This window comes from Diorhabda sublineata, chromosome 5 (genome assembly GCF_026230105.1).
Source record: "Diorhabda sublineata isolate icDioSubl1.1 chromosome 5, icDioSubl1.1, whole genome shotgun sequence".
In the NCBI taxonomy this organism is placed as follows: Eukaryota; Metazoa; Arthropoda; class Insecta; order Coleoptera; family Chrysomelidae; genus Diorhabda; species Diorhabda sublineata.
Genome location: NC_079478.1, coordinates 15,696,056 through 15,809,677, shown reverse-complemented (window position 1 = coordinate 15,809,677; position 113,622 = coordinate 15,696,056). Strand labels below are relative to the sequence as shown.

The 113,622-nt window shown below is 31.4% G+C and overlaps 1 protein-coding gene across 1 annotated transcript; it reads right to left on the bottom strand.

Moving 5' to 3' along the window:
- Positions 1–4,729: 4,729 nt before the first annotated feature.
- On the bottom strand, positions 4,730–94,835 carry LOC130444312 (uncharacterized). The gene is made up of 2 exons (XM_056779390.1): positions 94,404–94,835; positions 4,730–11,634 (listed from the first exon to the last, which is right to left on the bottom strand). The coding sequence occupies exon 2, from the start codon at positions 11,616–11,618 to the stop codon at positions 9,924–9,926; it is 1,695 nt and encodes a 564-aa protein (XP_056635368.1). The 5' UTR covers positions 11,619–11,634; positions 94,404–94,835; the 3' UTR covers positions 4,730–9,923.
- Positions 94,836–113,622: the final 18,787 nt, after the last annotated feature.

Below are 113,622 nucleotides of genomic sequence, written 5' to 3'. Positions count from 1 at the left end.
GTTTTTTTCTTAAGTTATATTACAAATTCTGGTAAATCGTGGCAAATTTTCCAATGTCTGCTTTCTTAGCTATTTAGAAATTTCTGTTGATAAATCCTTTGTGTAAGTTAACAGTTCTTATCACTGGCACCCATAAAAAAATCATGTTTGTCAATTCTTGTTTCAAAAAATTCATGATCTTAATTGCTTCCTCCTTCTTTATAATACGTCTAGATAATAACTAATCACTCTTGACTTGTCAAATGTTAAATTCACAGGTTACTTGACAAAACTATGAATATTTCATTTGTTACTAAGGTGTTATTTGCTCAATTTAGTTTTGTAGATACTCTATTTATTTTATTACATTTTTTATAGGTATAAAAGAACTGGTTTGATTTTGTCACAAAACTAGAAGTATTTTAAACGTAACATTCACTGTTTACTTGTTAAAAAGGTGAATATTTCTAAATCATAATCTAAAAATGCAATTTTCCTTAGAATAGTATACATTACTGGATGTAATTTGAAGCGATAAAGTAGTTTTTTAAGATAGTAAAATAATATACTGCATGTTCCATTTGAAAAATTGAAGTTTTTGCTAATTGAAATCTCCTGAATTGAGCTTATCTAAAAAACACCCCGGACTCCAAACGAAACTTCTACTCTGTTCAGACATTTCAGCCATCCGTTACCTTCGTACTTACCAAACAAATTCAGTTACTTCTCACTGATAACGTTTACTAGGCAGCATTTATTGTGTACCAATTTTTGTCAAAACTTCATAGTTTTCGCTACAACTTGGCAACGTCAGAATTTATAGGAGAAGAAAAGACAAATATACCTTTTTAAAAAAACTTTACTTCATGTTGTCACGCTTATGCTGAACACCCTGTATACTTCAAAATATTTTAGAAATTTGTAACTGTGCAAATATAACTTTTATTAAAAAAGTTATAGCACTTTCACGCACTAATGGGCCACCCTGTTTGTCTGTGGAAGAATGGAGGAATAATTTTTTGTTAAAACATGTGCAGGTATATATTCTACAAATGTATAATTACAGAAATTCAAGAATTGGAAGGATTCTACTGGATCTAAATATAAGAAAATTCAAATAAGCCGAAAAGCAACAGGTGAAGTGCGACCATCCAACTCGAAAATATTAAAATTAGAAGATAGAATGTACCTATTTTGTTAATGGTTATAGTCACCGGATTTGAAGATATTTTAAAAGCTAAGCTTCCCATCAATTCTGGTGGAATATCTGTAGAGAACCAAGCAGAGTCAGCAGATTATATTTTTGAATATGAAGCTCAACAGATAGGGATTGTTAGTCGATTCACATTGACATTATAGAAAATAGTAATGCTGAGAACAAAAATGTAAATTCAAAATAATATTAAAAATACCTAGATTTCTACATACTTCAAGTGACATAACAAATAATATATTGGAAGCAATTGAGAAAGGCATAGAGCCAAATAGATATATTGCTGCTTCAATTGAAAAATTAACCGAAACTTATAAAGACATAAAGTTAGAGATTAGATATTAGAAAAAAATTATGATATTCCATAACATAAGTTTGAGCATCCTAACTTTAATGCAGATAAATTCATTTAAAAATCACAACTGATTATTTATTTTAACTGCTCTGTCAACTTCCAATATTTCTGTATTGTTGTAATATAATCAGCCTCATTTAAACCCTATGCCAAACATTGGGTGATAGTATTTATATACACTCATTTTAACAAATTTTAAGACAAATATACTTTCAATTACCACTGAGAAAACACTGTTTTGGTGGTCATTATTCTAACAGCGTAAATGTTATTATAAATCGCTGTTAGTCACGTTGAAACCATGCAGAATAGCATTGTGTATCATCTATCTATCATGAAAATTAACAGCGCTGTTACCTCCAACATTTTAAGCCCAATAGATATCAAAATGGAGAAGGGGGAGAGGAAATATCGAGTCTCGCCCCCGTAAAGGGGCATTTTAAACGTATTTTGGTATACTGAAGAATTTTAAAAGATGTCCTGGAGAAGAAGACAATCACAAGTGTTTATTATACTAATTCAGCTCTAAAAATACGAGAGGTCATAGATCATGTTAACAAACTAAGTCATATGTTCGCCATTGGAAAAGCCAGACAGATTACGAGTTAGTCGAGAACTTAATTCTCCATATTTGGCCCCTAGCGATCTTCGTATGTTCCCAAAAGGTGAAGAACACTTGTGTGGTGAACGATTTTTCTATGGTAACAAAGTCATATAAGCGATGATTCAGTGGTTGTCAGTTAACCTTAATGGAGACTATATTAACTGAATTGATGTATTTGCCAATTTTTTAATGTGATGGAGTCGGAGGCTAAGCAGAAGGATCAGTATCGTATTTTATGCGCTCTATTTATTTCGTTCCTGTTTTATTTGTTTCCCTCTTCATCTATTCATCGAAAGGACAATAGTATGACAGATTTGAGCTCCTGTAAATGGATTCTAAAATGTATGACAGTTCTTAATGAAGAATTTTTGAGCAGTCTCATTTAACTTTTCACAAGACAACGTTTCATACCCACTAAAATAGTGAGTTATACAGAAAATTTGTCTGAAGAGGGTATTGGAGATGTTGATGTTAACCTCCAGCATTATTTGGCCTTTTTCGACAGTAATCTGTATTTAAACGGCTAAATTAGTGACGTTATTACATTGGACTTTATTCATATTTTGGTAAGCATATTTTCTACTTCTCTACTGCATGTTATTAAAGTGTTTCCTACAAACCCGACGGGAAATATTTAATATAATTCGAACACGACGTTATCTTTAAATTAATACGAAACTTTCCCGAAAGTTAATCACGTTAACACTCCTCTGATAGTAAAAGGATATTCGTGATGTTCTTAAACAAAAGTGGCAAGTACTATAAACCATACATAATTACACATTAAACCATATTTCTATATTTCATGTTACGTCGTTGTATTACGTTAGGATAAATCATGGTTTGTGATCATGACTATTATTTAATTAACTTGATTCGATCGTGGATATACCATAATTTGAAAGAAATAGTTAGATTTATTTATTGCTAACAATTCTTACTATTTTATGTTTAAAAAAAGCTGGCAGTCGCTGAAATGAATCAATAAAATTTGATTCTCTATTTCAAGAAGATAAAAGTTGACATAAAATTTTCTAGATTAGTACAGTGATGTTTACCTCAATCTTCTATCTAGATAATCTGATTTTAGTATCATCTCGTTCAATCAAACAACAACCAATCTTACTTTTTTTTTGGTTACGTGAAACTTCACGGTTGTTATGAATATTTTTAGTGAAATCTTATAATATAGTCGATTGTCTATATTATTATCACTAGATTTACTATGAGATATTACAATATAACTCGATTATACACATGAAGTAGTTCTAGTTTCAGGTAATTTTCTATTTTTCAGTCCAAGAAATATTTAAAATCATGTAGATTAAGGTTGATAGACTGATCTATAAAATGCCTGTTTGACAGATAGATATTACCACAAAGGTTGCCTAATTTTCAGCTTCATTTTAGTTTTTTTTTTAAATGAAAGAAGAATTGTTAATTTAGCATTATTTCTTCCTAAAAATAAATACTATTGAGAAAATAATTTGGCTTGAAAACTATATTGGTGACTGTTCTATAAGAGCAGGAAATTTTGTTAATTTGCTTACGACGTCCACTATAAATAATTCTAAAAATCGAGATGGAAAACCACATAGTGGAGCTAGGAAAAAAATTATACATTATAAATATTATTTCAAGAGAGTATTTGAGTATGAAGGCACGTTTCCTCTCAACGGAACTAAAAAAACAATTTAATCATTCACAGCACTGTTTGGAGCTGTTCAGGCAAAATAAAAATGATATCTTGTAGCATGAACTCAACAGCAGTTTGACAAAAGCCGTCCGAACAGATAAAAATGGGAATGCACCAGCTCGGGACGGAGATATTTCAGGTAAACGAAAAGGTAGTATAAGTCCATAATACAACTCGTGGTGGATTCATTAAGAGTATTACTTGGAATTTAATACTAAATCTACTTTCGAGACTCCAAAAATTAAAACCTAGAATCTTTAAATCCTTTAAATTACATTTCTACATTAGGTCGGTACTAAACAATATGCAATAGAGAAATGAATTTGCAAAATTTGCGGAAGCCGTATTTTATAAAATTCCAAATAACATAATAAAACACCCTTGCAATTGGTTAAAATTCTACGCCTAATATTGCCACTACCCTTTGTCAAATTAAAATAATAAATTCGTTGCTCCGACCTTCAAACTTCAAACAGATAACGTGGTGTTTGTGACAAGTTAAAAATGGCATTATTAGTAGATTTTAAGCTAAGTAGAGATTACAAAAAAGTGGTATAATTCTTTGGTGCTGCTCAGATATGAAGCAAAGTGCCAGACCGATGCGATGGTGGTAAATTAGATTAGGTTAGGTTAGGGTAGATTAGGTTAGGTTAGGATGGGTTAGGTTAAGTTAGGTTAAGTCAGCTTCATTTTTTAATTAAATATTCCGTCATGAGTTGGCAAATTATAGCAGAAGTTAAATTTTTATGGCGGGTATTAAAACTAGAGTTGGCGCACACTCAAAAATGGAACAGTCGTCTGGCAAGTTTTCTTTTTATCTGATAATACTTACACAAATTATTCTTAAGGGACTGCTATAGTGGAGGAGAATAAAACAAACCATTCGACACGAAATATAATATTGAATAAAGTTTTTACATATTTACAATTACGTAATATATAATATACAAGAATAACTATACATTTTCAAATCTCCATTCTTATATAATTATGTAATCTCTAACATGTTAACCTTGCACATTTGAACATTCATGTTAAATACCTATGAGTTTTATTGACATTTAAGAGCTTTTTAAAATCAAACATATATGTCATATAATTCTATTTTTATTATACAAACTAATTGAAAATTCATCCTACGTGAAGAAAATATTTGTGAAATTACGTAATGTAAAAATGTTTACTTACTGTAATTCTATGATACTAGTTTGTGTATTTTGTGTTTTATAAAAAAGCATCGAGTTATGTAATATGATGCAGAATAAACGTTTAGATTACATCAAATGAGTGGATTATTCCCTATAGTCGACCCATGACGGATCAAATTTTTTTACGTTTATTGGAAATATCATTGTAACAGTAGTGGAGCTATCTACTAGTGAAAATTCAACTCTACAGCTTCGGTAGATTGAAAGAATATTTTATGGTTTTTGTAGGTCAGAATCATTTTTTTAAAAAGGTGTAAAACTTTTTAGAGTCGTTGCTTTCAACTGTTTGTTTGTATTGGTTAAATTAGTTACCTCACTGACCATTACGGTAATAAGAGGACGTGGAAAATGTTACTACAGAACGTGATAAAAAATATTTGAATCCCACTGAAATTAATATACAAAGGCTAATAAGAAAGTAATTAGTAATTATTCAATGTCTCAACAAACTGAAACATGTATTTGCTACCAGTATTTTCGATATTAAAATTATTGTAGTTAAAAAAAATTATTAGCATGCGTGTGAAGTGAATAGAAATAATGTAATTCAAAAATATCCGAACCAGCTTGCACGAAATTGTAAAATTGTAAATAAAGCTAGGCCACCACAGAGTTGGAAAAGATTGTCCTAGAATGAAGAAAGCTGAGCGAACGGAGGCAACTTAGATATTTCTGTACACCTGCATTCTCTAATAAATTGAATCTTAACAGTTAATGAGACAAACGTGTCAGATGAATTGCGAGACATAACGACACTCCATAGAAAGGATGCTCAAGCTCCCTACTATTTTCTAAATAAAAATACAATAATTTGCCAGATATCAAATCTGTTGATCTTGTGGGTAATTCATACCTGAGTATGTTATTGATCATATTCATCAACATCGTCATCATAATATGACTTCCACGGAAAAATATTTCACAAAATTTGTGGGTTCACATTCTAAGACAAAATCCAAGCGTCGATAGTTATGAGATTTTGCAGATTGATTTAGATAGAATTCAATTAGGCAAAAGTAAATGAGTAACTTCAATCTCACTGGATTTAGTTGAATCTTATGAGGCAACTTAGTTTTTCTAATCACCTTCATTGGCTGATAGATCGAATCGGAACAGTTAACGAGACAAACGTGTACAACTGAATTGTGAGATAGATGCTAGATAGAAAGGATGCTTAAGATCACTACTTTTTTCTTGATAAAACTGCAGGTTAATCTAACAGTATATTCTACTTGCTATATATCAAATCTGGTGATCTTGTTGGTAATTCAGTCCTGAGTATTTTATTGATCATATTCATCAACATCATAATCGTCATAATATGGCATTCATGGAAGAATATTTTACAAAATTTGTAGGCTCACATTATAAAACAAAACCCAAGCATCGATATTTATGAGATATTGCAGATTTATTCAGATAGAATTCAGTACATATCAAAATAAGTAAAAGTAAATGAGTAACTGTCGCTTGATTTCGTTAAATCTCATGAGGCTCGTGCCGTTTGAACCTTATATCAGTATACGGTACTGGAAGAATGTGGCAATTGAAAGGAATCAATTATGGCGTTGTCTTTTAGAATGATCACTTGATGCTTCAAATTAATTTTCTCGAATGTGGTGTCAAAATAATTTCGGAATAGTACTGTCAAACTTAGCAGCTATAGGAGAGCAGTTCTAATTAACTGCCGAAGAAAGTTTTTGCATTGTAAATTCCGAAGTTACAAGGTAAACCATTCCCGAGAAATCCTTAATTGATCATTCGCCTAATGATTTGCACTTATTTGCGAGAATAAAGAGCTGATTAACATCACGTTGTTTTGAAGACGACAACGAGCTGCAGTTGCCCGTCACGAGATCTTAGGAGGTAGAATTCATTGATGAAGGATGGTACATCGTTATGTTGTTATTTATATACTTCTTTATTCAATTTCAAAATATTCGCTTTCTGTATATTCCTCTCATATTGATCGGAAGAAAATGCAATACTAATAGCATCTACTATTTTTATACAATAACAACAATTTTTGGTTTCAAAATGCTCTCAAACTTCTAAATATATTTAACATCGACTATGGTACATTGATGTTAGTTTACACTAGGTACAAGTTGTTGTTATTAGTTATCTCACAAATTTCATGTGTGTCCAGTATTATTAAATATCAAGCACTTAGTTCTCATTTATTATCTGACCAGAATAAAAATTTGTATATTATTTCGATTTATTAACAAATTAATTTGTCTCTTAAGACCAATATATACTATACTCAGTACTACATTAAATTGTACCTATATATCGGAAGTATTTTCAACCGTTTCTAACCACAAAAACTTTTTAATATTAGTAATATCCCGTTTTACACATAAAAATATAAGGGACCCTCATTTTCTTATTGGCTTTATGTTTTTTAAGTCGTCGAGCTGAGACTCCATATTCCTTTTCATGTGTTTATGTCCTTTTTATTTTAGTATTCTCCAGAGTTTTTTCTTTATTTAATCCTCTATGGGGTAAATCCATTGCTTCCCTTAGTTTACTTCCTCAATTATTATCTTTAACAATTATTGACGTTTGCCCTGATTTAATCGATTTAATTTAGCCCATTTCAATTTCTTCTATTTTAGCTTTGTGCTTTCCACGAATTACCAAATTCTTTGTTTCATATATTATTTTAGGAAGAAATATGTATTATTTTTTGTGCGAAAATGTATTTGTTTGTCGCTTATGCTCGTTTTATATATTGGTACGGTATAATCTTGTTGATTTATTAGCCCTCATTCATTCTAAACGGTTATACCACACGAAACATATCGGGTTTTGTTCGATAACAGCTTACATTGATATATATTCCAAAGTAAAGTATATGATGATTTATTAAAACTATATCAAATAAAGAGAAAGACTAGTATTTATCAATTCACTTTATGACGGTATTGATCTGATTCAACTATATGTTTAATCGTTCTCAATAAACTTGGTGGTTGAAACTACAGACTTTCAGTCCCGCGGCAAGGTTCAATTGTATTTTTGTACGTTTCAATTTTTATTTTTAAACAAATAAAAATTAAAGTAGTTAATACAAAATGATGATAAAAACAAATACAGCTTCTACATTCATGTAAATCTAATAAAACATGTTTTATGAGATTTACATTGGGCTAGTCACACAAATTTTATGAACTACCAGTATATTGAGACTGAAGAATTTTTATTGGAAATTATTTGGGTGACAAATTATTCATTATTCACGTGAGGATATCACGTGAGGAATTTAAATTTTAGATTCTCAATAATGTATTTTCTTGTATTCTACTAAGTTGATTATAACTACAGAATTTATAGAGAGATCTTGATTTGGAGCAAGTAAAAGCAAAAACAACAAGAAAAGACTGGTTTGACTAATATAATTTCCTCCATCAATCTGGTTTAATTCATATAAAATGAAACCTATTATTTTTGGGTTTTCCTCATTTGCACCGGATTCTTTGCTACGACCATCAATTTTTGTCAAATTTAAGAAGTGGGTTACTAATTTTAATCGGTTGTCCTCATTATTAGTTTTGAATTAACCTACAATCAAGCATGAAGACTGCAAAGTTGGCTATTAACAAGGATATTCTTGTTTTGTCCACTGCGTTTCCAAACAGATCAACAGATGACACTCCAAACCACTGACGTGGGTTGTGCAACCATGAATACAGTCTACTTTCTGGTCCTCTCTTACTATCCACTTTCCCTTCAACAACTGCAAAATATGGTATTTATTGTTTTTTAGTATGTCGCCGTTTTTTCACTGTATGTATGTCAAACTGGAATATGAACATTTTGCAACATAGTCTCGACTAACATCTGAACAGTTGTCAAGTTTTGGTACTAGATTTTTGTTACCATCCTCAAAAAATTTTGCTGCCTGATCGTTTAACAGTTTGTTCTAAATTGATATAATTGGAAGCTCATGTTATTAAGTCAAGGTTGTATGCGGTATGAACCAGTACTTTCGAAGTTGCGTCTTTTTGCCATTTTCGTGGTTGTGTGGGAGAGTTTGAATGATGCCAAAAACTGAATTTTGGTACGCAATTCATATTGCATCGCCAGATAAAATATTAGTATCCTTGTGCTAGCAATACAAAAAGGAAAAAAGGGCTATGTTCAAATGTGCTAAACATATCTGCCAAAAATTCACATCTAAAAACATTCTATAGAATGTCTCTATTTACTTCAAATGATGATAAAATTTGATTTTTATTGGCATCTAGAATAATATATTACTGATAAATCAAAACTTCGATAGTAATATCTATTAAAACAGTCATTACAATTGAAAATGACCTAAAATAAAGTCGATTCAACAGAAAAAACTTATAATTAAAGTTCTACGAATTAAGAAATGGAAGGAAAAATAATGTATATTATAAACGATAACTTTTCAGGTCTACATATAAGTTCATCAATATGGTGAACTTTGCTGGGAAACTGCTGCTGTTGGTTGTGTTTACGAGTATTACATAAAAAATTAAACATTGATAGCTAATTCTTTTTATATTTCAAATATGGCATCATCTGTAGGAGACAACAACTAGGAAATTTTATATTATTCTTCAACAGGAATTATTCATGTAACTTTGATCAGTTTCGTAGCAGTGCACTACTATTGAGCTAGTGCAAATACGTGACGTTATCATGTTACATACGCTAAATATGTGGCAGTTTTAATCTGCCTAATTTAAATCAGGTTCAAGTGGAAGCATATATTTATGGCTTTTAATGTTAATATTTGCGGTATGATGAAATAAAAATGTCTTTATATTCAATTCTAGCTGAATTCTTTTTATACCCTTAAGAATATTCATCAATAATTTGCAAAAAACTACTCATACAACTTGTACCGTAGTGTAGGCACTAAAAGTTACCTTTTTATCATTTTTCTTCTTATTATTTTCATCTTTATTGACTTTGATTACACTTTTCAAATTATTATCTTTATTTACTATGACATTTCTGTCACTAACGCTCCATTTTCCATCTACTTTATCAGTTCCCTCGTCCGCAAACTCTCTTAGTTTAGGACTTAGCCCAAAAAGTCGATTGTTAATATTTTGAGCATATTTTTCACCTCTCAAATAATTGGATAAAGATAGGTTTGGACTGTGCGCTGAAAAATGAGCATCCCCTCTTTCTATTAAATTGGTAGTGTAAGATGGAGGGTAATCTTGAGTTGTATCTATGTACCGGTAAGCCATAGGTATGAAGTTTCTGGTTTCTGATCTACTTCTTGGTTTTTTCAACAATCTCGGCATTGAATTGGTCCATCCATCAAAAACTTTTCCTCGATTTGATGTACTGTCTAATTTTTTCGATTCATACTTGAGTATCTCCTTCTCTTTAGGCCTTAGAATAGAAGTTATACTCGGTTTTCCCAATATGTTGAAATTCTGTAATTTCTTAGGATGCGGTTCGTTTAGGGAACTTTTTATAATCAGCCTATTTTTATCTAAATTTTTAACTGGATCGAAGCTCACGCTCACTCTCACAAATTGGCCGCTATAAATATCTTGTTTTTCTTGAATAATAGGTGGTTGAGGAGCTCTACCTTTCCTTCGACGCTGTGGTCGTTTAGGTGGTTCCAAAAGATCTTCCGCACTATTCCAAACCTTCTTCAATTTTGTTTCATCTTTGACTAGATTTGATTTACTGTTGTCTAAATGTAAGATGTTCTCTATAGAATTGGACTTGGTCACTATTTTAGCTTTTGGACCTAGCTTCGAATTAATAGTGTTGTATTTAATGTCGTTGATTAGTTGACTTTCTACTCTTTGTCTTGAATTCACATCTTTGAACTTATTTTTTGACACGTTCTCAATTATATTCACTGGAGTAGTAACATCATCTATGCCGGTATGTACTTCTTGCTTCAATGTTCTGTTTTCTGCTTCTCTTGTAATTTCTATATGAGTTACTCCATTCTGATCAGTTCTCTGAAGTAAATTAAACCGAGTGTTCAAATTAGTCCCATAAGCTTTTTGATTTGCCACCGCTTTCAAAGTCGTAAAATTTGTATAAAAATTTTTCAGATGTCCAACATTATCAAAAGCAAATACTAACGCTTCATTTTTAATAACAAAAATCAGTATATTGGTGCATTTGACATCAGTGTAACATATGCAATCGACTAGATTAAAACTTTCTTTTTCCAACAACTCTTGCTTCTTTGCTTGTGGTTCGAAAACCTTGGCATCTGGTGTTTCGATATCAGAATCACTACTTGAGGAGCCGTTGGCAGAATCAGTCTCAGTATTCGGTTTGCTTTCGCCCTCCGTTAATTTTTCTGTGGTAAAACTATCGTTGTCACTAGATACTATGGATAAACTATCTATATCGGATTCGAATCCTTCATCTGGTGACGTTGAATTTATTTTTCTATCCGGTTTGGATAGTAGAATTAAATTCAAATGGCAATTATTGAGCTGCAGGTCGTATTCTAGTAGAGGCGGGGACTTTCTTTGTGCCTTTTCTACTAGTGTTGACAGGGATGTAGTGAAGACTTCTCGTAGAAGTAGGACTGGCATTTTGCGATAGCATTATCTGAAACAAACAGAAATCTTATTAGCTTCATTATCAAAAGTTAGTTTTGTGAATTTTCAATAAATATATAAACAAATCCATCTGTTAATAACATAGCATTCTATTGATACGTAATATGATAAAGCTGTTGAAATAATTCACATTTTCAATTCAACCAATTTTTACAGACTATTTGAATATAAATCAACCAAATACTATAGTCGAAAATCTCTCCGCAATTAACAAAAATATTTACAAGATACCTTGGATGATGCGACAAAACAGGATAATATTTGAAATGATTACAAAGAAAGAGAATTTGTCCATAGAATGCTCACTGATCTAAGGAATATAAAAATAATCTGAAATTTTTTTATCCACCTGATATAAATCAGCGGTTCTCTTCATTCTCAGACTTTTCATTCTTAGACTGAGGTAAGAAGGTCAATACATGTTAATAAGAATTGACAACTTCATATTTCAACTATTTGAGGTGCTTCAGTGATTTAGTAGTATGCAATATTTTTTAGAATATACGGTGTCATTTGAATTCTGATCTAGGTTTAGTTTTGTCACAAAGCTCTAAATCTAATTTGCTAAGAATTTACTAGGTGTGATGTGCCAAGCTGGTCTATGGAAGAGAGTTGTTTTCAATAGGTCCCGTAGATCCTTAGGCACTACATTGCAGTTGTCCTTAAAAAGGTTGAGTTCGTAGATGCGAGGACTCGTCGTAGAGTCACCACAGAATGACAGGATCGTCGATTGAGACTATTGGCTCCTAGAGACACATTTAGTACCGACAGAGAAATCCTAATTCATTAGTTTGAAGAGCACGGATGTATGTTGATCAAGTATATTGTCGAATACGAATTTTAAACCTATTACTGTCAACATTGTATTGTTCCTTAAATCTGAATATTGTCGTCGCCGTTTGTTCTGGTGTTGCAAGAAAATACAGTGAGATCAGCAAAGTATTCTTCAGTGACGACTCTCATGCACTATTGTCAGGGAAAGGTCAGGAGGCGACGTGAAAGATGACGGTATCTAGAATTTGATAGGAAGCCTCAAGTCTACAGCACCATGGATGTTTTAGTATGGGGTGCTATTATGATAATAGATTTTCAATGAAGGCAACATAAAAGCCCGCTGCAGTTCAGAAAGTAGTATAAATGTATGTCAATTCATACCTTCAATAAACATACCTTCAATAAACCACACGTTGCCAAAGCTTTCATGGATCCATACCATATCAAATGTTTTCATGGTTACGAATATTGCTGAACTAGTCATCAATTCAAAGAATCTACATGATTATTGAACTTGCAGTATCTTTCCGAGACTTTATGAGCACTCTCTAAAGTTAAAGGGATAGCTTCGAATGAATATCATAAAAAGACATCAATAGATACCAATCAGAATGGTACCTAGCTGCATTAGTAAGGGAATCGCAAGTTTATAACACATTATTGATTCAGCTATTTCAGTAATATGAATAACGAAACTAGAAATCATTCAACATTCAGTATATTTTCCACAAATAAATTATATGTAGCTGTTTAAATATGTTTACAGTCAGTATAAGATCATATTTCCGAGTATCTTACTAAGACTGAATAGTGGAGTAATGTGATACAGACTTATATCTATCGCAAAACATAACTAACAATTGTTTTAATAATCCTGTTCAACTCGCATCCAAAATCTTTACTGGTTCAAGTAATGAAATCAAATTTTCCAATCTATATAAGAAAATGTAAAAGCTTCTTAAATATGTAGATGATGTGAGAAAATATAAACGTTTTGTTATAAAGTGCGTAGTGTGACTGTTTACTGTTATTTAAGTCTCGAGACCAGAGTTTTTTTAATGCACTAATTTGAGATTCAAACAATTGTTCGTACTTTTGTAAGGTGTTTAATTAATGAATAAAGTTGTTTCAAAAAGAATTTTATCAAAAATCTTCAGACTAAAATTGGTTTTGTTATAGAATAGCTTACTCTATATTCAATTGCTAAGCGAGCCTATCCGGGGTTTAAAAACCACGTTCTGTCAGACAGTTTTGTAAACAATTATCTTAGAGATTCTAAGCTCTCTATACCATTTTCAAAGAGCTGCTGCTTTTACAACTACGTTTAAAGTTCAGCTTAGTTATGGTTAATTTTCTTCATAAAGAAATACCATTATACTTGTCTACGCAAGTTTGTACTCCAACAGTATTAATACGGTTCAAAAAAAACTTAATTTACTCATTGCTCCAAAAACTTGAGCGCTGTTAAAAAAATTCTAGCAAACTATAGAATAAAATTAGCTCGATATTAAAGCTGTTGCTTGAAAAAATGGAGTTCAAATAAATATAGGAATGTTTTTGGATATATGTATCCTCAAAAATAGGAATATTATCCGTGTCCATTTCTTACATTTATTCAAATGCTCATAGTTTGAGCAGCTTAAGATGTAATTGTATGATTTATTTTTTCTCAAATTCCGAGAATTAGGTACAGATTTCATATATACCTCCATGATTTATTTTTTCTCAAATATTGCGTTGGATTGCTGATTAACTTGAAACATTTTTCGAGTTTCTTCTGAATTCAAGTTAAGTATTTTATCTCCCTATATTATTTCCAACAAACACCTAATAATTTATTATCATCTTACCCAGACCTTGTATATGAATTCTCATATTTAATTAATATATATTGAACGTGAAAACCCTCAACCGAATCTCCAAATGTTACTTCCTGTCCATTTCTCTTGTGACTATATGGTTTTCCAAATTTAATCTTCCTGCCGCAAACAATTAAACCCAAAAAGCCCCTATCCGGGAAACACACTTGAAGCAACTGGTTTTAATAGATGTTTTAGCCGTTTTTACGTATTTTTTGTAAAGTGAACAACAGGTATGTTTCTCGTTGCACCCTATTTCCTTGTTTGATGCATCAGACCAAAACGAGTGATTTAGCATTCAAGCTAAATAAAAGAAATAATTTCTGACCTAACGTATTATATATTATATTCATTTTGATATCAAATGACGTGTTATAGTAGTTGAGACATTAACAGATCAAAGGGGTTTCATATATAAAACTTAAATTATTAAAAAGTGGATAGGAAATGAAAAATTAATTCAACCCGTTTAGTCATATAATTAATGTTTAATGTAAAACTATGTAGTAATGCAATTCAATCAAATATCTCAAAACATCACATGATAAACATAGTTTAGACATACTTGGTCTTATCAGGACATCAACGTGCCTCCTAGTCTTAATTCTTAAATCTGAAGCGAAGTTGATTTGGTTTTTTTCCAGTTTCTATCATCATTTTCAAGATAATTTATAAAATTGTTAATAAAACGATATGAATTATGACTTTTGACAAATGAGGAAACTGTAATGGGAGTACCATTCTAGATTTCATCTCTATAGAAAATCCAGAGTAAGCACAACATTGTCACCCTTACCTTCAAGTAGGACAGTTTGTAAACTGGTTTCCATTTTCTAAAATATACGTACCAGACCTTATTAGTTTGAATACTATGTTTAACCTTCCACAAAACCTGGCGGATTTTCAATGTTTTAATGGCGAAAATTTGGCATGGCCATAAATAAGAAAGGTACAATTAAGGAAGCAAACATTGTGCACAATGTTATGGTTTACGATTATAAACCAGTTTAAAAAAATCCAATTTTATTAATTTGTAATTTTTTTCACTACATCGTGAGACATTTCTACTTGTCAAGCTACAGTAAGTGACGTGAAAAAGTTTGATTGAGCTTCTTTTCTATATTAACAAAACTATCCATAATTTTCATACTTGTCAATAAAAAAAAAGATTTAATATAATAGAAGTTATTTCCGAGAATTAGGTACAGATTTCATATGCACCTCCTTCCTTACACATTGCCATTTGATCCTAATTTTTTAGTGATTATCTGCAATTTGCTCAATTAACCAAAATATTGAATTTTCTAAGACTAAAGTCTTTTTCACCATCCTTTTTTAGTTGTCTGTAGTTAATAATCAAAACGTAATATTAAACGATACGGGATCCAACTCTGGAGATGCGCTAAACCTACTGCGATCAACATAATTCAAAGGTTTCAATCCAAAACACTAAGAAACCAGGCGGATGCTCTATGGTATGTCAGTAATCATACACTCCACACTGATTTCAACATTTCCTATTCCAAACGAGCTGATAGAAGAACTATCCACTAACGGTTCACGCACGAGAGGACTACGTACAACTTGCTTGGCCCCAAAACCTACTAGAACATTAAAAAAATAGTATATGAGAATTAGCATTAACGAATGCTTCCCTTTTGAGTCAAATACAGTCAACTAATTTACTTAATACTTACATGTGATGTAGATTGTAAATATGCAAAGATGATAATAATGAAAAAAAATATCATATGATTGTGATTATGGCTCACAAAGTTTTATGAGCTACATCTAAAAAAATATTTTATATATTTCCAAAATTCACCTATAACCATTCTTGTTTAAAGCCCGCCTATGGAAAATACCATATGACAAGACATCACCATATTATAACATAACAGAAGAAATGTACGTGACTTGTGGACATATTTTGTTGTTTTTCTTGCAGAAAATATGACATTTATACTAGGATGTCATATTATTGATAAAAATGATATAAATTGTTGTGACATTATGAGCTTTTTGCAAACATTATTTTTAAAAATAGTTTCTCTAGGTGGTGAAATACAAAAGTCATGGAAATATTCTTTACTTCGAAGCGTTTTCCCTCAAAATGCATATAAATTGAAGGATATGAAAATATTTCAATGTACAAGTTTTTGAATAATTAACTTATAAATATTGTTAGATTACTAGAGTAGATTGTGATCCCTCTGAGAGCTACCAAAAAATGTAGAAAATTATTGTTACGTACTAAATCCGTTATTACATATAGATTTAAATATGTGAATTCCAATAGTATTAATTTTACTGACTCTCTCAATAGTAGAAGCCGAATTTTCACTAGTGCTGACACTAACAACAAGATCATAATAACAATCAACCTTTTGGATTGCCAATAAGATGAAAAAATGTCAAGTTCTATTGACTTTTAACAAAATATTGCATTAACCTGAACGTATTATTTTATTCAGATATTTGTTCGGGGAATAGTTTTTCGTAATCTGAAATTACCTCCAGCAGATGGTCAAGAAATACCGGAAACAGTTCTTCAAGTTTTTATGATATCAATCGCAATTTGCGCACTATGTACAGTGTAGATATTGTTAATTGACGATAATATATGATATGTGATAGGTTTTATATCATTCCCTTGAATTATGACATTATAAGTGATTACCTTTATCGGTTATATTACAAGATCACAGATAATATTCGATTTATTTCCATGTCCCGAGAGTACCTTTTGAGAGTTATTTCGAAAAACACCTAGAATAAAGAGATTGATTTGGACTCGTAGGGCGTTTTGGTTTTCACCAAGTGACTGTACTAATATGTGCTGTACCACATCAATTCCACGGAACAAATTCGATAAAAATTTCTGTCCAATTCGACTTATGTATCAAGTTATCTATTGAACTCTCCATAGATATTTTCTGTAAGAGTTCAGCAATAATATTACAATTTTTCTTATTCTGTACCTTCCACACGTATCACGATAGTATATCATTTTTTTATTCGTAATATTAGCACAAAATTCCTTATTTCTATGTTCACGAAAGTACGAGAACTATTCCCAAATATACTAATATATTTTTTGTGATATTTTCTGGTGCTAAATTTCAGTTTCTTGATTCTATCACTGTAGCTATAACCGTAAGCAATGTTATGGAGAAATTATCAGTACTAATAATAATTATTCCTAATTACCTAATTTTTTTAGATGTATCCGTTTTATCGATGGGGTCTCATTCACAAATTTCAAATTCTCATAATACTTATTAATAATAATAATCCAGAACTTTATCAATACTTTATACTAGCATCGGTTATTACTTCATAATTTTCAAATCAAAATATCCCATAAACGGTACACACTATCTAGTCTTATCAAGTGTACCTTTTTGGTATAAAATTAAATGATGTTTAAATTCACAGGAAATTTTGCTTTATAAATCTAGTATTGAAAAAGTTATGTTCAATACTACTTGATACATACCGTGTACCTAGTACCCTCTATGAGAATCAAGACTTAAAAACAAATTCATTGGATGTATCAGCTTCCTAAACATATTCGTGTGAAATTTCAATAAAATGCTGCCAGTAGTTGCGGTCAAATCGTAAGAAATGTGTATAAGTTTTTTTTCTTCAGCTCCCTTTATCTTGCGTAACAAAAATTTTATACTGAGGAAACCTCAAATCATATATTTCCCAGTTTCTATCTAAGCTAGATACGGGATCAGAGTACAGATTCAATTTAAGTTTGTGAGTATGTGATAATCAGTGTCAGTTTTTGTTGCGAAGAGAATGCTAAACAATTTCTGGGAGACTTAAAAGATGTTGAACAACGGTATTAAACCATGAGAACACCAAACACCAAAAATACACAAATTGTGGTAAATGTCAAACAATCTGAAATGATGCTTCGCAATAGTTGCGATATAATACAATTAATAATGATGATGACTACGCAAATATTATAATTTTATTGGATTGAGTCTCACTTGATTATCTATTGGCATTGAAAAAAATTGCTTCATGAGGCAAACTTAGATAATTACAGTTGTTATTAATTGGGTCTAAGTAATTGCGTAAACTATATAAATTTATCAAAAATCACCTTGTTGTACAATTAGTTGCATATCGTAAGTAAAAAAATAGTGGAAACATGTTAAATAGTGCTAAAAACCAGTATATCCAACAATTATAACTTTAAAAATATGTTCAAAACTTCCTAGGCAACTCGCAATATTAAACAACAAAACTAATTGGGCGTTACGTAATTCCAAACAAACATTTAAGGAAGTATTTATCATTTGTTATGGTTGGCCTTTCCGAATAACATAAAATGATGCGGTATTAATGGAAAGCTTCGAAAAACTGTATTTGCAGTGACTGATTTTCTCTTCATACATAAATATTAACATCGATAGCCACTCTCTACTTAAATAGGTTGAATAAATATTTTATTAACAACACATCGCTTAGTAAAAATCAATAGAAACTCTCTTAACTACTAATACAATTATTTAGTATATAAGAGGTGTCACCTTTTCTTTACTTTAAAGGAATACGAGAATGGTCTAGAAGTACCTAGGCCAACGAAGAAAACACAAAAATTTCGGAAAAAAAATTATTTATTTTTCAATGTAATCACCTTTCAGCTCTACACCCTAAGAATTGTACAATTCCTCAAAATAGCCAATAACTGTCGATATCACCTCTCCATTGTTGGAAAATATTTGACCAAGAGATCTTAATCTGGCAAATAGAGTGCATGAGATAGCAAATTGAATTTTAATTCATCAATTTTGGCAATTTCAAGAGTGGAAGTGTGAGCTGGTACATTGTCTTGATAAAACAAAACTATCTTGTTAGCCAAATGCGGCCGCTTTTGTTTGATTTCTACGCTTAAACGTTACGATAAATTCGCATAATACTCGTTGTTGATAGTTTTCCTTTCTCAAGATAGTCAATGAAAATTATAACATGGCGCATCCCAAAAAACTGACGTCATGACCATACCTGCAGATGGAACGGTCTTTGCCTTTTCAGTTCGTTGTTTTGATTGTTCTTTTGTTTCGGGTATGAAGTGATGGACCCATGTTACATCTATGGTTATGATCCGGCGCGAAAATTTGACTTTATCTCTGTGAAATATTGCCAAACACTTAAAAGGAACAACGACGCTGTTTTTGTTCCATTGTGAGCAAATACGGCATATCTTATGTCCAAATTTTCAATGAATATGCGATATCCGCACTCTTCGAAATGCTTATTATGTCTGCTAGCTCGAGCACTTCCAGTCGACGAGCATCTAGTACCGCTTTTTGGATTTTCACCGAAATTTCCAAAAGTCGTTACCTCAATTAATCTACCACTGCGATACTGATCTTCGTAGGTCAAACGGCTTCGTTTGAACTATGCTACCCTATATTTTCCTGCTGATAACTAAGGAGCAGTCTCAACCAGCTCTTAAATTGGTTGGGCTAACGTTTTTCAAATAGAAGAATTGTATCCCTTAATGATAACCAATTTTACCATGTTTACAAATCCACTGAAAACCTTCACTATTGATGGCTGCCAAACAAATACTAATCAAAGTGGCGTCTTCAAACTTGAAACATATGCTGAATAGACTGAGTACTTTCCAATACATTGGTATTTTTGAAGCAACTACCGATACCCTTAGGTCAGGCTAGGTACTTCTGGGACCACCCTCGTATATTCACTGGATTGCATTTTTAGGTGTTGAATCGCACAATGTGAGCTGGTGAATAATTTTCGGTAGAGTTTTCAGATAATAATAACATGTACTGTTACACTTTCACTACGTAATATAATCCATATAATCGATTATGATTTTTATACAGTGCAATTTCATCATTTCTGTTATAAATGAGAATAAAAAAGATCAAAGAGAAAAACTGCATTATTAATAGTACAAGGATAATCACTTGTCATTACTTCTAACAATTTCAATCTTTTCTCGAAGATTCATTCATTGAATGAATAAAGAATATCACTATTTTAATAACTTTCTATGTATTGATTGTTGATTAAACACTTAAAAAGAGAAGTCAATGACTATGCTAATCATATTCATAAATTGTACTTTGATTTTGTAGACGAATTCTTATGCGAACTGACTGACCTGACACATACCTTGTCAGGCATATAACGACGACATAGTCATTAACGCAAAGGGATGTTTTGATAAAATATATGTAGGTGACATAGTTCATAGAGAACTCAACTCAGCAATTATCTGTCCACCTGAACAAAACCTACCTAATTACATTCACCATGAAGAAGAAACTCAATCTCAAACACCTTAAGCTAGACGAACTAGCATTTGTATGAAAAAAGAGGGGAATTATCTGGAACTTCCCCTAGATGGAGAACTCTTCTGGAACAATAACATGTAATAGATAACCACTAAATCCACAAAACCTTGACGGCATACAGAAACTTCACAGGAAAGAATTGGAATTGTAACCCGAAGGTTATTGATGAGCAAATAGTCTGGTCTTGGTCTTGGTCTTGCAACCTCATATGTGTCATGGATCTTGCTTAGTCCCGTCTTGGTTTTGCTGCAAGAGTCTTACAGGTCTTGCAGTTTATTATTGATCATAAAGAGTATAAGTATACAAAACCATCTTATGAAAGCATTTTGAAAAATATGAAAATCTATTAGCTGCACCAATGGTGCCCGTAAGAGATGCGAAATCTGTATTTTTTGACTAGTAGGTAACTGATTTCTCTAAAACTGGAAATTGTTTATGAAATGGAATTAAAACATTTTCATTCATGGTCGAATTTCACTGATATCTATCTATCTATACCATTTTTCAAAAATGAACGTTTGTTTTTTTCACCATATTGTCGTACCAATTCAAATTGTTTTATGACATGCAAGAAAAAATTGATATCAACATAAATAGGTAGATATTTAGAAAAAAAACGCCACGCAACAATTGTGAAATTTTCTTATTAATCAATAATCATGTCGTTATATCATACATAAACTTGGAAAATGGAAATATGAAAAACAAAAAGATATATTGAAACAGAAGACGTAAACAGATTATTTCATTTCTGATGCTCAAATATATGGTAGACAAATAATAAAATTTTCTCTTAACCACCCCCCTTAAATCAACCGGCAACCCTCCGTTTTGAATGGGTTTACAAGACCCTCGTTTCATAATGAGTATACTTTTTAATTTTATTAGTAAGTATTATCACAGTTAATATTGTTAGTGGAGCAATTTTTTCAAAAACATATTTTCATTTAAATTAGCTATACTTATTCAATTTTCTAAATATTTTCATGATATTTTGAGATAAGAAAACAAAAAAGCGGTCTTGGACTTGCACAAGTCTCGCACAACTCAGTCTTGGTCTTGGTCTTGCACACTAGGTCTCGGTCCAGCAAAAAAAGCAAGACCAAGACTTAGACAGCAAGACCAAGAGCAGTCTAGCTCATCACTACCAAAGATCCTGTGGATGTATATGGCTATAATAGGACTAACCTTCACGCATTGGGCAGGGGACTGAGATACTAGACCTGTTCTGAACTCCACGAGAATTTATCTTTCAAGTTATAAAGACTAGCTTGCATATATGCAGCCGGGGACATGAGAACATATCCAATGGCTGCACTAGAAGTGATTATAAATGATCAAATCTAGGACAGTATAAAATGCTGAAAACGTTTAGCTTCGAGAAACACTATATTAGAGATGAACATAAATGCAATGGAATGGTATACAGACAGCTCAGACAGATCTGGAACTCTTATTCATTCTTTGTTCCGTTTCACAAATCTTCAGCGGTACACCAACTATATATGAAGGTATATATGCAATTAAAAAATGTAAATTTTAATTTAGAAATAAGTTGTCGCAAACAGGAAATTATCTTGTCTATCTGTCTTGTTCGATATGATAGCCAAGCAGCCATTAGAGCTATGAGGTCCAATTTTATAAAATTCAAGCTTGTTTTGAATGCGTTATCAAGTTAAATGGGCTAGTTACAGTTACATTTCGGGGTTCTGGTACACACTGGATTGGAGGGAATTTTAATAGCAGACAGACTTGCTGAAAGTAAGAAAGTATAAACCGTTCATAGAACCTGAACCCTTTTTAGGAATCGATTTCAGGACAATAGATAAAACACTAGATAAAAAGGAGATAGAGAAAAAATCAGATACTGAAACAATCTACGGGAGTTCAGACTCCTAGGAAACCATTGCTGATTATCACATGATTTGGCCAAGTGTTATTTCTGGTTGGTATTGAACCTAAAGAAATATTTACGTATTCGCGACGGAGGGTAAGTTAGATGAATCAATTCATAATTTTTATGTGAGCGTTTCAGAAAATGACCGGCTTCAAGCTACCAAATTGTGCAAGCAGTAAGTTGAGTATGCCGTAAAAAGCATTTAAAAAAATACTCAACAAAATGTGATAAGCAGTAATTCTTGACAACTATTGTATTTAATTAAATATAGTTAAACGCTTCCGAAAAATTACGCCATCACCAATCATATAATGGTTCTTTTGTTTTTTCTCTAGCGAATCAAACAATAAGTATAGGTATATATATATATATATATATATATATATATATATATATATATATATATATATATATATATTATATAAAAACATAAATTTCTTCACGATTATGTTGCAAAAAAACATTCTGAAAAGTATGTGATGCACTCAATCTCTATTAACAGAAATAATCTCTCTAGTAATTCTGTTGAAAATAGACAAATGCAATTCACTTGTAATTATTTCACACTTTCGTTCGAAAATCGAGCGATTCCATATAAAAAGACAACATACATACATCATTGTCTTGTTTAGAAAGCGTGAAAAATGGAATATTAAAGAAGAACGCGTGCTTCAATATTATGAAAATCGTTCGAATTTTTGTTAAAAGGTTTGTACACAAAGAGTTTATAAAATTATATACTAAAACTGGAAACTTTAATAACAATATTCCATACACAATAAAATTAGAGTATAATTTATCGAGCTAGTACTGTTAATATTTTTATTTTTGTGATGAATACTATACGAGGTGTTTGAGAAAAGTGCGATCAATGAAGTTGTGGGTCTCAAATATAGTGCATGCTAGTTTTATTTAATATTTTATTTCGTGATTTCACGAGGTGTTTTCTGAAAACTTGAGAGAGGCTTATGAGAGTTTTTGTTTATTAGGAACGGAAATTTTTAAGTGACATATTTTTAGTAGTCTAAAAAAGACGTTGAATAGCAGAATACATAACTTTAGAACGAGTTAGTCGCAGTAATTTGTTACATGCAGGCATATGATTCTTCCCAAATCAAATTATAGAGAAAAATGTTGAAAGAATGAAAATGAACAGAAACAACATGGAAGTTGTGAAGATAAACGAAAAAAAAACAAAAGAGATTTTAGAGGGACTACCATCATATGAATATCTCTATACAATGACAAAAAACGATATAATGAACAAAGAATGGACCAAACAGAGTCAGTATATCAACAAAATTATACTTTTCGATATATGAAGTGATCTTAAGTCATAAGCAAATAGTTATTTAAACAAGAAAATGTAGTTGGCTAATTCAGGAAATTCTTGACACCCAATTCGCAGCAATAACGTTTGACAAAAATAAAGAGGAAAAGAAAATAGGGAAGAATAAGAAACGAATGAAATATTAAAGAAACAGTTGGATTGATATTTATATTTGATGAGAAGGTACTATTGGAAATATGCAGATTGGTAAAAACATATTCATCCAAGTTTTTTTGTTACGAATTTCAAAATACTGAATGGCAATCTTTTTTACAAGTTATAACTATTTTAATCTTTGCTCCAACCTTTGATGTCATTCAAATTTCTCCTCTTCATTTCATATTAATTGCATGAATAAAATAAATAAACTGACCCATTGGCATTTCCTGTATGTGTTATGTATACACAGATGAATAAAAAACTGTGACTTCGTTACGTAAGAGTACATCTTCTATTATATAAAACACGGAAGAGAAAACGGATGTTATTTGACAAAATTGACACCTTTATTATGACAATTTTTATGTAACTTAATTGTGATTAAATATATTAATTTGAAAACAATAATTCGAACAAAAAATCCTTGGAAAATATTCATATTGATTAATTTATATAATACTGGGATGAATCGGCAGCGAAATTTTTCTATTTTCGACTCTGGAGAATCAGAAGATGAATATCGTACAGATATTATCAACATATCTTTTTGAATATATGTGAATAAAACTCATTCTATCATCGGTTGAAAATTGAAAACCTAAACCTCGAAATTCAATATAATTAAGGTACTAACCTCATCGATACTCAATTATAATTATTTATTGTTATGACATATCCTTAGTAATTTCATCATCTTCTAGAGTTTGATCTTTGAAGTTCTCCATTTAATGACAACTTCTTTATTTTTGTGTAACTTCTATGCAGTCCTGAACATATAAGTTTCTCACCTTCACATTTCCCTATAAATACGTTGTCTATAAAGTTGTTATGTATTATGATATGACCTATCACTTTTTTTCTATAATTATTTTGATTGAATCCATTTTTCCCCATATTTCAATTAGAACAAGGACTACTTCACTTCATTTCACCCTATATTTTTTGTAGCTCTTTTTTTCCATATTTTGTGCAACCAAATGTTAGTATACTACATAAACGGTTCTTCTTTGAATTTTTAGAGTATTTCAGTTTATGAGGCAGGTTGGATATTATTCTTCTGTTGTCTTCGTAACATAAATTTATATGATACACCGCTTATAAATATACATTTTTAAGCATTGTTATCGGTTTACAAATAGGATGAATAGTGACTTTTCAATTCATCAATATCTTAATATTTTGAATTACATGTAATTAATTAATTATAATTCTACGTAACTTCTCAGAAAGATATTCCAATTATTCTAGGTTGAGCAGTTAACAAAATTGTTTGAAATCATTGAGGACGGGTTACTAACAAAATAATGCAATGTCTTGAAGATGAAAAGTACTGCTCTGCTGCCTTCTTGGATGTGAGCCAGGCTTTTGACAAAGTCTGACTCACTGGACTGTCGTATAAGATTAAAAAGCTCTTTCCCCTTAACCTCTTCTTCATCCTCAAATCCTATTTAATTGACTGCCAATTCCTTGTTAAATACCATGAACACTCGACGTTCCATCTGGAGCTCCACAGGGAAGTGTACTGGCTCCTTTTCTTTACCTACTTTACACGTCGGACTTACCTAACAACGCCTTAACAGCCACATTTGCCAACGATACTCCCGTTTTATCCTCGCAAGAAGACCCTAAAATAGCATCCCAACTTTTAAAAGCAAAACTGGATGGTCTACAAGTATAGTTAAAATTGTGGAGAACAAAAATCGATTAAACAAAATCGATACATATAACATGCACAAATAGAAGAGGAAATTGCCCACCCGCGAATCTAAACGGCAAGGAAATACCACAACGGGAAGACGTAAAATACCGCGGGATCGAAAACTAACGCGGAAAAAACACATCTTCACTAGAAAGAATCAACTTGGTCCTTAAGCTGCAGAAACTCTACTGGATTATCGGACGCAACTTCAAGCTATCTCTTAAGAACAAGGTCTTGATATACAAAATTATTCTCAAACCAATCTGGTCATACGGAGTGCAACTCTGGGGCTCGGCATCAAATTCGAATATAGGAATTATCAAAAGGTTTCAAGCAAAAACTCTTAAGCTAATCACCGATGCTCCTTGGTTTGTACCTAATACTGCTATCGCTCATAATCTGAATGTTAACTTGGTTAAAATAACAATCAAAAAAATTGAGTGAAAACTATACTTATAGACTTAAAAGGCATCCGTAGACTTAAACGATTTATTAATATATATATATATATATATATATATATATATATATATATATATATATATATATATATATATATATATATATTATTGAGTTATTGCTCTATTGTGAACAAATTTTAAACTAAACGGAAAATTTAAAAAAAGTAAAATCAGTGATAAAATATACAATTAACTGCATACTTTCCACGATTCACTAAATTTTAAGGAATTTTTTCTTTTTCTTGGTGTATTCCCTTACATTCAAGCACGTATTTCTAGTCGGAATTGTAGAACAGTGAAATCGCGAGAATATCTAACGATAGTAGCAATATACCTATAGAATTTTATTGCCAAATTATACTGAATTTATTAAAGTGAACACAATAAGAAATGTTTAGAAATAAAAAAGTATCGATCGCTTCTTGATACTTCGCCAATTGGCATTTCTATATTTATAGTCGAATAACGGAACCAAAAGAGATACATGTCTGTGTGGTTTAGATGATAAATAGATCTTCCCACATATTTTTGGAAATCAATTTATTTAATAAAACGGTAAAAAATAACATTCCAATTTGATCGAAGGGTAGGTAGAACTTATACAAACAATGATAAAATATACTTACCCTGTTCTAGAACTCACTATACTGGTAGCAATTGAGGATTATAAAAAGTAATGAATTACCTAAAAATTATGGAAGTTACTCACTGAAAGTTTGTGACTAGATATATTTTCAGTTTGAGATAAAATACTTATGAGAAAATGAAATATGCGAAATTCCAGCACATTAGATTATCCTTTATATGTATTTATCGCAGTTTTAGGGTATCAGATGAACTAACAGAATATCTATCGATAGTAGCTATATACCTATAGAATTTTATTGTCAAATTATACTGAATTTATTGAGGTGAACACAATGAGAAATCTTTATAAATAAAAAAGTATCGATCGCTTCTTGAGTACTTCGCGAATTGGCATTTCTATAGTTGAATAACGGAACCAAAAGAGATATAAAGTCTGTTTGGTTTAGAAACAGTTAGCCGGATAGGGTGAAAACAAAAAAGGATAAATAGATCTTCCCACATATTTTTGTGAATCAATTTATTTAATAAAACTGTAATAAATAACATTCCAATTTTATCAAAGCATAGTTTGAATATGAGAACGAAAAATAATAAAACATGCTTTCCCTGCTCTAGAACTAACTATACTAGTAACAATTAAGGATTATAATCTAAAGTGACAGTAAAAATGATTAATTACCCAAAAATCAAAAAAAAACCAAGTTACTATTTGAAAGTTTGTAACTACATGCAGTTTGAGAAAAAATAATTATGAAAGAATAGTTATCTTTGATTTGAATCTAGCTACCAAAAAGAAATTCCAGCACATTAGATTATTCTATTTATCGAAGGTTCAGGGTGTCAAATATACTGTGATGTAAAAGATATATTTTGTCCCCTCTTTTGCTGTGGCTCTGAGCATGCTCAGTGTTTACAGCTTATCTATTTAGCTTATAGTTCGGTCAATTTAGACATCGAAGTTACATAAATTCCCATGAAGCTGGAAATCAGTAAATTTGTTTAAAATACAACTGAACATAGAATTTGAATGTTCCTCATCATTTCTGTGTGGAAATGGAAAATGGAGAAAATATTATTCAAGGTCAGATGTCAAAAAAATCTTTTTTCGCAATTATCAGCAATTTTCAGAGTTTTGCGAAGACGAAAATTATTATATTTTTTCCCTACGAGTCACTGTTTCTGAGATATATTGACTCAAAAAGTTGTGAAAATTGTCGTATTTAATGATTTCATTAATATATTTTCAGCAGTAAATTTTTCTTAAAACATTGAAATGAACCGAGACTTGTTGTGAGTATTTGTAAGAAATTTCTGTTGACTGGTGGAAACTGTCATAAGTTCATCAAATAAATTATCAATTGACGAAGATGTTGCTAAAGTACGACGATGTTGTTCCGCAGCCATTAAATACGACAGTAACTCTCAGACATTATAACTTTTACTACTTTTTGAATCGGTACATCTCAGAAACGGTGGCTCGTAGGAAAAAAGTAGTACGTTTTTTGTAGATAATTTTATGGTATACAATTTTTGTCTGAGGTATTTTCATGATAAAACTTTCCGTTTTGCTGATAATCGCAAAAAATCCATTTGTTTGACCTATGACCTCTAATAAAGTTTTTTCCATAGATGGAAATGATGGAGAACATCCAAATTTTATTTTCAATTGTATTTTAAACAATTTTACTGATTTTCAGCTCGATGGGAATTTATCTAGTTTCACTCTTTAGTTTTAGGTGTAGGATAACACTGGCTGCCAAAACTTTCCATCTTCTCTTTCATAAGCTTGGTGTTATGCTCTGAAGCTTCATAGTATAATGATCATTGATGATATAGTACGTTTTATAATAAATAGTATATTAAGACATTATTGGAAAGAAAATTTAAAGCAGCCGTGGCAGAAAGGAAAATATGTGAAATTGTTATTAATTATCTTTTTCATATTGGAAATGAAGTTGACTCTTGAAGATCGTTCACGCTCTGGTCGCTCATCTGCGTATGATATTGAGATTGTAAAGGAAGCTCTAGATAACCAAGCTAGTACCAGCACTCATCGATTATAGGACTTCCTTAGACCGTCTAAAGATACCATACATCGCCATTTAAAATCATTAAGTGAGATCTATAAAATTAGTCGAATAATGGCATACGAATTAATTGAGATCAAAGTGAAACGTCGAGTAGAGATATGTAAACAACTCTCCTTGCCCTGTAAAAAGATCATCGTTTTATTTAAACGCATTTGTTACTACCGATGAAAAATGCATGAGGTTTTATGTAAGAAATATCCAGGTTTAATTAACCGAAAGCCAGTTCTCTTACAATCAGACAATGCTAAACCAAATACTGCGAATGTTACACGGAATGAGATCGAAGAACTATTTATTTAGATCCATGGCGAAATTATTGCGTGGGAAAAATTTTATCCTAAATTTTTGCATTCAAGCCCAAAGAATAGTTTTACCAAGATCTCCATAAACGTTGGTTTAAAACCATTGTACTGGAATTTGAAATATATTTTTTTTAGTAGTAGTTGTTAAAAACTGTAATTCTATTGTAAATCATAAAAATTTAATGATAATATCCTCCTTCAAACAAAATTTTGAATATTAATTGAAAATTTATTATAACTATCGTTCTACAGGAAGTTTGTTTCCGAGAAATATAATGAATAATTGTTCAAGAAATCCTTGACCATCCGTTAATTTTATGCTGACAATCCCGTAAATTATAAGAGATGCTCATCTGTAAAGATTATGACTCACTGATATGATTTCCTCAATTACAGAATTGAAATTTGTTATTTGTTGATTCTTGTATACGAACCGTAAAAAAATTATAAACTTAATTCAGAATACACACAAGGTTTTTGAGTGATATAATTTCTGCATATTAAGAAATAATTCCTTTTTGTTATTAAATTTATTGTCAATCACGAAATTACAAGTACAACCCCGTTGTAAAATAATCATACTTACATTCAAATGATGGATTACAGTAAAAACTTTTGATTGAATTGTAACTAAAGTATTTTTCTCTGCTTCCTGCATTCCAAGCAAATACTGGATTGAATCCTTTTAATTCCTTTATTATTTCTCAGAACATTCTAGAATAATAGGAACGGTACCCACAGCTCACTGCAATAAACAGTGCATAGAAAACTGGTTGAATTTGAAAGGAAATTCTTAATAACATTAATATGTTGCAAACAGAATCTCTGGTGTTGGATACATAATATACATTAGCTTTTGAAAAGTACGCCATGTGGAAAGGGGTTCAGTGAATAGGAATTGGAATCACATACAAATTAAAATGAACGTCAGCCCTTCTAAAAATTGAGTTTCCAAATTATTTCTAGATAATGCGAAAAAGAGATCAAGTTTTATAAAGTTTTTTAAAATTTCCTCCTCACAACTTCCAAGAATCTTTTTCCACAAGCGAATTACTAAATAGTCATTGAAATCGAATTAAACTTAAATTGAACTTGCAGTTCTAAGTAAATCAAGTTTTTATACGGCTTCCGATATTGAGAGCCAGAAATTCAATTTTTGAGAATCAATCAAGCATCAAAAATGTTTCTTCCAATGTTCTGGCCAAGAAACTAAGTAACTAGAAAATGAAATCATATGAGCACAATGTTGAACATCCAAGGCTATACAAATCAAGTTTTCAAATTATTTCTAGATAATACAAAATCAAGATGAAAATATTTATTTTTTAATAACCATTCAACACTTTCAAGAATGCTTTTCACAATATATTAATAGTCAAAAATTTCAATAAATGGGCACTGAAATCAAATTAGAATCAAATTGAACATCTAGTGCTTCAAAAATCAAGTTTCTATATGGTTGATTGATAATCCTAGTTGTGATCAAGAAGCTCACTTTTTGTTAATAAGGCTATACAAATAGAGTTTTTAAATGATCTCTAGAAAATCTAAAATCAATTTAAAAAAATTTACTTTTCTATAACCAATCAAAAGCATCAAAAATGTTTTTTAGAATGTATAGATAAAGAAATTCAGTAAATAGGCATTGGAATAAAATTAGATTCAAATTAAACATCCAGTGCTTCAAAAATCTAGTTTTTATATGGTTTGTAGATAATCCTAGTTAAGATCAGGAAATTAGTTTACTTTTTGATAATTAATCGACAGCTTCAAAAATTTTTTGACAATGTATTAGCCAAGAAAATATAACTATAATGAAATTATATAAGTATCCAGTTGAACGTCCAAATCAAGTTTTCAAATGGTTTCTGGAAAATTCAAAATTAAGACCAAAATATTGACTTTTCGACAATTAATCACAAACGTCAAGAATATTTTTCAATTTCCATATATCCAGTGCTATAAAAACCAGGTTTTTATATTGTTTATAGACTATCTGAAATTGAGAGCAAGATATTGTCTTTTGGATAATCAACCCCAAGCCATGTTCTTTATGATTAATACCCTCATATTATTAAAAACAGTACAAAGATTTAATACATGTAAGAAACTATCGTCATAGGGTTCATTTTGGATTCCAATACCATACATTTTTCAAAATAATAACGATACAATTGTATATATCGAAATTGTAGGGATGTTTAAAATTAATATGTCCTTAAGAGTACTCCTTATTAATAGACGATTTTTATTGAAATGAGAAAAAGTATCATAAATGAATAAATTTTTTGTTTCAAGATCTTGCCTCCTTTCCTTTATTTCAAATTGATCTTCTCTATTTTATATTAAAGAAAGCGTGTTTCTTATATATAATTCAAGCTTATTTTGCCTGCATAGTACATTATTCTACGCCACGCCTTGAACGTTTTGTGAGAAAACTTTTTCAAATCAAAATGTCACACTTGTATATTGCATATACGGTAGCTATATTTCTCAATTTCAGATTACAAATAAATGTTTTTTAATGTTAACATTTCTCGTATCTTCTGTTCAATTCAAAGATACAGTTTTATAATAAACTGCAATTAAGCGTTATCTTTGCGGAAAGTACAGTAACAGCTAAATACTAATAACTATTCGAGTTACGCATCCAATATTCTAATTATCGAAAGCAACAATTAAAATATACATACAGTTATGATTACACATTGCTGAATTTAATAATCCAAGAGGTATTGTTTAGAGAAAAATTATAAGAAATTATTCTCTTCAATGGTATTGACCACCAATGTAATTTTTCCGAATGGTCGATAGTACATATAAGCACAATAATTAATACTTTTTCGTTTCCAAATAGAGTTATATAAAAAAATTTGTGCTATACAAATAATTCTTTGTGAATCACAAAACAACATATACCATTTTTTGTAATGTTCCTCAAAATAGCCATTAACTGCCGATATCACTTCTTCGTTATTGGAAAATATTTCACCAGTGAATTATTTGTTGAAATTTTGAAACAAAATATTTGAACAGTACTGAATCGGTTGCGTATGGGGCCAGAAGTAGCAATTCAAACTTTAATTTTGATTAATGCAATACTCAGCTTCATCTCTTTCTTTTGCTTATTACATTGACACTTCGGTAAAATGTCTCCTGTAACATCTTCACGGCACTATTTTTGTACAAACGCTTTATCCATTTTACACACAGTTTCTTTGAGATAATATGCGATGTAGTACAGTTTTCGACTAGTTGTTCAATTTTCTTTATTCTTTGGTCGATCATTTCGAGATGTTCTTATGATGAATGAAGAATTTTGTCATTTTTCACAATGTACTGAAAATGTTCCTATTAATGACTTTAGAACAAATACTAACTAATTTAGCATTTTCAAATTTATGGCATAGATATTGATTGTGTATTTGTTAAAACAATGATCTCTCTACAACAACTACCACAATCCCTAGTTCGTACCAAGTACTTCTAGGACTCTTTTAGTATACAGAGATGTTCTACAAAATACGATAAAAGTGGAGTTCATAAAAGTTTTTACACTTTCTCAGTTTGTAAAATGCTTAAATGTGGAATATAATTTCAGGTAAATTAAAGCTACGAGAAGTATCACTCTAGTCATCATTCATCATTCATTAATGCATGTATACCCTACACGATTTGTGCAGTAAATAAACAGTTTAAACTTTCATTCCTATGATTTCTAAATGTGGCCTCATACATAAAACATTCGGCGAGTACCGATCAGATTCCAGGGGACCTGCTAATGGGTGAGTCTCTTATCAAGTGTGAGCGGAGACATTTGACACATAATCAGATATTTGCGATTCGTAAGGTACGGAATAGGTCTGTTAGAATATTAACCACTCAATATTAACTGCTTACAGGGGATAATGATAGAGATTTTGATATGAGTTTGACCTTCAAAAAGACTCTACAATATAACATTGATAACATTTAAGTTGATGACTGCGTTTCCAAGCAAATTCTAGGGGAGCTGCTAGTGATTGAGTCTCTAATCAAGATTGAGTAGTGTGATTGAAATACGACACTTCATCCTCATAGCTTTCCAAAATTTTGAAAACGGTTTCATTAGATCCATTTATTCATTAATTATTTCACAATAAATAATGAAATGTTTTTGACGATAAACAGTTATATAATAATTTAATAATAATCAGCTTGCGAGGTGATGTTACTACGAAGTCAGACAAATGACGAAAATTGCGGAAACACTAGACAAACACTAAATCGGATCCCATACACATCGCGAATATTTGCAAATGCCATCACGATGTGTTTAAAAGCAAGGATGATCGCACTTGTCTATATGTACTCCTCCCACATGCGTCCCAATTGTATGTGTTTATTTTGTTCTTAGATGACTTCCAGAAACGAATAATTGTCTTTCATGTTTGAAGATACCACGTAAAGTAGGAAATGACTAGGACAGTTATCTGAAAATAAAGTTTTAAGTTGTAATCAAAATAGAGATAACATCCATCACATTCTCTTGTGTATTTAAGCTTTTCGAAGTAGTAGATCTCCGTCAAATAACCATACATATGCCACACAGGTTGCGATAGTTGATTTTTGTTAATGGTAAATAACTGCCAAACCTACTCGATCAACATTTGATAAGCATTTGCGCGGTACTCATTGAATGTCATTTCTCTCGTACCATATTTCTGAGAAATATCAACAATACTTCAGAATTCATGATTTTCAACTTCAAGTTCAAATCTCTCATAGTGATAATCAAGTATTATGAACTGGTAAGTTTGTTAATTGTGAAATTAATTCGTCAAGTCGGGATCTGAGCTGAAAATGTGAAAAAGTCTCTCTTCATCTCGATGCTCTAGTTAAAAATATTGATCGAGGAAAATAAACAATGTTACTGAATTATAAAACGAATTGAATTAATACATTCGATTTGCGTACTATTTTCTCTGTATACTCATGTCTAGGTAATTTCCTGTCATAACATACATAATTTAAGCATTCGAAGATATTGTCGGTAGTTTTTTCAAGATTGTATTCTAAGATTAAGCCATCTTTGGTATTAAACGACGAAGACGAAGATTACACGTAAGAAACTAGACAAAAGTGCATTATCCGAGAAGAGTAAAATAACTTCCGTGGTAATCGGTTGTCACAAAGTGGCAGATCAGTTTTTTTATTAAAAAGTTTTTATTGGTACTCACTCTAACACTGATTATCTTCCGATTTTATTTGAGATAAGTCATAGGCGAACATTTCTTTGTTTTGACAGGATATCTAAATATGCTAAATTATTAGGAAAAATATCATTTCAATTAGGTATTCATTGAAGTAGTTGGACTTCCATTGGGCCTTGGATACTCGACTCAATACAGAAGAGAGCAATTTGACTTATATCTGCTGATCCCTCACTATTTTACTGGAAAAATAGTTAAGATCCCCAAACTGAAACTGAAAAAGGATCCGCTGTGTCACACAAACTTCGTCATTTGGCAGTCAATATGGGAATTTTTATGACAATATCATGTTTTCGGGTCTTAGATGATGAGCGAACTTCAGAAGAAGACCATCTAATATCGATTCTTGCCATAAAAATGAGCTGAGGGACTTTCTTGAAGCGTTCCATCATTTTCAACATCTTCATCAGCACTTTGCTCTGAACTTGTATCGTGTTCAGATTCTATACGATAGTCGTCGGAGACATCTTATATATCACTAGTACCACTAAAATCCTCCTTATACGATTTCTGTAAAGTCTCTTCGTAATTCGGATTATCTAAACGGACGCGCTTTGACGGTCGAGCCATATTATTGTTTAACTATTCTCACAAACACACGGAGACGCTTCGTCTGTCGGACTACGTTGCACGTACCAACCACTATAACTTCTGAAAACACATTGATCTACTTTTGCAAATTGGGCTACCTGCTAGGCTCTAATAAGGGAAGGAATAGATGAAGTAACACACTAGTAGCCGCTCTTACCAGTGAATACCGATCCATTATTTTTTTGGCGTCGACTCTCACACGACATGTCTCCGATTATGGGTTAAAGTATATTGTGAACATATAGGTACAGGAATGTGGATTTTCGTCCAATGCTAGGAGTACCATGGACTGAAAAAGTGACAAATGGAGAGATCGCAAGAAGAATTGGAAAAGACAGAGGAATTCTCCTTAATATGAAAAGAAAAAAAAACAGTCTATTTGGGTCACATACTCAGAAACTCAAAATACCGAGTTCTTCAACTCATACTTGAGAGTAGGATAGATGGTAAACAGGGAGTCGGGAAGAAGCAAATGTCTTAGCTGAGGAATATAAGAGAGTGAAAAGGTATAAAAATAAAATTGTCAATATCCAATAATAGTCGATAGTAGCAGAAGAATATATGTACAGAAATGTAAAGGAAACTTGATTATATGGGAACTATTACTTCCTAATAATTAGCTGAAAAGCTATTGAGCGAAGATAAAATCCATTCTCATGGATGCTAACTTATAATGTGATGATGTTAAATTTATTGAAAATACTACAAAGGGCTTTTGATGTATACAGTGGAATAAAGTTTGAAACACCCACATTTTTAATTGCTTTGTTCATTTACCATTAAACTATATTTTCGAATTGTATGCTAGTATCCAGGACAATGAATTTCAATTTTACTCAAAAGCAGATTTCTTAGCTAATTATCAGACAACTTTGTTGTCAATAGCATATCTTATTTAAATCTTTCTCAAAGACCATACCAAGATATAGTTTTTATTTGTTTGCATTTTAAATCAAGTAAAACTTGAAAAAAATTACCTCATTTTCTTTTAACAATTCCTATAGAATACTCGATAATGCACTACAAAATATATTATGTTCATAATATTTCATTATAATAATTAGAATTATTTTCCAAATGTGAAATAATTTTCTAATAATGTTGGATGCCATACATAAACAATCAAATTTATGTTGAAATATCTCATATCCTATTTAAGATAATTTTGGACAGTTCTATACATGAAATTAGTCCAAATAGATTTTAGACATATAAAAAACTACTGTGCAAACTTAATAAGAATTTGTTTACATATAAAATAAATAATGAATATAATAATTACTTTTCAACAAGAATCAGACAAAATTAAAAATAGAAATAATGCTTAACATTATTAAGTTCGACGTCTATGCAAACAATAGTATCCTCCAACAACGGCAGCGGTTCTAGCAGCAGAAACACAAAGAGGAGGCTTGCTGTAGCCCCATTGCGGCGTCAGAAGGCAGCGTTAGAAATAACTTCCTAAGCCGGTATTATTTATCAGATTTATAATAGAAGATAGTCGTCGTAATCTTCGAAAGATTTCGAGCCGTTAGTTCTAGTCGACGCGCGCGGTCTTCTTTCTCTAGTATGCCTCCAAGGATTTTTCTCATTATTGAATAGGAATAGAAAGAGACGGCATAAAAAGATCTATGTTCAAGATCATAAGCGTGCATTCGAAGATTACGGATAATTTGAAAAACATTATTTTGTGACGTTTATTCAAATTATCATTAATAATATATTTTTTATGAGAATTTTTATATTAAATGAAAAAAAATGTTAAATAATTGATAGAGAGCTACCTGAAGCGTAAACTCAATTAGATTAGATTATATTCCGTACGGAAGGAATGATTAATATAACTCGTATATCACTCTAACTTTAACAGATTTATTGTGAAGTACTATATCAGATCCTAAAGTGGTATCTTAATTAGTTTTCACACTTATCCCTTCAGTTTCCGATGTTGACTTCTACCCCTAGTTTAATAAACCTGATCTCACATAGTGTTTCACATGGTACAAATGCTTTTTCCGCCAGATTAATTCTATTCAGGTACTCATTGAGTTTGCAATGCCCCACGTTTTTCTACTACTCTCCCTGGTCGTGGTTTGTGAGTCGAAATTTTATATTCTTTTTCCATCCAGTTATTGATGTTATGAGAAGGCTTGTTGAAATACCAAAAAACAGTATGTCTATAATGTTTTTCGCTAATCCTTTTTCGGTTAAAATTTCGGCTCGTCTATTATCCATCCAAGTAACACGCTTAGTCTTTTATTACCAAATTGTTTCATAAATATCATGTTACATCTTTGTGAGAAACATTTTAGGTTTTAAAGGTAATTTGGAGTACGTATCAGCTTATAGTTTTCGTTTTCGATATATGTTTTATAAATGTATTCTACCTGATTCCCAAGCTTTCATAAAATAGCTTTATTGTTGTTTTCTAGAAAAATATTATATAATAGATCCACAAGTCCGTTGTTAGCATCGTTTATACACAGAAGCTGTTGTATAAGAAGTTTTTTTATCCCCTAAACAACTGTTCTTATAACCTTCAGAAGATTCGTGGGAATAAATGAATCAACGTAGTTATTTAAGTTTATTAATATATCTTTTCAGCTTTATTATATCTGTAGAGTGTCGCTAAATCAGTTGATCGATTCATAATATGACATACGTCAATAAAATGAGCAGAATGTGATGTCATTGTAATATGGGCACTCTTATGATGTGTGATGTGTCATTTGAGTCTCTTTACCAAACTGTTAACTGAGAAAAAAAATATCAATTAGCTCACATTAGGTCGTTTACGTTGCTTAATGGTTATTTAGAGGTAGAGAACAAAGCTTGCACGTAGAGCCATATTTTTTCACTGTAAAGTAATTCTAAATGATGGTACACGTGACAATTTTGGTTGGATTACCATATTATTTTCATGATAATATTTTTTATTTGTTTAGAACTAGTCCATTTTTAGGAAATTTGACTTTGATGCTGATAAAAGTCATATTTCAATTTTCTTTTTTGGAAGAATTCAATGGTATCGTCTTTTTTGGAATTATCTTAGAAATATTTCACAGTAAAGTGAATATTTAAACAATGTTTAAACATGTTTCTAACTAGTTTTAGTACCATTCAACTTCCGAAAATTGTTATGTAAATGGTTATTTTCATTATTAACAAAACTAGTTGTGCTTCTGGGGCAACCTTGGCTCTAATACTATGGTAATAGTGGCGTATCTTTTATAGGGCTCTTATAAAATCCCTATTTAATTTCAACTTGATTTGGGAAATGATTTCCTTGACATCTGCTTAATTTCCTAGTAAATTATTGTTTTGATTGTTTGTTTTTCTTTTGTTATTTAACCACAGTCTTATTTTGCTCGAAACGTCATATATTCAACCCTGCACTAAAAACCACTCCTCAATTTAGAACCTTCTCTCCAGTTTTACTTTCCTAGTATAGCTACACAAAAAGCTTTATAAAGACACTTCAGTTTCGATACGGATTAGATAGGAATTCAATGTACTCAAAATTAAACGAAAGGTATTTTATTAAGTGAAAAAGATGATAAGATAGATTACTAAGTATAATAGTGGAAAGTATACACAGGGTGTTTTAAAAAAGGTGATCCCGTCTCAAGAATAGAGAGAAAACTGAAAAATATTTGGGATTTGCTATGTAAAAAATTTTCGTAACGCCATCGGTATTCAAGATAAAGGAAGAAAATGGAGAAAAAAAATAGAAGCTGCTACATCCAATGAATTTGTTTTTACGTCTGACTCTCAAAGAGGGCGCTAGTTACACAATTTGTACCAAGTAGTTTTGAACATAATTTTTTCAATATTAGATTTATTAAGCAAAATTTCAAGTGAAATCAAACATCATTTATTTTACACCAAAAAGATACTCTTGAAAAAACTGGATAATAGGTACCGTAACCGATACTGGTATGAAGTATCAATTATTATAATTAATTAGTGAGAATTATGTGAATTCAAAAATGTTTAGGACTGAGGGCTTTGGTTTCTTGTAACGTTACAATAAAATCCAATCTAATCAGTATAGGATGTTGTTTTTTAAGGTAAAATATGGGTACTGAGCTATTAGAGACCTTAGTATGAAACAAACAACAATTTTATGATCATGTATTGCGGCTCTGGGACTCATGACAAAACTTTTGACAAAACAAAATTGGTCGAAAAAGAGAAAGTACAAATGAAGAGGAAATGCGTATTACATTACATTCACTTGATTAAGAAGAAGTTATTGCATAAATTTCAGCCGGAAAAAAAGTATTAAGCCAAAAATATCTATTAATTGAATTGACATGATTTTTCATGCTTTGGTAATGAATTAGTAAAACGAACCAAGTATCATAAAAAACTTAGTTCGTTGACGGTATCGAATAATGTGCTTAAAAATAATAATAAAGTGACATTTTAACAAAACAGCTATAATATTGCCAATGATGTATATCCTCTTCATTTCTTTGCTCTCTTCTCCAGATTATTAGATTAGGAATCAAATTGCTCACGTTTGTTTATATTTCATTTATTAAAATACTCAATTTCCTACCGGCGTTTTTAGAAACGTACTTATTCATCATATTCAAATTTTTACTGTTTCCTAGAGTAATTTTTTGAGTAATAGAAAGATGAGAGCACGCCTATGAAGAGCGTGCTTTTATTGAGAGTGAATGTAATATGTAGGTGTTGAACTCTAGCTGGTATTTAATTTTTTTTCTCGTCTGAAATGCGCAGTTATTATCATCATTATTATTTCCTTTATATTTTCGATTCATTATGCAGAGCAGAAGCCACAGATCGGAAAGTATAATTTACTTTGTCATTTCTCATTTAAGCAAAACTATGCAGATAAAAATCTTTAGACTAACTGGAATTCAGATTATCTACTTATTATCATTTATGATTGATGACTGTCTTATCGTTCATAGTTTTCTTATTTTTATCTTTATAAAAGAGAATCTTTTCATTATTTTAGATTGCATCAAGTCTTGTAAATCATAAATTCGAATATATGCTCTAAGGCCCATGCCCAATGAACTACCATATGAAACCGTTTCTGAAACTAGTTATAAATATGGTTTAGCCATGAAGTTTTTTTCAACTTCCACTTACATCTGTCATTCGCATATGCTTAAACATAAAATACGGTTCAGTGAATCCCAATTTTTTTTTCTATTCGAGGTTAATTCATAGGAAGAGATCCTTTTAATATCATTAAGAATAAATTTAAAAAAAAGACAATATATTTTTTCAAATCACCGAAGATAGACGAATGAACAGTAGTTTAGAAGTTAAAAAAAGAAGCGATCGATATGTAAACTCATATCAATCTGATGTCGGTAATAAACATTGTTATAAATCATATATACATAATTGTGTTTTTCTCGAAGTCGCCTCTGTCTTTTAGGACACAAAGTTTTCACGATAAAAGTCAGTAGTCAGATAATGGAAAAGTGACTATGAATTGTTGAATAGTGCCTTTAAAATATACGTTCATGGGTCAATCATATTAATAAATTAAGAGAGAGAGAATAAATAGGGATAGGATTGAAGAAATGATGTAGAGAAAGATGTCTTATCTGGGTTATCTGATGAGGAAAAGTAGTCATACAGCTAATTATTGATAGAAAAATACAATGTCGAAAGAGTTTAGAAAATAGGCAAGCCTAATGACTTGAAAGAATTGGAGAATTAACCAGAATATGCAATATAGGACATATACAGTAAAGAAACAAATTACAAAATACATAAAGATAAATAAGGTTTGTTTAACTTTATTTCCACTCATCAGGATAAATTGTAAACAAATGAGAGTATGTTATTTATTTATAAACAATTATGGAGCTCCAGTAATGTTGATGAAGTTATTAAAACATTGTATACCGGGTGTACTATCTGAAGGCCAGGTGCGTTTCGTGCCCAATGGTTAACAATCCGTAACTTTTACAGGAGCAACCAGTAAAATATAAACATTGCAAAAATGAGTCTTTCAATCGATTTTTTGACGAAAAGGTACCCCTTGTATAACTCGATGAAATTTATGGTTTTTGAGATATGTAGATGTTTAGATCGTTGTAGATGGAAAGTGAAAAAAAACATTCTGACTAAAATGATCATAAATTGTAATTATTCATTGAAAATACTTACAGGAAGTATTTCAATTGCAATCAAACTTTTTTAATTAAACTGCATCGTGTTACTCACATAAAAGAATTGAATATGGGGAAATTTATTTGGTAAGCCTCTAACTTACCAAATGAAAATAAAAAAACTTATTAATGCTGGAAGTGGGTACCTTGCACTACTACTTATTTTCGGAGTATACCGATATATTTCTTTGAACTTTGAAGAGCATTCAAAGATTCTTCGTTACAATGGAAGTTTATTCTATCAATAGCTTAGATCTTTGTGTTTACCAGTGCTGCATATACGAAACTTTTAAGATATCTTCAAAAAATTGAATCCATTGTATTTATATTAGGGGAACGTGGTGGCCAAGCAAATGGACCTCCCCGATCAATCTACCCATTGGGAAAAATGTTATCAAGATGATTTATCACATACATTTAAAAAAAAGGAAGGGGCTCCACCTCCATAACATGGGTGGGAGATATCCTCCGTGGGCTCCGGCACTGCGTTGAAGTGCAAGATGCCTATTTAGAACATTTATTATAGTTTGTAATTTTTTTTGTTTTTATTAAATTAGTTTTAGGCTAACCAACATTTTCCGTTTTTTATTTATGCATGTAACACGGTATTCGACAGTATGCAGCTCAATTAGAAATGTTTTATTGTGTTTTGATACCTCCTGTTTCTTTAGCATGTACAACGATCTAAAAATCTACATATCTTCTAAACCATAAAATGTATCGAGTTAAACAAAGAGTAAGTACCCTTTCGTTAGAAAATCTATTGAAAAATTTTTTGATTCTACAGGTTATTCCTCTAAAAGTTACGGATAGTTAACCATTCAGATATTCGCCGCCCCTGACCTTCAGATAGAAGTATAGAATTATTTATTCCGTGAAATATGGACATACGTAATCATCCATTAAAAATTCAAAATGTTCAAATGTATAATTAAGAAAATATACTTATTTATAAGTTCTCATTTCGCAGCTTTTAAAGTCCTATATTTCAGAAACGAGGGGTCGTATGAGAAACTTTTTTTGTAATGGCATTATTTTTACGTCATCTACTCATTCTCGAATTTTTTGCATCAAGTCCTGGAGCACCCCGTGTATTTTTACACAAACTTAGCTTTTCAGTTTTCTTTGAATTTGAAAAATAATTAATATTTTATATGTTGACCTGAATTTGTTTAGTACAACAAAAAAAAATCGTGACTGTGACTACGCGCGTCTATTAAAAATATTTAATAAGTCGTTGACTTCCTTCTTTTTTCGACTATCATTTCTATCACTTTCATTTTCTGCATGATTCATTCTCACGATTGTGGTTTTTAAATGGATATCAAACCAGGAGTAGATCAACTTGTCTGTTTCTTATTTCTCAATACTGTTCTGTTTAGGTTAGTTCTGATCAAAACATTTTTCTTAAACTACTAATCATTTTAAAACTGAAGATTTTAGTTTATATTGTACATATTTTTTAGTAGACTGTGCCATATTGTCTCTACATATCTTCTTCGACGACTGATGAATTTTTAATATCAGGTTATCAGTCGTAAAAATTATTGATTTTAATTAACTACAAAGAAGTGAAAAATGAAAACATTATAATCCTTCCAATTGCAGAAGACAATTATGCGAGGAACAATCAATATTTCATATAAACGTACGACACTCATACCAAATTAAGAAATAAAAAATAATGTTTACTCCCCTTATAAAATTCGGTGAACATCTAATAAACCATCAGTTCACGTCGACTTATTGAATATGTGTCAAAATTCAACATCTCCACTGTTTACCAACGAAAACATAGAATCGTAAACATAAATCCATTTCTATTGACCGAAGCTATCGGAAGGCGTATGTACACAACTTCCTCGAAATATTCCTGCCAGACAGTCTGTCATAAGCAGTGGGGTCGTTTGGTGAGATTCATTTAATTCATAAATTTCTTCAAATAAATAGAAATATGGCGTTCTTTAGATCATGGGCGAATGAAGATAATGAAATTGCACAGTGTAGTGAGAACAAAGACACGTATGAATTTAATAATACAGATTCAGTTATACAAACACAGCAAATTATTTTAAATATATTCAAATGTTTGGAAAAGGAAAATATTCAGCAATCTGATAATGCAATCATAATAAGAATTGCTAAATTAACTAGAGAAAATAAATTTTCCATTTATCGAGTAGTTAAGAAAGGGGTGGCTGTGGATCATTCACAGAACCGAAAAACATTAAAGAAAAACTGAAATCAGTTGACAAAGCTACTCAAGATTTTATGCGTAGGACAATTTATAGATTCTATAAGGAGAACAGGATTGCTAAATTAGAAGTAATACAGCAAAAGTTATCAGATCATCCAGAATATAATTATAAGTTTAGAAACATTGCATCAAGTTTTGTCAGCATATGGTTTTAAACACAAAAAACGGAATAAATGGATAGCAATAACCAAAACGTCAAGGATAGTTCTATAGCGACAAGATTATTGGCGTCAGATAAAAGACTACCGAAGTTCTAATAGACAAATGGGGTACAAAAGTACAAAAAGGGCTCAGTTCACGTCTGGTACCCTGTTTAAACCAAACTCCCTTACAGGCAGGTACATTTTACTCGTCTATTCACGTTTTATAATTTAATATTCAGTTGTAGCAAGTTAACGAGGTATAATAATGATTTTTTTCCAAATTCCAATAGAACTACAATTAAGTGCATCTGTCTAAATAACGGCGTATAATGCCGTCCAATTTATAATGATTAGATTGCTTTCCATTTCCACTGAACCAGATATAATTTTATTTTCAGTATAATAAGAGTATTCAAACTTTTTTGTATATTTTTTACAATATCTCAGCTTACTACTATGGGTACTTCCATCGAATCCAGACAGCAAACAATGCTACATCCGATAATAGGTCTCAGTATAGTGGTATTCTTTCAAGAATCTAGAATCTAGAAAAAGGAAATGAAAAGAAAATTGGGCAAGCTGCGATGGAAGGCGATGTCAAACAACCGGTAGTAAACTGCCTAGTACAGCTTCGAGGTACCTTATCTATGTGGAATAGACATAGAAAGGGTACTAAGTGGATGATTATGCCCCAAGGGCAATAATCATATAGCCGAATATTCGTAAGTCACCCTAAAGAATGCATCTATTAGTTCCCGTAGTACATACAAACTTTTAAAACATACTAGTTTGTTTGAAATAATATTTTTTTTATTTGTCAGTTTTTCATTTATACCTGCCACATTACCTTGAAAATTCTATACCAATATTAATAATTGACAAACATTTTGCATTTCTCGAAGAAGTTGCAAATAAAGCAACGCAAAACTAGTAGAAAACACTAACTAAATTGTGATGTGGAGATGCTTTACTTATCTATCCGAAAACTTTTCACTGACCTCTCTGTAGTGGATGATAAAGAAGACTTTGATGGCAAATAAGAATGTTAATATTTGTAATTTTCTTAAAAATATAAAGGTAAAAAGAGTGACATCCAAAAAGATCCAGAGTGTTATCTAGAGAAAATTTATTGATGTGGCATCTAATGACATGGTTTTCCTAAGAAAAGTTGCAATATTTGGTGTTTTTGGTAGATGTCGGCGACAAGAACTTGTATAAATGTTAGTCAATCTTTTAAAAGTGGAAAAATTCGTTTTTCTTATAATAATTCTACGTAAAGTTGCGCAAGATTCGGGTTTAAACAACATAAAAAGTATACTGATCACTCTTGGTAGAAGCTGGAGCAAATGTGACTATGCTAGATTTCGCATTTCTTTAGAGAAAGTAAAGACTCTGACAAAGAATCATAAGTCAACCTTTGCTGCAGGAAATTTAGCTAAAAGCGGAACCTTATAAACCTGTCAATTCTATGTGAATACAACAAATTAATATAAGAAGGTGAATATTTATATTTTTATTCTGTTGAAGAGGAATCGAAAACTGTTTTCAGCGCGCTTTATTGCCAGCACGGGCCATAATGTCTAGTTTATGCCCACAGAGGCATAAAGTAATAAATTATGTAGATAGTATCTATAAGGTATTAGAAGAAAATAATGTTCTGGTCAGACATAAAATCATATTAGAATATATTAGTATGCCTACAGTTTGAGATCTATGATATATTTTGTCTAATACTCTATAAGACGATTTATTTTATTCAAATTACACGAAATAGCAAACCTATCGGATTGATTCATTAAATACCACTTAATACAACCGTTTATTATCCAGTTATAAACTGCACATCACAGAAAATGTAATTTCACGATACTGTATTACATCATTCACGTAAACAGCATACTGTGGATAACGATGAGGGCTTTTGAAAATCGATATATGCAGGATATATATCTTGCAACTTATAATAATTGAGTTTGATGCGATAACGTGGAATATAGAAAATAAACGAATTAACGTTGATTTGAGTTATTGAGGAAATATGCGAACACTATAGGCGAGAAAGAATGACTCCGGTTAATAACTACAGAGATAGATCTTGCAGATTGTATATGACTAGATTGTGATAAATGTTGTAATATACCAATAATACTCGATCTGAGGTCACCACAAATAAAGTTATACTTTTTCCTTGAGTTATTATCTTTCAAACAACAGCTTTCAGATTTTGGGGTTCATATAATATGGAAAAAATACTGATGAGAATAATGCTTGGTTTTGTAAGTATCACATTTACTCTTGTCCGGAAAATCAACCATCATTCACTAGTTCAACCTTCCGTGAATCACGAGGGTTTCAATTAACCAGATCGAACCAGACATCTCAGGATCTTCTTGAAAGTAAGAAATCATTTCTAGCTGAAATTTATGATGTTACCAAATCCTTTAGCATCAGTGAGTAGTAAAATCGCAGCACCAAACTCTACCAACCACTTTCCTCAAGGCTCAACCATGCAGGAATCAAATGTGTGGTTTCATATGCGTTAACGCACGTTTTTAATTTGGAATGAATTTGTTTGAGGAGCACTCGAGAAACTGCAATGAAAAACCACGGATTCAAAGGGTTCCGCAAGTGATATTAAATACAATATGCTTAGAGCACGTTTATTTTAAATGTAGAGATTTAGACCATCTTAGATCTCAAAAAAATTATTTTCAGTGATTTTTAGTGTTTCAAACCTCATTAGGTTCTCGAGTGTATAGCAATAAGAGTTATTAGTCATGTTTTTTTTTCTTGGGTTAAGCAAAAGAAGACTGTGTGCTCTTAGATAAAACAAAACTTCAATCCATGCCATTTTTATTACAAAAAAGATCAGTAATAATACATTTGGCGAGTAGATCTACCAATTATCAGATCCTGAATTAAGATGCTTAACTACTTACAATGACTTCCCCAACAACTGTCGAATGATTTCAGTGACATAATACGTTATCCAAATATTTCAAATTTAAAATCTAAAACACCCAAAAACCAAAAAAGTAAAATTATATATTAAGTACCTTGTAATGTTTGTGACGCTGTTTATATAGGGCTACATCTCAACTTTAGAAAATAGACTAAAAGGTTATCAATATGATAAAAAAATAAAACTACATTAACTACAATAATAAGATTCAAAAATTCTTGAAACGGATTCAAATACAGGGAAAAGGAAATTCTTAGAAATGGTTCATTTGTACATAAAAACGACAAAGTTATCAATATAAAAAATAATTTACCAATAAAACAATTTTTGTTACAATATCTAAAAGCATTAAAAATGTCTATAACACTTGATAAACTTATTTCCTCTCGTTTCTCTGGTTCAGAGAAAATAAAATATACATACATTAATACTACCATTTAAAAAATAAGATAACAATGGGTACAGAAAACTCCACATGCCGCAAGACAAAATAACATTATCCATATAGTTCCCGAAAGGTTAAATTAGGCCGTATATATATCGATGATGCTCAACGATCGAAAAGAGGTAGTTACACAGACAAACATAACAAATATCCCGTAAACCATGACTTAAACACAAAAAGCAATTGAAAGAGACAATAAGTATCAATATGATATTCTACATGAGTTTGCCGACATTTTATATGAGTATTTTGATAATAATGGAACAAATCTGACAATGACTTAATGATTAAAAGCGAGTTCTATATATACTTTCTACATACTTGAGTCTGAATGAATTTGATCCAGTAGATTCAGCAATAAAAATTTTCTAGCAAAATTATCGCCTTTTGGGATACAAAAGTAATATTTTTATTAACTATTTGTCAAAGGGAAACCAATTGACCAATTGTACCTTATTGGACTGAAGTAACAGTCCCATTTAGAGAAGGACAAGCTCTTAAATGACTTGAACTTCGAATTGCTTCCACACTACTATATTGTCCATATCTGGTTTTTGGTTGATTTAAAATGGTAAAAAGCCTCGAATGAAGAAATACTAATCAGCTTAGTTAGTCATCACTTGTGCGGTCTAGACTATTTTGATCCTAAAGAAGGATCATTCTATAAATCTCGAAAAAATGAAAAGTGAAACATAATTTATGTTAAAGTCTCTTGCTTTGTTCTCTATATCCTTCAATTGTTGGTCGATGAGTTATTCCGATATTATAAAATTTATTCATAGCTCATGACATGATCTTGATAAAACCTATTTACTTTATTTAATCTTGAAGCCGTTCTACCTTTACAGGTGTAAGGCATGTTGAAGTTGAGTCATTACGAGGGCTCCCTTTTCTACAGAAACTCCCATTATCTCCTATCCGGTATATTTTGTTTCCTGTTTTCTACCATTTTATTCCCTGGTTTTCCCTAGGATCCTTATTTCTTCTGTTCAGCGCCTCTTCGGTCTTCCTATTTTTTGTAATTTCGTGCTTCATCATCTTCCTTATTAATAATTCTTCTGGTTTTCTCATAACATGGCCAAATTATATTAATCGTTATTCTTGAAATGTTGTAGTTACTATCTCTTATGTTATTTCCTTTTTGGCTAAAAACTGTGTCTTGATTGCATAGACTAATCTTCCAGCTGCTCTTGTTCCAATGTTCCATTCAAAGTATTTGAAGCTTATGTCCTGCTCTATATTTGATCTTGACAGAACCTATTTAATTAAAATGATATCATAAAATTACATGGATGACTCAAAGTTCATTAAACCGATCGGTGTATTGACATTACATAAGCCCAGGAAAATCTGAATTTAGGTAATTGATTTAAAATATAATTTCAAATATCTAGTTTGTTCAGAAATATATTTTTATTCATTGATATTATATCGAAGCATGTTATTCACTTTGATTAGGAGTACATTGAAATTTTTTAGAAAATCACTCAACTATCTCTTATACACTATCATACATAAAGATAATATTTGTATTACGTCAACATAATTGACAAACTCTATCAATGATTTTACATAAATTATTATTCATATTAACAAGTTTTCTATTATGTTGGTTAAGCCCATTACAATCATGGAGCTATAATTACCGTATACCGAAAAAACGTCTCTTGCTATAAACGATTATTTATGTAAAAACCTGTTTAGTTGATTATAAAGATTTCTCTTAATAGACAGGAAACCATTCGTCTATATAAAGAATGTGATATTTTTATTTATAGGACTAGTTACTAGTGGTACTCACTTTGTGCCTTCTGGAGACGCGCAGAAATGCGCTAAAGATGTATAAGCTCATACCACAGTTTGAAGAAATATATTTCCTACTTCGTGTACAATAATCAGTTCCAGAATCATTGTATTCTCCTTTTATACAATGTAATAGTATAACTACTTAACTTTTTCCTACTGTTTTTACCTGTTTTCTCAATAATGTGAATACATACAAAATAGAGATGTTAAAAAAATTGAAAACATCAAGGCAATAAAATCAACGGAAACGTAAACAACCTCGCCACTATCGTGAAACCTAGTATTAGATGTACTACTAAACCGATTAACCCAATCAAGCATACTCTATGAGTAAATTTGAAAGTACCTTATCCAGAAAGAACTGAACATAACCAAAAAATAGTGCATGTCTATAAAATTGTATAAAAATGTATACCAAAAAAATCTAGGGTACTAACGGCAGACAAGTAACCACGTTACCTATTGGCAAAATTGATTTTAGTGTTTGGGATCTTAGGCGCATGTTGTAGAGATGATTTAATTTAGACGATGTGGAAGGTAATTGACCTTTTATTGTGTGTTTGTTTGACTATTACCAATGTGAGATTTACATTCGAGCACTGATGAATTTACCGTGAATATGCGGGCTAAAAATATGAACGGCAAAAGATTTTTGCACACCTAAATCGTAGGTTTCACGCCCAACATGCTGGATGCCATACCATCAGCGCTGGGATATGAGGAAAAGCGTTCTTTGGCAACAATGTTGATGGAAAGCTGTGATGATTCGCTCATTCTGAGAAGACACGGAGGATGGCATTCTTTCAACGTAGTACCACAAAAATAGTTCAACACTTCTCACTTGCAAAATACAAGCTTTGCTGAATCCCTTCAGCAAAATCAAAACAGCTGCGAACCGTCTGCTGCAACATCTTTAGTTCTAAACAATAAAATACCGAAGGGACTAAATTTCTGCAATAATACAAATTGTATAATAAATATTATTAAAACCAACGATTCCTGAATATACTAATTATGTTGTTGTTGTTTTCAGAAAAGTGTTAGATGAATAATTGTTTTTTATTATAATTAACTTAAATTGTATATTTTCATACAGAAACAGGAAAAAATTTTCCGTGTAATGTTCTGAAAATTCCGCCTTTACGTCTCAGTGAAAAGATATGAAAACAGGGCATTTTCAGGTAAGTACTCGTATAATAGAAATTATGTTTTAGTCTTCCAGAAGCTTTTATCCTGTAAGAACTGATGTTAATATCATAATATCCTTCTGGGTAACATTATCTAGTTATTGAAACAAGATAATATTGGAATCAAGGGGTTAGCTAGAATACAGCTGAAATACTGAAAGTAAGTGATTTCTAACGTTATTTTGATATTTATGATGATTAAGTTATTTATTAAATAAAATAAATGTTGAATTTAATCTGACCTTGAATAATGATGAAATATATGTCTTATAGCTCTAATTTGCATCAACTTCATATTCCATGTAAGTTAATTGAATACTTATCTTATTAGTTATATTTAATTATTTCCTACCCGACCTTGATATTCAAATTGTATCTAATAAATTGAGACAGTGAAGCTCTTCCGGTCTCAAAATCGGTCAGATTATCAAACAGCCATAGAAAAAATTACTATATAGGTAAATATCACAATAATGTCGATTTGAATGAAATTAGACCGTTCAATTCGAGCGTATATTAACAATGGTTAGACCATTATTCGGTTGAGACTCTTCTTGTAATTTCGATGATTAGTGGCTAACAAATTTAAGTTTCAAGATCGTAGTAATATACCTTGACATTTGGAATTGTTATACTTCATTGGATGTAAAAACAACCTAAGATGATTGATTATACAATTTGAAAGTGGAGTGAAGTTAAGGAGCTATGAATAAAAGAATATGATATAAAATCTTTGTTTATAAAAGCACGTATCGGACTCAGTCATAACGAACATGTAGATAATCTAGCAAAAGAAGCCCTCAAAAACGGACTACCAATAAATAAAAAAATAACTGTGGAAGAAGGTATTAATCAAACAAAAATTAAGTTTAAAGAAGGTTGGAAGCACTTACAAGATACACACAATTACAACCAGAAATTCCCAGTCAATACTGGCTTAGGAAGTATGAGTTACCTCAAAGTAGCATTTTTCTCTATAAGTAGATTCAAGTTTGGACATGCATGCTATCCTGCACAACTTTATAAAATAAATATAGTAGATTCCAACTTGTGAGATAGTTACCGTATATTCTGAAAAATGAGACAATCCCGAACACTCGACCGGTACCGGATGGTGAAATGCTTATTATACGGAACGGAGGCTTGGACCTCTAAGATGAACTCACTTAGGCGCTTAGAGAGTTTCGAAATGTGGATCTATTGGAGGATGCTGAGGATCCCCTGGACCGCTCATATCAGTAAAGCAGAAGTAATACAAAAAATAGGTATCGATAGGGAACTTATAGAATTAACAAAAACTCGAAATGTCTCGTATCTGGGACACATACATAGAAATGACAAATACAAACTTTTGCAACTTCTGATCGACGGGAAAATTGAGGGAAAACTTGGTCCTGGCAGACGATAGGTTTCATGGCTGAAGAATATTCGCGAGTGAACCGGCTTAGACTCTTAGACGCTAATAAGAAAAAAAATGACTTTGCTGGGGTTATAGCCAACTTTCGTTAGAAGAGGACACTCAAAGAAAGAGTATACGTGACCTGAGGTGGAACACATGTAATAGGCATAGAGAAGAAATGTATGAGAACCTAATAGAAATCGATATTTTACCTCCAATCAACTTAATAAGCTCACTGACATTAAATAAGCTGACTGTCTTCAAAATTATATTACAATTCATTGGAGATTACAAGTTGAAACTATAATCTCGTTAGTTTCGTCACCTCTGTTCCTACCTGCACCGCGGTCTACCTTGCTTTTTAACAACCCCTGGATGTGAAACATATAGCTTTCACCCTTCCAATGTGATAGTGACAACAGGTGATATCTTCAGCACTGCAGCTAATGGCTAATTGGACGATGGCCCTCGGCCAAAAAGTATCGTGATGTATACAACATACTTGACAGAGGAGAAATCTGGTTGAACACACGGTTTTCATACCTCAGCTGGAAGTTGTTATTTTGTTATTCGTTCAGGTAAAATCATCCAGAACAAATAATAAAAAAACTTGTCACATCTGAAATATTTACTAACTTATCTGAAATACATGATGTTAATACTAAAAAAATTGAAAATTTCTTTGTAGTTTTCACTTTTTTTTATTATCACAACTATTTTGAATGACTTCCAACAGATAGAAGACTTTAAAATTTAAAATCTTTCATTATTTTACGGATTTGTAGGCCAACAATATACTTTCTTCCAGCTCTCCCTCTGTGATGTTCAAAAAGATTTGTTGTACATATCAAAAAACATCACTGTTTTTTTTTCAAACGCCTCACTAAATGTTCCATGAGCACCTATTTCATGTGTAAAGGGAATAGTGTGATGTTATTGGGATTTACCAATAGCTCGTGTTTAATGCTCATTTTTCCCGGGAATATACTCATTTCGAATAGGCCATTCTTTTCTTACATAACGATGTTGTTTCACCCTACTGTCCCACAAACAAAGGAAACTACAGTATTTTATGCAACCACCCTGTAATCCCAATGGCATACCGATGATCTTGAAGTCGCCGCACACTTTCTATATGGGGTTCTTTATATTTTATAAAATTAATTAAAATACTCATCGTTTCGTAGGTCCTTTCACAATTCACTGCGTATCCTATATTATGTATGTACAATTTTTCATTATCATTATGTAATAAAACAGCTTTTAGACTATATCTTAGACTATGTTTCATTATAGTTTTGATTCATTGCTTCAAAAAGTCCCGGAAAATCACAATAACAATACTCACCTTCTCTTTCGAAAAATTCTGAATTAATATTGCTTCAGTTTCTGAGAAACGTTACTTTTTTATCTGGTAGTAAAAAGTTCCATTGTTGTAATCGGGAACCCAGCAGCTTTAGATCTTGATAATTGTAAATCTCTTATAAGATCATTCAATTCGGATTAGTTAATTAAATTTGGAGTATTATCTTGAAGTGAGCACTTTTCAGAATCACTAGAAATCGATTTTAATTCAGCATCAGTTTCATTCCATCTAGTATGTTTGTACTCGAATTACCGGGACAAATTGGATGTGTGCCCAATTTTTTTTATAATATCGCTTTGTTTTCGTAGCACAACGGTAACAATAATTTTCATGATTACTAGGTTCTCTCCATACGTTTAACTTCCATAGCAATGGAAGTTGAACGTTTTCTGATGACCACTGCGGCACCCACTTTTTGTCTTGATTTGCAACAGGAAATCCATAATAATGAAGATACGAGTATGCACTTTTTAAAGAATCTACTACAATGTGTCTTTTCTCTTAAAAAAAACTGTTTACAAACATAACAGAACTTTGTTTACACTTTCCACTCGACATTTCAAATCAATTCGAAACAAGGTAGGTAGGTAATCTTCGAATAAACAATAAACTGTGGACACCACTTTAGGTTGCTATAAAATCAGTTTTAGGATTAAGGAAGGTAAGTTAACACATTTATATAATATATTTATTTTGGGTAGAAAAAAATTCAATTTTGTAAACTAGCGATATAAAAAATTTTATTGATACTGAGACAGAAAGTTTCACTGAAATTTTATACATAAACCCCATGTCCAATGTACATGATGTTCAAATTCTGGCAAGAAAATTGGTTACTTTGAAAAAAAATTTTTAGACAATGAATGTTTTATCATATTGTCTACTATTAATGTATATACATATGGAATAAAAGTATTTACAAACAAATATCATAATTTTGACATTTATAAATTAAGTTATTACCTAATTATTATGAATTTTGTGATAAAAAGATATAAGATAAGTAATTAATGTTACCATACAGAATATATTGCCCATAAAATACTAAAACAGATGAAATTTGAAAAGTTTTAGTATTTTATGTTTAGTAAGTTTAGTAAAATACTTTTCACTAAATATAGCTAGAAAATAAAAGCAAGAGCAGAAAAGCTTAGTAGTTCCATAAACGAAGTTCCTATTGAGAAATATTTATTTAATAATGGGCATTAACGGTGCTTGTCGGTCAGCACAATTTCATTATGCTAATTTCAGATTTTGAATATCAGAAAGCGTTTGACCGCATTCAACTTGAAGATGTTATACACCACCACCAAAGACATCCCGGCTCATTAAGCTTCCTTTAATTCATTATAATAATGGACGTAATAAAAAGAGTACGACAGGGTAAAGGGTACCAGATGGGTGACAAACAACTTAAAATACTTTGCTACGCGGATGACGCCGTATTGTTCGCTGAATCCGAGGACTATCTCAACACAGTAGGTAAACAGTACAATATCATAATTTCAGCTGAGAAAATAAAATGCATTACAACGTCTAGGAACCTATATGCTGCAAAATATAAATTGATGATCATGTTATACAACAGGTACTAAAATTTAGATATTTAGGAATAGACATAACTAGCTATGGAGATGTCGAGAATGAGGTGCAACAGCAGGTCGTCAAAATAAATAAAGTAGCAGGATGCCTCGACAACACTATTTGGAAAAATCTGAAAACATCTTACATAAGAAACAAAAAGCATAATGGCATACACAGCAGAGAAATTCTAAGGAATTCAGTTTAGTATCAAAATGAACTTAGTAGATTGAGTACTATAATGATTAAATTGGAGTACGTAGTTGTATTGAATAAATACAACCAAAATATATTAAAAACAACAAACTCAAATGAAAAAAATCAAATACTATATTATTGTAATTGTCGTATTACTCTGGTTGTTAATTTTGAAATGTTCGATATTTTGTCATATAATTTCACTTTTTTATTTTGAAATTATGAACTTTTTGGGTGTGTATTAGTTGAAGTTTTATTCTACATAAAGGTAAGGTCAGCCTCTAATTTTTTTGGGTCCAATACATCGACTATTAACAAACTTTTTCAACTTCAATATATTTCAATTCTCCTATGCACTTACAGACATAATTGGCTAACTTCTTTATAGATGTAAATAATACATTTTCCAATGCTTGACTAATCTTTCATTGAATATTACTTTTCAATGGTATGAAAACAATATTGTTGATATCTGAGGTTTGTAAGCACATTTTTAAAATTTAGCTACATATCCTTCATAACCTCAAAATGCAAGAGCAAATTTATTTCATGATTAAGGCGCTAGCACGATCTTATAAATTCCTAAATATTTATCAAAACATGTAAGAGAAACTATTTGGATTCCTGCATATTTTCAAATTGAAGTCCGGTTTTAAAAATATTTTCATGGCTGTCAACTCTTTCTTCAACCTATTTTTTTTTTCATTGAATTGGGAATGTTGTTATAAACACGTATGATTTACATTAACCTTGAACTAGATACCGAACGACCTTGTTTATTATAACAACATTGTCAAATAATAAATACTTATTGATATATTGGTGCACTTGATGATAAAAATCAAACATTTACATAACAGCATACCAGACAATATTTACAACCACTTTCTGATTTGTAATATAATGAAAAACCGAAGAGATAAGCAGACGTGAATTTTTGTTGCGCATAACATCACAAATAAATTTACGAATAAAGTTTACCTAAATTACCTATTCCAATAATTATAGTGGGCGATTTCAAAAACTTCTGCGCTCACTTGTTGAAAATAATTAGCAGTAGTCGGTGAATCATTAAGAGTAGATTGAGACTCGAAAAATGCTGGAAAGTTATGCATGTTTATTTTATAATTCATCAGTTTGCGCAACTTATAGACGACATTTTTTGTGGCGTACAATTTTAACAAGCTTTCCATCGAACTGTGGATAGATTTCAAAGCACTTAATCTCTAGATAATGCTATAACAAATCGGGTAAGTGAGAGTAAACGAAAGTCTGCAATAAGGCGAATATTTAGGCGAAGATCTTGATTCACAATATAACAAATTGATGCAAGAATTTTAGCCAAAAACGTTGATCTTTTTCTACATTTACAGAATATATATTTCAAACCGAAATACACTTTTGTCCACTCTTTCTACTAAAGATCTCCATCCAATTTTGTTTTCAGTTCTTTCTCTACACTCAGTTATTTCTACTTTTCTCAAATCTGATGTAACCTCTCCTATCCATTTCTTTGTAAGCTTCTTTCTTATTCACTTATTCCCTTTCTACATGTGCTCTTTGAACCGGTTTTAAAAAAATTTTGTCGTCTAAAATGCTCTTCATTAAGAACAGATGAAACCGTATGTTCAAAATAATTTTCCAATATTATGAATTCATCCTTTATATAATTCAATAATTATCTTTCAATTCGCTCTAATAATAAACATATTATTTTATTGTTAAGAAAGTTAAAAAAGACATTACCCAATGATCGATAATTTTTTTCCAAACTGTGTCGCGAAGTTTATTTGTACATATGACCTAAAAATTTGTCAGATTTATTAATTATTTCAAAATTTTCAAACATGGGCTTCAAGCTATCAAATTTCATTGCTTTGTATCTTTGCAATTCCAAATGCGATTGATAAAATTCATATGATAGATGAATTTCTAAACTGAATGTTGTTCAATCTTTTGAACATCTGTTAAACATTGACTTTAAGAATCTTTTCGATGATGAGTACGATTATTCAAAAGAAGAGACATTGTGTGCTATTAGCTGGGATACAGGAAGAATAAAGAAATTTGGTACCATTGCAGAAATTGAAGATGGGCACATAAAGAATGTTTTTGTTCTGATAGTGCAGTTGATTGTATTTCCGTTTTTTGCTTATACCTTTGAAGTTAATTGTGATACGGTTACGTTTATGTGAAAAGTTGTATGGAAAAATGATATTTCAAACTAACAGAGTAATTTTCTAAGTTGATCCAATAATTAAACAGATCCAATTACCCGTATTGTATTTTATTGGCTTTCATTTCCCACAAAGTCTGTTTTTTCTAGTTTATCTGTAACCAAATGCTTAATAATGTGATTAAATGATAGTGGAGTGGGTGAAGATTTAATTTCTGATGAAAAGTATCTTCAATGGAAAAAATTGATACAACGTGTTTCTTTTTCACATCAAGAAATAATTTTTTTTAAAAAGTACAAAAATTATTAACAATTGGAAAAAATATTGCTTAATTTACAATAAATAACTATGATACCTTTCTAATAGCACTAAAAGTTTAATTATTATTCCAATATTCATGTAAAAATCAATAAGAATAAACTACCAAATGTTAGATTGAGTAATTTTGTTAAAACTATGTCGTGAGTTTTATTTATATTGATGACCTGAAAATTAGTGAGATTGGTTAAATTTTTCATAATTTCCAAGCATGTGCATGCTTCAAAATATGTAATTTCATCGCTTTGAATCTGTTGAAATTCAAATTGCGATTTATAAAAATCATGAGGACTTTCTAAATTGAATAGCGTTCAATCTTTTGAACATCTGTTTCATATCTTAATAATCTAAACGGTGTTAAACAGCTCTTCAAAACTATCAGTATAAAACACTTCAGTATGTTCACTGTCTCTTCTATCGTATAAAAAGATATATTATGAATAATGTATCATATATTGACACATTTCACCAGTTAGTAAAAAAGATATAAAAAATACAAGTAGAAAGTATAATTTGTTTTACATGATATTTAGTCAAATGTGCTCAATTGAAATCGACATTTTTGTAGTTAAATACATATATAGAATATATGTTTTGTACCACATCTTTCCCAGATACTTCTCAAATTATAGTAAGTAAGAATACTTATGAATTTGTCTGAAATAGATGTTTGCATGTGAGTCCCTTATTTAATATTATCCACAATATTGTCTCCATTGTATGGACAGCAGTTCTTTGTGGACTATTAATGTAGGGTTTTAATTTAGTTCTAGTTGTCTAGGGTATTATTTAAAATGAAAGTAGATTAGATGAAAAGTTTATATTAACACAAAAAACAGTAACGATATAAAGTTTATCATCATAAGAATGGGAATATAGACATAACAAAATAAAATAATGGTTTATCCATACGTTCAAGTCTGAGTTTGATCTATCCCTCAACTTTACGCCTTTCAAATCTTCAAAACAAAATAATGTCTTTTTCGGAAACAGAATACCTTACAACAGTCAATGCTCACGTCTTCTAAGTAACTCCTTTACTAAGTCTCGCGCGCTTTTCGAGTAATTATTATATTATATGGCCCCTCTTATAATGGGTTCGTCACGATGATGTCGGCTGACACCAAAAACTACTTGGTAACTTAGTAAAAGTTGAAATATTAGTTCGTAGGCAACTACAGACGATAACTAAATGAGAAAGGAACGAAACTATAAATTTGTTAAGTTGTAATTGCCTACATTATATTCTATAGATTTTTTATTAAAAAGTTGTTCTAATGTTAGATTATAAAAAAATTATATCCTCCAATTTCGTCCATTTCGTCTATTGACCAAATATCAAATCCACAAGTTGACTGAAGAGCAACTTTATAATTCAATTGAGGCAAGTTGTATAAGGTTATTTTTGGTAAAAAATTGCATACTAACTGAAGACAACTGGAAGTTAACCAATGTTCGAAAGCACTTCAATTTAATATTGTTGAGAAATCGTTAGATATCTTATATCTACATGTTTTGTTCTTTTCTAATATAATCAATCAATTTTATATTTGCAGAGATAGACTTCAAAATCAAGACGATTTAGAGACCTAAACATATAAAAAAGGTCTAAGAAATAAGAAATTATAGCTTTCTGAATGGATACCTTGTGGCACTAAGACTAGATTAATAGAAAGCAGTTTTTATAAACGTGTCTCTCTTCAAAATATGAATGCTATAAGATATTTTATTTTCAACCTGTATGCATATTGCATACACACCAGGTGTAGTTATTAAATAACGAGACTGGTGATATAAAATATTAAAATATTTTATCAATCAATTTCTCTCTTCTAAGACTTTATAAGGTTTTGTTAATAAATTATCTTGACTTTAGGTCTACATCAATTAAAATTTCGTTTAGAAGCATAAAATATTGACGTTTCGACTACTTTCAGACTTTATTAAAATGTTTTGATAAATAATAAAATAAAGATAATTTATGAACAAATATTTTATTATGATTTTATGTAATTCACTTATTATCTCCTCCTTTATCCCTACGAATCTTCCATTGTCCAAAACAGTATAGGAAGTATTTTTCTGTCTATTCCTTCAGTAAACGCACCGTTTTTTCTTTTACAGCTTCAAGAGACTAAAATATTGTTCTTCTCTTGACTGACAGTGCAGAATGAGGCTAAGTTTTTCGATATTCTCATCCTTTTTTGATGTGGAAGGGCGATCTAACGTGAATCATCTTCAATAGCTTAAACGACTAATAAATACGTGGACACGAGATGCATTCATATGACATAAACATACACATTTTCAGATTCAGTTTGCAGGCTTAATGTAAAATTTCACAACAATACTTTGTTTTTTGATTACGTAGATCATTTTTACGCCAAACCCACAAAGTAGACTCTATACAAACGATGGCGACGATTTTACTGGTTTGTCCACAGATACGGTAGACATGGCTTCATCTTAACCAGTTGACAATCGCTAGCCTTTGGCGCGTGCGTACATTTTCTGTAGCAGCGGTAGTCTTGTTACTCAATAGATACACATCTTATATTCCATACACTTTTTAAAATCAATTTCCTAAAAAGCCTTAGTATTATGCTTCCCATAAGCTGTATTCTGTGGAATGAACTCAATTATACTATGTTCTGAGAACTCTGTAAGTTTCCCCAGGTACATTCCAAAGACTTATTGAACTTGGGGTGTTTGTAAAATCTGCTAATTTTCACTCACTCTTCTTTGAGAGTTGCATCTATCAAAATTAACACGAAAATAAGAGAAAACTGGCATAAATAAAAGAGAAAAATAATTTTTAGAAATGAATGAAATACATATGAACGATAAAGATGTCTATTATTTCTATTATTGGTAAAAAATAAGAGTGAAATTGATAGTTGTATTACATGACTTGAGACGAGAAAACTCAAAAAAAAATAATTAATTTGGGTTAAACAGATTTTTATTCTATATTCATGTTATAGTTTATCTATTGATTAATATAATTATGCAAATTGTCAGTGTTAACTCATATTTTGAGAAAAGACAAAAATAGATCGACACATTCACATTCGTACCTTGTTAAGAACTAATTTTTCAAAAAGAAGAGATCTGAAGACGATTTATTAACAGAGATATGAAAATTGATAGAAGTAGATTAATAAGTTCAAATTTATTGTATTATTTTCCAATTCTTTTTGAAATTTTACTAAAAGAAATTCATTTGACGATCAAAAAGGAAAATAGAATTAAAATGTGAAACAACTTATTTCCAATCAATGAAGAACCTCCCAGTTTCGAAGTTTTACATATTACTTTAAAGTTTTGGCGAATGCGTGCTTTCAACAGTACAGTCGCAATCTCTTTTCAACTTCTTAAGTAATTAATCATGAAATACACGTTAGAAGATGCTACGTCATGCTGTTTCCCATCAAATGCGAGCAAGAGAATGTTGTTTATCATACACCGGGCGGTAAAAGTGAAAAGATGTGGATCATCGAATCGGTGTTTGTTTTCGGAGAAGCTGAAGTAATTAAATGATTGTAGAAAGCGCAATCTAGAGTTAACTACTACACTACTGAAGTCAAGTTTTAATGGATTCTATTGTCAGATAAATATGTCTCTATGAAATTTTGATTGTGTTTTGATTTTAATCATTAGAACAAAATAACCATTTTATTGTTGAATAAGATAACAAATTAGATATTATAGTTGATTAATCGCCCCTTAATAACACGATAAGTGATAATATTAAAAATGAACAATGGATATAAGCAATGTTTTATAAAGCTCCAATATAAGTGGAAGTGACTTCAGTATTGAATTAAGCTCGTATCTCTAGCTTCACCACCTTGTTTTTAGTTTCAAAACCAAGATATGATATGATATTAAATTACAGTATTGAGCAAAGAATTTTTCTTAGATTCAGTTTTTGGTTGAAATTTGGTTGAACAAATCTTTATAATAGTTGAGTCACCTTCAGTGGTTGTCGTGTCAAAGTTACAGTTGCAAGATGAAATAGAATAAATACATGAGCATAGATAGTTTTCTTCAATAATATATGATTTCCTTTGGAATAAACGTATCTATTCGATACTATTTTTCGAGAAGGTTGAAAGGTTCAAATTAATATTTCATATTTCTACCTACTCGTATATTGATTGTTACTAAAAGCTATACATACAGTCATTTAACTACGAAATGAATATAGCTATACTAAGTAAAAAATTTTTAATAAGGTGGTCCAGTCGCTATTTATCCATAAACATTCATCTAACAGCTTCAAAAAGAAAAGAAGTGCCCACTATGATAAGATCTAATAATGAAAACCTCAAGTCCGTACATCAAAGTTTCATTTGGACTGTTAAGCTTAAGACCTCGAGGTCTTTGTCTATTAGTGGCAAATCCAAAGGAAAAAACAGCCCAACGATAGAGGTTCCAAAAACTTACTATTTCGTAGAAAATTTCAAATAGAATGGTCAAAACGCTACAGTACACTTTACGTATTGGTGAAGGTTACTGATAATTGTTTAACAAATTATTTAATTAGAAAAGTTTGAAGGACCTGCTTTACCAATTACCCCACATGAAATGGATATTGGGAATCAGATGAAAGCTTTAAGATAAAACGACACCGTCTTCGTTCATTTTTACCCAAGTTACTATGGTTAGTATCACGGACAGTAAAAGTCCGGGAATATTGCACATTGCAGGTGTTTGATTTCTTTTTGGTCTTGTTAATTCAGTTTGGAGTTTAAAATTGATTGATTGAAGGTCGATTGTTTCTAATTTACTTGGTTTTTCTGTAGTGGCGAATTCCCAATCATATTTTTGACCTATCAGAGGAATTACTGAGGTTATTTCTTTAGTTTCACTTAATGTAGAATTTTCAGTACTGACTTCACATCTTAGCGATTTTGATTAGAGTATTTCCTTTAATCAATAATATGAGTCTCTTGTCGCAGTTTGCTTCCATTTTGACTGGAATGGTGAATAAAATGATGTTGATTTTATCTATTCAAGTTTTTAAGATTATCGTTGCTAACTAGTATTCCAACTATGATTTGCGGAATTTACGACATTAACCATAGTGACAGATTGTTGTATTATTTGTTTCAGTTGGTACAGGTGATAACGATCATTTTTCTTTTCAGTTGGAGATCTTCATTGTGCATTACCAAACATCACCTCCAGAATTCCAAATCATCGAGTAACGACGAAGAGTTGCTGCACATGATTATTCAATTTAGTTTACTATATCAAATAGTTAACTATGGAAAAAGGCTCGCGATTTTTTTGCACTATGGGATGTGCGCTCTATGTAGCAGCAATTTAGCTTATAAATGAATTTATAGAACTTCTTATTTTCTCCAAGCTTCGTCAAGAATTACGTCTTAAGGTGCTGATACGTGACCTTATGGGACTTGTGAAACAAAATTTGCAGTCTGAAACTTTGAGATTTTCTCTCAAGTTTGACCTTTTTTGTACCTTGGTGCTACACTAAAAATGAATGAAGCAAAAACTCTATTTTCCTTTTTCTCACAAAAAAATATTAGCTAATATATTTTCTATGACACAAATATTACAAAACATTTATTGCGTTCCGTAGATTTACCACATATTATTAGAATGTTCAATATTTATATATGTCTAGTTTTATTATTGACTATACCCATAAAATTAGAAAAATAAAAGTATTATTTCCATTGCAACATTCGTGCCAATAGCCAATGTAAATAATGAAGTCTCATTTGGTTTATTTGTTCATCAATCTTTTTTTGAAAATTAATTTACTGCTACTCGCGGCGATTGCGTGATATTGAAACATCAAAAAAGATTCCTCCTAGATAGATTCCGTATTTTGAGAAGTTTTAATATCGAATGAAATAGTTTCCAGTGCCAGTTTGCCAAAAGTTTGGACTAATAATCCGCTAGAACTCTTTATGGATATAAAATCTAATATTGACGTCAAAGAAGCAGTGAAAAGGTGCTGTTTCTCCAAGTTCACTAGTTCAAGTAGTACTTTATAGAAAGGAAGACTGATTCTTCAAAAATATCTTGTGTTTTTTCATTACAAAGAAACTCACTAGTGTGTACACCAATAGAATGTATTAGGATTGTCAAACAGAATAAATTGGTGATATAAATTGAATATTATTTGCCAAAAGTTTCGTGTCTACCTTCATATTTCTGCTTAGAGGTTACAACAATAATAAATAAAATATCTGATTAATAAGGATTCAGATGAGACACTTCTTTCAGGTAAATAAATCTATTATACAGAGATATTATTAGTTATTCAGATGTGAGGGAAAGAGGCCAGAATTTTGGTGTAGACAATGTTACCAAAGGAGGACAAGATATCCGATGGATCAGTATAACAGACAAAGACACCTGAAGAAAAAATTAATTCCGAATATTAAAATTCCGCCCAATAGAAAACCACTAATGTTCAAATTAACAACCAATGGAACTACTCTTATGGCACGGATATTCTAAGGCTCATTTTTACACATTTGAATTAACTGAAAACTCAGCAAATTATCTCTACTATCCTAATATAAAAGATACTACCGAACACATTATATATTCCTATTAAAAATGGCAGGAGAATCGGACAGCAACATATTGAAAGCGTACTTTCACCAGTAAAAAAGCGAGAAAGCATGGTAACCCCTATCTGATGACCAATAGTTTTCCTTCACAAATTGAGAAATATGTCCAGCTCAGCTCAATATGAAGAGGAGCTACTGCAAACAATCCAAACAATTCCGGGACATATTGGATTTGAAAGAAATGAATTAGCCGATAGGCTTACGCGGGGGTAGACAAGCCTATCATGGGACCTGAACCCTTTAATGGTATCATCTACAAAACATTAGAAAAACTATTGGAAGAGAAGGTAGATAGGAACGAAACAAATTATGGGGACAACCTTTAAGGATTCAGGCAGGGAAATACTTTCTTCGGTAACTATAAACAGAGAAAATCTGCTCAATGCATCAATCTATGTAAAAACCATCTACGAATACTAACAGAAGCCCTATCGAAGCACTGTCCCCTCAACATCTGAAGACACTAGAATTAGCAAATAATGCGGCGTATAGATTTTGTTGCACAGAGGACGAAACCTCTATCCACATTATCTCACTACGTTACTCGAGAGCTCTATACAAGGGAGCGTATGGAATAGAAGACGATGATCCAGCCATCGCACATAAAGGATTTTCTAAGAGAAGTGGGGTTAACAAATCAGCAGTAAACACTGCAGCAGGAAAGGGGGACACAATACATTCTTTGAGTATATGATACCCCATACATACATATCTTAAAATTAACAAAGGTTTTTTCATCAACATAACGAGTTGGTTGTATTATTCACCGTTTTGGACCGCATACCGTCTGATAATCACAAAATTGTCATAGAAGCTGATAAGACGCCAGCAGGAGAACACCCAACAATTGAAGAAGTCGCTATTGTTGTCGTGGGTGAAAATTTATAAAACCGAGATATTGTTTTACATCGGTGTAGCAATCAACTATAGCGTGCGTACGAAACACATCGATCATATGACCCTACAATATCTTATCTTATTTTGGCAAGGTGAAGATGGATATCATTTTTCAATGATGAATGATATGATGGATGCAGTTACAGGTTCCGAAACTAACAAAAAATGAATGTTCAATGAATTACGAGGATATATTGATATCTACTTAGCCTAGACCAGTTCAATGCATTAACAAAATATTGCGTTACCATAGCAACGAACAATAACTTATTAGAAGTGTCAGTGTAAAGTTTTACTTCAAAAAAGTAAACCAGAGTTACGCAATAAATTAAAAGAAACAAGATGTTCACCGAAATTGTGAACATCGATTATCGAGCCATCATCAAGTACCTGTATTTAAAAGGGTTAAGAGGTAAGCAGATTTACGGAGATATGCTTAATACCCTTGGTGATCAATGTCCTTCGTATGCGACAGTGAAAAATTGGACTGCTTCAAAAAATGTAAATTTTCCATTGAAGATGATGACCGATCGGGAAGGCCAATTTTTGTGTCAGTCCCCGAAAATATCGATGCAATTCATGACATGCTTTTATCAGACCTTCGAATTGGGGTAAAACGGATATCTGAAGCAATGAATATTTCATACGAACGCGTTCATCATATAGTTCACGTCAATTTGGACATGAGAAAAATTGCTGCAAAATGGATTCCCAAATGTTTGATTGTTGACCAAAAGCGTGCAAGGGCAGAAGCATCCCGTTCGATCTGTGCTCCATTTGAAAACGATGTAGACTTACTGGAGATCAATATTCGACATTACTGATCAGTCTATGGGAAAAAGACGCGGAAAGCTATCCAAAGGTGTTTTGTTTTTGCAGGACAACGCCTCTGCACACAAATCTCATGTTGCCATGCAAAAAATTCGTGATTTGGGGTTTGAATTACTAGAGCACCCCCTTATTCACAAGATTTGACTTCGTCCGACTATCATCTCTTTCCTCAACTGAAAAAAGTTTAAAAGGTCGTAAATTTTCTTTCAACGAAGAGGTAATAAAAACTGTGGAGGTCTGGTTCGCAGAACAAGAAGAAACATTTTTTTTGAAAGGTTTAGAGATGTTGCAGGTTCGCTTTAATAAATGTATCCAATTAAGAAGAGAATATGTTGAGTAAAATAATATTTTGACATTGAAATTTTGTTTGGTTCTATAGTAGACTAAGAATTTTTCCATATATGGACTGATGGTTTAAGAAAATGGGGACAATCATATCTTCAAATGTCGGTGTCTCTTTCACCTATACTGTGGATATGTACGTGAAAGTTGGAAATGAGCGATTGACATTTATCTGGTTTAACCAGGTAAAACTGCAAACTGCGTAGTGAAGAATACATTCATTTACGGGATGCCAGCAATGCTGAAGGAAAATCACAGAATGTGATAGAACAACTATTCTCCCAGCAACATACGTCGGAAGCCCGCGACATATGCATCAATACGCACAGGATGCTATGTCGTATGTACGTCATTATGGCACAACAGATTTGTTTATAACGCAAGGGCTTGACCAAAATTAGATTTTGAATACAATTTGGATGGTTAGGTTTTTTTGGAATAACTCATACGGCTTTACAAATCGATTCCAAAACCAATTCGAATTCAATATTCATCGTTAAGACAGGACAACGTATGTCGGGTCAGCTAGTAACTAAATAAAATGGAATGTGGAATTTAACTTTGCTATGAAAATTAACTTCCAAATATGGAAATGGGCGAGAAAAGCTTCCAACATATCTTGATTACTTAACCGGCAAAATTAAAGCCGAAATGTTGAATGTATTATGTCAATCAACATCAGAAAAAAATTAAAAAGCTTAGTTCGGTAGTAGATATATAAGAAGTTCAATTAATTTATACTTTCACCCGAGACATATCAAAGAATTCTTTACGAAAGAAATCTCTCAAGTATTGATGGAATGAGAAATGATTGAACATGGGCGGAACCAAAGATAATATAGTATTTCATTAGTCATTGTTGATATCGTACTAATTCTCACTGGAATAGATTTTAATTGAGAACTTGAGTATTCACCAAGAAAAAACGTTCAATTCCATTAGCGCTGCTTTTATATTGAAAACATCATATTATAAACAAAACTGGATAAAGTTTTCGGTTATTTTGATACGGGTTCAGATATTTAGGATTCGAATTTTGATAATGGTTCAGATATTCAGGGTTAGAATTATTTCTAGATTGAGATTGTATGGATTTTGGAATGCCAGAATAGACAACATAAGCCTACCAAAAATACGTATCTAGCTGTACCTGCCAACTTTTGTCAAATCACCAAAACATATTCGTGAGATCATCATTAAGGTGTAAGTCAATGATGGAACTACTTTGTTACCTTTCTTACAAGAAAAATGATTGAATTACTTTATGAAGATAACAAAAAAGAATTGTAACTATATAAATTATTCCCTATATTTTGTTTTGAATTATGACCACAATTTTTACATATATATAAAATTTGGTGAGTGATGGATACACCTCGTGATTCTTTAAAAAAGGCAGCCACAACAGCCTCTGTTTTGAAAATATACCTGTCATGAACTATCAAGCTGCAGAAAACAAAAAAAGTGTTCCCGATCGTCAGGCAAGGCGCAAGTTGAGACGCAGTCAACACGTGCAGGGCAGCACAGTTTCTGTAACTCTTGTTGTCTAAAGGGACCGCGCGAATTGAGATGCAAGTGGTCAATGTGACACTCGTTAATGTCACACAGAAACTGCGTCAAACTCGCACAGGTGTGCCTACAGGTGTTTAGAAAAAATGGAATTGAACTAGTGCGAAACCACCCAATGTTATATAATACAAGTGACCCGAACTATATGAAAATGAAATTGAAACTAGATATTTGTACAAAGATTGTATCCGAAATTAATTTAAAGAACGGTAAGTACCTCCAAATTTCATTTAAATATAGTTTATAACTACTACAGTTGACTGACTCTTTCAGAATTTATTTTCACTTGTTAAGAACTCGTCATCAGAATTCGACTCAGGGCTCAATTTTGACTGATCCATGTAAGGAAAAATTTGAAGAGGAGAAAACACGTCCGTTTTCGTCGAAATGCAGCAGTGAACTGGCAACGAAAACTGTGTCTCAATATGCGGAGGCAACTGCGCCACACAGTTATTTCGAGAAGCCTTTTCTAGCGCTGTACTTCCCTGTACGTGTTCTCTGCGTCTCAACTTGCGCCCGGCCTTACTGTTACCGATAAGTTACCGCTGAATGCAACCAATACTTTGCGTTGCTTTATAGAGATAGCTGTAGGAAGTACTTGCTATTCACAAGGCTTTATCTGCTCCAAAGTATAGGTAGAAGTAAGTTTATATTGATAAACAAAAACATTAACAAGAGATAATGAGCCCACGTAACGATATAATAATAAATAAAATATAAATTGGTACTTTATGAAAAGATAATGGGACAATGTCTCATTTTCAAGAAGGAATGTTGAATAATAATAAAAATAACTGTGATAACTGAAGTTGAAGATTGAAGATAACTGAAGATTAGTAGAATACCAGCGATAAATACGATCAACAATCACTGTCTTCAACAAATAGAGGAAGTCTATCAATAACCATATACCAGATATTCATTTAAAAGATTCAAGGAAACATATTATACTAATAATGTCTATCATTTAGCTCTAAGAATGTTTTCATCAGGAATAATCAAGAAGATTATTGAAAAACACAATCTATGAATAACTAAAATAGCTGAAATTTCTCATTGTAAAAATGTGAATTACCTATATACAATATAAATTGTCTATCGAAATAATTAATTAGAGATTAATTGAGGCTATTTCCATAATTGAAATTACAAGAGTGGATGTAGATACTAGTGAATTTTTAATTGTACAGTTGTAAACTGTAAACTGTAAACTGTGAACTGTCGAATTAACAAGAAAAGGAGAGCTACATTGGTAGTAGTTAAAAACTTAGCAAATAAGTATAAAAATTCAGAAGTTACTTTGAATTTATGACGACATTTTATCTCTTTTACAATCGATCTGATGTCAGTTATAGATTCGAAATGAGGATGAAGTAAAATAAAATGAAAAGGTGAAGAGACGAATAGGAACTGAGGATGTTATGGAGAAGACAGATGGCATACATGAAAATTGGTTATATAACCACGACTAGAAGTGATGAATAATATAGATATTTCAATAAAAGCCACAAGAAACGCCAGGAAGTCAAGGTAGACAACGGAAATCAAGAGATAGATGACATAAGAAAAACCACATATAGAAAATAGAACAATTGAGAAAACTATTGAAGAGGTTTATATCCATGGGTAGATGATGGGAAGCTGATTATCAAGAATAATAAAAAGATACAGGATCTCATCCTCTTAAACAATGATATTATGATTTTGCAGAAATACTTTAAATATACTCAGAAACACCAACTACGAGCGTTATTTTATTCTAAAGTTGGTTTTTCCAATGTCTTGATGCAATTAATTGGATAAGTATTTCTTGAATGTATTGATGTGCATTTATATTACCTATGGTGAAGATCGAACGTGATCTTGGGCGATACTATAATTCCCAACAGTGCGATATACATATTTACTAAAAATTTATTTAGAGTCAAGTCGTTTCGTTTCCTTTTTACCCTCACTCCACCATCATTCATTTTTATTCTGACCGGAGTTGATAAACGAAGAAAATAGTATTTTATTCTTGTTTCTACGCTAGTCATTTTTACCATAACTGAATGTGATTTTTCAGCTTTCAGTTTAAACACTTCGGATTCCAAGGAGTCTTCCATTTACTGCAAATTACTGAGTTTTTATCCTCCTGTTCAACAAGAAGCGATCTCGTATTATACCTTTATATATTAGTATTCGACTTGCTTGGTGCCATACCTGATAACATCTGACAATATCCTCACTACTATTTATTCTTTTATAATTTGTCGTGGCGACACCCGATTATTTTGAGGCCCAAATTTGACCTCTCATATAGCTGCTAATAATGTGTATTTCTTCGCACTCTAAATATTATAAATTCTTGTAAACTATTGTGAAGAAACGTTTACACCAATGTATTTTGTATTTTAGTATCGGATTAGAAGGGTTCGTTCACTAATGAGGGACAAAGAAAATATTTGACTAAATATTCATCTAATAAACATCGTAAGTTCCATACTGAGCGATTATTTTCAATATTTTAACCGAAATTCTTGATTCTTCTGTCGTTGTGTGGGAATTCCGATTTCTACCTATCTAGTTTATGATGAAAATTGAAAATGTATGACTAAAAAGCGAGGTTTGATGGAAAATACTTAATTGTATGCCTTAACAATGGTATTATTTTTACATAACCAAAATAAAAAAATTGTGTCAGTCGGTTGTGCCGAGACCAATAAGTAGGTATTTAGTGAAAATAACTAGTTTTTTCTTATAGAGTTCAACACATTGTTTATTCAATCCACAAATTTAACCGAAATCCGACTTGAATGTAATTTCCATATATTCTTCTCGTAATTAGGTATTAGTTTTGTATGTGTTTGTGTACTTAAGTTATTTAATTCATGTTGGGAAGTGTAACAAGTATTTTATACGGACGTGGGAATCTTTTGTACAGAGGTGTGCTATAACGGTGTCTTTTTATTAACAAGATAATATTTCAATTCTAGAAAACGATTATTTTTATTGATATATCTGATAAAATTCCAATTTTTTCAGTTTGGATGGTATAAATAATTGAAATGTTAGCATTATTTTTTAATTAAACGTTATTTTAATAGACAATAGATTATAATTCTCATAAATAAAAAGCTCAAAGAGAGTAGCGAATTATTGACGACGAAACATGAAAGTCCATGGGAAATTTGTAGCTAAAATTTAACGCTTCTTCCCATGAACTTGGTAGACAATTAATTCTCATTAACTATTTCTTGGAAAGCAACTAATTTGAATAGAATTTCAGAAGTTTAGGTAAACTGTGGTATGATAGCAAAGTTAATGACCAATTTTCAAAGAAAATTGGAAGCATTTTCAAGAAAATTAATATCATAAAAAGAAAGGTAGATCATTAGATAAAGGCGAAAATTACCTGAAATTAACGTCCTTTAGAAAAAAGGATTTGTATTTTAGGTGCTGAAAACATGATATTAATCTATATATTTTACTGACTGCGATTTTTTATTGAGAAAAATAGGTTACACGTTTAGAAGTAAGTAGAAATAAGAAATATAATAAATGTGGCCTTGAAGAAACTTATTTTGAGATTACAGGTAGGAGGAGTTATTGAATGGAATAGAATAGAAAAAATTTAAGTAGGGAATTTTCATAAAATTAACTAGATTAAGAAACATATTGAAAGCATTCCGTTTGTTGATAACATATAAATATCTTTTCCGTTAAATTCTGTAAGTAGCTCAAAGTTATCATCAATCATTTTCATGAAATCACCTTTGGATCTGAAAGTCAAAATATATTAAGAAGTGCTGTTGTGCATATTTCATGTCACAGAAATTTTACCAGTTGGTTTAATGGACAATACCTAGCAATGTCTTTTGGTAAACCATTGATATGGCGCGAATGTACCCATCATATAAACGACTGTTATTTTTGCTTGACCAAATTAAAGGTTTTTCAAGGATATCGCAGCATACGGTAGAATAAGAAGTTTCTGTGCCTTCTTCAATTTATGGTTCGAAGAAAGTTGAAGCAGTTCTGAAAATTAAGAAATTGAAACATAATTTACAACTGCTATCAGTCCTCAAGCACCAACCAACTAATTAAAGCTTTGGATTTGAATTTGCACAAAGGAAAAGCTGAAGTGTTAAGTTCAAGACTGACACAGTGGAATCTGTTTAAGACGTAAATTAAAGTTACCTTGTACCGTAAACGTCACAGTTCATATGTTGATTTGTTTTCTAAAGACAACGACTGTAATGACATTGAAAGCTTGATGTTAAAACTTGGTTATAAACATAGGTCAGAGAAATGGAGACTTTTCAATGATTCCTCAAAGTCTATCATGAGATATAGAAGGTATGGTGAATAGCCGAGAGAAATTACCACTTTTGCACATTTAATTAGGGCACAAATTTTGTGAAAACCATGGACAAAGATGGAAGTGGTTTCAAATTTTTAAGACAAAAATTTTCTTTCTTCGAGTGACGCTAAAATAAAGGAAGGTGTATTTGTTGAACCCGACGTCAAAAAATTAATTAGAGATCCGGCATTCATTATCACCTTAAATGAAAAAGCGATAGAAGCTTGGATGGTGTTTGTCAAAGATATTAAGAACTCTTTGGGTAATCACAGAACTCCTCAATATTTTGACTTTATCACAAAATATATGAGCACTCCAAGGGATGAGCATGGAGAGTACTTCCATCAAGAAAGATATCACCACAATTGAAAAGCGCTACCAAGGAAAATGAAAAATAACAATGCTTGCAGCCCACTGTAGATCTTTGAGTAGAAAAACTTCGGAATCTGAATATAGAAGACATGTGAAACGGTCTAGGGAAACATGTTTTTTTATTGCTGATAATAAAACTGTAGTGTCATTAATACTTGAGATTTTTCAAAGCAACAAATTTATGTGACTATATTTTATTATTCATTTTTTCTATAAGAATTACGAATCACATAAACTTATTTACGAAGAAAAATTTGATAATTTTTTTGTTGCCTATTGTAATTTATATTTAATCTAGCAAAATGAATACTAGAGAGAGCTCTATAGTTTTTTTCAAATTTACTTATTCTTAGAAAAAGTAAATAATAGTAAGCAGCGAACACCACATATTAAAATTTTTTTTATTCCAAAATGTTTTTACATCGTTTCCCTGTAACATAAACCGTAATGTAGAAATAATAATTGATAATATTATTGATAAATAAGGAAAATAAATTTTTATTAGTTTGTTAAACTCTGTATTGTGATTTTATCTACAATCACAAAATCTTCTGATCTTACATATCTTTTAAGGTATCTTGCGACGTAAAAAATGTCTTCTTTTGTTAAGTATTGTTTTCATAATGTCGACAGAACCTCTATATATTTAATCAATAGGAAGAATCTAATAGAGCCATAATATTGGTTCATCCCAATATCACATAAACTATGATAATGGCTTTTGAACTGCTATATTTCTGACCAAGCTATATCTTCTCCATTTTTCGATTACATTCAGAAATTCTACAATATTTGACTTAAGTATCTTGAGTAATTTTTCATGTTTATCTTTTTACGGTTTTGGATCCATCTTTCCTTCAAATGAATATTCAGTAAATCTTTTGTTGTTTATTCAGATAAAAACAACTTGCAAATTGTATAAAATTTCACACAATCCATTATAGTATATTATTATTTAATTACTTAAAGTTATTCTAAAGAAAAAAACAGTTAAGAAAGTCCAGAAGAAAACTATTAATTCCATACGTAACCAATGTATTAGGCGTTACGCAGGATTGTATGGAGTGAATCAGTTAAATCATTCCACTGTTTAAGACAGTGATTTGCAGCCTAGGGGGACGCGAGACTGTTGCAAGGAGGAATGAAGCTGTTTCCTAAATTATTTTCGAATACAAACCAAAAAAGTCGTAATCCACAATACTCTCGCCTTGAATTTTTCGGGTACAAATTCTAAAACATCCGTCCATACTCTTGCTGGAACTAAAACATTTCGCTTTCTCACTGATGATAATAGAGATGAAGGAAACTTGTTTATGACAAGAAATTCCTTGTGAAACTTGCGTATTTTTCCGTACTTTTACGCAGACAAGATTACTGCATTTATGAAAAAAATTTAACTGTGGATAATAAGTTTAAAAAATAATAACTTTGAGATGTTTCCTACTTTTAATATTACCTGTCCTGCTGTTGAAATAGAAGATAGTAAAGTTCTTATTAATAATCATTTGACCAGTCTATAGAAGCAATTCTCGTTTTACTTCAAAGATCTTGACATGTTTAAATATGAATGGATTAAAAACCCGTTTGTGAATTAAAAATATGATCATTTTGGCCTTACGACAGCAGAGCAGGATATGATGATTGACTTATCTAGTGATACTACATTAAAGCAGATTTTCAAGACGAAAATAATATTTTTACGTTTTGGCTACGAGAGGAGGACCATTTTTCTACTTTGACAAAGAATGCTTTAGAAATTTTATTGCCATTTATTAAATCTTACCTATGTGAAACTTGTTTTTCTAGAGTAACTGTCTTTAAGAACAAAGTATCGATCTCTCTCAGTGATTGAAAAGGAACTGAGATCTGGGATTTCATCAATGATACCACGGTTTGAGAAAATTTGTGCTGAAAAACAAGCTCAACCGCCGCATTAAATTTTTATAATGTATTAATCATATATTCTCTTTTTTAGTATTTTTGTTTTTATTATATTTAAAATTATTATTTCTTATAATAAATAATAATTTTTTGTTTGTATATTTTTACATAATATTGTATATTATTTTGTAGCCCAATAAATAAATAATAATATCAGTTGTGTATTTATGAAATTAGATTGTTAGAAAAAATAGGAAGACGCAACAATTTTTTTAAAAGGGGATTTGCGTAGATTACGAAAAAAGCTCGCAAAGCACGTGTATCAGATAATTAGTAACAGTAACTGGATCAGCTTAAATCGGAGAATTATTCAACTTAACGACGCTACAATTATTAAGGCGAATGCGAAGCATTAAAAATTTTTAATCTCAATTTTTCGTAGAGCTCTACAGTACTGCAAAAGCTTATGCACTGCCAGGTCTGATCAACATTCTTGGGATATATTCTAGTTTGTTTCTACGAAGCAGTCCATGTCAATAGAGAAGCTCTAGTCGAGTTAATTTGTTTTATATAGTGATATAACAACAGGTACAAAGAAATAACCTCACGAAATCAAATATGTACTTTGCATAATTATTAACAATTAAATTATTCTTAAGGTGCTTTACCCATTTTCGTTACGACATAAGCGATATAAACGTATCGAAATACGTAGAAAGAGACTTAATTTTAATTCCTTATTACTCTACTGTTTAGCAGTAGGTATGCGGTAAAAACACATAGTTATGTCACAAATGGTATTTCGATAATATTGTAGCAAAGAAATATATTACGTAACAAAGAGATTGAAAAATATGTCGCAGGCCACCTGTTGGAAACTCAATATAAATACAGGTTTGAGTCGACGTCTTTAGTAATTCAATAATACTTATTTATGTAAGAATTGGAGCTGGAAGTTAGTTGTATTTGGTGTATTGCAACTGATATTATTATATTATAAGGGGTCGTAAGTTTTCAATAAAAGTAAATAAGAAGGAAAATCAAAAATTAACAAAACTATTTCGTACTTTTTTTATTGATTTCTAATACATTCCTGATACAAATATCTGAAGTAGAAGCTCTTTGTTCGCAGGCTGTGTTTCTTAGATAGTTGGTTTATGAACAAAGCGTGAATATGAATGAAAAAAATATGAAAACCAATATAAAAAATGAGATTCCATTTGACTATTGATTAATTGTCAGGCTTGAGTAGTGGCTTTGAGAAATTTTTACTTGCTTGACGAATTTAAACCCCTTTGGATAAAGACTGATATGCAGCAGTGGCATTAGCAATTCACTTCTTAAAAATATAATAATTTTAATGAAGAAATTACAAAGTACATTTGCCATTAGAAAACCTTCAGAATGTTTGTATTATTCCGTTTTAAAGCTTTTTCTTCATTGGGCTGTGGATTTAACGTTTTCTTCAAGTCCATTTAAGACAAATCTACATCTTGCGATTGAAGCAATTCCTGATTGTCACTTCATTTTATCTATTCGAACCTATTGGCATTTGTACTTTTTTGAGTAGCGCTTTTTAATTAGTACCCCAAAATACCGTCAGGTCGCACATATACTGATTTTATAAAGCACGAACTGCAAAAAATTGATATTTTAGAACACAAATAACCGATGTGTGACTTTACTCCTAACTACTTTAAACCACGCGACGGACTTTTAGCTTTTAAAAATGAATATTTTTGTAGGAAATCTCTTCTAAAACAATGAAATCTCGTCTGCATTAAAATCTTGCTTAGATTTGTAGCTTCCACCACTTAGGAAGTCTGAAAATTGTTTTTGATGTCTTGTTGCTGCTGAAGTGTCTGTAAATGCAGCTTTTCCAACGATTTTAATGGAATGATTATCAAACACAGAATCATGTATACTTTTTATAAATCCATATGCTGACGCGTTTAAAAAGGACACCGAATCTTTTTTATTAATATGTATTTGATTATGTTGACGACGAAATCATGAACACGGAGATACTCTACTTGTATAAGCCTCGAATCCTCCCTGGTCTAATAGAACAAGTTAAATTATGGCAAATGTACCATTTTTCTAGAAATAGAATCTTCCAGAAAATCTTAGTGTATAAATATCGTCGAAATAGTAGAAGTATAGTTATGAACAAGTTTGCGAAATGGTTTCTTAAGCCGGCATTATCCATTATGAAGTTCTAAAATTCGGCGAGGGCGGCAATCTTTGATGTACGATTGAAATACCAAAAATTCTAAAATTCGGCCTTTGTTTTTTGCTTTTTATATAATTGTTATTATAGCAGCCGGTTTATTTACGTTGTTTCTTTTGATTAATTTATAGGAATGTCTATTTATTTATTTGTTTTGTTAATCTATTTTATAGAAGTTTTAGAATTCTTTTTGGATATATGAGGAGTTTGTGTAGCGTTACGTTTATTTTATAATAAATAGTCGTAGTGAACAGACCGAAATAGAAAGTGATCGAGGAATTGATTGTGGTAGCGATAAGAGAATTATTATAAGTTAGTGTAGTGTATAAAGTTTAAATAAATTAAGAAAGTGAGACACAGTATCTATTTATTCACCCCACAAATAGAAAAAAAACATTAAACAAAAAGAATTGCTTGTAATTTTTAGTTGGGACAAATAAGTTTAATGAGAGAAAATATACCATGTCTATATCACCCAAAAAATAAATATAGAGAAAAAATAAATAGTGAGAAAGAAATTGGAAATATCACAAATATCAATATGATTTGGGACAAAATTGAAAATATTTCTGTGTAGTAAAAACAAAATATTATGAATCGACAGATATCTTGAGGGTTTTCCTTTATACGTGACTATGGTTGCTTTTTTAAAAAAACTATATAAATTCTTAGTAACTTATTGTTAAAATGAGTTGTGAATGTATATGTGAATGTTCCCAAATTATAGGTCTCCTTCTGAGACGTCTTAGTACTCACATTAAATGAATCACCTGTCACACTTTAACATTAAACCAAGTAATTGGTATAAAACTTAAATTAATTGTGAATTATGCATTTAACAAAATGTAGAACACATTTTACGGTACTTTGCTCGGTAACCTGAAGTTATAAATCGACTGCAAAATACGAGTATTAGGTAGGTACTGCTGCTGAGTTGATGATTTACATCTGCGATGTATTTGATTAGTTGGGTTGTAAAATCGTACATAAAACGAAGGTGTAAAATGTTGTTTAAAGTTGGCGCATAAAAACATCCTTAAATTTAATAAGAACCTATTTTATTACCTACCATCAAGAAATATATAATTTTAAGATCGCGTAAAAATGTTTATGTGAAATGTTTGAATTGTAATATGGCAGTGGTGATTCAATTTATTATCACGTATGTGACATGTACGTCCAACTGTAGTAACAGTATACTTACATTACGTTATGGTATAATGATATCTAATAAAATTGATTATAAAATCCGGTATAGATAAACTTTAAATTCAATTAATATCTAGTACTGTTCGGTACATACAAAGTTTGTACTAAAAGTATCGATTCTTTCTTTATATATTCGCATTCGTGTTATTAGTGACATCCTCGAGAGTAGTTTCCAATTGATTGAATAATACGATTTCGGCAGTATTTCTACTTCTTGAACTAGTGGAAGTCATCATCATAGTGGAATTTTATCTCTTTTTCATCGAAGCAATGTCCTTTGAACATCCTTGTTAATCTGGAAAAGATCCAAAAGTAGCTATGTTGGGACCATAAGAAGGTTAGCAAATCTGTACAGCTTGTTAATTTTATAAATATTCATGCCGAAGATTCGAGAAATGCGCTGGTACTTCTTTATAGCAAAGCAGCCAATAACCATTTATTCAATGCTGTGTCTATTTGCTTCTAACCTCAACATATCTTCATAATGAAAGCTTTGTCTGCAATTTGACATATTTTTTGGTCATGAAAACTTTTACTCTGAAGGCTGCAGTTGTTCCTAAATGATAGCTGTTAAAGAAACTAGTTTTTTTAAGGCTAGAACAAATCCTTTTAACTAATTATCCTCAATTTATGATAACAAAATGCAATGAATCAAAAAGAATAAATCGAGAAACTAACTAATACGTCCAGGTGGTAATTTCGCACATTCACGAGTTTGTCGAGACAGAATTTTTTCAGAAATTTTGAGACAAATCTCATATTACAAGCCACTACTGTGATCGTTTGAAGCTTTATGTCACATTTAAACATAAATAAACTTCTGAATAAGACTTTGTTTCAAGTTGAATAGAATGATGTGAATATTTGCAGAGTAGAGAATAGTGAATTAATAAACTGTAATGAACTGAACGACGATTAACCCGATGCTTGTTTAAATGTACTACATATTCTATCCTCTACTTATATACAGAGATCTAAAAATTGTATCAGATTCAAAATTCTGAACATTTTAACTTAGCTCCAGATTCCTCAAAATCCTCTTCCGTATATTCTCTCCTCTTCTTTTAGTTCAGTTATTATAGAGAGTCGATCAAGGAAATATATAAATACAATACAACTGTCGCATTTCGCTTTATTTTGCAGAATATTCATGAATTTCGTGTATTTAAACTCATTAATATCACTTACTGAAATATAAGAAGTTTTCTATTGAATACTTATTGTCCATCCACCGTTACCCTCATTATACAATTGTCTATTGTAATATTCCACCTCTTGAAAACATTCTGATTCAGAGCTAATAGTTTATATTATTGATCTTAGTTTCTTTGTTAATTCAAAGACTTCTATTTTAGACTATTTTATGTACGGGGGCCGTTTTTCTTTCAACCTTCGATCGCTACGTGCAGACGCTACACGGGCAGAAGAAAGCAAGCATGTGTTGTAGGCGATTATGAAGCTCTCGCACTACACACTCTGCTATTGTTGACATTCAGGCGTCAGTCGGCGTTGTGCTACAGCCACGTAAACATGTCTGCCATTATTGATGCTCCTGCCAAGTGTGAATTGCGGAGTGCGATTCGTTTTCTACAAGCTGAAGGCCATAATGATACAGAAATCCATCAGAGAAAGAGTCGTGTGTATGGGGAATAGTGTCGAAAGTTAAAAGATGGCCGTAATTATGTGCATGAGGGAGGAGGCCAAGGACGCAAATCTGTTGTTTCAGATGACTTGGTTCAACAAGTTGACAGAATGGTTGAAGAAAACCACAGATTTACCATTACTGCTTTGTCTACGGAATTTTCAGTTTCAAGGTCTGTTTTGTACGCTATTAGGCTAGGCTACATTGGCGGCAACTTTCTTCGAAGAGGGTATTGAAATGCTTGTTCTCAGATATGACAAATGTCTAAATCTCTTCGGTGATTATGTCGTAAAGTAACCGTAAGTGTCCGATGCCAATAAAATTATTGTTTTATATGAACTTGTCTTGTTTATAGCCTATCAGATGTTGAAGAAAAACGGCCCTCGTACATTACACAACCAATTCAGATTTTTTCTAATTATCACATTTTTCTTGTAACTTCTTCTAGTTTTTTAAAGGGTCTCATTTCAGCTGCAACGATTTTACTTTTATTTTGTTTTATTTTTTTTTACATTTGATTTTATGCTACCGTATATTATAGATGGTCTAACCACTTTTTTTCTTATCCTTGTTATAATATCATTTATATCTCTTTCTTTCCAAATAAATGTAGACCTCGAATTAATACAAGTTTCTTCCAGTTTTTGTGATTCTATGTTCAATTTTTACGTCGATGTTTCTAAATTTTTCCATGAGTGATCCTAAGAAACCGTGCCGGTTTTAACTCTTACTCTGGATTGTTTTATGGTCTGTTTTCGTATTCGGAAATCACGAATAGTGAATAATGTATTTCGATTTTTTATTAATTTGTTATAAATTCCTTTTTGTGACATCTGAAATCATAATTACCTTAGGAAGAAATCAGCATGTCGTTAGATACTTCTCTTTGTTTTAATATATCATTTAACATTCCGTGGAATTCTCATTTTGCTTTTTCTCCCATTGGCTATATCATTTTATGTGAGATATCTTGTCCTACAGTTTTATTCTCATTTCAGTATAAGCAGTTATTATAATATTTTCATGCTCTTTATTGTAAACCTGTCTAAATGTATAAACGGCAACACTATCTATGTCATCGAAAAAATTATCTCTGTAGATACTGATCCACCGCTAAGTTCGAATTTTGGGAACTGTTGGTTTTAATCATACTGAACATACTATTTACACTACGACCACGCCAACCCACACAACTGCACTGGCTGACGCACGTTTCGACAGCCAAGTTATCACCTGAAGTTAAATAGTTTACTTTTAGTATCGTAAGATGCGCGTGTAATTGTGAGATTCATGTAGTGGTAGTGTAAATAATGTGTTTAGTACTCATTCACATTTTTATTCTAGAGTAAAAACTGTCAGAATATTAGTATTATTGATTTAATTATAACTATTATACGCAGTCAGGCTATTAAATAACGAGACTATGCGCCTAGATGGCGCCCCAGACGGGTGGGGTGAAAAACGTTGGGTATCTAGATATCTAGATATCTAGATCTAGATCTATATATCTTGTCACTATTATAGAATTTGTGCAGTAGTGGTTTGAAACGAACGCCGAAAACCATGTGTGACGAAAAACATGAGCAACGTATCAAGCGCTTTAGTGAGAGCCGAGAGAGCAAATCAAAATTCAAGGCAATGTTGATTGTTTTTTTTTTCGACATTAACGGTCAGACTCCAAAGGGTCAGACTGTTAATAAACGGCCCGAGATGTGGAAGAACACCTCGTGGATTTTGCACAAGTATAACGTACCTGCCCATTACGCGCTATCTTTGAAGCAGTATTTGGCCAGTAAGCGCACGTAATCACTAGATTTGGCACCGTGTGACTTTTTTTTGCTTCCGAATAAAAAATCTGGTTTGAGTTGATGAAAGCGGTAAAGCCAAAAACGGCAGAGATCCTAAAGGCTCTCACCAAAGAAAACTAGGACTGCTTCGATTAACGGAGAAAACTTATAGAAAGGTGTGTGGCGAGAGAAGGGGAGTATATTGAAGGGGAGTATTCGAATGCAGAATAATTTTTATAATAAAACCCTATTTCGTAACCAGTCTCGTTATTTAGCCAGATATCGCATAGATGGTAAAATACATTTAGATATAATGATATGAAGTATGTTAATATTCAAAACGAAAACAATATGACTGGATCGTCTGGTGCTTTATTTCATTTTAAATTCAAAATTTATTTGTATACAACGTTAAATTAGTCGTTTGTGGTAAAACGTAAACATTAAATTTTCTTCTAAATACGGTTATTTTTTTATTGAAAATGTTTTTGAATATTACAAAGTTTATTGTAATTTGCTTTCTCTAAAGAAGTGTGCCAAGAACATTGACACCGAGAAGTTTTGTTAAAGCTGTAATTTCTCATCAAACAAAATACGAGTAATTATAAGTGTAAATTTGATGTAGCACATCACAAATTATGTAATAAGAGGTTTGACATGAACGTTGAACTTGTTCATCACAGAAAAAAATGGTAGTATATATATAAGAATAAATTTCAAATACCGTTTTTATCGGAAAATTGGATAAGTAAAATTAGCTATTACTCATGTGTTGTCATTTAAGATGTCAAATTATTATTAATGTTGTTTTCCACCTTCCTATTTTTTACACCTGTGATAGACGTAATGGATAATCCGTGTGAAGTTCAGGATATTTAAATAGAAACATATCAATTTGTTTACCCATAGCAGCCATAGCAGATTATTTGTGCCAACTTTTTGTATGTGGAATATTTACAATTCTGATTATTTGAAAAAAGTTTGATGTGGCATGAGGTGATTACAGTGAAAAATTTTCTCAATAAACCGTAAACGTTCTGGATGTCTTTATTTTTGTGACTGATATTGACTATAAGAGCTAATTAATGCAGCCTGTGCAGATCAGAAGAAATAGATGATTTGCAGCTTATTTTAGAAAATTTATATCTTTCCGGTATGATGATTCTGGATGGATGGATGTTATGGTGAATAGTCAAGGAACTTTTTAGCATCGAATGAATAGCTATAGTAAGGGCAACTTGTAAATCTTCAATTCCACAAATTACATGTTTTATCATCAGAAAATTAAGTGGTTCTTTGCGTTCTCTGCCAATCTATAAAATAGACATTATACTTCTCTTTTAACTTTATAGGTAGCAAAATTTTTGTAGAGATAACTCCAATATGTTAGATATATACCTATTTCGACTCCATCAAAACACTCGTACTGGTCATAGTATTCATTTTGTAAGCGAAACAAACAGTGTACGATATAGAAATTGACAGAATGCCCAAAATGGCATCATTAATGTTTGTTTAATTACATTTTGATGTTATCACTTATATTTTCTTAGTAATGTGATAGTTGTAGTTAATCTCAATTATTTGGTGGAAAGGAACGAGACTTGTTAATGTTAATCAAATACTCCTATATATAAAGTGAGAGTTAAAATGTGAAGAGGATAAATAAAAACTTTTTTCTCCTTCTAACGGTATATTGAACAAGGTCCGCCAATGGATAAAGCTCGAACGCGGAACTACGTACCGAGAATGTTCCATAATTCATAATAGTATTGTGGAATTATTATTTCATTATTACTAGTATATAGATCCCTTCGCTTTAAAATATTACGTTGCAGAGCACACTTGGTTGGGCTCATTTCTTGGATTTTTACGGTTAACAAGTTCGTTAGAACAAGTTTACAAGGAGGCTCTCGTAAGATCTATCCTTTTAAAGAAAACTTGGATATTTATTCAGTTTAGGAAATAATAGTATCTATATATCAAAGAAATAAATTACCTAATTTCGATGTACATTATATGAAATTGATAGGTCGATATGCACAAACAAATTTTGATACAGAAATTAGTTTCTGTCTTCTTCTGCATATCAATTATCATTCAAAATTTACATGATACCAATAAGACAAATGCATATATTCCTCTATAAAATGAAGGAAAGGAATATTGGAAAAACAAGGTATATCCACACAATGTAGCACCTGTCTCTATATAATTTATTTTTTTAATTTCTTAAACTTTTTGATATGTTTATGTTTATAAATCGTCTTGATTTCTGGTCTTTTCTTGTTTAAAATTAGTTTCTCTTTCAATTTTTTAAGTACAAATAAAAATTTAACGTTTGGACCTTTTGTGGTCTTTGTCAGATTATTTTATATTTTCTTTCTCAGTAGTATTTGTCGTATACATCGATTTCTTAAGAATATTGAAAGTTTGTTGGCAGAAATCGGAATTTGGACATAATATCTCAGGAGGAGTTTTAGTTTTTTACTTTGATTCATTCGTTTTGAAGATATTTACAGTCTTTTTTTATATATTGAGGAATTACAAAAAGGAAAATTTTGGAATGGATCGTATCTGAAAAAGAAATGAATGTGTTGTATATATATACAGGGATCTTACAACTTTTTCACCAATTTGAATATTTGGTATTGAATTGAATTCATTTGAGTTGAGAAGGAATAAGAGCCAACTTGAATTGTCGCTGTTTCTCTAGCTGTAAATTGATTTATGGTTAATTAGTTTGAAGATAAGGTAGAGATTTTGTACTTGGATAGGCATAGGGTGATAAAAGATGATTTTTGTTTGGGTTTGTCCCGAGATAATAAAAAATTCTTAGAAAGAAATAAGATCCATTTTAAAATATATTTGATGTGTTTTTGTGCTGTGATGTATTTCGAATTTTGTGTCATTAGACTAGGGTATCATATTTGGAATCGTCTTTGAAGATAGTGTGGTTTGCTTTGAGTTGATGGGCGGTGTGAAGGGGGTGCTGAGGAATAAGCTTCAGGGAAACGATTTGTGAAAATTGATGGAAAAAATATTATTGTAGACGTATCAAAGATATAGTCCATATAATATAAGAATTGATACACGTCATTTAGTGAATATGAATTTGATAGAACCTGTCAAAATTTCATAATTGTTGAACATAGAGAAAATTAAAAACAATGAGAGTATGTTGGTGATTTCATGTGAAAATTTGCTATGAGTTTTAGTTTAGAAATATAATAGATACATATGTAAATATTTAAGTTACCCTTTGCTAAAATGTGAATATTATGAACACATTTCCACTGTTTTAAGCTAAGCGTGAAGCTTTCACGACATTTATTTGATCATTGCAATGAAATATTACAAAATTTACGATATTATATAGAAAAAACAGGTTACGGTAAGTTGTACTGTTAATATCAAGTTTCAAGACAGTTACATCATTGATGACGTGCATCAATTTTTATATTATATGAGCTATATATTCTCTTTAATCCCTGTATTAATCTTTTTTTTTTGTTTGAATTTTCTAAGGGCGAGAGTAAAGATTCTAAGTATATATTGAGAATTTTTTAATCTATTTTCAATAGGAAAAAGTTGAATCTTCCCTATTTTTCAGAACATTTCTACTACTTCTACAAGTTCTTACGGTTGGTTGAGTTTTCTCAACACTTGTTCACTTATTCACTATTGAAATGTTGTTGGGAATGTCAAGGTTCGGTTACACCGGTTTCCTCTTTGTCTCTATGACAAACTTTTGACTATTTTAAATAAAACAATTATTATAATACTTAACGACACTAATTGTTTACCTAATTACTCTATGTCGACATACAATAGGTAGAAAGGAAATCGGTGAACCGAAATAAATTAATCATTTTCAATATTTATCAAGTTAAATCAAAGGAAATGCTAAATCAGTATTACAAAATATCAAAAGATCAAAAATGACTTGAAAGTTCATTGAAATTATTAGACGTTCACCTATAATTACCAGATTAAAGGTAAAGAAAAATTTTTCTAGGTACGTATTTTTGGCATAAAATCCTGATTGATATTAACGCTTTTATCTTCATAGTGAATCATTTATACTTATATACAAGGCTTTTGATGGAGTCTTCTTCGAAACGCATGTCTAACAGTCATTATATTTGGATTTTATGAATCAAAAATACAATCAAAATCTTCGAGATTTACAATCGAAATATGAATTTGTGTAGAGGACATGTTGGTGCTATAATCTTCTATGGTTTCAATATTGGTTCAAGTTCAAGTTGAGTAGTTGCAACGCGGATTTGGTGATGAAATTTCTTCACGAGCAACCGTATTTAGAAAAGAACGGGTATCGCTCGATGATGGGGGATGTGCTTTAGGGACTATTCTTCATTTACTACATCTAATATGCACTACATCCAATATGCACCTATCAAACGGTTGAGTTAACTCTTGATATTGGATCAGAAACGATAAACTAAATTTTACATGATCATCTTCATATAAAAAAAAACGTTTCTCGTTGGGTGCCACATACGCTTAACTATTTAGGTACAGAGAATAAGAAACACGCGAGAAACATTAAAAACGATATCTAATGATGTCCATCTTATTCTTTTTAAAATGGTAACAGGTGATGAAATATTTTTGAGGGCATTCCAAAAGAAGACTGGGTTCAAGCTTTTAAGTAGAGAAAGCTTTGGTTACAAAAGTACTTTGATTTAGGTAGTGAATTTTTGAACTTAAGTAAAATCATTTTCTTAAGAAGACTTATAGTTTTCTTTTATCTCAATATACACAGCGCCACCAATATCTTCCAAAACATAAAGTGGAAATTTATTTCTGTCCTCTGAATTGTAATATTGTCCCGCCTCTGAAATTCAGATTATTCAAAATAGAATTTTTTAATATTTGTAACGTTTTTCAATTTATTTCTCTGAAGCACGTGACTAGTATTCTAAAGTAAATTTTTTTGATATTGAATATTCAAAGTTATTAGCAATCTAAAATCAAGCTTTCTTAATTAAGTATTGTAGTACTAACATAAAAGTTTGAATAGGTACTATTTGAAAACATGGAGATTTAATTAGAGCAATCACTAAATTAGGAGAATTATTAATATTAAGGGACTTGGAGATAGAAGATTATAGAGATGTAATACCATCCTGTATACGACAAACTATATTCCGTTACTACAGAAATAAAGAATCGCATACACAAGATATGAATCCTATAGATAAATTCAATGTATGCAACGGTAGGTGTTAACTAAATGCATGTACCATTACTAGCAATATTGTACGAATGCGTTGATAAAGGTCTTGATTCAAAAGTTAACTGACATCTGGTTTATGCGAAGAAAATATCGAACAAATAAAGAACAGATGAAACGATTATTATAAACCGTATGTTGTTAATATGAGCTTTTCATAGTTGGACCAGTTGTCGACAGACAAAGATATATGACATCTCAAAGGTGGTCTTAACGACAAAAAAACCTGACGCATATCAGGAAAATATTAAAAATTCCCATTGGCATTTGTACTTACTACACAGAACACAGAATAGTGAACACCCGCGATGTTAATAAATTACTACAGAAATACGAGGTTTACTAAGTTTTGAGAGATAAAAGATACTTTTGCATGCGTTTGAACTATTTGTCGAAACATTTTTTTCCATTCCGATTGAGGTACCTCCAAAACATGTGATTTTAATAGATCAACCGCTTCTTCAGGTATAGAAAAACACGTTGATGTCGCAATTTATTTTTAATTTGCGTACAGCGGATGATCGATCCTTGGGAGCTTGCATAGTAGTGGTGGAGAATGATGCGTCTTCAATTTTTATTGGTTTTGGCTCGTCTTGATCCATTCAGCAGATTGATATTTATTTTCGGGTTAATTTGCATAGATCCATGATTCGTCGCCTGTCACGATCTTATAGACGTTGGTAGCCAAATGTTTACGCAAATGTATGCGAGTGGAGCTAATGTACAAGTATGCCCCAATCTCACGGTATGTCACATGACGATCTACGAATATCAGTTTACACATAACATCAATGTCTCCTGGCCCAACAGCCAATTTTTGATGACCTTCACGAAATTCATCCTGTAGCGAAGAACGACCATGATTGAATTCGAAAAAACAGCAAAAGACGGTGACTTTAGATGGTGCTTGATCATAAAAAGTCGAAGTGGGATGATTGACACCCTGCTGTTGGTTCACTCCACTTCGAAAGTAAAAAAAAACATCGCACGAAGATGTTTGTGATTAAATCCGATTATTTTACCAAGTATTACAAGCATTCGTATGGCAACATATTCTGAAAACTTTCACAACTAAAAATGTCAAATTTTATGATGGCAATATCCGATTTTACATATTCACATCATTGTTGCCATAGCTCAAAACATAAGTAGCAACACTGGTAGTAATATTTTAGAATAAAAGTATGAATAAATTAGGTGGGGGAGTTTTCCAAGATACAATTACTTATACTGCAGCTATTTTAACTAGCATGTGAAAAGTTTCAAAACATACCAGTTTCTTTCTGCTTCTATAGCCGTTTTATTGATGTCATGTTTACATTTACTGTCATGAAATGTGGATAATAAACAACGTATCAGCATTCACCTTCATTTTCCCCTGGATTTAGCCAATTTGTTACTTACTGAGAAGAATAAGCCTATGACTCTGACCCTGGGACATTTTTTATAGGGAACCAGTGATTTACCTTCTCCTTATAAGTAAAAGTCGAACATAAAGGTCCTAGTAATTATTTTATGAAATTGTGAGAGGTTTGTATTATCAGGGAACAACTCTAAACTTCAAACTCTTTAAGAAGGTAGTGTTACGTTAGTGAAAAGATATACGATGTAAAAGACCTGAACAATAGATGTATGGCTTTTTATTCATCATGTCAACGAAACGGATTCGTCTATTTTTGGAAGCTGTCCACCAAATCAAATTTAGCAATAAAGAACTTCTAGTTTTCTCAAAAAACAAATAATATGCTGAGAGTAAAAAGTTTTAACGGCTTTCCTGAATTTAGAAATGACATTACAAAATATGTCATAAAAAACTAGCGTATTAATTTTGGGGTGATTACAGCAAAATTTTATTTTAGTTATTTTTCATCATACCTCGTATCAGTTTGGTGTCATGTATCTTATATAATGATTGAAATCTAAGTACAGGGAAGTGTGAATATCATAAAAAATGGATTCGAAACGTTTTCATTCACTCTTCTTTTTACCGAATTTAACATTCCAGTAATGTAGTGATTCCGATAAATAGTTGGAATTTAAGAGAAGGTCTAAAATCATATGGATATATAGAAGAAAGAAGTATCAAAGGGAAAAAATTTGCGCATTCACAAAGCATCCAATGTTGAAATAAATAACCACACGCTATGATTCATCAAACTTCTCTTAGTATTTTCATTTAGTTACTGAATTGTGACTTCAAAATTTATTTACGTTCCGAACATTATAGTGCAATTTTAAAATATATATATCCCTGAATCGATTAAAATTTACTACATATAATTTTTGGAATAAAATATATGTTTAATAATATTTTTATTCAGATTGATAGAGAGAAAGAAAATAGAGTATGAAAGATGTAACGAGATTTAATCGAGAGAGAGTTGGAGCGAAACATCTGTCTTGTTGTTTTATTCCATTTCCAAACCTTCAAGTTAACCGCAAATTGTAATAGCCAGTACAGTAAAACATCATATCATTCATGTTTTTTAGTAAACTGAATCTCCCTATGATCTTATGATTTGTTCAGGACTTATTGCTATGGTCCATTCAAAGCTGAATTGTTGCCCAAGTATCAATTTTATCACTGAAGTGCTATGCTAACTGTGTCGGAGAAATTCATGTTCGGGGAATAATGGACAGTGATATAAACTCTTACCGAGCTGATGTCGCCTTTACCTTACCGACGAAATTTAAAGATAACCTATTATTCTCAACAGTTTCAACTTTGTTTCTAGAATTTGGTTTTCCTTGCGATTGTGATTTTTGATTTATTTTAGCCGCTTAAAACGTTTATGAGATTCAATGTAGGCTTTAATAACTATTTTAAGCTCTAAGAAATAAAGAAATTTCAAAGGATTTTATTGTGATAGTGTATGGTATTATTGTTTATCCTATCAGAAAGCAAAATCACGGATCTAGATAGGTATCTGGTGATTACATTATTGTGAGGGTGCAGGAACGTTTGATTATTGTGAAGAAATAATTTAGATTCGGTAATAGGCAAATAATTGTCTATTTTCTTGTGCAATTTTTAATAAATATGGTACACAATGGCAGAATTATTATTATTTTGTTACGTAACTCCACCCATGTGCTTGCAGTCAATTTAAGATTTATTCAATTAGATTTATTTTTAAGAATAAAAAATACCAATAATCATCAAAGAATTTTTGACCACCACTCGAAATAAACACATGTTACAATCCTTTCTCAACAAAGATTCTCTGTAGAAAATTGGAAATTTGCAAAGCCTCATTACACTATTTTTGAACGGGATGAATTAATAGGGTTGTTTTCCTTAAAGTATATAAAATTTTCTAGTGGGTGGGACCACAATTCACCTTGGGGTGACTAATACTAATCGTAAGATAACACAAAAAAATATTACAAACTCGACCTTTTTCAGCAGTGAGAGAAAACTGAATTTTTAATGTATGTTTACTTCTAATACCCAACAAAATAATGATGAAATATTGACTCTATATAAATCTGTATTCAAGCCTATTCAATGACCTCAATTTTCAATCCAAGTTTATAATACAAACACTAAGCCTACATCTGAATAAACTACATTTTAATCATAACATTTGGTAGATGTTATTATCAGCAGATCAGAACCCATCGTCGAGCACATCCTATCTAAGAGATTAGGCAACTTTGGGTTTTGCCTACAACAGCAAACATCAAGAGGCTTAGTAGCTTAATACCTCCACACGATTTGGAGACGGCAACTTTTAGTATCGATCATAACTGAAAAAACTTTATTACATATATACATTAACTGTATCCAATCGTTTAAATGTTGACAATTTTCTACTTTCTACTAATTACTGAGCTAGTGATACTTCTATAGATATAATCTGTCTATATTATTGGATCTTGCTGAAGCTATTGAGGATAATGGAGATGAGGCAAACACAACAAAATAGTGTTGAAGAAAGCGAGGAGGACTTCGAATACTTCCAAAAAAGTACAATCTAATATGATTTTTATATAGAAAAGGGAAGTTGTTTCAGATTGTTGGCACTATATTTTATCCGATAACACCTTAGAGTGGTTAGTCAACTCCACAAATATTTATATTAGGAATATTCAATCGCATTTTAAAATAAAAGGACGCTAAAATTACGAATCTGGCGGAATTCGAAGCTTTCATTAGACTGCTTTAACATATAGATGTTTTCAGAAGCGATGGGCAATCGTTAAAAGAACTGGTGTAGAAAGACGGTGATTGGACAGATTGACGTGAAGACGATTTTGATGAGAGAGAAGAAGGGAGATTCAGTCCGTTTGATTTGTTTAAAGTGTTCGTAGAAAATTGTCAAAAATCGTATCCTCTGGGACGAAATAGTTTAATCAGTAATTCAACGAGGTTTCGTAGAATATGCCATTTTGTTTCATTAAAATAAACAAGTATGGTTTCAAAATTTTTATATCGTTGGTCGCGAAATTACTTTATTCCTGCAAATTAGAGATTTATACTGAAAAACGGAAGACTATATAATAATGTTAGTAGTGAACCTTTTCGATCAGACAGAAATATTATACGAGTATACCATAGATACAGTTTCTGGGGTTAAATAAATTGTCACTTCTTGGAAATACTGAAAATTAAGCTCAGGATCTCGTAAATACAAGATCAAGAGCTCAAATTAGTAAGGAAGAGAGAGAAGAGTTCGTTGATATATAAATTCTACTCAGAATTGATATTTGGATAATACTTGTGATATTTTTAGCAGCACTCGTCCACCGTGGGAACGTTTACCTAATATCGAGCGTGGAGGTTGCAGAAAAAGTAGAATACGACAAAAAAATGTCCCGACGAACCAACATCTTCCAGATTAAGGTCATATATCATTTTCATCATCATTCACGACAACCGCAGAGACGCCGACGAAAATTAGTCACAGTTATTCTTTCTTAACAACTTATTTTCAAAATAATTGTTAATTTTATACTGAGTATATACTATGACGACAAAGTCGTGGAAGGAATGGGCGAAGATCTAAGAGATGCTTACAATTCAAGAAAATCTGGGGAAGACTCAGATTAAAATCAATATAAGAGTTATTTTAATAGCTTATAACACACAACAGACATGCCTTTTGGAAAGGTCGTTATGTTTCAAGTAAGTGCGATAAAAAATACGCGTGGATAGTTCATATCTACCTATGACCAAGATATTTCGACACCTTCATCCTACGATAGTAGCAAAGGATGCTCTAAATGCTTAAATTGAGAAAAGTAAACTATTCCAACTAATATACTCTAGATATTGTTTATTTTTGATTATAATCAAAATCCGTGATTTGTGTTATGATTTCTTTATTGATAATAATAACGGAGACTTCTATGATTAATTAATCGTATTTCGATATTCATACCCTCTCTAATTAACGGTTTTATTGTTAAAATTTTGTTTTCTCCTATTAATTCTAATCAAATGATTGGTTTAATAATTTCATCCTCATCGAAAATTGCGTGTAAATGGTGTGAAATGATTAATTGATCAGGCAAATTAAACTTTCTTTCTATTTAAATCTAATTACAATCAAAATGGTTGCAAATTGATCTCAGGTGATTTACAACCTAATTTAGGACTAACTTAGATGTTAGTCAAATATTTACAAAATGGGGTGGAAAATAACGAACCAGAAATTTCAAGTTTATTTCGACTTCCTCGACATCCTATCTTGAAGATTAAAATCCGATATGTAGCAACGTATATTATAGTTTGTTTCAAAAATCGGAAGTTTGATGTCAAAATGTGACCATGAACGTTGTGCATGTTTTATGAAGTTACAAAAATGACCGTATTTCCTTCTTTAATTTCGAAAATAAAATAAAGATATTGTCAATATCTTGATAACGTTAGTAGTTTTCACAAAAAAAAACAACAACAATCGAAAAAAAAATGATCATTCTAAAGGATTCGAAGTTGAAAATAGAAATTTCCAACAATGTACCATCACAAACAATGAGGATATCACAATGGAGTGACAATGTTAATCATTTAAATTCCTACTGACGAGGCTGAAGAAACAAAACAGATTCGACTTTCATCGTTTGGAAGATATAGCTTTGAAATCAAGACGTCTTATTATATTTTTTATCAAGAGAAGACAAATTTAATTCTGTTCTAACAATCTGATCATGAAGATCAATAAGCAACCTGTAAATAAATTCTTGAATGTCAAGAGTAGTATATCTCAGTATCCAATGATTTTAGCAACACTACCGTTAACGTGTTACGCAAGATTCGGACAATACTCTGCTTTTAACTAGCCTCGTCATTTAAACTATTTCACTAACTCAAATGGCTTGATTCTATAGAGCCTTCTAGCTGAATTGGCAGTCCTTAATACCCTATTTCGGAAACGTTGTATCATTTGAATATTACTTATATTAGAACAGCCTTAAAACTGTCCAGACATTTGTAGAGAAACAGTTGGTTGAGTATGGACAATTTGGACTCTTTATCTTAAATACATTACATTTCTTATCATTTTTTATTAGGCCTTTGTGTTGTTTTTTTTAAATTCTCCAGTGAAATCTTGCATCAATTGTTTATTCCCTAGCGTTTTACTATAAGAAATTTAAGTATTGTCTGTTGTTACTAGGATATTTTGATTTCGCTTTTTTAGGATTTATGTTTGTAATCTTTTGGAGAACTAGGTCTAACTACTTAAATCTCCTTTTACTGGTTCATAACAGTCTTGTACTTTTTGGTTTCATTTTTCTGATTATTCCCTAAATCTATTTGCTTTTTACACATTATCTTGTGCCTGACACTCATCTTTTTCCTTAATTGGTGAGTTATGAGTAATGGATCTTTCTAATCGCTTGCCTACTTTCCATAATGAATAATCCGTACTTATATCTCAGATATTCAGTAATTGAATCATTACTAATACGCCTTTTAGTCGCTAGTGCAGTGGTTGTCCATAACTATCCAATGTCAATTTTTAAAAGTCTATCGTATAGCTGAGATTCTGCAATGAGGAATCTCCCCGAATCTCCTCAGAAAACCCATGAAATGCAAACTTTCAATTATTTCCAAATTTTTGTTTAGTATTCCCGATCTACCTGAAAATTTTGAAAAAAAAACATAGGAGTAGATTTTGATTCGTGACCAGAGGACACTACTTTCATAATAATCTAAATCTTGAAGATTATCTATTTGGTATCGAATTTTCAGAATAGGTTCTTTGACTGGTTGAACATTGAAAACCAAAAATTTGGACTACACTTATTGTAGGATCTTGATTTGTCTCAGTTTGTATAAAATTTTTATACAAGGTGTATAAATCGTGAGGAATGCCACATTAATTCTTTTTGAGAGCTTGAAGAGACTACCGTGTATACCGGATCAAATAACAGAAATTAATATGGATTTTCTAATTTCTCCGCTGATTCTAACGATAAAACCCAACGGTTCAAGAGTTTATATAAGATAATTACTCAACAATTCCAATATTATTCATCAAGAATCAATTATACAAACATCTAGTTACGAGATTATACAATATGCTGGTATACAGGTTTTGTATGCAGTCGACCTTTTGTATTGAAAGTAAATTGATTATTCCTCTGAATAATAACGATATAAAATTTTCTATGATTAATAGTGTAACTGTAATCAAATCTTTAAGGTTATTATGATACTTTGTGCATATTTATAAAAGTAAACATTATTTTCATCCATTCAATGTAAAGGGGTATTACTACTATTAAAAATTGTTACTAATATTCAATGATTCGTAAAAGCTAATAGATAAAAAATTTGACACACGTATTATAAATAAATATATTTAATTTCAATTAACTATGAGTAGATTCAGGTTTCGCAGCTTTTATAACGATTATAGAAAATAAGTGGCACACTTTGTAGAATTTTAATTAATTAGTTTCATATACAAGGCGTGGATAGAACATTGAATATATTAGATTGAAATGATGGAAGTGGATATCTGTTTGTATTATACTTTGATGCACTAGATAGATGTTCTAACATTACAAGTCAAGAATTCCATCCAAGACATGAACATCTTCAAAATATATGTCACCGTTGATAGCTCCAACTTTCTTCTGTTATACTTTGGATTTTGGAGAAACTATTGACTATACTTTCCTATCTGTTTTTATGCTGAATAAAATTTCCTACCTATATTGCTTCAGATAAATAACCACTAGGTGAATATCCAACATCAAAATTATTTACTAAATGTAAAAATAAGTTGATTATTGAGAATGCCAAATAGTATATGGATTAGAAAATTCTCTTTGTTTGTAATTATCTTATAATTATGAGAGTCGTGAAGATATAACAACATGAGAGGATATGATGAGAAAATAATGAAAAATCGTTATGCGTTATTATTAGAACAGATCTCTCATTTACTAGCCAATAAATGTAAATTCTGGACTTACCTGATACAACTATCCGAAAGAAAAATAATCCATTAAGACAAAGTAAACAGTCAAAACATAATCACATGAAACAATCAAGTCACAAAATAGTAATATTCAGAATTATGCGAAATTTTTCATTTTTCAAAACCACGTCAAAAACAAATATTGATAAAGAGTTTGAGAAAGTCTGTCTATTGCACCGAAACTAAGGAAATCTAAAACTATATCCAAAATCTCAAGATACGTCCAAAGTATCAAAACTCTATCGACGAATGTTTCCAAATGCAGTTTGAAAAAATATCTTTCCCGCACCGCTCCGCAGCACGAGAAAAAATATAATCTGTGAGTGTAAAATTTGCCGGTGTGTGTGCAGCGTATAAAACACCTGTTAATACTAAAGCCAGCGAGTCGCACGAGCACCTTCTGGTCAGGTGAATGGATGTTGTATACGGGGAGTTGTACCCGCTAGAACTAGGCGAGCGGAGAAATTATCAGGGAGCGCAGTAACTGCACTGGAGATATAACATACGAAAAGAATTGTTGAATAACGTCTGATCAAAAGGAAATTTTCAGCATTCTTTTTATCTTTATAAGTCAGTTAAATAAATTGAATTTACCTCAAAGTAAAATTCAAAAATAAACTCTCGTTTCATGCACTTGCAAAGGATTAACCACCGTTTTTTTTCAATATTCCTCTTATATTATACGGGGGCGATATTAGCAGCCCTTACTTTATTTGCTATCAAATTTTTTTTTCAAAATGGAGTTTAATGAAGTATAATTATAACTTAAAGTCTTATTTTCGTTAAAAATATTAAAAACAAGATAGAGGTGGTAATTTCCAGTATTTATTATGAATCGTATTACATTTTACATCTTCACTGTTTTTCACTCAATTTATCACAAGATTTGATATGAAATAAAATGATGGTGCTTTACGTGGACGACGTCGCAATTACAACGAGGTACATAACAGTGGAAAATACTCTTAAACCCTTCAAACGACATAAAAGAGTGTTGTCTACCAGAAAAGAACCAGCCACCGACCAGACCAGAACATAAAAATCAATTATGAAGAAATCCAATCGACAAACAAGGCCAATCACCTGGGCCAATGTCTCCATTGCAACGAACATGTTGAGACTCAATCGAAGGCAATACTTTGCAGTTTAAGCATATTGTAGAAAAAGTGAACTTAAGACGAATACCAAATTCAAGTTATCAGGAGTATCATAATAATGATAATCACATATACCTTAGTATCATGGGGACACTTGCGAAACGTACAGGAGAAAAGGTGGGTGTTCAAATGGGTGTTCGATTATATTTGTGTACATTTCCAATTTTCATTATAAACTCACACAACTCTAATTCATTTTAAACTTAAAACTCTGTTTTAAAATTACTATAATTTCTACGTGAAAATTAATATTTTTGCACTAATATATACTTCTGAGGTTTGATACTTAATATACAGGGTGTTTCTAAATTCTTGTGACAAAATTCAGGAGGTGATTGCTCGTATGAAATTAAATTTTTAGTAACGTTTTTTTAATAATTTCATTTAATATTCCTCTTACATTATACGGGAGTGAAATTAGCAACCTTTAGTTTATTTTATATGACGATCTTTTTCACCAATTGACACGACCTTATTTTTGAGGTGTGGTCAAATTATGCGTTATCCAACACGAACCAATCTTTTTGCAAGTCAAATGCTCATGCGATATTGAATGTATACAAGTGGAACTAATGCCAAATATGCCTCAATCTCACGGTATGCCACATGACGATCTTGCAATACCAGTTTACGCACAGCATCGATGTTTTCTGGCACAACAACGAATTTTATAAGACCTTTACCAAATTCATCCTGTAGCTAAGCCCGACGATGATTGAATTCGGAAAACCAGCGGAACATGGTGGATAGAGATGGTGCTTCATTACCAAAAGTCGAAGCGAGTTGATCGGCACATTACTGCTGGTTGAATCCACGTCTAAAATCATAGTAAATCATCGCACGAAAATGTGCGCGATTTAATTCCATTTTTTGGCCAAGATAAATGTTTCAAATATCTGTGAATAACTCTTATAGCACTCGTTTGACCACACGTTCTAAGTAAGTTAACCATTAAATATGTTTAACTTTATGATGGTAATGTCATATTTCAACTCAATTTAAGGTAACAAAATTACTTATCAGTTCAAGTGATAACTACACACTCTTTATAGCATCAAATTAAAATTATAATATACGAACTTACGCATAATTGTAATTAAAGTCAAACAACACTACCATATCTTAAGACGACTAATTCGTCATCAAGGAAATGATTACGGTAAACACTACTCTATCACGGATAATTGTCTGTGAAATTAACCAATTATGAAAGTTGCATGTTGGAAAGAATTCTCTACATATTCATTCTGTTTTTCCTAGTGATATATATTCTTATTTTGTACGTGTTAGTATTCGAAAAAATACATAGACTAGGTGCAATTGATCATCCCAACAGCTGGTCTAACTTAACTTAATCCAAGTTGGATGCAACCGGGTATGACAACTGAATCGATGCGAGTGGGTAGGTGGAATGTGTGAATATAAGATATTTCAACTATTGTATCGGAATTAGAGAATAAAACATAATAACGTACTAAATCTCCACACCCCTACAATGTCTAGAAATGTTGAATATCTAATGCGCTAATGAATGATGAATACAAATCCTATATTTTCAAACTTGTTTAGAAATAATGAATAAAACCGAAATAAAACTGTTGTTAAAACAATGTCTAGTAGTATGATCAAATTTTCTTGTGGTACGAATACAATATCCACATTTGCCACCAAACTTCAAACTTTGACTATTCACTCCATAAAATTCTCTCATATTCTTAATACTAACAGTTTCTATGCTCTTTAGCCTACAGCCTTCCAAAAAGGCAAGTTTGTCTGAATCTCCTTTTCACTGTAGAAGTACTCAAAGGCAGATCCCCGGAATCATTGATGTGAGCTGTTATCACCAGGCCCGTGAATCGTCGATCACTTTTACTGATGAATACAATACGTTTATCTTCAGCAGTTGTGGTTTCTCGACGCAGCCTTGATTGTTTTCTATCGTCAAAAAGCTCCTGGTGGATTCATATTTTTTACGTTGTAGTCTAGGTACGTCTATGGATTGTTGCACGAGTTCCAGCCGATAGTTCGTGAATTTTACCCATTTTGAAACTTACAAGTCTGAATTTGCGTATTCGGAGACAATTCGTATACGAACTTCACAGAAAGATGTCTTGGTCCAAAAAGTAGAAATCACAGCACGATATTGCATCTCTAGTGCCAACAGGGACTAAACTAGAATCATTAACACCGAAGAAATAATTCACAGTTAAAGAGTAAGAAACAAATCAGCCGGTACTTGCAACTTTTAGCTTGTCGCGCTCACAGACAAAATATAAACATGAGCTCGTATAAATTTTCGCTTGATAATATCAGAGAGAAATTTTTTACAGTGTATTATTTTAAAATTCAATGAATGGATTTATAGGGATGGACAAAACTTATGACCGGCAGTGTATATTATATTTACAGAGTCACTTTAATTCTTGATGTGACATTGGTGAAAAAATAAAACGCTTTAGAACTTTATAAAGCTATAAAACACTCTGAGAAATATTAAAAGCTGCCGTAGTAAATTGATCTTTCATAGACAGCACTCAATGCCGCTTTTCGGGTTTTATATTTATTTAGTTTAAATTGTAGCGTATGCCTCAATCGGAGCTTTACTCATCCAAGACAAGCAAATGTAACTTACACCTTTTTTTCTAAAATACTTTTATTGTTATTCACAAATCGCCAAGAGCTGAAAAATTGATGCTGATTGTATTTTATTATTTACATATTTAACTTTTATGATTAAATGTCTCTTTCTATAGAAAATTAATTTTAAAAAACAGATTAAGAAAATTGACGTTACGACTTCTTTCTATAATCATATTAATCAATAGATCACCCTCAACATAAATAGAAAATGATATAAAAATGAATAACATAAAAATCAAAATGAAAATCTGTTTTAACCACAAAAAATGATTTTTCCTTAGCTGTTAGATTTCAAAAATGTCTTTGGTTATTCGAAAAAATGTAAAATTTTTATGAAAAATTACAAGAGTGTAGAGAGTTCTAGAAATCATCATTTTTTAAATCATCGAATGAATTTTTCAAATCAACTGACAGATAAAAAACATTTGTAAAATTTTAAGATCATGTCGCTCCTAATTAACCCTCTAAGTTGGTGCTATCACTTTTTACTTACCCTTAACAGTCTCATGCAATGCATTAATTCCGTTATTTTTAAGTTGAAGGGCTGCAAAGAAAATAACTTTTCCCAAATTTTGAGCCCTACTTCGCAACTTGTATAAAGGTAAAGTGATAATCGGCTGAGGTGAACAGTTAATATTAAATTGCACACCAGCAGTTATTGAACAAATATACGTAAAGAAAATATGACAAAATTAATACTTTAAAAAAGGATTGTTAATTATATTAAAAACCGCCTACCAGATCCTCCAAATTCATATTAACTGCTGGAAACAATCAAAAACCTTTTTTTCACAATCAGGAATCTGCAAGGAGGAGAAAAAATAAAATAAAAAGAAACAACTGAAGAGGAAATAGAATAGATCTGCATAAGAAGAGCTTACATACAGCAACCAATACATGAAAAAACTGACAAAAATCTATTCTATTCTGTTCGTCCTGTCCATCAAATGAAGAGAAAATACGGAGCTTATTGGAAACAATTCATTAGAGGAAATGAAAGCACCAAATAAAAAGTTTGAAAAAACATATTTGTAAGCACAACACGTAAAAAGTAAAGAAGACTCACCATCTAGTATTATGTAAATCCCAATTTATTTAGATTTACTTTTTAATTGTTCTATGTCATTAGACATGGAGGGAAGAACGTTTTAGAATTCAAAGTGAGTGGAGAGTCAACAAATTGATTTCCAAGTTGTTATACAACAGAAGTTATTACTGACACAGAATAATTAGTTGACGAAATTGAAAAAATATTACAAGAAATAGGTAACAGATCGATAGGTTGATCTGTTGAAATTCAGAGAAATTTATAATTTGTTATTGAACAAAGTTTCTACAAATAGGAATAATTATGGGATGGCACATTTCAATCAGTTGGCACCAGTGTAAATCACACTATTATTTAAATCATACTATAATTACACTTATTATGCCAACCTTCTGCTTACTCGAAGTTCATTAATTAATTGATAAACAGGGACGATGAAAAATTGATTCGATAAAATAGTAATGATCATAGAAAAGAAGAAATGAAAATAAGATAAAAATGTTTGATTATTCTAATGAATAATTTTAATTTCAAACACATTGTCCTTCTTGAAAACTAACTGATTGGTTATTGTGGTTAAACATCTACTGTTTGTGTAGGTATCTGAGATTTTACGGTTGTCGACGAATCGACCTGGGAAGCTATTTATCATAGCTAGCGAACAACTCCAACTGAGGCAATCTCAATGTGAAATTTTTCCATTTTCAACTTTGTAAAAGCTTTCGACAATTTTATGACTTGTTAGTATTTCCTCTTGAATTTATTGATTTCAAATCTCATTTCATAAGACCAATAACACATTGCAATAAATTCCTGACAATGGAAAACTGTTCATGTTAAATGCTGCGACTATGATCTTAACGATAATAAACGATATCAAAAATTAGTTCCGTCCGATCAAATAACAGCGAAGAAAAACAAGAAATAACAAATAAAAACAACACAGAATTTTCGTTCTATTAATCTTACCTACAACAACATTAATGATATATTATTGTATGAGAAAAAACAGAATAGTTCAAAAAAATTTATTGGATGTAGAATCTACATAATTAGATGTTCAATTGGTCAATTATTTACATGACAGATAATTCAGAATAGTTGGTATACAGGATTTTCTTCTGAAGCATTTCTTTCTAAATTTATTTCTTCTTTTTGCTTCGATGTTTGTAATACAACTCAAATCCTTTTTGAAACTAAATGAACTTTTTCTCTCATATTCAATTTTATTTAAAAAAGTTCTCTTCAGATACCATGGTTAATTTGAATAAGTACTAAAATGATGATGACGTGATATAAAAATATGTATAAAAGTATAACAATAAAAAAATTGCTTGCATTAATCAGTTTAGAATTTCGGCGTGTTAAATGTGTCATCAACTTCAAAATTCAGTATTCAGCTTGATGGTTAATAGAAATATTAAGGGTATTGATTCTGGTTGCTATAGAAATTGTTGTCTAACCTACAAAAATGTAACGTCTTCTATAATCTACCAATTACAAACAACAATTTCTATGTTGAATATTTATTGGTTAAATTATGAGTGAAACGAAATTTTTATAGGGTAGGTCGTTATAAGTGAAGTTGAATTTCGTAGGTTAGGTGAGGTTAGTTGGTTGCTGATGACGTTGATTTTTTTTATACAATTTGTTTGTTCGAAAACTAGAAGTTTTCGTATTAACACATTAATTATTTTGGGCAATATATATTGTTTCTAAGAATAGACGTTTTTTGTAGTTGTTGTCAAATCTTTGGGTTCATAATGTCCTTATAAAATGTATGTATGTGAGCCTAAAGAACATCTATCGAGATATAACTTTCCATCGCTTTTATGAGAGGTAATCTGTTTGGGGAGTAACACATTCGACTGATCAAATAAAAGCAACATGACTTCGGTAAAAGTTTTTTAGTTTTTTTAATTTATAATTCTTTTTTTTTTTCTGGGCTACCACTAATAGTTGGTTGAGACAACCCAGTAAAAAAAAACAACTCAATCTTACCTTTTGTTTCAAAGCGAAAACCTTAACTAAAGTTTGGTTAGCGACTGTGAAAAAAAAATGTACCAGACTGAGTCAGAAAATGTTCTTAAAAACTAGCCTACTTAGCTCTTTAAAAAATGGTATAATATTCATAGCTTTTTTTTACTAAAAATTAAATAATATCAAGTATAGTCATTGAAGTCGTACAACTTTCGCAATACTTCAAATAAAAAATAATACGTAATACAAAGTTAAGCCGACTTTTGTCTTCAACTTACAACTTTTTAGTTACTGTAATCGCTTTTTAGTTTAGCAATGTCTAATAGAGTTATCCATTATCCTTTTATAATTGTTGTTGTAGGCTGGCATCAAAATAATTTGGGTACAGAACATAGGGTTGTATTTTTTTTATTTTCATTAGATTTTACAATTACAACATTCAAATAAATATTTACCATTCAGAATTTACATTGAATAAACTATTATAGCAGATTTTCAAATTTTCTGCAACCTGCTCTTATGCATAACATTCATCTTCTTAAAAACTGTGTCTTTAAGCGTCCTAAACTTAAATTAGTAATTTCGCGAGCTGCTTCATTGATTCGTTGCCGCAATTCATCGACCGATCGAATTGGTTTACTGTACACTTTATCTTTTAAACATCCTTAGTAGAAAAAGTCCAGTGGGTTTAGGTCTGGGGAGCGTGGAGGCCACAAAATTGGTCCTAGCCGGCCAATCCATCTTCTTGGGTATGTGTCATCCAGATAAGCTCTAACTGCGCGGGCATAGTGAGCAGGGCACCCATCATTCTGCAGCCACATTCTTCTTCTTGTCTCAAGAGACACATCTTCCAAAAGAATGGGCAGATCATTTTGTAAAAATTCTAAATACATTGCTGCATTAAGGGTAGCAGGGAGTTCGAATGGGCCAATTATTTGCCCATTGAGGATCCCGGTCCATAAATTTATTTTAAATTGGTGCTGACTCAGTCTGGTACATTTTTTTTCACAGTCGCTAACCAAACTTTAGTTAAGGTTTTCGCTTTGAAACAAAAGGTAAGATTGAGTTGTTTTTTTTTTGTTAATGTCGTGCTACTTTTTATTAAAATGAATACTGGGTTGTCTCAACCAACTATTAGTGGTAGCCCAGAAAAAAAAGAATTATAAATTAGAGGTTTTTTATGCCCATAACAGACAAAAATAGGGCAAAAAGTAGAGATTTTCTGAAAAAACCTAAAAGTGTTAATATCTCGAAAACTAAAAAACTTTTACTGAGGTCATGTTGCTTTTATTTGATAGATCTAAAGCTGATCTACCTCCCGTGTCAGCCTGGCATGCAATTTCTGGGACACCCTGTATATAGTGAGGGTATAAATAGGTTAGATAGCAATGGCAGAAATAGATTTGAAGCCTCTTTAAAAAACATAATATGAATATAACGTACAGTGAAACCCTAAATATTTAATATATATTCACTAAAATAATCCGCTACGAGATTGGTCCGACAAAAACTTAGCCTAGAAGACGAAAGCGAAAATTTGAAATATATCATTCTATATAATACTATTTGAAGCGTCTGAAAAATAAGTTTTTACGAAGTCTGTAAAGTATACTTCGGTGGCATTCGACTCAATGTTCTGCCCGACGATTTTATCAAGCTTCCAAATAAAAAGAATTCACCCATATACAAATCTGGAAATACGATGGATAGAGCGAAGGAGATGTGAGCACTTATTTCTTCGCTTAATAGGGCCATTTGTTTACAAGTCAGCTCAATAGTTTATCGCCTTCTTTAGAACATTGTTGCCGGATAAAGTCCACTCTTTCCTCTGTTCCTTGGTTTCTGGAGCTTACTATCAATCCATGATTCATCTACGGTCACAAAACTAGATAGAAACTTTTTCAGATTGCTCTTAAACATTGCTCTGGAGTATTCTCATGGTCACGCTTGCGTCTCATGTCAAAAATTTCATGCAGGATGTGACCCACCCAATTATATGGAATGCTTACTGTCTCAGCTATATAGCGCATCTTTAATTGGCGATATTATAATACGAGATCGTGCATTTTTGTAAGGTTATTCTCCGTGGTAGTAGTTTCCTAGACGTGAATCCTAAAAATCTGACGTTCTTTTTCAGTTTGTTCAATTCATACAATCAAAAGAAGCTGCTAGAAATTTCTCTCGCCAAATTATTTCAATCGCCTGGTATCAAATATGACGTTTGCGAAGGTCTGGTTACCACTTTAGTGTGGATATAGTTGATTGAAATAAACTCTGACTTTCTAAGTGAAAAAATTCTTCATTTATGACTACAAACCGATACATACATTGACAGCAATTGAATTTTAACTCGATATAACGTAATATGGTATAAGTAAACTTATAAACATAACAATTATCTTTCAACATACTATATATAACTTTCAAGCTTAATTAGACGAGAATTGCTCTCTTATAGATTTTGCATTACAGAACACTAAGTAATAACCGATATATAATCTTAATGATGGGTGGCCGGAGTTAACTGTTCCCTTAACAGCAATTTTACTTTCATCTGCGATATTTCTGTGGGAATGTTTAACGTTCTACATACCTGATAATTTTTTTCAATACCGGTTTAATAACATTTTGAAGTCGTCCAAACAATACAGAATGATTCTCGAAGCGGTCAGGTGTAAAATACGAAATATTGCAATTACAGGCGTGCAAAAGGAAATGCAGAACCTAAAAAAGACAAAGACAAATTCGTGGAAGACAAAACCTCAAACAATTAAAAAAAACGATGCAAGATAAAATTAGAAACTTCGATTATTCATAAACGGGCTCTGTAGGAGATTATTTTGTTGATGGGTCTCATGAATCCGAAAAGCAAATTTCCGAAACTGGTTATTCACATAAAGTTTGAAAGAAATAAGTCATGGATAAAGAGCAAAATAGTTATTGTTGTTGTTTTACTAGAACAAAAGTATAAAAATGTGATAAGGTTCTGTTTTTTATCGTGCACATTCCTATAAAACAAATTTTTGACATGCTTTTATTACCTTCGCTTATAAATAAGTAACGAGATTCGATTTTCAAAACGTCGGAGTGATTTTAAATGTTGCATACTTATTTTTTGGAACCATTGTTGATATTCATAGTGAATATAGTATTTACTATACACTACTACTATTATACCAACAATCACATGATCTAACACCAAGTTACAGTCTTCGGAGACCGAGGGTAATTTAGTTGTCCTACTTTTAATCTTAATTTTTTGACCAGTGAATAATATATCACACTACTAGGGACGAAAGTCGAATTTTTGGCTATGGCGTCATGATTCCCAAGACGAAGCCGAGGGCATCATGACGCGCAGGGTAGAGGTCTCAATTTTCAAAGAAAATTCCTTTCAAGGGAAAAAACTTGTTAATTTATGAAGGAAGGAATACGTTCTTTCTACCTATTTAAGCTATTTTTATATATAATGTAAAATTCTTTGAGATACTTATTTTACATTATTTATACTACAGCGGCTCTTGAAACATGTGAACATCTAGGCAATCGAGCTCCTCGACAACACAAACCTAGAGAGACGACTGAATAAGACAAAGCCTTTTGAATTAGTTATCTAAGTGCTCAGTGTGAAATCAGAGCAAAATGCCGAATTTTGTGTAGACATTCAGTTTTAGTGTAGACAATAATCATTGTAGTTATAATAATTGAAGGAGCTTCAACTGAGTAAGACCCTTAGTTTACAGACACTTATAGTAATTGAGGATAGAAGAAAATAGTTCATTGATCGTGATAATGATCAGATCATAATGACAGGAAGATCGAGTTTTCATAAAAAAATTATACTTATTTCATCATTATGACTGATGACCTAGGAATACCAGACTTACCTGTCTGTTGATATTTTTAATCAATCATCATTGCTTACGAATAATAAAGTGTTTTTCAATTCAGACAACGACGTTCTCACATTTCGGTGATCGTCATAGCTAGAATTCAAGAATAGCACTTCGAATTGGTTAACTGTCTACCGTATTCATTGCCTATGTAGGAGCTCCCAGATGTGAACGACTGGGTTTTGCTTGGGCCAACGCTGGGAAAACCGACTTTGGCAAACCAAGCCCAAGCCTGGTTGAAGTCTTGGTAATTTAGCTCCTTTTATTCTATAATCAGTCAAGCCTGAACGAGCTCTATTGAATCTTACCTTGGCAATCCCATATTTACCCAAGCCTGGCTGAACTCTGGGTAACCCGACCTCGGCCATCCTATAGTCAGCCAGGAATGGCAGAGCTCAGTTTTGTTCAAATATCTTATTCATAATACATATCTTAACATTGAAAGTAATAATTTTCTGTGAATAAAGATTTTTTATGCATAAAACATAATAAAAAATACAATACTAAGAATAGTATCACTCCTTTGAATGTTCAATTATTCAACTAATATTTTTGTACATTAATTAGTAGAGTGCATTAATAGAAATTTGTCATATATAATTTTATTAACAATATATTAAAAATCTATTTTTACAAGCAACCAGTCCCACCAAGTTAGGGCCAATAACAGCTTCCGAGCTAGGGCCGGAGTTGTACAGACTTGGGCCAAGTCTGGGCCTATACTGGGCTCATCGTAAAATCCTATATGAGGTGCAGCTAATTAGTAGAGTGCATAAATAGAAATTTGTCATGAAACTATAATTTTATCAACAATATAAAAAAATCTGTTTTTACATAAAACTATAATTTTATCAACAATATAGAAAAAATCTATTTTTACAAGCAACCAGGCCTGGTCCAGGCTTGAAAACCAAGCGAGGAACATTCAATTCCAAGCTAGGGCCAGAGTCAAAATAGGGCCTATACTGGTCCCATCGTAAAATCCTATATGGATAGTTAACAGCAACTTTATCGTATTTCATAGTGTTGAAGTTTCACTTGCAGGAGAGAGATCTTTATCAGACGATGATTTTATCGCATACTTTAACGCGTATTTGAAAAGATAAGAGCATGTTTGGGAAAACTGTATAGGCTTAAAAGGACGCTAATTTGAAAAAAATGAAAATGATTAGGGAAAAAATGTTTTGTTTTTTGTTAGGAAACTTTTCGGACATTCCTCGTAGATAATAGCGGAGTTTTAATGATATAAGTTTTTCGTTCCACAATCCCCTGAAGGAAACTATTTGTTTCAGTAGCAAGAGTCACATAAAATGTGTACTTCAATTTAGGTAAGTTAATATAAATATTGGTACTACGAAACGTGTCGTTGTGCAATAATTCTAATTTAGTCACATAGAACTTATTAGATACTGGTTTAAAATAGCATTATCTGATTTTGCCAGTTACTCGACGATTTATTTTATTGAGATAACATAATCTCTAATCTCAACACTCCCTTTGAAATAAAATATAGTAATAATGATATTACAATATTAGTTGTTTAAAAAGGAAAAGTCGCAATCGAATATACAAACTATACAAAATATTTTTAAACTGTTGTATACAGCTTTGGATTCACAAAAATCATATATTGATCAATTTAGGGCCCCAATTATTAATAATTTCTATTGAAACTATGAACAAATGAAATGTAGCACCCAAAAATTTATAAAATAAATTCGGGGTAGTTGGCCATAGTTTTTCTTGAGCGCTATTGAAGAGAACATGCTATTACAGAAATTTTTATTTCCAATTAAACTTTAAACAAACAACTTGGGTATGATAGAAACAAAAAGAAAAATTTTTATGATCAAATGAATTTAAATTCACAATTAGCAATATCTCCCGAGGTTTCCTGGGAAAATGACCATAACATACGAGGTAAGATGGCCAGTCCTATATTCTAATTTTAGCATAGTTTTTAATTTCATAGTTTCAAAACATTTTTTCTCTGCATCATATTTAAGCAGATTTTTTCAAATTCATTGCAGTGTATACCTTTTTGTATACCTTGCAGTGTACAGTTTCTTAATAATTCTTCACTTCCACGACAGTTGTTCTCTTCATTTAACTTTTTTTTCTCATTCTCTCATTCTTAATGGGATGAGAAAGCTTTTTCTTTGTTAATGCGCGAAACAGTGGTCTCTTTTGCCCCTTTTTTTCCTTTTCTCACTTTTCTCAACAGCATATTATTTACGTTAAAGTATCCTTCGGAAGTAAGTCATTTTCCTGCTTGTTTTGCCTGTTAGAGGGGTTCAATTAGCATTTGGGGCATAGGGGTGATTTTCTGTAATATTCGAGAAGGGGTGTAATCCGGATCGCCATTGTATGAAATCTTTGGATTTGAAATATCCGATACATTAACAGTGTTGGTATTTAGGGACTACAGCCTGGATCTTTTCTTAGCTCATTAAGAAAGTTTGAAATAGATTCGTCTATATTATCCTCTACTCTAGATTTAGTTTCAGAAATCACTTGTGTGCTTGAAATCTTAGAAGCACCTACTGATTTTTTTATAAACACATAGTCTGACACTGCCTATGGATTGAAAGTTTGTTGCTCTGAGGCCAGAAATTAGACGACGCTACTTGTGTTGTAAAGGAAAACTCTAAAAGATTTACGACGTCCTGGAATTTGGTTCAGCCAAAGTCTACCCTGTTCGTAGTGGTGCATTTTTAATGATTTGAATACTAAACGATCTACACGAATTATAGTGAGTAGAGTGAACATCTAGCGGTAGAATAGCTTTCCCGGTTAGTTTTCTTGAAACAAAGAATGTTTTAAACCACTTCAAGAATATCTCTGAAGAGATATATGCTGATTTTTTAAACATTAACCCATCAGCAAATTCTGGTTTTTGCCCTTCACGATACAATCAGGTGGCAAAACGTGTTTGATTTATTCATGTTAAATTGGAAATTTGGTGGTAATATCTAATTATCTTGCAAACGTATGCTTTCCAGAAGTTGGAACTATGCATTTATTTCAGTTTTATTCTTGGCGTTGGGTCGAGCCAAGCAGACACTTTGTGATATGTTCGTGTCTACTTAAGAACATCGGTAACCAGTAATATCCTGTCAACTAAGTTACTTTGATGAACCGATTCTTTGATTTGAACTGTTAGGAAAGCCATCATCCTAACGTCCTTCATTCTCAATAGAGAGCCTTTGGCTTACATTGTTTCCATATGTAAAATACATTGATTCTCCAAATAAACTAGGTCTTGTAAGCCTCTGTTTATCGATATTTCCTTTTAATCTTCTTTCTTATGTTTTACTTGGAATTTTGTATGGGATAGCTGCAGCAAGCACGAAAAATTTATCATTTTTTACAGCCGCTTTTAATGATTTTCCAGAACAATTACCTTTCACAGCATAGCTACTGCTTATATTCATTAAGCATCTTAAAAAAATATAATTAATCCATTACCATATCATCAGTCATTACCATGGCTCATATAGCCATGATGTACCTACCACCACTGGCCATTTCTCCTTTTATTCTGGTAGAGGTTAGGTCAAAATGTTACAAGTATAAATTGCAATAAAACTAAAAATTACTATTATTTTTTAAAACTAATATTATAAAAATGAAAAATTTGTTAGAGTAGCGAGGGTATTTTTGGGCAACAATATGAATCCAAACTATCAACAGTTAGCTGATGAACTTCTAGACGCCTACATATCCCTTGGTGCTCGAATGTAATTGAAAATTCATTTCCTCTATACCTATCTGACATTTTTTCCCGAAAATTTGGAAGCTATCAATAATGAGGTGAAAGGTTCCACCAAGACATTAGAACAATGAAAATTCGGTATCAAGGACGATGGGATTCGGCCATAATCGGTGATTTCTGTTGGTTTTTAAAAGAGACAGTGCAACCCCTCATAAAAAGAAAAAGTAGAGCTAATTGATATTTCAAGTGATTTTTCATTAAGTTTTTGTTTTTAATAGATGTGAGGGCTTATTAGATGTAAACTATAAATATTGTCAATATAAACGATTTAAAAAACGTGAAATTATTTTTTTATCATTATATATTAATATATTTTACCAATAAATATGGTTCTATAAATGTAACATGAAAACCTTATGTGTTACAATTATTTTTTTCATATTTTCGTATTTGTATAGGTCCATTTTATCACCATATGCTATTCATTCTTTTGTTACCACAAAAAAATTGTCGACCTCGTTTTTGTCTTATATTTTATTTGGAATTCTCGAAAACAGTAGTGCGATTGGCTTAAGATCATTAAATTTTTAATAACAAATTATTTATTAGTTCAAAATTTTAAATGAATAATCTTCTAAAATTTTGGATTTAATAAAAAACTTAAATGGTTATCTACTTTTGAACCTAAGTAATATTTATCAAAATAACTCGTATAAGAAATTTTAACATATGATGACTGTATTCTAGGTTTTATATCATGCAGAGTTCTTTTCTGTATTTATAATAAAGTAGCTTCCCATATGGGCAAGATTAAATGTACATATTTCATATATTTCAAACTAAAATATGGATATAAGATACATTGAAAAAATTGTTGCAAGAGGCCTATGGGGACAATTTTTTATCTCGTATGTGACAGTATATGACGACAGTGACCAAAATCAACCAAATTGTGCATGCAGATCGTCGAATGAACATCCGGATGCTTGTCGAGGCTGTGAACGCCGATAAAGAAACGGTTAGAAATATTTTACGCAAAGAAATAAACATGACAAAAGTTTGTGCCAAAAAATCTAACTCCTGACCAAAAGACTTACGTCAACGGCTCTGCTCAGATGTCCTTGAAAGGTTAGAAAAAGATCTGTTTTGAAAGGGACCCAATTTGAGTTGATGGAAGCGGTAAAGCAAAAAATGGCCGAGCTCCTAAAGGCTCTCACCAAACAAAAATTCCAGCACTGTTCCGATCAATAGAAAAAACTATGGAAAGGTGTGTGGCCTGGAAAGGGGAGTATATTGAAGGGGAGAATTCGAAATAAGAATAATTTTCATAATAAAATCCTTTTTCGTGACCAGTCTTGTTATTTAATAGCCAGTCCTTGTATAAAAACACACACACATATATATATATATATATATATATATATATATATATATATATATATATATATATATATATATATATATAGTATATATTCAAATATATCAAAAGATAAGGATATTTCTAGATCTCCCCGAATTCTAAACTAAAGTGCTTACCAACCAACAGTTAGTTGATGAACTCTTAACCGCCTACAAATCCCTTGGTGCTCGAATGTCATTAAAAATTAATTTTCTCCATTTCCATCTGACATTTTTTCCCAAAAATTTGGGAGCTGTCAGTGATGAGCAGGGTAAAAGGTTCCACCAAAATATTAGAACAATGGAAATTCGTTATCAAGGACGAAGGGATTCGGTCTTGATAGGTGAAATCTGTTGGTTTTTGAAAAGAGAAAGTGCAACCTCTCGTAAAAGGAAAAAGTAGAGCTAATTGTTATTTAATGTGAGGCATTATTAGATGTAAACTATAAATATTGTCAATATATACGATTTGAAAAACGTGAAATTATTTTTTCATTATTATATATTAATATATTTTACCAATAAATATGGTTCTATAAATGTAACATGAAAACCTTATGTGTTTCAATTATTTTTTTCTTATTTTCGTATTTGTATAGGTCCATTTTATCACCATATGCTATTCCTTCTTTCGTTACTACAAAAATTTATTTTGTCGATCAGTGATAGTTATCACCAAAACTACAAAAATAATATCTATTTATTACTAAAAATTGATGTTAATTTATAATTCGAAAATTTCTCAAGGTAACGATTACGAAATAACACACTGTATCAATAGATGGTTATGAGATACAAAAATATTTAAAGCGTCAATATTCAATGGAATCATTTTTTTATAACTGACGTAAGTAACTGTAGTGAAATTTCTTTAATTACATTCCTCAGTTCTTGATGGGTAATATCTGCACATGTCTATCGAACTCTTACGCATCGTTCGTTTCTGCCCATTGTTTTAATTTTCTAAACTATTTGTATGTTTATTCTCCAAAGACAAAAGTCTAAAATCTTTAGATTTGAATATTTAGGTAGCTAATCATTCATTGGTTTTGATAATGTTCTTTCAACCATCGCCTATGATTTGATAGTGTAGATTAAATCGTTCGTAACCATTAATGATATATCACAAATCTTTATTTGACAACCCTAGTAAGTTCTGCGGGTCGATAATTTCGTTATAAAAGAACCGAAAATTCGTTTGTGTAGTTTGATTTATCAGGAAAATTGTACTTTACATATTATTCAGAGGGGATTATAGGTTGAACAATAGCGACAGTTTTGTGTCTATACCACTGCATTTGTAGCGAGCGTGACTTTGTCGTTAAACATCAGATTTTTACAAAATTCCTGTTGCTCAAATATCCCCTCTGGACTCATAAACAATATTTCGAATATTCTTTATCATTGTTCTTTTACTTCACAATATAACTACATTGATAAAATATTCTGTCAACATTTGTAATTAATTTTTGCTCATCCCTATAACGCTTTTTATTTGCACTGGTTCGAGAAGTGTAATTGATAATTACCAAAGAGGTATCGATTGCCCTTGATGACGAATGGTAAATAAACTTAGAGGCCAATTCTTCTTTTTTCCGAAAATGTTTTATAGTCTCTGTAGAAGAACTTTCTGGGTATTTCAAACCCAATAGTCTTTGGACACATTACTCAATGATCCACAGCAATTTTAATTCATTATATTGATATTTGAAACTAAAAGCACTACTAAAGGACAATTCGAATGATTACATGAAGTTATATATGGAGAATTAATCCATGACAATCCTGGTGGATGCAGGAAACAAATTTTATAATCCTCAAGACACTTCGGGGGAAGAAGTATACTACAGTGGCCAAAGGTAATATAAATGAATCATTAGAGATAAAATGGAAGTTGCGAGTGAAAGTTTGCGAATAATGTACAGACCATCGCCGGCGTGTTCTATAATAATAATAATAATAATAATAAATCGATTTTATTGGTATGATATGTGTACACAATATAATTAACAAAGTATGCAGTTATGAACATTATGCAACAGGAGTGGAGAGATTTAACATATATGATATTCTTCCACCTAACCACTTCCAGTCGCTTATCTATGCAAAAGAACTTTATAAAGTCTCAACTATACACTTATTAAATAAATACAAAAACCCAAGAAAAAGAAAGTTAGTTGCATATTCGCTTATTAAACAAAATTGCTTTGTACTTAGATTTAAAAGAATTCATAGCACACAATTTAAGGTCCTTGTGGAGAGCATTATAACCTTTGACATCTAAATAGATTTTTATGCCTCACATGTATATTTTGCACGGAAAACTAGTTTTTCTCTTAAATGAACAGATGTCGAATGTTTTAAACTTTCTTAAGAAGACACATAAAATGAAGGTTCGCAACATTCGACATTTTCAACCAATTTAATTCATTCATTTTGGTCGAAATATTGTCATACTTTCTTCGTTTAGAAATGAATCTACAACACTCGTTTTGTATATATTGCACACGATTTTTCTATGCCATGACAAGACAAGGATAGTAAACAACAAAACAGTATGTAAAATAGACAATATTAGGATTCACAAAGCTTTTTTAAAGCATTTTAAAATTGATAATACGAGGTCTGGCTATTAAATAACGAAACTGCGCATCTAGGGGGCGCCCTAGAAGGGTGAGGTAAAAAACGCGTAGTGGATTGGGTATCTAGATACCTTGTCTATGCACGTCCCAAAACACGTTTTCGTCACTATTATAGTATTTGTGAAGTAGCGATTTGACAAGAAAGTGTTTCTTTCTCGTACCGAAAACCATGTGTGGCGAAAAGCAGCGACGTATCAATATCAAATTTCTATGGTGACAATTCTCTATCAATCAATCAATCTAAGTGCGCGTTTTTATGAGTGGTGTGCGCCCAGGTCACCCTGTGACTGCTTCAACTCCGGAAGTAGTGACCAAAATCAACCAAATTGTGCTTGCAGATCGTCGAATGAGCATCCAGGTGATTGGCGAGGCTGTAAACGCCGATAAAGTAACAGTTAGAACGACAAAAGTCTGTGCGAAGTTAGTGCCAAAAAATCTGACTCCTGCCCAAAGCTCTGCTCAGATTTCCTTGAAAGATTAGATAGATAGAAGGATAGGAAAAGATCTGCTTTGTAAGGTTGTGATTTGAGCCGATGGACGCGGTAAAGCAAAAAGCGGCAGATTTCCTAAAGGCACTAAAAATGTATGAAAAGAAGTGTGGCGAGGGGGGGGGAGGATATTGATAGGGAGCATTCGAATGTAGAATCATTTTTATAATAAAACCCTTTTTCGTAACCAGTCTCGTTATTCAATAACCAGACCTCGTAGACCTCTTCATATACAAATATTCTTTAAACCTCA

Excerpts from the sequence above, each read along its gene's own strand:
- LOC130444312 (XM_056779390.1), bottom strand. The coding sequence starts at position 11,618 with ATGCCAGTCCTACTTCTACGAGAAGTCTTCACTACATCCCTGTCAACA.